The following is a 144,179-nucleotide window of genomic DNA, read 5'->3' as shown; positions in this document are numbered from 1 at the left end:
GGTCATAATTTTTAGTTTAATTGATATGTTGTCATTGTCAAATTAAAAAAAAGATAGAAATGAGAAGAACAACTATACCACGGCATAGAGTATTAAATAGTGCTCATAAATAGGTTCTTAAAAACTCTTAGGTGATATATTTTTAACTCTGAAAATTTATTTTAAAAAATCTTTTTTCGGGGCAAATGAAAAATATATATTATGTTAGAGTATATGAAAGGGATATTAAAAAAAAGGATTATATATTACGAAAGTGTCACAAACTAAGGAAAAATGACCTTTATGCATCTATGTTCGTAGATGTTGTGTAACATTACCGTATGTGTAAAGAACAACGCTTCCAACATTAAAAGAACGTTCTTGGAAACTGAAATCTCAAACTCCAAGCAGGTGAATTTTTCTAAGGAAGGGGGATGTTTACATTCTCACTTCAAACTTTAATAGAATGAAAAAAAAAATTTAAAAAATGCCGTCTTATGTGTAAAAATACTGATTTTTCAAGGGTACAGGGCCTAAATTCCATAACAACTAAATTGACTTTGTCAAGGAAAGAAAGATACAAAAAAAAGTGAGCCACAATAAAAGAAAACGAATAAAAATAGTTTTAAGAACTACTCTACTTTCTTTTTATTTTAACCAGAAAACAAATTAATGCGGGACATTGTTTTGTGTTTAAAACCGGGAAAAAATGGCTGTTAATGCATCAGTTTTAAAGTGTGAGGAAGGTAAAATCTTAACTATTACAAATCTTGGATATACTGGTTTTATCCATTTTCAAGCTCAGCATATCATGCTTTTATGGGTGTAGGGACTAATATGACATAAGCAATAAATTAGCCATCCATTAAACCATATAAAAGTAAACCATGTCTAACACTGAAAAAAATGGTTCATGTACCGATGGAAAAAAAGCCATTCATTTTCTCTGTTGAATTCTGAAGCCTTAACTGAAATTACAATTAAAACCTGTAGCTCCCTTTAGAATGCTCAAAAATACAAGGCTCCATAGCAAATAAGGATCAATAAAATATTTATTTATTTGTTCTTAAAACAATGCAAACTATCATTCAGAAATAATCAGAACAAAACATTCAAACTGCAGTGGTGGTAGCAAAAAATGCATCACCCGCGCCGCAAAGGAGATAAATATCATCCCGACTGCATTCAACACACGTCAAGCATCCCGTATCCCAGATGATGTGGGGATGTATTTCTGATCAAGGAGTCGGTAGGCTTCACTTTGTGCAAGGAACAGTAAACGCTCAGGTGTATATGGGCATTTTGGAGGAGAAATTACTTCCCACTATCCGGAATCACTTTACTTCAGTTCCAAACGTCATTTTCCAGTATGATTCTGATCGTGCCATAGGGCCCAACTGGTAAGTAACAATTTAAAAACCTTTATTCTGCCATTAGACTTAAATTGACATGGGGTTAAGTAATTTTTTTTTTCTAAACTCACACGCAGGTTCAGAAATGGAAAAATGAGCATGGGGACAGCAGTTTGCCTTGACCCGGAAACAGCCCCGATCTACGCAAACAATTATCGGATTCCTTCTGTTAAATGCTTATTTCATAAGTTTTGCAGAATTTTACATACATTCATTGTTAATCAGTCGACCAAAACTTCTCATCTAATCCTATTGTTGTGAAAATGCGAGGGTGATGCATTTTTTTTTACCAGCAATGTAGACTTAATGTTGCCTTGACAACAGGGTTGCCAACACACGAGATTAAATTATAAACTTTCAATAAACATATTCCAAGACGTAACACTCACAGCTGCATTGCAGTTTCACAGTTTGGTTTCTGTCTCCTGTTAAATATCGCACTTTTTATTTATTTTAATCTTTACTAATAATAAAGCTGAAAGTCTCTGCGTTGGAACGTCTGGATCACTGTGACGCGCATAGCGCCTAGACCGTTTGGCTGACTTTCACGAAAATCGTCACAGAATTAGTTTTTAGCGTGGGGGTGTGCACCTCAAATCGATTTTTGAAAATTCGATTTTGTTATTTTTCTATTTTAATTTTAAGAACATTTTACCGAGCAAATTATCACAACGCGGAAGAGTAAATTATCACAACGCGGAACCTTAACAAGGGCAAGCAAATGAATGTAACATTATAGAGGAGTTCATTATCCATTATTTGTATACATACAGGCGAACCAAATAACCTTTTAATTTTCTACTACGGGCAAAGCCGTGCGGGTACCACTAGATTCTCACAAATGCCAAGAGCGAAAACTCACACAAAAGAAAACTTTAATAACTCATCAATGAAAAAAAACTTGTTTTAGGAAAGACAATTTAAGTTACTCCATATTTCTTCGGTCTTTTTTCTAAAAGCCTAAAACATGTCTTCGAACTAGAAGCAAGACATAAATAGTTTTCTCTAAACTTAGTTTTCGGAGCCATATACCTATCATAAAAGAAATGGAAGAGTTTATACCTGTGGTCTGACTCTCTGAAACGTGAAATGGCTTTCACAGAGAAATATTTTAGAGAGAGAAAAATCGGCAGAAAATAGATCTCCGGGAAATTCGCAACAGGAAACGCGAAGTCCGAATGAAAGTTGCTTTGAGCATTGTAGTCTTTGAAAACAAGAAACGGATTTTTACCCCAGGATATGTATTTCTGCTTCTTGTATCTGAAATGGTTTCTCTTTAGTGTGATCAATTTTGACACGAAGACATCGTATTTTATTTATTATTAGCAGAATAAACAGAGTTGAACAGTTTAAAAGAAAGAGTTTTTATTGGAATCAAAAGTTTGCAAGTTCTTGGTGGCTTTTTGAATTTCTTTGCTTACTATCTTGACATGTTTTTTACTGTAATGGAACGAAATATTACTTCTTTTTATTCAGATTCGCGATAAATAGCGGTTACATCAGCCTAAATAACCAAAAGCCTTTTTTTTTTTTTTTTTTTGAATTTATTCATATTTCATGTATATTATAAAAGAAAATGCTTATCAAGCGATGAAAGATTTATCGTATTTTAGTTATTATTAGCAGAATAAACAGAGTTGAACAGTTTAAAAGAAAGAGTTTTTATTGGAATCAAAACTTTGCAAGTTCTTGGTGGCTTTTTGAATTTCTTTGCTTACTATCTTGACATGTTTTTTACTGTAATGGAACGAAATATTACTTCTTTTTATTCAGATTCGCGATAAATAGCGGTTACATCAGCCTAAATAACCAAAAGCCTTTTTTTTTTTGAATTTATTCATATTTCATGTATATTATAAAAGAAAATGCTTATCAAGCGATGAAAGATATTTTGTTTTGATATTTTGCTTTTACCTCATGAAATGTTACTGGCCAACAGTTACATTAACTTTTCAATTTATTTCAAACCTGTTTTTTTTCTATTAAACTTGTTTTATACTTTACTAGGGGTAACCGCACAGCTTTGCCCGTAATAGAAAAATTAAAAGATCTCTTGGTTCGCCTGTATATTTACAAATAATGTATGGTGAATTTTCTCGCCAATTGGCTTGTACCCATGTTACTGTTCCACGTTATGATAATTTCGTAATTTACTCGTCCATCTTATGATAATTTTTCTCTTAAAATTGGAATAGAAAAAGAATCACATCGAATCTTCGAAAAATCACGTCCAGGTGCACACCCTCATGCTACGAACTAACTTTGTGCCAAATTTCATGAAAATCGCCCGAACGGTGTAGGCGCTATGCGCGTCACAGTAATCCTGACAGACAGACAGAGATCCGGACAGAGAGAGATCCTGACAGACAGAGAGACTTTCAGCTTTATTATTAGTAAAATAAAAGAAAATAAATGGTGGACCAAAAGAAATGTCTCCTATGTATGAAGCCCATACAGTCTGACAGCTGAATAATTAGTATCACCAAAATTTCATACATGGTTGGGTGAACTTATGTGCACAACCTTAGGATTGGTTTCTGCGATAATTTTCGGCAATGTTTAACTCATACTACGGTTACAGTGAGAAAACTTTTCGATCGGCGACCTTCTATTTTTTAAATGCGCAAAAGTGCTGCGTCAAATGACGTAGGTAACTCGTTTAATAGTCCGACTGTGAACAAATGACCCTAGCCAATCATTTCAGGAAACGAGTCCATTTCATTGAGACGATATAAAATGAAGGAAGTGAAGACTAATATTCGTGAAGCAAAGATTCCAAGTCACATGAAAGATTTTAAAGCAAAACGTTGAAAAAAATTTAGGTTTCTTTCGCTAGTTTCTAAACCTATTAGCTCTAAAGCGTGTCACCCATTCGTCGTTGTTACGACACGTGACTTAAGGTTTGTGCTTCAGCTTTTGCTAAGCATATGATTGGACTTGCTTCCTCATTTTCTAATTCCTGCTCTAAGGTCCATTCCTTTAAAATATCTAGAGAAGGAAGGAAGGGCTCGTGCCATATTTTCGAGTAAATGACATTTTCGCGATACGAAAAAACTTGTACTCCTAGCAAATTTTCAATGTGTGATAATTGAGACCTGAAATATTTAAATTTTAGCAATAACTGCATCGAGTTGGATAAAAAGTAAGGATGGCAAACTTCGCATTATTTATTGCCTCCCTACTATCGGCATTTTTTTTTGTTTAAAATTAACTTTAGGAGTTGTTGTCTCTGACCAATGGCTGTTGAAAGAAGTAAAACCAAGATCCACCTATTTACTTAGATTGTGACCCGTTTAATGATACATCTACCTTGACCAAACATAACTGAAATGTTTTACCTGTTTGGCTGATTTCTTTAGTTTCTAAGAGACGAGACGATTCAAGCTCTAGAACCAACACCACATTGTAAAAACTTTTAAAATTTTCCTCTTCATATCTCCCCTTCAGGAAAATGGACACTTCTGAAATAAAGTGGAACTAAGGGCCACCTCTTGAGGGCTACACTTCACATTCGAGCTGCTTGAAGAAACATACTGTTTTTTTTTTTTTACGAATAATATTTCCTCTGTGTAGTTCAGTGTTGTGCGCTACTAGTGCCTAATACTACAAATTATGCAAAGTCAGTAAAATCTCCGCCATGTCAACGCCCTTTGCGGCTTTTTATTATGCTAATCCTTTTTCGGTAGAAAAAAAAAAAAAAAAAAAAAAAAAAAAAAAAAAAACAGGGTATTGTTGTTTAAAATTTTTTAAATTATCCTACTCAAACCGCAACCGTGAACATTGTTTGACTACATAAAAATATCCATCACATACCTTTAAGTAGGGGAGGAGTCGGTTCAGTAAGGCAGAGATAACAGTGTGACAGCAGCGATTTGTTTTAAGTTTGGATATATCCAGCCTGGAAAAACTTTTAAAAAGTCAAATAAATATACAGTGTATTATAGGAAACGAGCTGATGTGTGCATCACATGACTTCCTTTTACTCTAGTTTAATGTCATTTTCTCATTATTGGCAGTTTTAATGTGATTCAATAGTTTACACTTTAATATCACTAACAGTGGCCCTATCAAAACAAAATTTAAAATTGAAAAAAAAAATCACCAAGTTTGTCGCCAGGTTGGCGACCAAAAGACTGGCAATATATTGCCAAGTGTTAGCTAAATTATAACACCAATTGAGTTTACATCGAAATTAACGATTTCCCCCCAAAAAGGTGTAACAGACCCCCTTTGGAGCATCCGAATGCAACCAAAAGGGAAGATGCGTAACTAGACCGTACTAGGAGTCTACGTACATAATTTAAACTTTCTAGGACATACTGTTTTTGAGTTATGCGAGATACATACACACATACGTACATACAGACGACACGAGAAAACTCGTTGTAAATAACTCGGGGATTTTCAAAATGGATATTTCGGGTGTCTGTACTTTCCTAGGCATATATCCACGTATTGTCGAGGCAAAAAAACCCAATCATTCATTCGGGGGTTAGCAAAATAGAAATTAAGGCCGATTTTTGAGTGGAAAATTTTTCGCGAATACTATACTTCCTTTTTTGTAAAAGGAAGTAAAAAGGGTGCTTTGGAGTATTATGTAGGAAAAACCATTATGGCAGGCTAGTTTGAACCCATCGAAGTAAAATATTTTCATTGTTAGTTTCACTATTTTTAAACTGTTATATAAACTTTACAGACTGGTGTTGTTTATCTGACATTAACCTATTAACTAACGTTCATTTTAGCCGTAGAATAATGTTGTTAATTTTCTTTGTCTGAGAATGGTAGCTATGAGTTTACATAATGCAATAAGGGAACAGTGAGACACCATTAATTCGTGTCCCACAGCTACAATGGCACTTTTATATAAAAAGTAAAAAAATTATACATTGAAGAAGTGAATTTCAACTACCTGTTGATGCAAATGATAATAAAATGAGTTTGAATGCCCTGCCTCAACAAAATAAGGAAGTTTGGAGCACGTACATGTTTCCATTTCGATCACATTCTATTTAATTAGTTTATTGGTGTTTTTTTTTTTTTTTTTTTGAAATATGCTGAATGTAGTAATATTTATCCAAATGTCCAAATTTCTACATGCCACGAAGAAAAAAAGTCAGATAAGCTAGTTTGCAGATTTTCTGAAACATACAGGAAAGAAGCTGTTGTATTAGTGATAGACAAAGGCTAAAATGATAGAATTCTATTCTTATCAAATTCTACTTAAAAAGATGACACATTATTAAGCTAATTTACCAATCCAGAGTCATCTAAATCATTATATATTAGTCCCAATCAAATACGCCGTAGATGTAACTGCTACCCGTCATAACGACATAAAATTTACCCTGGCAAAGACACTAGCACATACATAAATCAAATGGCAACAATAATTCATATTTTTCCAGGACAATTTAGATTATTTTCAAATTAGGAAATTCAAAATATATGTGCCTCACTGTGTCTCCTTACTGGGAGAACAGTGAGACAAAATAGTCTTTTTTTTCTAGTAGTTTTTTCTAGATCCAGTTTTATAGTATCTATCTCATTGACAAATATTGTACCATTTGAAAGATGCTGATTTCTGTGTTTTTCAAAATTCAAAAAAAAGTAATTACACACACATTTCCGTGTCTCACTGTACCCACTCTTCCCCTATACATATAGAGCACTACAGCTTCATATATATTGTTACAAGTTCTGTAAATAGTAATTATTGTTGTGATTAATTTGTTGTAATCTGGCTAAATTGAGAGTTTATTCCATTATCTTTCATCTAAAATTATTTTAGTAACGTAACCTGGGCGGTCATTCCAAGCTCGTCAGCTTGCGAGATCGAGATTTTCGCTCACGTGATCGGTTGAGACGTAGAAATGTTGCAAAGTAGTATTCTAATCTACTCAAACCTAGCCGCAAGCTAAGTTCTAGTAGACTAGAATACTACTTTGCGACATCTCTACATCACAACCGATCACGTGAGCGAAAATCTCGATCTCGCAAGCTAACGAGCTTGGAATGACCACCCTGTAAATAGTTTCTTGTAATGAATATACAGCCCCCTGACATTCGACTGAAGTATACGGTCCCCCTATTTTTCATTGATAAGGTTTGAATAAATAAAATGAAAACTGAAAGAAGCTTCGGGAACCTTGTGGAATATTTGAGAGATCTTTTTCGATGTCTATAAATAGCCGTGCCGCATGATAAAAAGTCAGTCTCGATTGAGAAGTTGTACTGAGAGTGTATTAGCTCTGTTTATTGCGAGGCATTTCGCTGTATTGTTTTGCGTATTTGGATGTAAATACGTGTGCAACCGTTGAGTTTACGGTGTTGATTGATATATGGTTAATTGCTGATGATTAATTTAGCTGTTGTTAACGATCTTTCCTGTATATAGTGTAAACAAATCTCCTGTGTTTTCTCAAGAACTGTGTCGCACCGGATCCGTAACAATATATATATATATGACATCTGTTTGGACCACTCTGTAGTGCGCTGGGATTTTTTTTTTTTTTTTTTGTAGTAAGGAGCTTTTTGGTATAAACTTTAAAAAGGTTAAACCAATTGTACTAAATAGGAATTAATTAAAAAATATAAACTCCTCATTGTTTTTTCCAATTCAAAGCTCCCATTATACACAGATTGATATCACTAATACTTTTATAATTTGATGCGTGCATTTGTGAGAAACAGTAGTCAAAATAATGGATCAGTAAGGAATTTGTTTTATCAGTGACTCTTATATGTTTTTTTTTTTTCAATAGCTAAAGATACGTTTTATACTATTAAAGCTCTAGTGACGTGCATGGTATTCTATTATTTATAGATTTTATGTTACAAGCAACAAAATAAAAAACACCATTAAGAAGAAAGACAGTGATGAATTAGTGCGGAACTGGATGCAATCAACAATACTGATTTAATTGACACTCCACGAATACCATCACGAATCAAGGTAATTAATTAACTAGAAACTTTGTTCTGTTACTCTGAGCTGCTTATTACTGGCCACTGATTCATTTTATAATGCAGACCAAATTTTTATTTTCACGACAATGCTTATTAGTTCATGTCAAGTTATCGCCAAGCATAACATGGTAACACAACATCATAATGTACGGTAAAAGGTTTTTTTTTTTAAATCTTGAAGCAATTACTTCGTAGATATAACAATAATTTATTAATTCGGCACATATTTATAATTATTGTTGGTTATTTTTGTCGATACACTGGTGAATATAGTTTAAAAAGTAGAACTTTTAAAAAACTAATAATGGCAAATAATATATATATATATATATATATATATATATATATATATATATATATATATATATATATATTATATATATATATATATATATATATATATATATATATATATATATATATATATATACATATACATAATACATATATATATATATATAATACATATATATATCTATATATATAAAAATGGACTTTGGTAAATTTGTTCCCTAAGATCTCAGAAACTACCCGGTGGATTAGGCTGAAACTTTCACCGTTTGTTCTTTTTGGTACTGGGGAGGTTTGTAGACCAATTCGATAAAAATCCGATTGATAGTTCCTTTTTTATTCTAATTTGTCCAAATTTTTGCATAAATGCCCCAATATGACGGTTAAAAAATACGTGCACATCTTAAAATATGTGTCCATCGAAAGCGCTTATTTTTCTGCTGAAGATGGCATCTGTTAGAAAGTTCTAAGTTGTATGAAAAACGAGTTATGGGCTTTTTTTTTTGTTCCATGTTCGAAGGCTTTCCTCAACCCAATTCATTATTTAGTGTATCATCTCAACTCCCAGTTCATAGTTAGAATTGTTGAATATTTTTGTGTTTCATCTGGACTGTTTGAGGCTTTTCTTAAGTCAAATCTTAAAGTAACGTTTTTTTCCCAAGATTGGTTAATAATAACTAGATTTGGTTAATTACTTTCCATTTAAACGGAACTTTAGTGTAATTAATGGGGTTATTTTTAAATTATTTGTGCTGATTGAATTTTTTAATCATTATCCAATCTAACAGCAGAAACTTCGCCAAAATTTATGCAGAAAGATTTCAGTAGCGGATGCATTTGGCAGCTTTTTTCAACTGTCGCGGTTTGACTACGTAATAATGTTTGTCAGCTTTCACCATGTAAACAAAATATCGTCAATGAAAGAATCTTTAAAAACTTTTTTTACTGTAAAATAATCCAGCAACTAAATTAGGCAAATCCATAAACAGCACAAAAACTTCCATTAATGTGACTTTGTGCACAAATTCAAACCATCGCCAAATTTTATTACTTATTTTGGAAACATTTCGGATGAAATTGTTTAGCGCCATTTTTATGGTGACCTAAAGTATTTTAGCATATGGCTATAATATCTCTTTAACAAAAATTTGTAACATACCGTTTTACAAAGTAAGGAGGGGCAGCATTATCCAAGGTATCCCAAAAACGATTCCCGCAAATTCGGTAACATTTTAAATCGCACCAAGAACCAACAATAGTTGAAATTTTCCAAAATAACTAAAGCAAGTTTGAGGGGATCACGGGCGCACCGCTACATTTTTTTTAAACAGTTCGATCCTCAATAGACATACAGAGAAGGTAAGACTCCATGTAAAAAAAAAGTATTAACTGATAAAGCTTTTTAAACATGTGAAGTTTAATTTCATATTTCGGAAATTCTTCAAATTTGTATACGCTTAAATTTCGTGTTTTCGTTTCTAAATGAATACTATTTTGCTCTTTTTACTTACTGCTACTTTAGTTTTATGAGTAAGGAAGAACCTAGATTTTAAATCACGTCAAAAAGGTGTGTTTTAAGTTCTTTCACTTAAAATACAAAACGAATGCAAGTAACGATTGTTTCTCATAATTATTGCTAACCCAGGCAACGCCGGGTCTTTTTGCTAGTATATATATATAATTAAAAAGTGAGCATATCTATGTATGTACCTATGCATCTATGTAATTATGTCCGAGTTACTTCTCCCGACTAACAGAAAACTGACCATCGAACCAGATATCGATGGATTCGTAATTTTGCCGTCTTTATGTTTGGCTCTTTAACATGAACCTCCGATAATAATCAATTAAATATCAATAATATCAATTAAAAACTATTAGTTATAATACCTAGATTTTGACATAAAATCCCTAATTTTCGAAGGCTTTCCTCCAATCAAATTATTATTCAGTGCTTCATCTCAACTTTCCGTAATAATGCTTTGATTGAAATTTGTAGAGTGAATATTGAGAAGAAAAATCTGTTGTCATTTTTGTTTTGGTCTGTTGCGAAACATTTCCCAAGTATCATGGATACACAAAACCAGGGTTTTGCCTATTGAAATTACTAATTGATCCAATTTAAGAGTACAAATATTTTCACTATAAATGTGTCGTTTGAGTGAGTCGCGAGGGTGTCTCTGGGTAAATAATATGTGTCGTCTTGTTCTGCAGTTATTTTTTTCTTTGCTAAGGACTCTGCCATTCCAATACCACCGATCTCCATGTGCGAAAAAATCTATTTTACAAAACAACATTTTTTTTCAAATCATTCCTTAAATGAATACAATGCTACAAATAATTATTAAAAAAATGTGTTATTAAGAAACTATATTATGAACAATCTATGACAAATGAATAAAAACGATAATTTGAACTCCACGAAGGCACATAAGAATGATAAAAGCAAAATCGTCAAGTACAGATTTAAATCTAGTCTACTTTTAAAACGTAAATATGTCTAACATTTTAAAATTAAGATACATAATTATTAATTTATGTGTGTGGCGTTTTGGTAACATAAAATATTTTTAATTGTTCTTTGAGTATAAAGAAACGTGCCAGCAAATTAATCCCTACTTTTAATTGAATAGAAGAAAATATTAATGTTTAAAAATGCTAAGTGTATTTAGTAGTAAGAAAAGTTTTAAAAATATGCGATAAACATAAAAGTTATCCTCTTTACTCAAGAGCAATAGATAATCACTTTCTAAACCTTCTAGAGAATGAAGAATGAATATTTATGAGCTAAAATTCTTGAAATTCTTTAGAAAATATTTTTTGAAACTGCTACTTTTTAACAAGTTTGCTGAAACATAATTTTAATTTAATCTTAAACGGCTTAATTTAGCAGAGCATACCATTGTTTTTTTTTTTCGCTTGCTTTGTAAGCTAGCACTTGCTTCATTATTTTTAACTGATTCTTCCTTTTTTTACTAGAAAAGATTAACTATAACCAATTGATAGAAATAGTTTTATTGTAAGTTTTAATTACAAGCTTTAAATCTCAAACAAATGTGGTCAGTTATAAACGTTTTTAAAAATGAAGTTTACTTGATATTTTTCCCGCATTTGTAAACCCAGCTGGTTACTACTTAGCACTGTTTTATATCTTCTCCTCAGTTGATCCATCTTATGAGCCATATGCCACTAAAAAGGATTCTAAAGCTGTAAGTGATAATTTTTATAGCTAAAATCGTAGGTTTGCAACTGTTGCCGTTTCATCTGTGGTTCTGTGCTCAAAACTCAGCTTTTTTCCTCAATTAAAGACTTATCATTAGACCTCAATTAAAGACTTATCATCTAGAACGGTCTAGAACACATGTTACTTTAACTCTAGAACTACAAACCGGGGTAGATATCTTCCTCAGGTAAACATTGTACTTCGTTTCTAAGTTAGTCAGTGGATTTATCGATTGAAAATCTATACCATTTTTTTACCAACTAAGCTTATATAAAATTTAATTTACTCTTCCCCATTCTCCTGAGCATGAAAAAAAAATCATGTTATTATGAGTCAGGTTGCAGCGTTCAGAAGGATTTTACGAGCAAGTAACTCGTGGGGTAAATATTTATCCCGGATTTTAGTTTGCAGGTTAAAAAAATGGGTTTGTAGTTGGGGGTTAATGACACCATTTTACAGTATTTTTATACCTTTCCCAAGGTTAAAATCGCATAATCTTTGTAAATTGATGTGCTGATTTCAATGCGGTTGTTTCCTTCAGTTAAAAGTAGTACTTTTTGTCACTGAAATTGATAGAATAAGTAAAAAAAAAAAAAAAAAAAAAAAAACATGGACATAGAAAATACTTTCATTTTCCCAACAGTTATTTTTTAATTATTTTTTTTAATGTCCGATTCTTCAAACAAGGTGTGGTCTTTATGACGTCACAAATGATGCACTATGGCGCATCTTTCTACCGCATTTCCACGTTATGATAATCAAGAAGCGAATTACACTTGCGCTCTACGCTTGCTATCAACCATATCGTTGCCTATACACGTGAGTAAAGATGCGAATTAAATATTTTGAACCGTGAATGGCCACACTGAATGGTATTTCATCATTTGTGATGTCATCGGCAGAAGCGTTAAACGATAAAAGAGCACCGACTTAAATAATTTTTTAAAAATATTAAACTTAAAGAAAGTATTCAAAAAATGGTCAGATTGGATGTTTTATGCATGCTTTTTCAGAAAAAAATACTTTTAAAATTTTGGAAACGCCCCTATTATGTAAACAGTTTTCCTTTATCTTCCACAGATTTTTTTTTTTTTTTTGTAATCCAGAACAGAAGTTTCAAAGTGTTTATTCAAACTAGAAAATCGCCGTCAAGGTATGTCAGGTGAAAATTGCTTCTACATTAAAACGAAGCAATTGCCTGGTTAGTGTTATTTTGATAGTGGAAATTTTAACCCTAGTGGATTAACCCTAAACACCAATAGATAGCGTTCATTGCTGACCACTTTCCCGTTTCTTTACTTCCCTGAAATGACACAGTCTTACTTGTAAAACAGATTAGTGACCTGATCCAGTTCAGCCTTTTCACAATAAAGCATTTCCCTGCAGGTTAAACATTACCAAAATATATTAGCAAATTATCATGCCGTGACGCGATTTTCAATGTTGATGACGTCAGGAGAGTTACTCGATCGTCAGATATTATATATATATATATATATATATGAGGATGTGAATATTCACATCCATGAATGCGGTAAAAAATATTAAAAACTTAGCGAATGTTTCTTTTTTTTATGTATTAAGCATGCAGTAACATCCCTCTTTAATGTCCAGCATTGATCGTTAAGCATTTTGTTCACTATAACAATTGTAGGCACAGCAAAAATGCCTTATTTAAGATTTACCTTCCTAATATGTGAGAATTCTCGTTTTGAAGTACTGAAATCCTATACTAGTGTTATCACTTATCTTCACAAAGTTTTGAAAAGGCGGAATATAATACAAAGCTCCAGTGGAATATTAAAGCCACTCTTTTTCTTATTCGTCTTGTCACTGCTGTCCCATTTGCGCGGCCAACAACACTACTGAGTTTCATTCCCAGCTGACGGAAAAATATCTTTTCTTAGAAGCAGAAAATATATAAAATACCAAGAGCAAAAATTCAAATCAAGTTTCGTTTTGCCATATTGTTGTTAATGATGAAAATCATCTTTTTAGGAATAGTATTCTTTATTTACTTTTTTTTACTTAACAATAGCATACAAATTAACATTAAAAAAACAGAAATCAAACACACGTTTAAGCAAAGTAATCCGGATCCTATTTGTATCAGGAATAACTTAATGTATTCAAAGTAATGATCTTTAAATTAATATCTATAAAGAAATGCATAATTATGTATGTGCCTACACAAATAGATATACGCGACTCATTTTAACTACTAGGGAATGTTTGGTAAATTAATTGTTACCACCTTCGAATTTTATTCAAAAAATTCATTTGCTTATTTTTTTAGAGAATTTATCCCGGCGATTTGAAAATGCAGTTTCTGTCATTATGTATACCCTTGAGAACCATCAATTCTGAACAACGTCCTACGTCTACGTAATCCATCATTTTCTGGAGACATTTTCGTATTTTTAAAATTAGTAGTCAGTATCGCGTGTTTCCCAATTTTTAGCAAAATAACAAAGGTAATACTTTTTATAGCTATAACTAAAAAAATGGAGACATATGTCTTGAATTTATATAAATATATAAACGATCTTTTACTAATATTAGGCAATACCAAGCCATAAAACGACTTTGTGTATTTAGAAATGTATGGCGCATTTATAAAGAGTAATCTGATGAATATCAGTAGATCCAAAAATATTGTATGGATATCTCCTTATTATAAACCATGCATTATTTTATACATGCAATCCCCTTAAAACTACTTTCAAAATTAACTGGAATCATTGGATTTTGTAACAAATTTTTAGTAACAACTTTAAAGTTAAGATTTAGTAACAACTTGAAAAACAACTTTTTAGTAGGGAAATATGGAGCAAAGTGAAATACGAATAGTTAAGATACATATTTTTTTTTTCCTTTCAAGGAGAATCAATTCTAAATTTTTTTGAAAACTGCAATGCATAAAGAACAAACAATATACTTTTTATTAAAAAAAAAACTTGCATTGTAACATTTTTTTTTTTTTTCAATTTTGGAAGTTAATTTTTACCTTCAAATAAAAAGTAGAAAATTTGTACTTTTTTTTCATGAGGCAAAGTGAAAAGTAAATTTTTTTCTAAAGAATTATTTCCTATCTACATAATGAAACTATTTCTGATCAAATGAATGATTAAAGCAAAAGAATAACTGAACAAATAAATTGATTATGAAACTGTAATTTTAACAAAAAATAAATTAGTTAATTCATTTATCATAAGAAATAAATGATTTAACACAGTAGTGAATAAATCCAAAAGTAATTTAATAAATGATCAAATAAGTAAACAAAATAAACTATTTCAATTTTCCTCATTTACTTTGTCTCACATGTACTTAACTAATTGTTCAAAACATTTAACATAAAAATAAACTTAATCTATACCAATATTATAAAGAGAGAGAGAGAGTGAATTTTAGTATGTTTATATGATCGAGGTAATCTATGGAACCATTGCAGTTAATTGAAAAATTCTTTCACTGAATGAAAGATTGATTCTTACTGAGTAACATCTTTACTAATAATAAAGCGGAAAGTCTCCCTGTCTGGATGCTTGTAGGATATCTGTGACGACATAGCTTCTAGACCGTTCGACCGATTTTCATGAAATTTGGCACAAAGTTAGTTTGTAGCATGGGGATCTGCACCTAGAAGCGATTTTTCGAAAATTCGATTTTATCATTTTTCTATTTCAATTTTAAGAACATTTTCCGGAGCAAAATAATCATAATATAGACCAGTAAATTACGAAATTATCATGACGTGAAATGGGAGAGCGAATGAACATAGCCAATTGGCGAGAAATTCGTCATCCATTATTTGTAAATATACAGGCGAACCAAATGACCTTTTAATTTTCAACTACGGGCAAGGCCGTGCGGGAACCACTAGTAGGTTATAAATTATGCATACGTGTACTCATACTAATTTTTTAACTCAATAGTTTGTCTTGGTTTTCAGTTTATGTTTCGTACTGATCTTTTCTTATATACGTAAAGACAACCGATGATTGTCCTGCACTTGCAATGCCAAAAAAGGTGAAGGTTCCTTTTTGAATTGAATGATAAGAAATTGAAGCAAGTGAAAGTAAATCACGTTGGTAGTATGAAAGCCGGCAAAATATTTACATGTTTTTGAGGTTACAGAGGATAAGGTTTATAGCATTCTATTAGCCTTGGACATTGCGAACCAATTAGAGTAGCAGAATGTTAATGCAGCAAAATTTATTCGAATAAATTATAACTGGGATTCGCTTCGAGCAAATTAGTTTTTAATTCAAGTTGTGCAGATAGACGATATTAATCCGTTTTTCTAAAATTTGTAATTTTTCATGCATTTCGGGTTACCCTTTTACTTTTTTATCTATACTAATATTTTGACGAGAGAGGGTTTATTTTGTATATTTATATACTCCTGGTAATCTCTGGAACATCTGCACCTGATCAAAAAAATTCTTCTTCGTATGAAAGCATGAACTTGAGCAGTAAAATCTCTACTAAAATGGGGTCGTTTCCAAAATTTTAAAATACTTTTTTTTTTCTGAAAGAACATGCTTAAAAACATAGGATCTAACCATTTTTTAAATAATTTGTTTAAGTTTAATATTTTTAAAAAATTACTTAAATCGTTGCGCTTTCACTTTTAAAATTTTTGGCCGATGACATCACAAATGAGAAATGCCATTCTGTGTTGCCATTCAGAGAGCAAAATATTTAATTCGCACCTCTACTCACGTGTATTGGCAACGATCTGTTTGATAGCAAGCGTATAGCGCAATTTTAATTCGCTTGTTGATTATCATAACGTGGAAACACGGCGCGAAATGCGCCAAAGAAAATCATTTGTGACGTCATCAAGACCACGCCTTGTTTGCAAAATCGAACATTTAAAAAAAAATAAATTAAAAGTAACTGTTGGAAAAATAAGGGAATTTTTGGATCCATGTTTTTTTTTTTTTTTTTGCTTATTCTATCAATTTTAGTGACTAAAAGTACTACTTTTGACTGAAGGAAACAACCCCATCATAAAGAGAAGGCGTGGTTTTTGTATGTTTTATGGTTTGGAAAAGATTGATACACGATTGCAACCTACTGAACGAGTACGCTTCCAATCACGCAACCAAATTAGCAACCTATCAGCGACTCGCCTATGATACCAGAACGCAAATTAATGTTTATCGGCATACCATCGAACCATTTGGAAAGCGTCTTCAAAAGGTCTACCCCGTAGTGTAATACGGATGTTCGAAGAGCCAATGTTTAAACATAGAAGCCGTAGATTCTAAAAGAACTAAAAGATTAAGACAACATTGAAAGAGGTGTCATTTACGCATTTACCGGTGCCTCTTACCGTTAACTATTCCTTGCAGTTCCCTTGATAAACGCATGTAGATATACTTTAAATCTGTTAAAGTCGTCTCCCTTTAGGAACTGTGTACGATATCTGTATTTTAAGAACACTTTTAAGAGCCCATATTCGTTCTATTAAAATTAAAGGCGGCATTCCAATAACTTCGTTGCGAAACTTTAAATTGTATGTATGCAATGGAACTGGATCCCAAGTAAAATCAATATAGACTAATGTGATTTACCGTACTATTTTTTCTAGAGAGCAGCAGATCACTCAGGAATATTTCTCAAAATCCCATGGTCCTTGCCCATTTCCATTTCAAACATAAGCAATCTCAATTTCCAATGAAAGTTTCTTATGTTATCACCATCATCAAAACGGAAGGTAAAACGTACAACGTCAGATGTGTGAAGTTATATTGTTCAGGGAGAAGTAAAGATTGGTATCTCTTAATTAGTAAATGAAGTTAATCAATTTGTTTCAAAAGCTCATAAAAACGAAACAAAAAAAATATAATATGATATTTTAAAACAAAAAATCTGCATAGTATTTATTAAAAACGGATAATTTTTCAACTCGAACAAGTTCGGGACGGCTCCCTTTTCTTAAATAAACAAATACTGCTCTACATGTATGTAGATTTCAATTAATATTTATTTTATTATTAAAAACTTTAAACTTTATTGAAAAACTTTATTATTTTGTAATAATAAAAACAATTTTGGACTTATAACAAAACATATATAAGTATCAATAAAAAAAAAATTGTTCTTGTCAACTTATCTGCTTTAATCTTCTTTCAGAATTTTTTTTCCCGAAACTCGAATAGACTGCATACGGTACTACCTACTTAAGATATTGCTAGATAGGTATCGCTAAAAACTGAGTAAATATTTCAGCATTTCACTTTGCCCTACATTCTCCTTCATCATGTCCATGTTTCTCTCATCGTTTTGTTTGAGAATAAAAGACTTCAAAAGTTAAATTTTAGTTCTACGTTCTTAATTCGTCATAATGTGATAAATAAAAAATAGGAATTCAATAACGCTAATAATTTCTAACTATCAGCTAAAATATTACAAACTAACTGCCTAAAAGAAGGAATACCTAACTAGTTTTAATGTAGCAGTGGGAGCTCAAAAATGGAATATTTTGTCAAACTATTTTGCGAAATACAGGAGGTAATTTTTACGTCACGATCAAAGTAATGTTTAAGACATGCATTTAAGGTTAAAATAGCACATCGTATAAGTAAATATTCCGGGCTATACAAAAGCGCTTCTATATATGGCTGCGTCGGAAGTCCTCTATAGAATAAATGGGAGTTTCACACTGGGTATACGCGATTTAAACGCAAACGACGATAACCATAAAAGTTGGCGATCCTTTCGCATAAAAGATTATCAGCTTTTCATGTGCTCAGTTGGGCAGCTGTAACATGTTAATGAATAAATAAATTACTGGTGTCATCCTAGTTCAAATATGGTTAAAGAAAGAGGACAGTTTTTGTCGATCTTTTGACATTTTGCGGATTTATTTCCTCTCCTATAAATACGTATTTTTGTAAACACAGCCGAACTTGCTTAAAGCGATCTCTGTTTTAACGAGAACTCGAAGTTAGCGACAAAATAAAGTATATTTGATAGGTACACACTCGCTTTTAAGGAGCAAACGCCGCTTAGAGCGTACGATATTTTTACATTCATAAAATGCTGATTTCCTATTCAGAAAAAATAATTCTATTTTTTGGAAAAAATCCATTAACATTTTAAATTCAACAGAAAGTTAGAGATAGGGCATTAATCATGAGAACAAGTGGTAACACGGCCCCTTTGTGGAAATTCGTGGAGTGGAGGAGCATTTAAAAACTATACATCTATTGAAGAGAATGTTATCATTTCCGAGATAAACTTCCGGAAGATCTTGTAGCTGAAAGTCAAGAGAGGGAAAAAAATGAAAGCGAGCACCAAAGCGACAAATATAAAGATTTTGAAGTTAAATAACCCTAAGCACACCGGGCTTCTAAAGTGAAGAAAAACTTCATATAATTTTGAAGTCACGGATGCAAATGACAACAATAACAAGAAAGCAATAACAAGAAAGACAGAATAAGACACTTCAAATGAACTAACCAAGTTTTTTGGAACTGTATAGAAATATAAAAATAACAAAACGAGCATGTACACATTTCGTGATTTTTTTTTCATAAACCCGCTTTTTACGAACATTCGGTTATAACGATCAAATATCGCGCTCCCTTCGTGCTCGGTATAAGCAAGTTTGACTGTATATCATGTAATTCCTTAGATATGAGCAATTTGTTTCTCTTTATCACTCTCATCTTAAGTTACTAACAAATTGAAAATGAATTAATTAGCGTATTGGACATTGAATTAGAATAACATGAGTCATTAACATGTTTAAACAATGACCCTGACATCTAAGAATACTGTTTGCAAAGACATATTTCAAATCATAGTATCTAAACATATGCGTATAAATAAGGGCTATAATGAGCTAATCCCGCAGCCTTGCTTCAGGAGAAAATACATTTATATTTAAAGCATCAACTCGTAAGCTAAGTGTGTAAAGAAAACTTGAAAACTGTTTCTTAATGAAATATTTTAATTTTGATGAACTTCTAGAACTGTCCAAATAGAATGTGCACGTCTCAGTTCCTTAGGATATTGCTTTTGCTCGGAACCTCGAGTTAATTAGAAAGTTCATATTAAAAATTAACAAAACTTCTTAAAGTCAATTTCATTTTCCGAGAAAGAGAAGAACTCCTGAAGGGTATATTTAACTTTAAAGATAATTTAAAATATACATACTATAATGGTAAAGAACTATCTTTGAAATAAGTATAATTTATTTTATGCTTTGGTTTATAAATTTCTCTCATAAGAGTATTTTAATAGTTAATAGTCGCTCTTTTTTCGCCAAATTTAATGATTTTCTTTTTCAATTTTCTAAATGAAGTAGCTTTTACAGTTCTAAACAAACATTGTTTCAACCATTAATTTTTTTTTTCTTTCTAATAGGGATGCGCATATTGACAACTAACCATTCGCCTACCTAGAGTGATCCCCTGACATGGGATCCAGTCATTTATGTGCCACCATTAAGCAATAATGGCATAGATATTTTGACGCCTAACTTCCACCAGATGGGGGCACCTGGACACTCTTCGATGCGAAACTGAGCTAGAAATTTCATTAGGCCGTTTGCGTTCAAAACCAAACGAATACCCATGTGATCTTTAACATGCCGCATAATGATACCACACGCGCTTTTAACGATTTTCTGTATGTCAAGTATTACACGGGCATTGACGATTTTCTGTATGTCAAATACTACATAAGCATTGACGATTTTCTGTTTGTCAAATACTACACTGGCATTGACGATTTTCTGTATGTCAAAAACCCACTGACTAGCCACCGCGGGTCAGAACCCGAGAATATGCTGTTGCAAACCAGCTTCTTACCACCACACCACACAGCCAACGTGATCTAAAATGTTTTTTTTTTTTTGTTTTTTTGCACAATCACGTTTGGTTATTGCTTTCATTTGACTGTCTTGGCGTGCTATCATTTTATTTTCTCGCCAGCACCCTATGCACCATCACCGTCGACCGGCTCCTCACGATGCTGCTCCTATAGCGAAAGCCGTCTCCAGGTTGCATCCATATTCTACACACACGCGCATACATACACAACTACACACGCACACACACACGCACACACAAACACATACACTTACACACACATACACATACACACACAAACACATACACACATACACACAACTACCCACACATTCATGCCTGCACACAGACACAAACACATACCCCGCCCCCACGCACACAAACACTCACTCATACACACAACTACCAACACTCATGCCTGCACACAGACACAAACACGCATGTCTACACACACACAAAAACCCTACACACAAACACACACGCCTATACACACACACACACACACACACACTCGTGATTGCGAAAAACATAATTTGAATTCAAGATGACAAAATTCAAATTAATTTCTTTTTTTTAAATATAATACCATCAAACTTTTTACAGATCTATTACCACTGTACTAGGTAAATATTGCTCTAAAAGCATTTGCAAAATATTTTCCCATGTTCATACAACTTGTCTGAAGCCTCGTATTCACGAGAACAAGTGGGAGTGGCGAATCAAATTGGGTACCGATCATACAGCTGCGTGCTACTTCAACCATACAATATATTTGTTAAAACATCAATTAACATTTGTTCGTTCTTAAATATTCTTTCTGCCAGTTTTTGCTACATGAGATAACCAGACAAAATAAATCTTTGGCAGGTTGATCAGCGATCCACCTCTGGCGCATTTGGTGAACAGTGGTTGGCGAGCTAGGCGACCAGGGAATAGAGCCACCAGTGTATAAAATATCTTTCTCCCTCTTATACTAACGTAAGCGGAAAACCAAGCTTAGATATGCTTAGAGTAATCACACTCAGCTTAGCAGGCATTTGGCCCGCTAAGCTTTCATCAGTGGCCATGTACAAACGCTTATAAGTACGGATATAAAAATTAATGTTTAGCAGGAAAACTCCAATAAAGTATTTTATTCCTTTAGACAAGAAATTTCAATTTAGTTTTGATGAAGTAACCAAAACTAATTTAGGGACATTTTCAAAAAAAAAAAAAAAAAAACAAAGGAAAAATCAATTTTCTTAGCTTTCCTGTAAGAAATATTTATCACTAGTCCAAAAATGAAAAAGGTGGAAATATCTCTTTCACAGAAATTTTGTGACTACAGCTTCATCCGACTGGTTTCCGTTTCTCCTATATTTTGCCGATGCCGAAGCCCTAGGTATGAATCTATTTTTCTTGTGTGGTGTGACTTAAAAAATACTGCTGCATTTTTATAAGCTGTGTTTTTAAATAAATATTTTCAAGTTGCTTGGAAAATGTTAATTCACTGTGTTTTGTTTTTGATTTAACTTTTGCTCTTTTGTTTTTGGAAACGGTAAGATTTCTTCACCACTAAACAAAATAATTATTTTTTGCATCATAAAAGTTACTCGTATTTACTTTTTTCAAGAAAAAAATAAATAGAGAGCTAAAAGTGGTACAATTGTGAACTTCACGAAATGTTTTGGGGAAAATCCCATAAAAAAGGCCACTAACGCTCTGAATACATACAACATGAATGTACAAACAAACCATACTTCAAATTGTAACTCTGAATGTCATCCAAAAAGATAAAAAAACGAGACTAACTTCATGTTTCTAATTTCTCCAGAAAGTACAATATAGGTAGGGTCATCTTTACATCATGGTTCCAACCCCATTCCTTCCCATTTGGGTTTTTTTAAAAGTACGTAGCTTTATATTCATGACATTATAACACCTTTTTCTGGATTGAGACTACATACAATTACATCAACGATTAGGCGTAATTGGAACCTTTTTTGGCAGTCTGCCATGAGAAGCTTGGTTTAAAATGGCAATGATATGTCACAGAAAAAGCACGAAAAAACATACAAACATGGTTTATAACTTGAACTGAATTAAGATCCAAGATTCGACTAAGGTAGCTTTAAAATCAAAAGTATTCCTTATGTAAGAAAGAATAATAGCAAATACTTTCTTTAAGATGCATTACCTAGTAACTTAATATCAGATAAGCTTTACATCTGCTAAAATAGTTGAAGCTTTTACAAGAGATACGGTGATTTTTTTTACAGCAAGTCAACATTATTTTGTGGAAGCATTCCTAGATACTCTCAAATGTAGCGCACCTTTTTCTAGATTGAGACAACATAAAGAGACAACAACGATTAGGCGTCATTGGAACATTTTTTGGTAAATTGCAATGAAAAGCTTGGATTGAAATGGCAATGATACGTCCCAGAAAAAAAGCACGGAAAAAAAAGTCAAACACGGGTTTTGATTTGAATTAAATTAGGATCGAAGACTCAACTAACGTAGCGTTAAAATAACTAGTATAACTAACTCGTATGTTGGAAAGATTAATAGCGCATAATTTCTTTAAGATGCATTACTTCGTAACTTAATACAGTCGAACTCGCTTATAACGATACCTGATTTAACGAGAACCTGGATTTAGCAAAGAAATTTAAAAAAAATGCTTGGCTGGTACAGTGTTAAGTCTATGAAAGCATAACTCGCTTTTAACGAACAAGCCCCGCTTGTGATTAATGTGCTTTGTGATTAATAACTTTTGCTGATTTCCAGCTCAGCTTATCCTGTCTGGAGAAAATTTCCTATAACATTCTGAAGTTAACCGAAAATTTGTGATATACATCATAAATACCGAGAACAAGCGCAATTGAAACAATTTCTTTGGTACCGCAAAGAGATTTTTTTTAAAAAAGGAAAAAAAAATCAACTATGATGATTTTTTCTGATTTTTTTCACGAACTCGTTTTTTACGAGCACTTTGTTATAACGAGCAAATATCGTGATCCTTTTCCGATCGTCATAAACGAGTTTGACTGTATCACATTTACTTTACATCAGCTAAAACAATTTCTGCTTTTACAAGAGATACGGTAATTTTGGTAACAACAATTCAGCATTATTATGTGGAAGCATTCTTAAAGACACTCAAAACTAGCGCTGTCTTTTTCTTAATAATTAGGCAGTCGGGTATGATAAAATAAGTGATCATTAAGAAAGCCATTCATTGCAAACAAACGACTCGATAATTTACACGCTTGTAGATTTGTAATTAACTAAGGAAGAGTTAATTGAGCGGATTGTTGCTGTTAAAACGCAGATATATAGTTTTGATATAGTAGAGTAACTTCGCAAATGAATGGCTCTTAGATTTCGCATCACTAAATCTTTGAAAATATTTAGTTTGCTAATTAAAAGATTTATCATTACAGCTTCCTCTAATGAAAAAATGAAAAGGCTGTTCTGTGGATTGCTTCTTAGAAAAGACTTGCTATCATTCATTTGTGATCAAGGATTCATTTAAATTTGTGTTTTTTAAGGACATTCCATAAATTGTTTATCATTTTTGAAAACTACTCTTTGTTACAATCTTTCCTAATTAGTAGATAGATAATTTGTCTCTTTATTCAGTGGATTTTAAAATATCTTTAATATAACGACTGTTTGCTATTTCACTATTTGGGTTGATTTATTTGTAAAGATTTAACGTCATGTATATTATTTACAGCGTCACGGTAAAAACGTTTCTTATTCCGATTATGGTAGTGAATTTACATCAGTGTTCAGTGGGGGGGGGGGAGCAGAGACTAAAAGTTTGGGACCCCCTGGTCTAATCAGTGGTACCCCTGCTCCTCGCCATACATCAACTAAAGGCCGGTCATTTGGTTTGTAAGCTTCCCGCTATCTGGACCAAATCCATTCACGGGACGAATGTGATTAGGTTGGAAACCACTATTGTATACTATGCTAGCGTGTGTTACTTTAATCTTCAGAAATAATGAAAATAATTTAACATGGGGTAAGTGCTCCTGTAGTGGGCCATAAGGACATAAAACTGCTTATAAATATTATGTATATGACTCAAAATCGGGTATGATGCATTCCCCAATTCCTTTACCTCTTCCCAATTATCATTCAATATGTTTGTTGAATGATAATTGGGTTGAAGTTGTGAGTACTTTTTATTAAGTCGCAACAAGTTATTTTATTTTAAATGGTGTGCCCATCATTCTAGTTTACGATTCTGCTTATTCTTTGTTAAGAAGACACATCATCTTTAAATGTTAAGTACCCTATTTTTTTTCAATCTACTGTAAATTTAGTTTTAATTATGTTTTATTTGATTGTATAACATAACGTTTCAATTAAAAAATAAACTCCACCTTAGACTCATTTATTTTTAGAGGGGTGGCCGACCACTCGGTACTGAATTCTCATGCATTTCCAATAGTCGGCCATGGCAGATTGACAACAGATTCTATACTGTTTAATTGATCTACACAGTAGTCGACTGCGTACTTAATTTGAGTTTTCTAATGTTCATCAAATAATAATTAGAATAAAGTATTGACACAGCGGCAATTTATCTGTTTTGAGTAAAAATTCCCTTGATGATTACGTTATTTCTTCAAAAGAAAATGTTTAAGCTTTGTGCCTCACATTTTTTTTACAAAACGATTCATTTCGTTATTTTATTGCTTCTAATGTTGATTTTAATTAAGAATTATCGAAAACAGATGTTGTAAATACAGTCCAACGATGCGTTTAGAATAAAAGTTCTATTACTCAACATGTCATTACCAAATGTTGATTAATCTTTTTTCCTATCAAATCATCTAACGTTGGTGATTTGATTTTCCTAAGGCTAATTATTTCAAATGTTGGTACCACTCCTAATTACTACTTCTATAACCTAATATTTAATTACTTGGGCTTTATTTCTCTAGCAAATCAAAATGTATTTCTAATTTAAAATAATACTGATTTAGCTTAAAAATTGCATTACGTAGCTACAAATTCCATTTTAGTTTATTCATTGTTTACTATTATTTTCTTTGAAAGCTGTATGATTGTCTGCGTGACACCGCCCCCCCCCACTCTTCTCAATTGACTTACATACAAACCCGTCATTTGGAAAATCAAGGGGGGGGGGAGCAATTGACTCTGGATTCTCAAAACATAATGCAATTATGCATTTTGCTTTTAACCTTTAAAATGCATTGAATTCATACCCTCTGCCCTCCCTCTCCCCACTTTCCCTGAAAAACTTCCTTGACAATTCTAATTCCGCTCTCTGTGCCATGATCCCCCCCCCCCCCTTCCTTTCCCCATGCGCATCCCGGTTAATTAATACAACCATGTTTTTGAGGAACAATATTTTTTGCCTTTGTTGTCCCTCATTTTAGCCTTTTTGCGATTTTCATTGTTCACGGCGCTTGTGCCACCCAATGCTGCAAATAATCGAGAATTTACTGCTAGTCCAAAAACATAACACCCGATGTTCTGATACAAATGCGACCATTACAATATTTTCATGGTTAAGTTTTAAAGTATTAATACGTAAATGAGTCTTTATCATTGGGTTTGGTTTAGAAAGTCGATTCGACGAAAAATTAATAAGTATTCAGTCAACAGCATTAAAAATTTCCAACTGATTCAATATTTTTGCTCCTTAAGGTTACAGTGGACACTTCTTTTTTTTCATTGAATGATCTAGATGCCTAAAACTTTGTGTGCTTGTATATTTATTACATCTAAAACAATAAAAAAATTGTGCCAAAAAGTGAGTATTTTTTCAGAAATTAAAAAAAAAAAAAATAAACATAAAATTTGCAAGTTCAAATTACTCCACGATTGGTTTTCAAACTTTGAATTTCCACTTGTTTTTCAATCATTAGGCATAGTTACATTAATTTACGCATTTCATGTAATGTTTTATGAGACAGTTTATAACAAATGGCTGAAAAAGAAAATATATGTGAAATTTTCAGCAAATATGGCATTTTAACAATAAAAGAGTTGAATTTAGTATCTTACTTAACCGTCATTACTGAAATTCATGCGTACAACTACAGCTAGATATACTACGAATTTATTTCTAAAGTTTCATTATAATCTGATAAGTATTGTGGTGTATGGAACATTTTAAGTTTATCTTATTATGTAAATAGTGACAGCAGTGTATATGCGTGCTGCAAAATGTAAACTAAAGAGAGTGATCACGGATGCCAAAAACAAGAAAAAACCTATAATTCAATAAATTATGCATGAAATAAAAAAATCCTGTTGCCCCGAAAAGAAAAGCTGATATAAAATTAAAAAAAAGGCTAAAAAAATTTTTTTTTCGAATTTTTGCTCAATTTTCAGAATTTTTAGTATAGTCTTAAAATAAAATTAAAAATAATAATAATAATAATAATAATAAACAGTACAAAAAATCATAGCACTGACATTTAGTAATCAACAAAAAAACTTATTTTTATTACTATCACTTAATGTCTGAAATGAAAAGCTGATGATTCCATGACATGTAGCAGGTAATAAAAGGAGTCATTTTTAATCAGTTGCATGTAGCAGGGTTTAGCTAGCTGATTACATTATCAGACATTTGTGTGGAGAAGAAAATTATTACCCGCAAAGAGGCTGGCAGATGGGGATTTGATCTCACGATTAATCAGACATGTCAGAGATCAAATGAAAGAGATAAAGGAATTTCGCCGGAAAGATTGGGATCTTGATCGATAGCTTCTAGTAACAGAAGGAACTAAAAAGAGTTAGGAAAGAAAAACTTGAAGAACAATATGGATGAAGTTTTCAGAAAACTTTTACGGTGTTCCTTCAGCGTGCATGTGAAACATTTAGTTGCTACTTTGTTAAAGGTTAACTTATGAATACTTAAATAAGTTAAGTTACATGATATAAAATTGTAAATTAAATAGTATTATATCGTTTTTAGTCTGTCGGCATGTATTTAAAATAAGTACTTTAAATCTTTTAAGATGTAAATCACTTAATGATTAAGAATTAAATGTTCATAGAAATGACAAATTTGAAAAAAAAAAAAAAAAAAAAAAACACCATTAATAGCTAAGATAGCAAAGAGACTGAATAAAACTAAAACCTCCAGAGCCAGAAAAAAATTTTAGGCACCGTTATCTTTTAAAGTTGCAGTGTAAAAAAAAAAAAAGTTTGCGTAAAAGATCCATGAGTCGGTAATACATTTATGTTTCCAGTAGAATTTTACCGTAAAATTATATTTCACTAGAAACGCTGTGATACGGAATTTTATGCTACAAATCATAAGTCACGTGGGGGTACCAATTGACACTTCAATCTCGTACTTGTTCTAATAAAATTTACAATACTAGGAGGCTCTGCCCCCTACTCACTAAAGCTCACCAACCCCCGAAGATTGTATTGCAATCTTATTTGATTCGTAAAGAATTAAATCGTCAATTAGAAAAAAAAAGCAGATTAAAAACGCATTATGAGCTCCCTTTGGATCAAAAAGAACCCCTTCCCCGGGTTTCAAAATAACTTGTACCAACTTGCAGAGCCTTAAGAGCTAAGGAGCTCCTGAGCATTGCAAAACTGCTGTTTTGTACGTTTGAAAAGTCGCTTTCATATTCGTGGTCTCAAGTAATATATTTTGCTCTTTATCTCGGGGCTTGAATTGAGTTGAGCCTTCGATTTTCCGTTAAAATTGAAACCCTTAAAGTTTGTGAATAAGAAAGAAGGAACGTGCGAGTCAAAAAGACATTACTATGGCGACGGCAAATAAAACATCAATGATTTTAATGGAGATGTGATTGTTCGAAATTGATGTCTAACGGCCCGTAACTTTTTTTCCTTTAGAGATAGAAGCTTAGTTTTTCGACCATCGGTCGAGTTAGATCTGGAGTAAAAAAAGACGCTCTTTCCAGTGATGTCAAAAATAAAACTGTGCGACAATTCCTCCGCTTTTTTCTGTTAGAATTAATGAAGAAAGTAGTTCTACATTTTAGCTAGGCCTAAAAAAATCGAGCTAAAAACGCAAATAACTCCCGCCGTATTTTAGAACGCAGGAAATTCTACCCTTTCTAACAACATATAATATTAATACGTGCAATTACTTTTTCACCCATTTAATAGGCAATTTACACGAAACTTAAGCTTAAAAAACTAATTAAAAAAATAATTCGAATTTAAAAAATAAAACCCCACGTGCACACCCTCGGGGCTGAAAATAATTTTGTACAACTTTTCAAGGCTGTAGGTGGTATGGGGTCTCCTGGACGTAGGCCTGCCACAGATTTCCTTCCAGATTTTCTCTGAAACCTTACTTTTATTTACTACAAACAAAAAACGTGTCTTTACTCTAGAAAATTAAACGGTATTTCTCTGCACCTGCGAAATACGAAACTTTCCTTCCATATCGGGCTAGTGAAATATTGAGAAAATCATTGTATATTAATTATCAGAAAGATGCATACTCATATCACGGCCAAGTTACCTGTTTGCAGCACATTAGTTAGATAGTATACAAGCAAGGTGTACTAAAACTATTGTTTGTGAGTTATTACCAATCTTTAATTTAAGTGACTATGGCAAAAAATCTTTCAATTACAAACATCAAACATCGAGTTTTAATTTCATTTATAATTTGCATCAATATACTAAAAAAAAAAAAACACTATTTGTTGCAAATATGCAGGTTAAAACAAAGTACGTAATATTTCACTGACCGTAAATAAAATATGTTTGAGCAAAATAACTCCATTTATGTTTTTTATTTTATTAATACAAGTGCTTTTTATTTAAATCGTCTTAATGCACGAGGTGTTTAGTGGAATCAACTTTTCGTAAAAGTTCCTTTCAACTAGTTGACTGGTGTTTTTCGATGTCTTGATGCAAGACAATTTAATTGAACCAACGTTTCTTGTAATGGGCTGAATTCATTTGAACATATGCTTCACAACGCTGTTAAAACTAAAATAGTTTACTCGTGTGTTGAGCAAACGTTTGGCAATGTTCCGATGAGTGTAATCAACTAAAAAGTTCCTTATACCCCGCTCAACCCAGGCACAGCCGACTGTCGTTCATCACACGACAGTCACCAGGTTGAAAAGTGAAGGAAGCAACTGTCATTCTTCACACGACAGTCGGCTGTGCCTGGGTTCTGCGGAGTGTAAGCAACTTTTAAGTTGATTGCACTCATCGGAACATTGCCAAACGTTTACTCAACACACGAGTAAACTATTTTAGTTTTAACAGCGTTGTTAAGCAACTGTTCAAACGAATTCAGACCCACTTCCAAGTAACCACCCATTCAAAAGTTGATTCAACTAAGTTGCTTTGTGTGAAGATGGCCTAACAGACGATACTTATATTGGTAAAAGCCATCGTACTATTAAGCACACTACCAATATCAAACAAATATAATTTTATTCAATACAAACTCTACAGTTTTGTTCCGAATCGTTACACATATTAAAATAGAGATGGCTAACAATTTTCCATTTTGAAATCGGTGAGGATAAAAGCTCTTAGTGATTTCATGTCATTTAACATCATAAGGAAACGCTCCATCAGCGCTTATAAAGGAAGGGTATCAAAATCAGTTGCAGTTTCTTGGAACTACAACAGCAGGCACATCATGAAACTTCCAAGTGTACATTAAAAGGCTCTTTTCAAGTGGTTAAAATGACAAAAAATGTAAATACAGTATCATGCAGTCGCACAAGAAATTAATCAGAAAACATTTTAAATGTTTTTAAGGGTTTTAAAATAAAGACTTATCGAAAATTCCTTTAATCCGAAGTTATTTAATAGAGAAAGTTTAAAAAAAAATCATTATTTATAATACTGTACAGCAGGATAGTTTGAAAATATATGCGATTTTTTTTTCTCCTAAATAACAGGACACCCCTCAATATTTTTAGACTTGTGGATATTAATATTCTGAAAGAATTTTAACTTCCTATTTCAATTGAAAAAGGGTGCTCCACCCCTTCTCCCAAACTTTACAAGTATGGGGAGGGGAGTTAAAAAAATATATTCAACTGAAAAAACAATGCTACATATTAGAATGTACTCGAGTAACATGCGTATTCTTTGCAATAAAATAAATATTTACAAAAAAACTGTTGGGGAAATTTAATGTTTCTAAATTTGACATTTTCTATGCTATTGCAAATGTTAAATTGAGGGGTCATTGAACACCCTCTTAAAGTTTGAGTTTGAGGATAAAACTTTTACAGCATAATGCTATTAGTAAGTCTAAAAAAATAGGGGTTGACCTGGACTCTAGCTATAAAATAGTTTTTTTTAACCACCCAACTGTACAGGTTTTTATGATCAGTAGATAAAAATAGCCTACTTATGATTGTTTTTGTGTGATTTTAGTTTTAATCGATAATTATTTCCACTTAACTTCCATATTTTTAAATTTTAGTTTACGATATTGAAACACACGACTAAGTTTCCTTCGTATAGTTAGTATGGCTTTCTCACTTATTTGTAGTCCCGTATACACATATTATGTACTTATTTCAAAGAAACAGAAGCAGGCATCACAAGTTGTTTACCAATTAACACTGCTCAATCCGATAGAACAAATCCAGATTTGATTTGTTTGTAATGCTGCTTGACGAATTTTACGTATCAGCTCAATGTAGTTGTATATTTCAGTATAATTAGGGATTAGAAAAACCCATTGGGCTACAAATAGTTGAATGTTTTCCGACTTCATGAAATTCAAATGTAGAAAAGAGCCTTTTGAAATGATTTTTAAGATATGACTTTTAAAACACGAAATAAAACGTCATGAGAATGTGAAGCCCTCCATTTTGCCCATGTTGACCATTGGCATTTTCTCCACGGATGGCTCATCGTCAGGATCCTTTGGCGCTGGTCTAGTGGATCCTCTGCAAGACATTGTGGATCGCAACTCATGCCACAACATCACAAGAATAGGTTCCTAAAAATAACGAACATAACACATGAAACAGATTTAGGTTTTAAACAAAGATTTATTAAACATCCATTATATTTCGCATGCAAAGATTGAAAAATGTGGATGTGCGATAATTCGAAGCTTTTTTTTTTTTAATCTCAAAGCATTGATTGGATCCCAAATTCTTTAAAAGGCGTTTAGAAGTTCGCATAACTCGAACTATCAATATTCCAAGGTTTTAGCCGATCCCTTGAGACTTCGAGGTATTAAGAGGTAACTGTATTTATTTGAGTTTTAAATCTTTGACGTACTTACTGCTACAAACATTTTACAAAAGGTTTTACGCATTGAGATACAACGACGACTATAGACATGACTTTTTCTGAGCTAGTAATAGAACTCTTTAACATCTCTGAAACGTCATTTATTGCAAGTACCATTGAACGCAGAAGCCACCTTTGAGACGTTATTTGTTTTAAGTACAGTATAGATTGACGTATTTTTCATTCTTCTCGAGTGTTATCGCATACCCTTTGACGACTCCTAAACGCTACTCTTTTCGTGTGCTTTCGTATAATATTTAACGTGTCCTTGACGACATTTTTTTTAAATACGATTGCAGTTTGCATCTTATAAACGTCATTCATTAGAACTGCAATTTTTTGCCAAAGATCTTGATGCTCCAAACATTAGATGTGCATTTAGAGACTCGTGGACGGTGTCATTGTATATTAATTTGTTAATGGTTAAAAGATGTTGAATAGTTGAACTATGACTAGCCCCCACTTGCTCAGATTTATCTGAGCATTTAAAACCGATCAACCCAGCAATTGGTAGGTGCGAGGGTACTTTGGCTAAAAAAAAGTTTAACATCTGAATTTGAACATAGTTTTGTAGCATTTTATGGCAAACCTACGTGTTTGATATTGTTGTTTATTAAGTTACCAGCTTTGTCTCGTGCAGCTGAACAATGAAGACTTGCTTTTCAGTTACGAAAGCAGTAAAAGCATTGGTCAACAAGCAATATATTTCGTAGAATTTTGCGAATATCCAACTTCAGTTTGAAGCATCGGTAAGCTTAATTATGTTCTATCTAGCTTTAATTCAAGCAGCGCAATAAGTATTATAACCAAAAGATGTCAATTAGTGGAGTACAATTCTACCAGTACTTTTTTTTTTTTTACAATTCAGTTGAACGGATGTAATAGAAATTCAAGCTATTGATATGTTTTTGGCTAAAAATGTATTTATGAGTTGTTTTGTATGATAGTAAAAGCGAATTGATAGTGAAGCTTTTGACATGGAGAAAATAATGCTGAATACACTGTAGATCATATCAATCTTATTTACGATATGTTACATAGAATGTATCGCTTGCAGAAAATGATTGTTTAAAAACATAGTTGACTATTAATGAATGTAGAAAACCATGCAGATAACTTTACATTCGCTCCAGTTGATTTTACGTCAACAATACCCGTTTGAAACAAGAATCGGTAAGAATGGCTTTTAGTAGTAATGTAATATCATCAGAATTTTCCGAGTAAGTATACCCAAACCATCTTCTAAATATTGCATAGTGACAGTCAAGCAGCGTCTTCAAAATAGGTTAACAAAGTATGGGATTTCTTATATTTCTTTTTATATTTCGTAAAAAGATTTTTAGCTTTTGAAACTTTTTTTTTGCAACTCTTTATATTTTATATTTTGGAAGCAGAAGTTTTAATAAAAATAATTTATTTAACGATAGATAATATTAGCATTATTTTAAACAATTTCATGTAATAAATTATGATTATTGTTCCACACAGCTAACTTATCAGAAAACCATACGATAGTGCATCTTCGCAAATTGCAACCGAACGAGCAAAGTGAAGCATATTTTATAAGTAAAAATTATATCTCTCGTGTCTCTGCCATCGAAAAAAGAGTTTTTTTATGTCTACCAAAATTTTGAGAAAAGTCTGAAAATATAGGTAGTTTCCTTTAGTAACGGATCATACCGTTTACTCACTGTGCAGCTATACGCCTGCCGTATGCAGATGGTGAAATCGTATTCTACCTTCAATTTCTCGCCAAGTATTTAAAATTGGCATTTTTCTCAAAATTTGACTTTAGGATATTTTATCTCGATAACGGTGGTGTGTGGGAAAATAATTCTTTCGTCCAAAAATGTATCAATATACCCTTTTGATTGCTACCTTAAAAAAAAAAAAAAAAGTTTCATTACTTTCTTCGTGTGGTTCCCTGGTTAGGACTTTGATAGACTATCTCTCTTCTTTACAAAGTATTATAAAACTTACTCTGTCAAGCATTTTGTTGGCTTTCCATGCGAACTCCATAATCACAATCACCACTCCAAGGCACGATCCGATTCCAAGCACCAGGAAAACGCCTCCCACATTCCTAATACCCATTTCGTTGGACGAAGAACCGGAATCATCGGGGCAACGCTCAGTTGCTTTCCACCATTTGTCTTTCAGTATCTGAAGTTGTTGGTTCTCTTGTAGAGCTAAAATGCCACTCGACAACAAGCTTCTGTAAGGAGATCCTGTAAAGTATAAACAGATATTACATCTTTAATATTCATAGGTACATTTCACTATCACATATGTTAAACGTTATCAAGTTTTCTTACTTGTTGATTTTTTTTTTTTAATTTTATTATATTAAAATCAACTTTTAACTACAAGTACAGGTAGTTATCAAAATGATGGAAACACTTGGAAATTTTTTTGAGGATCGCTACTCTGCCGTAAATGTTCTGTTTTTAAAGGTGCCCTTCTTACTCGAATCACTCACACTGGTGAATACAGATGCTGATTGAGTTCTGTGGTCACTTTTTCTGCTGTTGTTCGCTTTTTAGACTTTTTGGCTTCAATACCCGTCGACCTCTTTCACTGAGCTTCTCTTTCCGCCCCACTATTTTGCTTTGCCGAGCTTGTTTTACAGCGCTGTGCGTATGCTGTCATAACTTCAGATATTGTAAATCTATAAATGCCAGAAAATTTAGATGTTTCAGCTACACTTGCTCCAACTAGACGTTCCCCAACAATTTGGCCTCTTTAAAAATTTGAGAGGTCCGACATTTCACGCGCTTAAAAAAATCCAAGACTTCCAGAACTTCCGTTAAACAACCATATACTACCAGAATATAAACATTACTATTTATTTAAAAAAATATATCTAGTTTTGATAAGCATTCAAAAATACTCCTTTTATTCACAGGAGTTTTCATTATTTTGATAACTACTGTACGTCAACGTACAGCTTATATTTTCTAATGCGAGAAAAAAATCATAACTGTGTGTTATTTAAGAAACCTTAATAAATTTGCTACGTAAAATCCAATAGATTTTTGAACTGCAGTGACGTCAAAGACATTCAATCTGAAGTGATCAGTTTTTTTGTATTTTACTGGTGCTCAAATTATGTAATCAGTGTGCACTTTGCACTAACATAAAATGTCATTGCTCAAAACATGAATAAAATAATTTGAAAACATTTTTTAAAAAATAATAATGCTTTTGAATTTAAAGATTTTAAATGTTCAACCTGTGCTAAACATCTGCATAAAAATAGTACCGGGTGGTGTGGCAATTCCATATCCTTTTGAGTCCAGCTCTCCTCCAATTCTCGTAAGATCGCAGTTCCTTTCTGTGACGTATTCTATGCTCATAGATTCCATGAGAAATGCGTAATTTCCCATTCTTACACGTTCTATACCTTTGTCATTGTCATCAGCAAATACAGAAGGTCTCTGAGATTCCATGAAGGACCACATGCGCTTGTAAACCGGATACGTTGATTCCTAGGAAAAAAAAACCTCTTTCATGATAAACACGTACATTAAGGTCAAGTACAACACCGATTAAAACACAATAATATTCACATTTCAATCCAAAATAGTAATGTGTCGAGATAAAGTAAACAGTAGCATCTACATTTGGTGACTTTTTTTTTTTTGAGCAATCACGATTGCTTATTGTTCTCACTTGACTGTTTTGATGTCCTATGATTTTATTCTTTCCCCCATCTCCCTCTGCATCATCACCGTATGCCGGCCGCCTCACGATGCTACTCCTCTCGCGAAAACCGTCTCCAGGTTGCGTCACTTACTTGTCTACACTTACACATACACATACATACACATACACCTACACATACATACACATACCCCTCCCCCCACACAAACACACACGCCCACATACACACACACACATACACTCGTGATTGCGAAGAACATAATTTGAATTCAAGATGTCAAAGCTCAATTTTTTTTTTTCTGTTTTGTTTTTGCCTTTTTGTCAGCTATTACACTTTAACTTTAGCTTTATTGTTCATGCTTGCTTATTTGCTTTCCGCTGAAAATTATTCCCTATTGTTCGTATGAAATTCAAAACTCATTTCTTGAAATCTCAAAAACTCAGCTCTGCAGATACTGCCCTTCCTCCTCTCGAAGCAGTAACCATACGACAGTTTAGGGAATTGCCATTTAAAGTAAATACTAAACAACTAGCCTCATGAAGGGGTAAATTGTTCCTTCTCGACTTTTAGTACTATAAAATTAATTATTAAAAAAATCGTACAAAATACTACACAAAAAAACAGTAGTTACATCATAGTGCACATATTACTCTATTTTAATTTCAGAATAAAAATTATAAAACTACGTTTTCGTAACAAATTTTGAGCTTGTTTAAAAAAACGGAGCTTCTAGCTCGGCTCTGCCCTACTGTTAAATTAACTTAGAAAAAAACATTTATCATTGAAACAAAAGAAGACGCAATGCTTATGATTAAAAAATAAGATTCAGTTCAACCGAAATGCAATTTTAGAGAAATCGTCTTCTCAGGCGTATACAGAAATAATATAAAAGAAATAAATTCCATTCGTAAGCAAAATCAAAATTTCCTCCTGACTCCATTATAACTTTTTCATTTTTTTTTTTTTTTTTTTTTTTTGCAATCATTTGTTTGTTCTGCAAAGCTACTGTACTTTGTTTACTGCGTGATGAATTTTTTCTTTAGCATTTGCTGATTTTCAAATACCGATTAAAGTCTGGAAAGCTCTAATTTTGTTTAGCTTAATTTTACTTTATGAAAATTTGCAGTTTCTGTAAACTATTCTTAAACCTTATTCTTTTTTTAAATAAAAAATTGCTTTAAAATTAAATGTAATTTAAACAATAATGCAATACCAAACAAAATACCGACTGAAAATTCAATAAATCTTTACCGAGACACTTGCTCTTAAGTCAGATTTTCTCCAGCACAAAACATACTTGAAAGAGTAACGGTTTCAAGCAGCAACATCTTTAGTTTATCTTTAGTTTAGTCCAAGCAAAAGTTCGACGTAAATTGCAATGTATGCATCCTATCCACTACGAAAAATTAATTGCAATGCGTTTTGAAAATCATATCAGCTCTAAAATGTATTTGCATTACGAGGTACTACGATTTATATGACGCAACTTTGAGTTTTACGGTTTTAAAAGAATTTATTTTTAATTTGAGTACTTTCGGTATTGTGTGTAAAAATTTCATACACGGAGCCCAAAATTTTTGTAAATTTCAGTTCACGAACACGACTGGTTTGTTTCACATTAGATATTAATTCTGGCAAAATTTAGTGCCAAAAATTTTTGCCAAAAGGATTTCAACTTGACATTATCTCATCATAAACTTGATAAGTAAGAAATTGGTTAAGGAATAAGAAAAAAATCGTATACGGAAGTAATTGGGGGAAAGCTTGAAAATATTTTGGTTTTTGCCATATGGGTCTGGAATGATCGTACTAAATTTACAATACAAGTAACACATATCAATTGTTTCTTCTCAAAGAAATGAAAGAATTTAAAGACATAAAAAGCGATCAAATGCGTTTTGCAGTGTCAGCACAAAACTGCTAGAAACAGTATTTAAACACGATAAATTAGACGCATTGTTGCGTCTCTTGTAACCGTAACTTTTGCTTTTATGTTTAACCGCCGCTATTTTTTAATTGGGTGTTTCTTTCCTGAGCGATCCGTCTCATTTCAGCTGGTTAGTTTTTTTTTTTTTTCTGTTCGTGGTTTAAGCGTTTGGGAAAGGTTGCATGCTTGGGGAATCTTACCCAACAGAAAGAACTTTGTGAAGTGGGGTCTGGTTTTCTGCCTGATGACGTATCAGACCTCGCTTCACGTACTTGTTTTGGTATTATTTTGTAGTTGATATTTTCCCCCGTGCCGCTACAAGAATTCATTTTGGATATTTTGAGATCCATTTACAAGGAGCACCCCAGTTTTAAAAGTAATATTTCCAAAAAAAAAAAGTTTAATAGTCCACAAAATACTTTGCAAAAAATGTATAATGAACAAAAATATCAATTCAGTAAGTAAGATTTACTTGGAAAACAAAAGGATTTTTAATTAAAATTTCTTATTTTTAATTATTCATTTTTTTAATCATATTTCAGATTTTTGAGAATGTACAAGATGAAATACCATTCACTTCTCTGTACATCACGAGAAGGATGCGATGAAAATCCCCAAATCACAATAATAACACACTTTAACCCTGGAATAAACCGTAAATATTCAATAACAAACAGCAAACGGAGGGTATTTTGAAATAGGTGATTTAAACCATTGAAAATCCCGTTGCATTGAAGAAATTAACCTTGTTCAGAGTCCAATTATATTGGTTATTTTGAAATCCATTTCGCAGACACACCTCAATTTTGAAAGTAATATTTTGAAAAAAAAAAAAAAAAAAACTCGTTTAATAGTCTACAAAATCTTAGTAAAAAATACGTAATGGAAAAAGGGTATCGATTTAATAAAAAAGATATACTGAATAAACAAAAATATTTCCAATGAAAACATAATGTCCGCTTGAATTATTTTAAACATGGAAGTGAAATTTGAAATACTTATATTTAAGGTATAAAAATTACAATTTAGAATATAAATAACTTAATTATAACAACAAAACAAATTCATTTACAATTGTCTTACTTTAAAAAAGTTCATTGTGGATCCTCCCTTCACAGATCCGTATTGTATTGTTGTTTGTTTGGCGAGATCACTGGCACTTTCAATAGGAGAAGTCATCCGCTGTGCCGTCAGAAACGCCGCCAAGTTGGCAGTGTATGAAGATATCATAATGAGAGTGAAAAACCACCAACTGCTAGCTACTATTCGAGTGGAAATCGCCCTAGAAAAAGAAAGAGAAAACACACACACATAATTAAAAATAGCTTATTGGTTGTTCTTCAGGTTGATTTTTTTAACTTGAAAATAACAAAAGCAAAATTTTATGTGTGTACCAGATGTAATATAATATTTTTTGAATGCATATTTTTGAAACCACTCCTACATCTATAAAAACAAATGTCCATGGAAAAGGTTAATTTGATTTTTAAAATGCGAAAAAATTATAGCTTTTAAATTGTTTATTACTTATAGGGAGTTTTTAAAAAAAACCAGCTTGATAATTGTAATATCAATTATAGTAATATCAAACATTTCAATGATAATACTTTAAATCTATCCAGCCACTTTCATTTATATGTTTCTTGAAAAATATAAAAATCTCAATTTGGATCGATTACCAATCAGATATTGCCCAATTACGTGAATTAGAAGTTGAAAAATATATCCTCGTTTTTTAAATTGCATTCCTGCAATCTACCAAAATGCATTTCTCAATAAATCGTAAACGCTTTAGACAAATTGTTCCTGTGAAAAAACTATTCATTCTTTGAATCCTTAAAAAATAGGATTGTTCAGCTTTTATCAAACCTTAGAGCGATATAATTCCAGGTAAAAAATACGTAAAACCCTATAGTGTGTTTCATTACTGTAATTTTTTTTTTAATTTAACTTTTCTCTATTTATGTATTTATTTATTTGTTTGTTTATTTTTTTCTTGCATAAATAAAACAATTGAAGTTCTAATTGAACCCAAGATAAATAAGCAACAAGAGTGAATTTGAAATTTCGAGTGCAGTTTTTGCAAATCAACAGTTGCTTATCTCGTTTTGGTATAGTTAAACGAGCTGATGTGTGCATCACATGACTTCCTTTTACTCCACTTTAATGTCATTTCCCCATTACTTGCGATTTTAATGTGATTCAATATTTTCACCAACAGTGGTCAAATTGAAACAGATTTGAAAAAAAATCACCAAATTGCTCGCTAAGTTGGCGACAAAATTTGGCGACCAAAGGACTAGCGATATATTGCCAAGTGTCCGCCAAATCATAACACCACTTGAGTTTGCATCGAAATTATCAATGATTTTTCCCCAAAAAGGGGCAAAAGACCCCTTTAGAAACACCCGAATGCAACCGTTTTTGAGTTATGCGACATACATACGCACATCCGCACATATACACATACGCAAAGGAAGTAAAAATCATCCATTCTACAGTTCTACATATGTGGTATCATAAAGGAAATTTAATCTTAAAATAGCTGTAATTTAATTTATTGAGCCTGTCCAGAATATTCGCGTAGGAATTAAAAAAAATATATGATATACAATAGCTAAGCGTTAATGGAAAAACATAGAATCCCGAAACCATGCCTATCTTAGCCTATTTATCATGCCTGATTGCTCGATGTCTTCTGAGAGCCATGCTGTCATTGGATAAAAGCAACTCTTTTACATAATTTTGTTTGAAGTAGCATTGGTCCTTTCTGCTTTAAGTAATATATTTTCTTTTCCTTTCAAAACGTAAGCAGAACTTTAAACACTTTAATTAAATATTCTGTAAAGTTTAACCAGCTCATCCGCCAACTCTACAAGACTTTCTCAATTTCAGAAAGTTTGCAGACGTTCGTTAAAAAAAAAAAAAAAAAAAATAGAATGACTCAAAAAAAAAAAAAAAAAAAACTTCATAAAATTCATGTTTTTTTTTTTTTTTTTTTCAGATGAAACCCAAAAGGTCAGATGTATATCCGAAAATTTATTATCTGATGTTAACATCAATTAAAAATTAACACTATTGCACTTTTCTAGTTTAAATAATTTTATCGTTGGTACAAAGAAAGCGTTGGGTTTTCCTAAGTCAATGCGATTCATAAGCAGAAAGTTACCGCCCTTAAGCCAAGATTAAGGCAAAACTACATGCAGTTTACTAATAGCTGGGTTTGCCATCTAGAGACTGCAGTTTTGTCCTTACTATGAAGTCACCAGTCTGCTTACCCAAGCTTTGCTTACAATTGAGGAGCTCAACCGCACATTTGCTGTGGATTTTCGCTGGCGTGCTAGATTTACTTTAACTACCAGTTTGTTGGCACTAATAGCTTCCTAGAGATGACATCTTTAATATAACATTACCCAGTAAATATGTTCTTTCACCTATCTATACTAATAATATAGAGCAGTAGAGTGTTTGTTTGAACGCGCTAATCTCGGGAACTACTGGTTCGAATTGAAAAATTATTTTTGTGTTGAATAGTCCATTCATTGAGGAAGAGTATAGGCTATTTGTTTCAAAACATATTGACTGAAATATTTGGAATTGCAAAATTAATGTTTAATTAATTGTTTGGTTTAATGAATTCCCAATAGATGTCGGGGTAAGTTTAGTTCTATAAATTACTTATAGCTGGTGGGGTAAGTTAACTCTTCGAGAGTGCGCTGGCTAACAGTGTCGATAGCTGCGAGGAACCATGCCCATGCTACTCTGAACCAGGGTTGGCAAGTTTCTGCCGAGGCGGTTAAAACCACCGGTAGAAACCGGTTAAAACCGGCATGGCAAAAACCACTTTCTGCCATGTTTGCGGCAGAAACTGGCAAAAACTCGTAAAATGAAAATTTAATTCTTGATATACAACAGAAAATGCATGGATAAAATAATTAATTGTTAACCGAAGCACTGTAATTTTATTGCAAAATTATCCCAATTCAAAATCAAATGTTACATTGTTGGGACCCTGAAATTGTCTCTTTGAAAAGATGGTTTCAAAAATCTAAACAGGTTCTCAATTTAATATGCACAAATGAGAAATTTTAGAATATTCTTGAAACAGAAGAGCTAGCAGACAATGCATCAAGGAGCAAGCAATGTTTGTGAAACTTTTATATATTGCATAACTGGAAACTGGGGTTGTGGTAAAAATTTGACTAGAAAAATACGTTTTGAGTAATGGGGCTAATTTGTTTTGCAAAGCTGTGACATTAGGTACAAAATTCTAGGCAAGTAAAATTCTGGCACTTTCTTCTTGAAGCACATGACATGATAATTTCAATCACAAACAATTTAGAGGAAGCATATAAGTAAGCAAATTTAAATCAGTAATGCCCGTTTAATTCTGTATGTCCCTCCTCTTTCCTAAGCACCCCCGTATGATTTTTTATCCTTTGATAAATTAATCCAAATACTACGAGCCTCTGCAATTGAAAAGTTCCCTTTCTGAACTAAATCAAGGGCACTAGCAATGGATTTTATTTTTTTAAATGATGAAATCATGTTTAATTTTTTAGTTGACTTAAATATCATTTACTAATTACTTGAGTTATTAAAGACACTTAAGTTTTTGCCAGTTCCTGCCGGTTTTTACCGGTTATAACCAGTTTCTGCCACTGGCATGGCAAAAACTAGTTTCTGCCGGCAGAAAGCCAACCCTGCTCTGAACAGATTTTTGAAGACTTTTTTTTCGATGTTCAGGTACATAATTTAATTTTGTAGGATTTTTCTATTAGGTTTTGTTTTCCTTATTACTTCAACGTTTGTTTTGTTCTTATATTTGAAGATAATTACTTATCTAAGTGAATAATTAGAGTTGTCGTATTATTCAATTGAGATTGTTCTTCATAACGTTTTTATCATAGCATTGTTTATTTGGCGAAACACACTTTAAATTGCAAGGGGGGACCGCTTCACTCGCTAAAGGGCAGGGTTACGGTAGCGTGGTTGCTTGGTGCGTTAAGCGACGAACTATGTAGATATAGGATTATTTTGAGTCTTAAAGCTACTGTTAATATTTTTCTGTGTTTTGGCAAATAGTTGTGAATTCCAAAGATACTTTAATAGGTCTTTTAAAAAAGTGTACGCATTTCAGTTGAAAAAAAAAATAATTTCACATCAGAAAGGGGCTGGGGACGTGGATCTTTTTTTCAACGAACTTCCTTTAACTTCTTACCACGGGCATCGCCGTGCGATTACTGCTAGTTCAATGTAAAACATTCGGTGAATGTTTCGTCATAAATATTTTTAAATTAGCTCAAAAAATCTATTGGGGAAACTCGTCAAAAAATTATGCCCAACAGAAGTTTAGGTGCATTGTTTTGAAACCAAACATCTTATGGCGTTTCGGTAAAAGAGAATTTTAAGTTTTTTTTTTTGGATCAACAACATATTCAGCAAATTGTTATCGTAGTTTAGATAATGGGATATTTTTTTTTCAACAAAGATATGTTTCTTTCTTCATTTCAATGTAGAAATATGAAAATAGCTACTGCAAAATAGAAACTAAGAAAATAGTTACTTAGAAAAAAACAAAAGGAGTGTTAAATTCATTATCAGCTTCATCAATGAACTCATTAATAAATCATCGAAATGCATATTAGTACTTACAACACAACTATTTCATTAGTACAAAACATCGAATATTGTTCTGCTGATAGTGCTGCATTTCTCATATTATTAGTTTTTTATACGTCTCCAAAACTCGAATATTATGTTTTCCCCCCTCTTTTCAGATGAGTCTGATAAAATATTTTGTATTATTAACATTTCTAAATACATCCATTAATAACAAAACAAGTTTTAATTATCACAACCAATGCATTCTTAGAAGTAGTCTATGTCTTTATACCAATTTTAGAGATGGTTAGCGAAAAAAAAAAATGTTCAAGAGAAAAAAAAAATAATTCAATTTCTCTGCGTTAAATTACTTTCTTTCTTTTTTTTTTTTTGGCTTACAAACCCACCTTAGTAGGAAAATAAACTTTTTCAACACGTTCAAAAAAAAAAAAAAAAGCCTTTCCGTTATTCAATGCCTTTTCCGTTATTCATCAGACAGCAATGAGAGGCGTCAAGTAATTAGATTTTCGTACATGTATTTTTTTTCCTACCTGAATTTAAATCAGTTAATTATGTGACATTATTTCAGCAGTAAAACATATATTAGAAGGTATCAACTCCAGAATTAATTTGGCCGATAAATAGTTTTAAATAAGGTGTTTATCGCGCTTTCCTAAATATTATTTTCAGATAGCTAGATTTCGTTTATAATTTAACTCAATAAACAATAGCTAATGTCAATATTATTGGAAAGTTGAGCTCGAAGTTACATAAAAAATCCAATTCCTTTAAGAAATTAAGAACCAAACATCAAGGATAATGTTCTTTTCGACTAACGAAAATATAGGATATTTTTATGGACATGAGCCAGGAAAGTTTTCTTTAAAGATTTATCACAGCAAATGATCGGATATTCAGCTCAAACACTTCGTACGGGACATTTGAGGTACATTTTCAAAATTTATGAAGCACACTTTTGATACACCATTTATATATAAAGTTTCAAGAGTGTCACTTTAAAAATAAAGTAGTCGGGAATAAATTTATTCAACTCGTTTTCGATGACTGGAAAAGGAAAACTTTATATCTTTCTCCGAGATTGGTAGGCTAAAAATTTCTCAGCCTTAAATTGATACAGAAAAGTCAGGGATGTTTTTCTGGATAATATAGACTTAAAGAATTTATTACGTATATTTTTAGACTTTAGATACTATATTACATCGGTTTTAAAATCAGCTGCGATACATCATACTAAGATGTCTTCCAACAGCTTAGATGTCTTCTTCTTCTTGCTTTTTTTTTTGGAAAAATATTCCTGGAAAGAATACCATTCAACATGTGAGGCAATGAAGGCATAACTATAAGAAAATGCCGAAACGTTTCACATTTTTTTACCGTGCAATATTTTACGGGTTTCCACCTGTTTCCTGTGAAAAACAACTATTTTTCCAAAACGTTTACTGACTCACTACAAGTTTAATGAATGCAGATTTATCACTGTTGTCAAATTACCCAGTTACCCAGTTGAAAATATATTAAGCTTCTTCATTCAGTACTAGTGGTACCCACACGGCTTTGCCCGTAATAGAAAAATTAAAAGGTCTTTTGGTTCGCCTTTATATTTACAAATAATGTACGGTGAATTTTCTCGCCAATTGGCTTGCACCCTTGTTACGGTTCCACGTTATAATAATTTCGTATCTCGCCAATTGACTTGTGCCCATGTTACGTTTCCACGTTATGATAATTTCGTAATTTACTCGTCCATCTTATGATAATTTTGTTTTTAAAATTGGAATAGAAAAAGAACCACATCGAATTTTCGAAAAATCGCTTCGAGGTGCACGCCCTCATGCAACGAACTAATTATGTGCCAAATTTCACGAAACGGTCTAGGCGCTATGCGCGTCACAGAGATCCTGATAGACAGAAATCCGGACAGAGAGAGATCCTGACAGACAGAGATCCGACAGAGAGACTTTCAGCTTTATTATTAGTAATAAAGATTTCGTCTTCTGCTCAGTTACGGTGCTTTTAAATTTACCGATGCCCGAACAAGGACGATGTTATATTTCTGGACATTGTGGCTTTGCAAGCGTTGCCGCTCAATAAGATGTTCATCATATGCTTGCAATTTAGCTGCGATCATATTTGCTTTACGAGCTTTCCTGGTAAAACAGGAATGAGCAAAAATGTTACAATAACGTATCAAAGCTTTTTTCAAAGGTTCCTACGTTATTTCAGAAACATGATTTTATTTTATTGGGAAAGTCGGAATTTTTCAGAAAGATTCCAGTTTAATTTTCGAAGGTTACTGACTAATAGCCGATACTTTTCTGTTTGTTGGCAGATATGTTACTGGCAGAAATTGGGCACATTAGCTACACATGATTTTCCAGTAACGTTTCGGAATTTATTTTTTTATTTATACATTTATTTTTTTTACAGTGAGGGATATATGTAGACCTTTTTAAGTTTTGAAAAAAAAAAAGCGTACGAAGTGAAAACCATAGATACAGGCTTTCATTAAAAAGTTTAATCATGAGGGATAGCAGCATCCGTCTGTGTTAAAAAAATTCCGGAAAATTTACAGTAATTGTTACTGGCATCCATGTTGCCAATAACTATTACCGTTAAAATTAAATGTTGCTGTAAAATTTTACCGTTTCTTCGGTATTCCACAGCAACCAATTGGCGCTGGGATCGCTTATTTCTCTGGTATAAATTACCGTAAAAATCAGCGATGCTGTGAGTCCGCCATTTTACAGTAACAATTACCAGAAAATCTTCCTGAATTTTTAACAGTATACTACTACCTTTCCTTTTTGCTTAAATATGCTGTATCCATATGAGTGTATGAAGCAGATTCATTCACAACTATAGACATAATAAATCGTAGTTTACGAGAGGGGGGGGGGAGATTAATGAAAGTTAAAATGCCATAAATCGTTTACATGAAATACACTGCCAGCTCAGTCAATTCCAGCCGAGGACTGCAGTTTTGTGCTTATTAGCACTCATCAACCCGGCATAGGAGTGACTGAGCTGAAGGTGGAAAACCTCTTAAGGAAGCCTAGAGTGCCAAACAAACTGGTAGCTAATACAGAATTAGCATTGACCAGACGAGTGACCGAAACAATGGTTCGGTTGAACTCGAATTTTAAAGGCAAGGCAAGGTATGTTCAGTAAGTTACCGCCCTATAGCCAGGGCTAAGGCAGAAATACATGAAATACACCGCCAGCTCACTCAATTCCAGCCGAGGACTGCAGTTTCGTGCTTATTAGCATTTATCATCCCGGTATAGGAGTGACTGAGCTGGAGGTGGAACACCTCTTAAGGAAGCCTAGAGTGCCAAACAAACTGGTAGCTAATACAGAATTAGCATTGACCAAACGAGTGACCGAAACAATGGTTCGGTTCAACTCGAATTTTGAAGGCAAGGTAAGGTACGTTCAGTAAGTTACCGCCCTATATGGTTTATATTACCCCCATAAATGGTTTATTTTATTATTACATATCAAATAGATGAGCAATTTTACCTTGGTAATATATCAGATCCCTGTTGCATGATGGATCCGATGGTAAACCAAAAACTGTTGAGCAGTGTGAACTGGTTTTCCACCACAGTATTTTCTGTATCACACGGATGAGGATTGACCCACTCATATGGACTTAATCGAGCAAGGATGAAGAGGAAAAGACTAACGCCGAGGTAACCAGTACCCATGTAGAACCAGACTTCTAGAGACAACGGTTTCAGGAAAGAGAACATGGGCGGACTCTGCTTTTCGGGCTTTTTGAAGAGAATGCTGATGCCCAAATTCATGAAGGGCATGGTGAAGTCCACTGCAGATTCTCGCTTGTAAGTGATTGTCAGATCTGCAACAGCGATATCAGCTTCCTGAAATTAAATGATTTTAATTGTTAGTCCCAAAAAAATGTTAAGGTAAACAATTTTTATTACATTTTAATTGATCCGATTTATTAGAATGTCGTAAGCAAGTGCACTCGCTTCTACTTTATTTAATTCTTTTTTTAATGTAATAAAATGTTACATTTTTTAAATGAAACATTTTTAAGTTTTAAAATAATTAATAATACATTAAAGTTTTTTTTTTTTTGAAATCTATCCTTCTAATTTGGTCAAGCTGCCGTTATAAATTATCACGCAGAATAAAAAACAAAATGAAACTCATTATTATGTATAAGTCAAAAAAAAGTAGACATTTTTCTAACCGAAAACAAAACGATGATTTATACAAAAAGTAATGAAAAAAAATACATGAGCTAATATATAAATAGTAGTTGAAAAAATATTCGATGCATTTCTAAACATAACTTAATCGCAAATACTTAAGTAAGAGCATCTTCAGAGTATAATTTTTAAACCACCATTTACATCCGTAAAAGGGTTTTCCTAAAACTGAGTACAAATATTTAAAAAAGTCTGAAACAATTTATGTAATCTTTGAAGACTATAAATAACACTAATTTATGCAGAGATGTCCTAATAAAAATGAAAAAATAAGTGTAAACAATAAACGCAATAATGGAATCAAGAACTGTTTATTAGACTAGAATATATATTTAAAAAAACGAACAGTTTGTGAAAATCGTAGACACACCCGATTTCATAAGGGAAACATTTTGTTTAGTTCGTTAATTTAACGCTGCTTAGATGTGTAAATATTTTTAGTTATTAAGGTAAGACATTGCATAGGTTGTTTGGAGTTCAAGTGTCATCTAGAAAAACGGACATTTGTCGGCACGACAATCTTACTGAATCAATATTACTGTTTACCATTAGCAAGGTTGATATTTCGTAACTATGATTCTGAAAGATCATTGTTTTCCAGAACAATGCATTATATTATGTTGATTTTGAGCTTAACATTACTGAATTGGAACCCGTTTACTTTACATAAAATGCGAGCATTAAGACCTATAAGTTTTTAAACTCCTCTTATACCTAACATTGTTATTACAAGTGCAAATAGATTTTGTTTAGATCATACATAGTTTGTTTTCTTTACTACAACAGTTAAATTTACAAAACTTTGTATAACAAAAAGCAAAGAGTTTTAAGTGACGAAACAAAGTACCAAATTTAAACTACATGCAATCTTAAAGCAGTAGTGTTACTTGCTGAGATCAGATTGTTTTTTGTCGTAAATACATAAGATTCTCACAAATCATTAATGTCAGCTATGTTCCATGCTTAGACCCAATTTCAACAAGGGGATTCAGTTCGTGAATCAAAAAATTTTAGAATATACATGCATGTAGGCACGGTTTTGGTTTTTAGAAATACAGATAACTTAATAAGTTTCTATTACTTCTACAAGGGGTTCGAAACACAAATTGCTAAAAGAAAATAATAGTAATAAAAATAATAATGCAAATCCGTACTCTTCTAAGAAGTTCTCCCATCATTCCATTCCATGTTCCAGCAGCATCCACACTCCCATAGCGACCATCCTTAACAGGTGTGATGATAAAGCGAAACCCAAATATTTCCGACAACTTCTGCAAAAGATCTTTACAAAATCCTTCGTACCGGTCGTTTCCCTGGTAATCACCCTTCGGCATCCTTTCCATTAAATATGGTCTTGTCTTTTTAAAAAAAGAGAGAGTTTAGTATAAGAATCAAGAAAATATAAAAAATATACTCCAATGAAATGCCATTGAAATTTCATTTCAAAAAATATAATAGACAAATTGAGTAACAATTAATGCTTAACACACAATTTTAGTATCATAGTTGATTTAAATAAATAAAATATAGTGTCAAACAAGTTGAGAAACAAGGTTTCTTTCAAAAACTGCTAAGTGATGCTGTTCTTCCAAAAGATTAAGATTAGATTTCTGCGTAAATACTTGTATCATCGATTTTTTTCTTGTAATTTAAACACATAATGTTTATTTAATTAAATATTTAAGGTAAACACACCAGTAGTGGGCAGTGCTTCAGGGTGCTTCAGTAGTGTCCATTTCAAGGTTTATATTTCAAAAAATAGGATTCCAGGTTTCCCAATAGATTAAAACGTACAGGAGGTAATGATGCACTATTGAATCCAACTGGAAGACCTGGAATCCTATTTTTACTTCCTTTTACTTTTTTGTAAATATAGGAAGTATTGTATTTGCAAAAAAAAAAAAAACACTCAAAAATCGACCTTAATTTCCATTTTTCTCATCCCCGAATGAATGTTGATTTTTTTTTTTTTCGACCCGACAATATGTGGATATGTGCCTAGGAACGTACAGACGCCCGAAATATGCATTTTGACGACCGCCGAGTTAATTACAACGAATTTTCTCGTGACATCCGTATGTACGTATGTATGTGCGTATGTGTGTATGTGCGTATGTATCTCGCATAACTCAAAAACGGTATGTCCTATAAAGTTGAAATTTGGTACGTAGACTCCTATTTGGGTCTAGTTGTGCACCTTCCTTTTTGGTTGCATTCGGATGTTCCTAAGGGGGTCTTTTGCCTTTTTGAGGCGAAATCCTTGTTAATTTGAACTCAAGTGGTTTCATAATTTGGCGGACGCTTGGCGATATATCCCCAGTCTTTTGGTCTCCAAGTTTTTTCACCAACTTGGCGACAAATTTGGCGATATTTTTTTTTTTTTTAATTTGGCCACTGTTGGTGATATTTATAAAGTAAACTATTGAATCACATTAAAATTTCCAATGATGAGGAAATGACATTAAATTGGAGTAAAAGGAAGTCATGTAATGCACAAGTCAGCTCGTCTCAATTATAAACCTTGAAGTGGCCACAATGGAAGCACTGGCCACTACCGGTGTGTTTATCTTGATGCCGTCTTTTTCTAAAATTATTATTATTTATTTTTGATGCTACTTACAAGTATGGATGTTACTTTCAACGTAGTGTTTCGTAACAAATCTTTAACTTCACTGAACTCATCAACAGCTTCTTTTTTATAAGTAAATCGTTTTTCAGTGTCCCAGGTTCCAACCTGAAAGCAAAAAAAAAAAAAAAAGTAAGTGCCCCAGTTAAGTACTTGCCTCAGTTAAGTAACACCTAAACATAGCTTAGGTTATAGTAAATTTTAAAATCAACGTTTAAAGCACAAAGTTGTAAAAATACCAATGTATACCCACGTTTCAGGTAATCAATGAATTAATGCTGAAATGTGTGATATTCTAGATGTAAAGTCAGATTGCAAAAGTTGCTGTTTAACTTTTTTTTTTATCAATCTGAGGCACTATTACATTACATGTTTTTAAAAATACGTATACCAAAGTCTTTCGCTAGTGCAATATTAGATTTTAGTACCTTACAAACGTTTCGTTACTGCTGAAAAACGCATTTTCTCTACGTTAACTATAATTTCATTGGTGTAGAAAAGTATCTAAAGAAATTACTTGTAACGCACATCCATGAAAGAAAGCACCATGTTTTTGGTGGTTAAAAAATAAGTACTGTCAGTTGATGTAACTTCTACTTTAGCGGGTAACATTGGCCCAAAAACTGAATGAGACTCTATATACTGCATTAAACGTAGAAGAGTGATTACCACTCATTCGCTTCAAGTACCTAATGGAGATACTGTCTTGAATCAGCCAGTACTGATAGTACTGATTGACATTTTATTTGTTGGGCCAATGTTACCCAAAAAGAGCCCCTAGCAGATGGTATTCTATATGAATAAGAGGTTAGTTTGCGTCCACATCAGATTGTTTTTTGAAGAAATACAATAAATTTTGCGTGCTTTAACTTACTTTCAAAACTCCTCTTCTTGTTACTTTAACAACATCTATGCTAAATGTCGAACGTAATCCGTTTCTATCAATTTTGATGGTTCCACTAGTCCCTTCAAAAGGAACCTGGAAAACAAATATGATGCATTACAACTAGAAAAAGCAGAGGGAGGCGTCCACTAAATTAGTGCCTTTTTTCGTATTTTTCTTCCTCTTTTTTTTTTCCTTTTAGAAAACTATGTGGCATAGCTTTACCACATAAATTAGCGGAGATGTTAATTAAAAACGATTTAGAACGAACATTCTCCCCTGCTTGTTCTTGGTTTTTGAAGATTTTTCCTTTCTTTCGGAACACTTTTTCCCATAATTATCCATATAATATTCTTCATCTATCTGGCAAGGTGACTCACAGAGAGAAGGTTTACGTTATCCTGCGTTTGTAATCTCTCTATTTTTTTTTCTGCACAAAGCGGAAGTTATTGAATAGTTCAGAATCAAATGATTCTAGAGCTGCGCCGCAAAAAAATTAACACACTGTTTATTTATTAATGTACCGACGCAGGCGATGTGTTTTTGGATGCAATCATTTTTTTTTAATCTTTTCCTTTAAGGAAATGTAATTTACATACCGAAAACGTCATTTCGATTTCTTTTGCTAAGTTAAGTCAAAGGCAATACAGCGCCGAAAGCGCTGCACTTTAGTACTTCGGTAAGGTGGATTCTGCGAGCCGTCGTAGTCGGCGAGAACGACAACGCAGGCGTTTAATCTAGCCGCAGTGGCAGTTAGTTTATAGAATGTAAAAATACATTATTGAAAAAAAATTTTAATATTCCTCATTCATCTCTAAAAATAGTTTTAAAAATTTCTACAACACATGGCATAGTATTGAGAAATTATACGGCCTTAATGAAAATTTAAAAGAAAAGATAAAGAAAACTTTTTTTTTTGCGTGAATTCCTAAATCTAAATCAGTTTTTCTTTAAAGAATTAGACAATATTACCAATGCAAAAAGAAACAGGCAGTCGCGCATAAAGGTTTGATAACACGAAAATAAAAACAAATTAAAAAATAATGATTGGGAACAGTGAAGAAAAGGTTTTTTTCCGTGAATTTCTAAGTCTAAATCAGTTTTTTCTATAAATAATTAGATGATGTTGCTAATATAAAAAAAACAGGAATTCGCGTATAAAAGGTTGACTAAACGAGATAAATCATTTTAAAAACAATGAATGGGAACACCGTTTTCTTTTCCATGTTAAATGTACAAAAACGGATTGAACTCTTGTTTGAGAATGCTCTCTCCCTCACACGAGAAAACTATGTCTGCAATAGAGCTACATATTAAAACTCCAAAGCAAAACGAAAGTGTATGTACTTCATTTGCATTTTTATGCCATTCTTCTCAGTAAAAACACACTACAACGTAAAGAGGAAGAAAATACAAATTTTTAAAACAATCCTGGTGGCTGGCTGAAATGTATTTCGGCTTGTGAACGGAGTTAAAAAGTTAAACATCAGTGTTTTCCTGCCAAAAAAGCTCATAAATATGGGAAAAAATGCAGAATAAAATTAGCTTAATTCCCTTTAAAAACATTACACACAAAGAAATAAATTAGAATGCAAATGAATGAAAGTATTGTTTTGGTGTGGACGGAATATGCGTCTGTTTGCGAGATGAAAATGTACGATTCTTTTAGAACTTTTGTTCTTAAAACATCCTTGCTGTACCATTTTTTTTCTGAAAACTAAAATGACACAAATAAATAAAAGAAGAAATATGAATGATAAAAAGACGGTATATATATTTTTGGCACTTTAAATTTTACTTTATCGCAGGAGCACTAAACCGGGGAGGGAGAGGGTGCAGGGAATATTTTAAAAAATAAATTAAAAAGCAAAACGAACTATATTTTGCTAAATTTCTGGTCACATGTAAATATTTTCTGTAATATCGGCTCTTTTAGGGGATTTTAGAGCAGGTTTCATTCAGTTATCTCTAACACTCTGGATTTTTATCGTTAGCAAGCATGACATCAAAATATCTATAAAACGAGCTGATGTGTGCATCACATGACTTCCTTTTACACCAATTTAATGCTATTTCCCTATTATTGCAATTTTAATGGGATTCTCTCTCTAACTCTTTAAATATCACTAGCAATGGCCACATTGAAAGCAGATTTAAAAAAAAAAAAAAAAAAAAAAACGCCAAATTTTTCGCCAAGTTGGCGACAAAACTTGGCAACCAAAAGACTGGCGATATATCGCCAAGTGACCGCCAAATTATAACACCACTTGAGTTTGCATCGAAATTAACAATGATTTCCCCCCAAAAAGGTGCAAAAGACCCCTTTAGAAACACCCGAATGCAACCAAAATAGGAGGTGCACAACTAGACCCCACTGCGAGTCTATGTACCAAATTTCAACTTTCTAGGACATACCATTTTTGAGTTATGCGAGATACATACGCACATACGCACATACGCACATACACACATACGCACATACATACAGACGTGACGAGAAAAGTCGTTGTAATTACCTCGGTGATGGTCAAAATGGATATTTCGCGTGTCTATACATTCTTAGGCACTTTTCCGCATGTGGTCGAATCGAAAAAAAAACTCAACATTCATTTGGGGGTGAGCAAAATGGAAATTAAGGGCGATTTTTGAGTGAAAATTTTTTCGCGAATACAATACTTCCTTTTTTGTAAAAGGAAGTAAAAAAGGCACTGAAAGCAAAAAGGTGCTTTGTCAGTTACAACTTGATGTTCAAAAACTTGTTAACGATAAACAATGGTAGGGTAGACCGTAGCACATTTACGAGGATTTTTTTTCAATGGATTTTTAAATTTTTATGTTTGAACCTAAGAAATTTTATACATTGTGGTTTTATGAAGCAGTTAATGAAGTTAAAATTTGTACATTCAGTTGTTGCTCAGCTTGTGTTTGAACCCTGCCTTGTCTTTTTTTCGATTGGTTGTGTGCTTTCAAACAATAGATGCAAGCACATTTTTCATCTTCGTTAAGAGAATCGTTCATTAATTTCCTTTTTACAGAGTGTACTAACTTCACTGTCGCAGGTTTTGGTTTCATACTTTTTTCTTTGATGTCTTCTATTCCTGCTTCAATAGAAACTTGTAAGTTTTAAAGTAATTTCTCCTTTTTGTTTTGTTTTGCCTATTTTTTTTTCTTTGTAGCTTCTAACTGCTCTTGTCTGAGGGCTTCTTTAATCGGAGTATCAGTTAGGATTCCGAGCATCCTTATCTTTTTTCCTTTCCTGGTTCTTAAGCTTTGGTCTTACTTTCTCAAATGATCTCAGTTGGGGTAGTACATATGTGATGATGTGGAAGGCCTACTAGGAAAAATACTTGGATTACCGATAAACCGTTTCATTACTTTGACATCTAACGTGGTTCTGTTTGAACGTAATGTCTTACCATCTTTAAAATAAAGGAAATATATCAGAGGTTGAATAGTGTATAAAGTTAAAGCTGAACAAGCATGACGACTCTATCATTGCAAGCTATAAGAAACGAATCTTTTACTTAATTTAAAATGAATGGTTATTTTTTAAAATTAAATAACCTAAAAATACTAAAGGTTTGAAACAGTACAAAGCGAAAAAATCGTCCGAGGCCCGTTTATAAGTAAAGCAAAGCAGTAAGACAAAGTAAGAACACGCGTAAATATGCCCCGATGAAAATGCGTAAACGGGCTCCGTCGGCAAGTTTGAATTCATTTTTACTGTGCAAAAAATGTAAAAATTTTTCAGTCCGTACAAATACAATTCTCAAAAAAGGGTAAAATTCTGCTATTTTTATGTGTTTATTTGTTTTTAGCAAAGTATTATTCATTCAAAATATGCTTCAAAACATTGAACACAAAATTTACTAGGCTTTATAGAAAACAGATTTTTCTATCCGCATGCTAAACCGAAGCTCGACTGGTGCTCAAAAACTTGTGAGAATATTAGCTTGGGAGCAGCATCAATCTTCTGTGACTGTTAGCTCTCCAGTTATAACTCGTTTTTGAAAAAGGGCTCTGGGTAAAAGGGTAAACGTACCCAATGCGTAAACGTGCCCCGGTCTACCCTTGTCTTCCTTGTAGCATAATGAAAATATTGACCCAAAAGTTTTTCTTCTTTTTTTGTAAAATATACTTATTTTGATGAGCTTCTTTTCATTTTTTTCTTTTTAAAATTGATGTAAGATATATATATTTTTTAATTTACAAACATTTTTTCAAAAGGTGCTGTTTTTTTATTGGTATGTTTATTTATGTTTTTTCGCATCTTTCATCAGATATACGAGGAAGATTTTGTTTCGAGAAATTAGCTGTACATTTTTAAAATGTATTTCTTACATAATTTTCAGTCTTATCTAATTAAGAGAATATGGATTAGGTACATAAAATTGGAATTGGTATACGTGAAAGTAGGCTCGTTTAGATTTGGATGAGACATCTTTTTTTTCTTTGAAATTTGTAAAAAAACCCTAAATAGTCTGAAAAATGTATTTTAATATGAATAGCTACCTTGAACCTTACTTGAGTTGAATAAAACATCCCCTTTTCGTTTGAAAAAAAAAAGTGAGCTATATTTTAAGTACTATATTTAAAAAGCAGTGAAAGGAGCAGTTGAATAAGCACATCTAAAAAAAAAGTTTTCGATCAATAATTCTATATCTCAAAACCAATTTTCATCCACAGGACGTCTTCTTCTCCTTTTGTTGACCAAGATAAAAATAAAACTTGAATCTTCAAACTTCTTCAGAGTACTTGAGAAGAATAAGAAGTATCGGGTTTAAAGCATTTTATATGCAAAATCTTCCACTGTCGTAGAGCTTATGAAGGGATGTTAAAAACAAAATCAACTTTTTTAGAGTTCTCAGTTTCAAACAAAATGTTTCGTAAAACCTTCAGAGGTAGCGCAGTTTTCCGTATAATTATGAATACGTTACAAGGTTTTTCTTACGTTACCTCTACTAGAGAAAGATATGTTTACGAATAAAAGGAAATAATAATAAGCTTGAAACGAGATAGTTTAAAATAACATGCGATATATTTTGTTTTTTAAATTAAAACCCGCATTGAAATATATGTATGTGGTTTAATGAAGAACTCATATTTTAAAACAAAGTTTTCAAGAATACTTCATTGAAACGAAAAATTATATGCATGCTGTTTGCTTTTAATTTATTACTAAAGCTAAACTTTCAATAAAAAGGAAGACAATTTTCATTTCTAAAATCTCATATTTTTATTGTTTGAGAAAGTTTCATCTAGATTGATATGAAGTAAAGTAAAGTGATTATTATTGCATTAATTAAAATAAAAAGAAAGATTGAAAATCAGCATTTGTTTATGTGTAGACTTGTGATGATTCGCATTTCTTATCTTATAAAAATAATGCTTGCATTCCCCAGTTGCAGTATCCTAAGTTTTAATTTAATGTTAAATTGAAAAATAAATACGTGAACACAATATTATACGTAATGTGTTTCCGTATGTCTACAAATTTTGATCAAAGCAACTTAAAAAAAAAAAAAATACTTTAAAGAATGTGTCATGCATTAAAAACAGAAAGAATTTTTAGTGAATAAGGCTTTTTTCTGTGAAGCCTTTTAAGTGTGATAGCTAAGTGAATTCAAATTTGATCTTTAAATGAACTTACTATCTTCATGTAATTGACAACTGCTGTGCCATCAGGCCACGTGGAAGATCCATCACAGTACAGTGATCGTAGTTCAATGGGCTTGCCTCGGTCTAAGTCATCCAAAGCCTTTGATAGCATGAGGACGGCATCATAAATCAAAGCGGCCTCTGTCTAGAAGAAAACTAATATTATATTTAATATCATACTGGTTAAATTTTAAAATCATATAAATTTTTATTCTTGATACATACATTAACCCGGTTTTTAGGACTGAGAAATTTTGTATTAAACGGATTTTTGTATTTTTTTTTTAAATTTAAAAGATGATAATTTGTACGTGTTTCCTTCATGGTATTTATAAATGAGGCAGTGAGAAGCAAAAGGATGTAAGTGGCAAAATTAAAAATTTGGAGATAACCGGTACAAATGGTAGGTAAATCTCTCTTCTATCTTGGGACAAGAGATGGCAGTAGTAGCCCTGGTGGATGCTGCTGTACAGTATGATTTAGAAAAAAGAATCAATGAAAGTCTATCTAGAACCTTATCTTTAAACACGTTTTACTCAAAACTTGAAAATCTCCACTTACATCCTTTTGCGTTTTACTGCCTGAAATATAGTGCACTTAAAGATGAAAAGTACCGTTATGGGTTGCTTGCTGATCACATCATTTCCAATGGCCTGCTCTGAAAACTTCCATTCGGACAGGAACTTCCTGAATTTATCGTTTTCTGGATCAATCAGTCTAAAGGCAGTGATATTAGTTCTTCCTATGTAGTTCTGATTCCATTCAACAGTGTGCACATCCTGTGTATAAAAATGAGCAGACATCCTAATTAAAAGTAAAACATAAAGTAATTTTTTATTGTTAGACAACTTACTGTACTCAACATCTCGAGAATTGATAGCCGAACAAAGCAAAGAGAGTTGATGTTTTGTTGCTATCGTTCGTTTTTTAGAGCATTACTTCACCGAAATGGCGATGAGTATTCAGACCAAGTGTTTAACCTTTGTTTTCTTCTCAAAATTAAACTCATTTTCATCCAAAGGGGGGGGGGGCTGAAGCAGAATTTAAATTTGCTAAGTATCAAAACACCCTCACTACTTCTTATAGAAAATACTGTTTATAAAACATAGATTTTGTACGAATTTTGAAAAAAATGCAAGACTTTTTAGCCTCGAAAACAGTATATTAACAATGGCACTGTTTCCAATCGTCCAGGTGCAAAGAAGACAACCGGATTCCCAAGTGTGACCTTGTTACTTTTGACATCAGTTATCTTAAATGTGGTATAAAATGTAATTTTGCCCTTTGAAAATATTTTTTAAATATTTTTATTCAATCACTGTTCATAAAATCTGATTTAAACAAAGTCATATTATGATCTAAAAAATATTCTACACTAAACAGTGCAACAGTAAAAGAACGTTTTATACCATCATGTTACAAAGAAATGTACTGTTCTTTGTGAAAATTGCTTACATTAACACTATTACATGTTTACTTTACCTAAATTAGAATTTAAACAAAACAATTTCAGGTGACTTACCAAGGAAGTTAACAGGTAGTTTTGATATTCTGTCATCATGTCCACACTATCTGCCTGAAAAATTCATGGTTCAAATGAAATTTTTTATATTCAAACACACATAAGCACATATAAACGTGTTCATAACCGTAATTAAAAGCAGTAGAAAGGACCATTGTCCCCATTGGCCTTGAAAAGTCTAACGTATTCATATAAGTGTTATTTACGGTTGCTATTTATGTAATACATATTGACTATCTATTTTTTGAACCCGCAATTTTTTGGAATAATGGCCTTTTTAATTTCAAATTAGAAATTGATGAACTTTAAATTGTTTATCACATCACTCACTCAGATTTTTTTCATTTAATTTAGCTTTGCTTCATCCGATTAGTTTTTTGTATAGTGTATCACATTAGGTTTACTTGAAAAAAACAAAGGAAAGTTGAAATCAAACGGCATTCATTTTCCTATGTAAAGTGTTTTATAAAATATGACAGCTAGTTTCTATGATATACATTATATTCAAACTCTCAACGCACTGCAAATGTTTTATGCATTTTTTCGTGGATTGTATTCAAATCGTAGAATGATCTGAAAAGTAACAGGAGTTTCAAAAATAGTTGGTGTTTTTTTCCCATTAGAAAAAGAGAGGCCAGATAAACTTTTTTAAAAAAAATCAGTTTTTATACATTCAAAATATTCAAATCAAAAGCTTTCAAATGACACCAAATACATGTTTCTTCGTAGAAAAAAAAAAACAAACTTAAACATTAATGTGGGTGAAATGTATTACATTATACGTAAAACTTGACCTTCAAATGCAATTTTATAAAAACGTCAATTTTTACAACTCATGTTCTTAAAAATAAAAAAAAATGAATTAAAAAAAATCATGTTCTTTTTTCTTGAACACTACTTTATGAATTTGAAATTTTCAAGACATTTCATACAGATAATACAGAATGGTTTATAATAATACAGAAGGAAAATTTATGCTTAGGATTATGTTTTTCTAAACAGTTGTTTTCATGGTCAAAAACGGTTTTTTTTTTTTTAAATTTAAGATATGACTTTTGGTTAAAATTTAATGAATTATAAATAAGCAGAATTGACTTAAAATTTCACCACAATATACTTTCTGATGGCTCTTAAAAACACTCATTGAAACGTTTTGAGAATCTATGGAATTGTGAGTTTTCTATCATTAAAAATTTAAAGAAATATTTATCAATTTTTGTAATGTAACATTACACGTCTGCAAGGTAGCAAATCCTCTTAGAAAGAGATATTTGTACTGATCTTAACTGAATATATGTATCAGGTAATTATGCATTGTAGCTTCTAAAACAATTGTTAAATTGCTTCAGAGATACGGAATTCAAAGAATTTGAACATGGGGAAATAAGAGACGAGCATACTAGTTTCCTGCAATGAACACTTTGTGAGAAATACTTCCCTCAATATATTTATTGTATGGAATAAATAAAACTGCTCTCTTAATCCGTTGACTGGCAACTGCATGATAAATCGTATTAGATGAGCTGGTCTAAACGAAATACGGAGTTAATTCACATTCTGCAACCATGCAATTTTCCTACGTACATAAAAGTTTTTGTTGAGTGGGAACTGGATAAAGGACTGTTACTTTCTCCAAAAATAACCAAGCAAGAATCATTGTAGTGTTTAAATAATTTAAAAAAAAACAGCTAGAATCATTGTGTTTCGAAAAATGATTAATGTATCTTATTTGAATGAAACGACCTGTTCAGAATTATAAAACATTGGGTAAAACCAAAGGGATATTTGAAAAATAACCCAAAAATGTGCCTAATATGAGAGTTAAGTTTTCGAAAAGGATTTTTTTTTTTAAATTTTTACCTGAAATCAAAACGGCGTTTTTTCTCTTTTGACGATGTTGTTTTTCTTAGCAACTACAAAGATTTTCACGTGGTTATGCTTGTAAAATGTGCTTTGCGTAAATTTTGAAATATTTTCTTTTTTTTTTAGGAATAATGCGAAAGTAATTGAAGATACTATCATTTCAGTTACTGTCTTAAATTTAGAAAAACATGAAAACCGTACTTACGTCATTAAATAACTGTTTAACGCGATGAAGTGGTAAATCAACTACAAAATTGTTTTCTCGTAAATTAAATAAATCTTTCATAAATTTCTTGAAATCTTGATCTGGCTTTACATGTCTTAGGGTGATTTTCATCTGAGGAGTTTTTGACGCCGTTGGCAACTGCAGGATTTCCTGAAGGCGAATTAAGGCTAAAAAGAGAAAAATAAATAAAACATGCCATATAAAATTTTCTTTGAAACATTAAAACAGTATCAAACTATTCTTAATTCACATTTCCATACCAATTACATATATATTTTCCCTTTAAAGCAAAAACAAATATTTCAGCTTGCGAACAAAATATCAACAATGTATTTTATTTATGTGTTTGTAAACGTGCAGATCATAAACTGAAAAAAATATTTCAATTAATCTTTGGCTCCAAAGATATATGGGCAGTGTTGCCAAAAGTTTAAACGAGGACACTTTTGTACTGCTTTTTCTGTTAGATTATATGTGTTTCGCTTTATATGGAAATTTTTAGTGAGCGCAAAGAAGTATTATCTATATACAAAATAACTTTTCGCTGCAATATAATTATATAGGCAAGCTGTGTATATAGTCTCTATACATTTTTGAAAGAAAGGTTCTAAATTTAAATTATCTGTGGATGTGAAATAATTATGCACGTCAACTGAGGCAATGATAAATCGTGTTTATGTTCATCTATTTGAATTAACGTATAAAAAGAACATGGGGGGGGGGAAGGAGAATCACCCACAAATTCAGAAAATAAATCAATAGCAGAACGACTATTAACAGTAAGGGGAACAGTTTAGGGGAAAATTCAGACAAACTAATAGTGCTAAAAATAAACCATCTAATGGGACACTTTCGTCTACTCCACATGAAGTGCAACGTGAACAAGACGTGGTTATTCGTACCCCAAAGCATTACGATTGCCAGACTTGGACATAAACTTATCGTTTAGATTTATGACATGTCCACTTATATCAAATGAATACTGGTATCATTAAGCTATAAAACTTGCGTCTTAAGGTTACAACGACTCAAACTACGCCAGCAAAATTGCAGGTGTTTCAGAGTGTACTGATGAGTGTGCGTAATGTGTGAACGGTGGCCGAAATGTGGAGTGACCGTGTTAAACTGGACTAATTTGGTGTTCCATTATATTGTAGTTTCGTGTAGATAGCTTACATTTCACATTAAAGCTTTAAAAAAAATGTAGAAACACTTTATGAAAATCATGTAGATAAATAACCGGCGATGTTTGAATGCCTGTTTTTTACATAATGTCTAGTCATATTATGCAAAATGACTAGAGATGAAAAAATTCCGGAAATTTTGAAGTGGTGGAAAAAACTGTTTTTTTCCGGGTTTTTTCTAGAAAAATTGGACAAAATGGAAAAATTGGGTTTTTTTTTCTTTTTTTTATGAATAAAAATAGGGTTTCTTAATAGCTCTGAATATTTTGGAACGTATGAAGGGTTAAGCATTAAAAAATACCCTCATGTTTGTGAAAATTGCAACACCAAGAAGAAATTATGCAAATGAACTAAAGTTCACAGGAAATGTATAGTAGGATAAGATACGCGAATGATTAGAATTAGAGATGTCGCGCATACCTGAACCAAGTTACGCCCTCTGAACTGTGGCATAGGCTCTGTATATAAAGGGCTGTAAAGGTTTTTTAGATTCATTGTATGATCATCTGTCGATGGTAGATGTTTCTCTAGTACCCAATATTCCTCCTCCTAAACGCAGAGTGTCATACGAACGAGTAACGGAGTTCCAATGGGGCCGCATGATCTGCATGCGTTAGGATAAACTTATGTGTACAGAAATCAGTGCCCACACGTGGCGTAAAGCCTTAACTGTGATGTGTATTCATAAAAGATGGACAGAGGACGATGGCATTAGCTGAAGGACTCGCGCCAGCCTACGCATCCGAGCGACGCCACGAGATTATCGACACCTCACCCTCCTAGCTGTGATGGATCGTATAGCGTCCTCTAGTACGCTAGCACGACGTTGGAATATGGCTACAGGTGTCATCCTTGCTGCTCCACGGTTCGTCGACGTCTGCTGCGAAAGGGTCTCCATGCAAGGGTTTCCATAACAGGAGTCCCTTTACCCTGAACCATTGTCACTTGGGACTTCAATGGGCCCACCAACACAACCAATGGCGTGCGAACTAGCAAAATGTCGTCTTCTCGGCTGAGTCCAGATTTAATCTGCAATAAAACGATGGACGTGTACGCGTCAGACGTTGCACATAAGAACATCACCTTCCAGAGTGCGTAAGCCGACGTCATACCGGCATAACATCAGGCACCATGGTAGTCTGAAGCGCTATTCAAGGGCAGTCCCATCTAGTCCGAATTACTGAAAACCTCAATAGCGAGTGTTACTTCAAGACCGCTGTGACGCCGGAGGTACTACCCTTTCTTCCGAACATTCCTGGTGCAGTGTTTTAGCAGGACAATTCACGTCCACATGTCGCACGTAACGTACAAGTGTTTTTCAGTGCACGACAGGTTACGCTGCTTCCTTGGTCTTCCCGTTTTCTGGATATGCCGCCCGTCAAGCATGTCTCGGATTGCGTTGGTCGGAGAATCACCCCTGTGTCGCGTCCGGCAGTGGGTACGGATGAACTTTGGTTTCAGATTGAAGAAGTATGGGATGCTATTCCAAATCGTGACATTCAGAACCTCTATGATTCGATGAAAAAACGTGAACAGGTTCACAAAGTTGCGCTGGGTAGCTACCTTCGATATTAGTTTAGACTAGTAATTTTCATTTCATTGATCTATAATTTTGATTGTTTATTTGAAGCACTATTAGTAATGCGTGCAATAAGTTTTGACCATTTCCAATGAGTCCTTCATGTTGATGAAATAAACATGAGTGTATATGCAATCCACACATCTTCTTTTTTTTGCTTGACACAAAAACACATAAAGGTACATTTTTTTATTAAAACAAATAGTCTTTTTGTTTCATAACTGAGAGCTTTCAAGTCAAACACCAGAAATAAGTGAAATCATCGTTCAGCCAATAATATTGGGTTGGGTAAGGTGTCTAATTATAACAATTACATTTTCTTAGTTTCGATTACGTTTAAAACTTGAAATAATAATAGTCATTATTGACTTTCGAATATGATTGATATTGGTTGAAAGAAAATTAAGTATGATTTCCTTTCCTTGCAATGTAACTTTATTGTAAAAAATGAAAACTATTGAGTTTTTTTAATTTTTTCCAATCTAGTCTACGTCTAAATCAAAACTAAATTGGTTTTTCTTTATCTTTCCTACAGAAAACCAAAACCACCCTAAAGCTGAAGGAAAACTTAAACTGGATTTTCAGTGAACTATACGGCCGTGCTAAGCACAGTAGTAAAAGTAGTCATACCTGCACTTTTGAACAAAATTGAGTTATTGTTCTCTGTTTCGTATTTTACTCGTATTAATAAAATGTTTTAGGGTCACTTGATTGGAAGTTATTCTTTAAAAAATACTGAAAAAAAAAGCCATCTGAATCAAATATATGGATGCGCCAAACTTTATAACACAAACGCAATATCTCAGTTTGAGCTCAACTGCAGACTCCCCTTTTGTGCTTAGCACTGCAGTATACATACATTCGGTTCGCACAGTTAGCAGAAACATAGTTCTGTGTTTAAAGTTATGCTTGTTTGTTTCACGAAGAAGGAAATTTAAAATATAATATTTAAAATGAAAATTGTAACATAATCTCAAAAAAAAAAAAAAAAAAAAAAAAATGAGTACTGTGTGGGCGGGAGAGCAAAAATTCCTATTTAACTCTAATTACCGATTTTACTGCTTATATTTTTCAGCTTGATAACTTCTTAAAATGTACCTTACATTTTTTAAACATATATAGGAAAAAAAACAATTTTTCGAAGACAATTACAACTTTTAGGCCTCTTGCTATACACTTAAATATGTTTTATTTGGATAAATATTTTTATGGTACATGTAAGGCTATGGGGACAACGTTTTATAAACATGAACTTTCGAACTTCGCAATTTTTTTTTTTAAATTTGGCCTAGTACACAGGGCTGGTTTACACTTTCAGGCTCAAGTTGGCATGGGTTGCAGTTGTTCAAATTATATGAAACGTTTTTACAATAATTTTGACTAAAAGAAAAAATATAAGAGGGTGTGCGACTTTAAAAATCGACTTTCGTCTTTTTGGGGGGATGGGGGATACCTTAATATCTATATTCTCACCTCTAACGGTTTCCCTAGTTGATATTATTGAGAAGTTTTTCTGAAAAAAATTACATTTTTTTGCAAAAAGTATTAAATGTTTTTTAATCTACATGCAAATTATATTATCATAGAACAACTTGCATTTTCAAAGTTAGACAGTATTTTAACATACAAGGAGGGGGTGAGGGAGAAGGAAATAGTGTTAGAATTTAAACATTAGAAATTTCAGATTTATCACTTTTTGCTTAAAAGTTCAATTAAAACGTCCTGAAAAGATGAAAAAAAAAATTCTATCCCCTTTGAAAAAAACGTTTTTTTTTCGTTTTTTCCGAAATTTTTCGTTTTTTTTTCCGACTGTTATCATCTCTAATATTGACTAAAACTAGCCGGCAATGTATGACATGGTCCTTATTTTACACATTTTTTCACGCAGTGATGTGCCCAATATTTTTTCTGAAATCATGCACAATATGTGTATGCGATCATAAGAAGTTGCTTTATTAAACGTACAGAAATGTACACTAAAAGGTTACTTGTGGCTAAGGTTACTTGTGGGAAAACGGTGGTTAACATAAAAAAAAAAATTTTTTGCTCCAGGAAAATTTAAAAACTTTTGATAGAATCTGAATTATAAATGAAATTTTTTTGAAGCTTGAGGGTATACGCTATATGTCTAAAAAAATTTTGAAAGTATACGGCGTATATGGAGTATGGGAACACCCCTGTTCTTCAGGCATGCGCAAAATACGCCACAGCGTCGCCCTGCTACTGTTACCGGGGAAAAAATAAGTGCAATGTGCAATACCTAGAGAAAGCATGTAACGATTATCATAACTCATATTTTGGATAAAAAAAATATCTGGCCTTCGTTTCCAATAACTGGACACTCTACACTTTAAAGTAAGACAAAACAACGTTAAATGAAGCACAAACTTTCAAAAAGTCATTTAACGTTGTTTTGTCTTACTTTACTGTTCAGCACAAAGGTATATATTTATCTTACTCTACATTTTGTCATTGACATATGAGGCAGTGAGAAGCAAAATGATGTAACTGGAAAAATTAAAAATTTGGAGATAACCAGTCCACATGGTAGGTGAACGAACCTCTCCTCTGTCTTGGGGCAAGAGATGGTACTAGTAGTCCTGGTAGTTGCTGCTATATAGCAAGATTTAAGAAAAAAAAAATGAATGAAAGCCTACCTAGGATGTTATCTTTAAAAGTGTTTTACTCAAAACTTGAAAATGTCCTCTTACATCCCTTTGCTTTTCACTGCCTCATATGTATGACTAACCGTACATCACCTTCATTATCTTCAAAGATGAGAGTGAAACTTTTCCAGTTCTGGTTGACGATGAATTCGGAGAAGGCCACCGCCAGCGTCTTGCTGTCGGGGAAGAAGTTGAGGGTGTGGCTGCGCGGCAGGGTCCGGGGGGCCCAGTGCGTCTGCAGGAGGGGCATCTCGAAGGCGTCGCACGTGGACTGAGACACCCCCATGTTGGACGGAGACTCAGGGCCGATGATGGCCGCCATGCCCTCCTCCAGGAAGTCGCATGCTGTGCGAAAATGAGAAACGTATACAGTAAAAAAAGGGTGTGTCTCAATTTAGCATCAACTGCTACACTGTTAAAAATTTGGGAAACTTTTATGGTAAATATTACTGTAAAATAGTGTATACAGTAAAGAAAAAAAGTTACAGTAAATTACACCGAAAAAATAAACTATTGCGACGTGACTTAAAGTGTGAAGCAGGTAAAACCGTATTTTACCTCACTCGATGTGTCACAACTCGTTTGGTGGACAGCAAAGCCGCCAGCTAACCTGAAGGTCTCGAGATCGATCCTACTCTTCACGTTTTTCGTTTTTTTAACTCTTGTTTAATCTACCGTAAAATGTTACAGTAAAAAAGGGTTTTTCTCTTAAAGTTACTGGTAACATGTATGCCAATAACTTTTACCGTACAATTTCAGGATTTTCTTTTAACAGTACGTTTTTCCAAACTAAAATGCAGGCTCAGTTGGGATAAAAGAAAACATGTAGCAGTTTAAAACAAACTTTATCACCACGTGGTAATTTTTGAAGACACTTTGTTGGTAAGTGAGGGAAAGAACAAAAAAAAAAATGAAGACATTTTGAGAGTTTCACCAATTTACAAACAACTGTGTAAGCGTCATAACTTTTTTGAAGATATCGAGAAAAAATTTCTTTAAAAGCATTTTTTATCTTTCCACAACAAGTCTAAAAAGGCAAAACATTTGGTTTCGCTTTGTTTTACTTGTTAAGGGAAAGGTTACTAAAAACATTTACTTATAAAGTTCCCTTTCCCAGTTATTTTCGATAAATAATTTAGGCATTTTCATTTACTCCAAAAGTACTGTACTGTGAGTAAAAGTAAACATGCATTTTTTTTTTCATTTATTATGTTTCTTTGGAAGATTAAATTTTGATTTAAATTACATTTTGTGTGTTTTTTACATACGTTCATCACTTCATTCAAGTTTTTTAAGTGATTAAAAAAAGGGGGATTTTGATTATATTAGGAGTATTCAGCAGATCTACATGAAAGATACGAACCACAGATTAAGCATTGTTGGCGCAGCACTTCTTAAGCTACTACACTAAATTGTCTATTATTTCGTGGCGCGTATCAGCCTTATGGGAGAACAGGTGGAGTGTTTCGATTTATCCGCTAGTGGGGGGGGGGGGTGGAATGATTTTAATCGCTAATCAACATTTTTTAATTCAAATTTTTCGTATCCAGTTATTGTCAGAGAGTTTAATCTAGGGCACAATGATCAAAGTTGTATCTCTCAATTTATCCCATAAAAAGGGGAAAATCTAAAGTATAAATTATGCTTCCCTTACTTCAACTGACCCTACCTCACTTTAGCGATAATTGCAGCGTTTTGATAAACCAAAACGTACTATATAATTAATAATTTAACATCCCAAGATGGAGCCGTGTAATTGCAATATAAATCGGTTGAAAAAAGGAAATAGAAATAAATTAAAGCGATTATATTACAACAGCAAAGCAATAAAAGATGGTAGGTGCTTCAAAAAGGAAAAACTCGCCTTCATCAGTATTTAAAGTTGAAAAAAATATGTTATCAAAAGCAAGATAAACTGGATTAGAAAGTTAAAGATAGTTAAAGTCAAGAAATAGAAAAATCTCGCGCGATGAAACCTTTGTTCGAAGCAAACGTATCGATCCTGTTCAAATTAAACTAAACAATTCAAGACAATTTTATCTTTCCTCCAAAAAATAAAAAGACGTGGTTGGTTTTCGAATGCTTTAAACATTGTACATGGATTTTTTTCGTATGATATATGTGGGCTGTACACTTATACGGGAAAATTACTGTATTTTAAGAATACCCAATTCAGAGTACTTCATTTGTGCATAGTTTCTAAATTTAACCACACTAATTTCTAAAGCTACAATAAAAATACAATACATATTATTAAAGTTTCCTAAAATAGACCGACTGCTTTCAAATATTTATAATAGGAAAACTGTTAATGATAACATAGTAATTCCTGCAGAAAATCCACATGGTGGGCGGTAAGCGTTTTCTACTCAGAGTTGAAAATTTTAGTTCAAACGTTTTCCAATAGTTGACGCTGTTGATAATAAACCTTTGAATTGAAGATACATTAAAAATTCAGCCATACTCTTACAAAAAATGTTTTAAAAGACCAAAACTACACAAAAATATTTTCAAAATGTCTACCGTCGGCTATAATCACATGTGGCAAAATTTAATGAATGTCAATTCCTCCTTTTTGATTTACGGGTTTACTATCTGAAGAACTGTCTGTTGAAAACATTTTGAACTAAAATTTAAAACTCATGGGGAAAAAATTAACTCCCCTTCACAAGAATTTTCTGCAAGAATTAGTTTTTAATCATTAACCGTTTTCCTTCTATAAATTTTTGAAAACGGTCATCTATTTTAGGACACCCTGTATATATGGATATTTCAATTTAAACGTTTACTATGCATGATACAATTGAAAAGTGGCCATACGTATAATAAAAGTAATCTAACGCATAATTAGTATAAATATAAAGACAGTGCGTTGTTTTTCCTCTTAGATAAAATTTATTGTGACTTAATTCCTTTACTATTACTAATTGTATAATTAGAAATATTCAACTTAACATTTCATTTAAAGAGTACATTGCTACGTAAAATATATAATTGTCAAAAACATTTTTTGAAGTCAACGCCATATTCACACTTTAAAATTTCTGCCCACTGAAAACTTAATTTCCTTTCAAAAATTCTCATAACTTAGAGAATTGAGACAACAATTCTGCAGCACTGGATTTCACTTTGTCCTGATGATGACAACAAAATTTCTTTGACAGTTAGTCTTCACTTTTGTTATGAAACCTGTTCCAAAAACTTCTTTTAGTTGATTGCAAAGGAAGTAAAAATTCCGGAAACTTTGAAGAAGTAAATTTAATTTTCCTTTTGAAGTTTTGCTTCCAACAAAAGCACTTACGTATTTCTTATGTTTTAGCTTTAGAACTTTATGTTTCTCTTTCGCCTTGTCTAGTTTTTCCTTTGTTCTTATTTCATTTTCATCCTTATGTTAAAATAAAAGTAAGCTCTGTTTCATATTCAGAAAATGGTGGTAAATGTCGGATGTTCTACTAAATCAAGCAAATCTTCAATTTCTTTTTGCGTAGTTCTAAAACAGCACAGTTAGATAAACTGTATTTTAATTACTTTAGATAATCACTTGTCGTCCCCCTTAACGTCAAAGTCCTTAATTGTTTATTTATTATGGTACATTCTCCTTATTTCGTTTAGTGACATTTCTTAAAACCAGATTTTTTTTTTACTTTATTGGGTCATTCCATAGAAATGTCAACCTCAACCTCAGAAAACAAATTTCCACAAAGCCTTAATTGTGACCTATCATTTCATTCAGCATAATTTCTAGTACATAAATCCAGTAACAATTTGCAAAAATTTCATTCGGTGTTTTTCCTATGGCTCTAAACGTGCGAGGTTGTAGAAAAGGCTTAGCATGTGCAAAAAACATGTGTCTACGTTTTCTTGTGTAATGTAAAAACTTTTGCAAATTTTTAAAAGAACTATGTTTATTCTAAATGATTAGATGTTAGCCCAATAAAGTTGACTTTTCTTTTTGCATACATTATAAGATAAGTATTTTAATTAGTTTGATTATTTCACTGAAAATATTTACGTTACGTTAGTCACGAAAATGTGCTATTTTCTGCTTAAAAACTGAACCAGATGATTGAACGAAACAGCACTTTTTATTTTCTTACATCTGTGTCATATCTACTTAAAAAGTGCAAAATATTTATTTCAGTATCAGTAGATATAAAATAATTAGTGTGACTAACGTAACATTTGAGCTGTGACTAACGTAGCATTTTAAAAATGACTGCTAATATTTAAAACTTATTTAATTTACTGTACATTTTCATGAACAATTTTGAATCTGTAGGCATTCTATATTGATTAAAAATATAAAGGGTGAAAAATACCAGTAAAGTTACATTGTATAGACCTTCTGTTTACTTAGAAAAATACTTTTTTAAAGGTCTTTATAAAGTTACTTCTAATTTTCAGAATTATTAAAAAAGAAAAAAAAGGTGAGTAAAGCAAAATGAGTACTTTGCTGAATGTGCATTCAACACAAGAATCCAAGTTTAAGAATTAAGATAATAAAAATATAGTCTTAACAAAGGAGAACGTCTCTATTTTTTAGAAAATACATCTCCACCTATTTAAAAATGAAGGTAATGGCTGCTCGTTGGAAAACATTTGAAGATGTTACATGATACAGTGACAATCAGTGCTGCTGCCATATATTTCAGAAAATGCAAGAATGATCATTTAGAAATTCAAACATTTGCGGTGATTTCTTGAATTAAAATGCATTCTGCAAAAACATTCGAATATTTTTTTTGTCAATATTACATTTTAATTCAAAAGCATGCACAACATTATTCGTTCGATTAATCAGTAAACCTTAAAAAATAATATGCCATTGAAAAGTACTACGGAGTTTCTTATGACGATAACTAGTTTATCGGCAGAAATACTAGAATTCGGTGAAACTATCAATTTGTATAAAGTTAATTCTTTAAAAGAGAGAAATTTAGGATTTAATTAGCCCAAGAATAATGTTATTCAGTTTGTAAAAGCAGTTTTTTTTTATTTGTTTATTTTTTTTTCGCACATTCAAACTGAGTTAATTGAACTGAATCCTTCCAATAAATTTCTTACACTAATATAGAAAAAAAGTAAAGAAAGAACCACAATGCAACAGAAAAAAAGGTTCCTAAAAATAAAAGTAATATAAGAGCAAGAAATTAATTGTAAAAATGTGTTTTATATGCATTCATTACTTGTTATTCGATGGTTACGTTAGTCACACACAGGTTTTCGTAAAAGTACCATTAAGGGTCAAAAAAGTTTCATCTGTAACAAATCCGTAGTATATTTTTGAAAATAGATTGTTTACTTCTTACAAATATATCGGCCAATTTTAAAAGCCTGCGTAAGTTTCAGAAAAATTTGCCTCGTAACATAAGCATTGTTTCTCAGGGTTGCAAAAATGTTACGTTAGTCACGATGCCTTTTTTTGTAAAAAAAAAAAAAAAAAAACACCTGCCAGCGCTTATTTTGCTTTAAATTCTTGGTAGAAATGAAAAATAGTCACTTTGTACATTTTAAATCTGCTTATTAAACCAAAACACATTAATTTTTACTCCCGGTGTAAGTAAAAAGAGTTTGAAAATCAACTGCGAATGTTACGTTAGTCACTAAGGAGTGACCTTATTATCCTTTTGACTCTTATTTAGTTATTGATTTTTCAAATTAATTTGAGAGCTTTTTTTTTCACTTACTATTTAACAAATTTTTTCAAAACATTTCAGTCATTTTACAGTTTAAAAAATTAGTGTTAAATGCTGATTCAAATCGAGTAATATAGTTAAGTAGTTTGCTTGCTTATTTACGCATCATTACATACGTTGTATCATGATCTAACTTGATACACCCACTAAGAATAACGTTTCGAAAACATCATTTTCATAAAAAGTCACTTAAAAATGCACACAGTGTAATATTCTCTTTCAAATCTATTTGTCGGCGAAAAGTCGTATTTCCACAGGTGAAATAGTGGTATTGTTTAATGAAGCAGCTTCACAGCGTAATGTTTCACCATTTATTTTAAAAAAAATGCGATTTGTTTCTATTTTCAAATTTCTATACGTGTGTACGGATATTGATAAAACTATTTTCTCCATCACAAAAGTTAATAAAGTGCATGCTATTAAGTTAAAAGAACCATATAGTACTTTCATAGTATTTCTACAGCAATATTTAATTCGAAATGCCAAAATGTTCACTTCACTTACAAAAAGAATAAACAGTTCCGAATTAAACTCAGCATTCATTATTTTTAGCACACTCCCAAAATAATATGCATAATAAATTAAATCAGGGCTGAAAAGATACGTAACGTTTCCATAAAAATACCGCAAAACCTTTTTTAATAAGCATAAATTAGGAGCCAGCAACTGATGATGTTTTTCAGAAGCTCTCAGATTGCGTAATTAGAAGAAACGCAGTTAGTTGGCTTCCTGTGTTTTTGTTGCAATTAAAAGTGAAATACGAATAATAAAAGTCCTGGAGGAAAAATGTTTAGATGACGTAAAAAAATAAACTCCTTTTTGTGAAAATTGCAACACCATGAAGGAAGCATCATAGTTAAATGAAATTTAATACACGAGTGAGTGGTAATTATACAAAAAAAATGATTACATTTTCAAACCAAAAACAATAAAAAGAGATAGAAATTAGTATTTTCTGAGGTCACTACGCGCCGCAATAACAGCTGCTACACGACTCGGCATGGAGTGAAACGAAGTTTGAATATCTGCCTGCGGAAGAGTATTCCATATTGTTTGTACGCGCAACCAAAGTTCGTCTGTCGAAGCAACAGGATGAGGATCACGAACAAGCCGCCGTCCAACGAAATCCCACACATGTTCAATCGGTGACATATCCGGGGAATATACAGGCCAAGGTAGAAGCTGTATCTACTGCGAATCAAGGTAGGATTTGACAGTCCTGGCGATATGCGGACGAGAATTATCCTGCTGGAATACAGCCCCCAGCAATCCTTGCATTAAAGAAATAGCTTGGTGCTGTAAAACTTCGTTCATGTATCGGGTACTGCTCAAATTGCCCCTAATTCGTAGTAATTGTGATCCTGCATGATATGCTATGGCATCCCAGACCATAACTCCGGATGTTCATCCACTGTGGCGTTCGATAATGCACTCCGGAACGTGCCGTTCACTGGCATAGCGCCTGACACAAATTTGGCCATCTTGGTGCCACAAATTAAGCGGGTTTCGTCAGAAAAGACGACTTGCTGCCAATCAGCACGCCAGCTCCTATGCACATTGGCCCATTGTAGCCGCAGACGGCGATGGTTTTGCGTGAGAGGAATCCTGTATAAAGGAATCCTTGCGAGCAGCCTACGCTGCAGCAGACGTGTTCGAATTGATGAAGCACACAATTTAACACCTGTAGCTCTTGACCACTGTGCTGCCAATTGTCTAGAAGAAGCTGTTTGGTCCGTCAGCGCAATACGCACCAGGTGTCTGTCATCGCGAGCTGACGTCACATTTCGGGGTCCACTCCCGGATTTCTGAGCTGTCCGACCCTCGTCTGTCCAGTAATTCACAACACGCATGATTGTGCTGCTGGCACGCTGCACACGAGCGGTTACTGCACGATTAGACAATCCAGCTTCACGAAGGCCGACGATTCTGCCCCGTTCAAACTCCGAAATTTGCTCAAATTTCGCTTTCTTTCGTCGAAGAGGTATAGTAAAGATTCAGTCAACGTTTACTCTAGCGTATAACCACCGATAATCATACAAACCTCGCTACAGTCGTCTATTTATATTCGGTTTGATTTGCTGTTCAGAGGGCGCTGCTTAGCATATGCATGCGCTACCGGTCTGCAATTATAATCATTTGCATAGCATGCGTTACTTAACATTTCCTGCAATTTTCAGCTGAATCGCGTAAGTGCTTCGTGGTGTTGCAATTTTCACAAACAGGAGTTAAAAAACATACAAAAATCCGTCCTCTCTCCTTATAATATTGGTATAGATTAAGTTTATTTTTATGTTAAATGTTTTGAACTGTTAGTCAAGTGCATGCGAGACAAAGAAAATGAGGAAACCCCTTCCCAAAAATTTGAATTTTGGGTGCCCTTGACTATAAGCAGTCAAAAATAAATATAAATCAATAGATTATTAATTGCAAAACACATACTTGCTGACATGATTTAAAGACTTCTAAGAGAAAAATTGTTCCATAAACAAATTTCATGATTAAAAATTTTATATATCAGGGTTTTTATTAATTTTACTGTGTGTGACTTACTTCTAATAAGTGAAAATATAGATTTTCTAATACCTTAAGAAAATCTATATTTTCAAGAAATGATTGCTTAAACCTGAGAAATTAAAAATTATTTGCTTCGAATAGAAAAGGAATTACCTCGATCAAGCATTCTGCCCTCCGCCCCTTCATTTTTTTTACCTGTTCAGCAAGCAGGTTGCAATCCGTTCTAGTTGAATTTTTCTCTTCTATGTATACTAGCGCACCAAATTCCTGTTTTTTTCTTTTTCTTTCTTTTCTGACCTGATGAGTAATCCGGGCCTATCCGTAAAAAGGTAAACGCATTATCAGTTGCTAAAGTGAAGCATATTTTGTGACTTTTTCAGACTGTGTGCCTACTATATTAATTACCATATTTGAGACTCAATGAGCATATTATAGTATAGCCCTACTCTTCCTCAATCGTCCCATTTTTAAAAAATGCCAGAATGTCATTTTGTTCAATCTTTTCCCAAACCTGAAATTTGATTCAACAGTTGCCATTGTACCATTGGCAACTGTTCAGTTGCCATTGTACCATTGCCATTGTACATGAGTCAGTAGTGGCCATATTGTTGTTCAGAAGTGGTCCACGGGAGGCCACCACTAGATCGCACAATAATATTATATCCGAAATGAGGCAGGTTATTATTTAGAGAGATTATAACCTATTTAAAGGAAAATCGGGCTGATTTATGAAAAACCTTCCTGATTCAGTAGTGGCCACTTTTGAGTTTCCCAACTTTTTTGGTACCAGTAGTGGCCAGATCAACTGTCAGCCAAGAAAGCAACTATTTCGAGTTGAAAACTCTCCAAACATGATCTTTCACATTTAATAACATAGTTGCAGCTCTAAAAATTTTTTAACATTGTTCTATTCATAATACAACACAATGTTCATATGCCTCGTTATGGAAAGCGTTAAAAGACAGTTGAAAAAACATGGACAATCCAGACGACCATACTAAATAATTTATAACAATTATCCATGAGGCTCTACCTACTCCTCCTTGAACTGCTCACTGCAATAGAGCTTGAACTTTACCTCCTACAAGTTTAAATCCATTGGGAGACCTGGAGTCCTTATTTTTCAAATATAAACCTTAAAGTGGCCACTACTGGTGCGTTTACCTTAATTGAATTGAAGCAGTGCAATGGAATCAAATCGTGATTTAAAATTTATTTCGATGAGTCTAATATTTGTTGAATTTGTATTCGTAGAAATGAGATTTCACTGTTTTGTTTTGAGTACCATTACAACAAAATTCCCATTTCAAGCAACAAAATTTGAGGTTTTTTTTTTTTTTTTTTGTTCCTTGTAGCGCAGTTTAACTATAATTCATTACTTCAATACATACTTTCCGTTTTAAGCAAATTCAAACGATAAAGATATTTTTAGAGTACATTTCTAACAAGCAACATATTTGTTTTTTCTTTTAATCCGAGAAAAGTTGTTAGCAATTAAGCAAAACAAAAATAAATCAAGCCTCTGAATTCGAACAATAGAGCAACGAAATATATTATGAAAACTAACATTATGCATATAAATATTCAAATGAAAATAATAAAAATGAAATGTTATAGAATTTTGGGATCAACGTAATTAAGAAATATGGCACAAATGAAAGTTTGCAAATAGAAAATTAGTACAGACTTGACTTTAAACAAATAAAATATTATTGTTAGATTCAAAAAAAAAAAACAAAATCCGAGACCATCAATTTTGCCCCTTGTTGAATTGACATGGATTCTACCATTTTTTTTTAAGACAGAGAGTATATACAGTAATAAAGTGCTCAAGAAGTGAGCAGCAATGACAACTGCACGCGTTCAAATATATCCTTGTTAAATCATGAAATTCAATAATGTGTTAAAAAATTAACACTCGATGGAGGTTTTTTCTTCCCACCCTACGTGAATATGATGACATTCCAAAGCCCTTCTGTTTTTCTATTTGTGGATATAAACCTTTGTAAATTGAAATACAGTGTTTTTCAAAGCAATATTATTATTATTTGTAACAAATTTTGACTCTTTTTTTTTTACAGGAAACATTTTCTTTTTGGTAAGGCATCTAAAACTGTTCTGTGTTCGTTACAACACAAAAAGGTTTTTCTTTTTTTCTTTTTGCTTTCGTGTATTTAAAGTATGCTATTGTTATTCTTCAAAGATTTCTTTTTTTTGTGTCCTATATTTTGTCAGCTAATTATTTAAGCCCTAAGTAACTTAAAAACCCGACGCGATGAACAAAAACTTAGACCATTTTCGGACTCAGAGTCAATAAATTGTTCGATCACAAGTCTCAAATCTAAGACATCCGAATCGCTGCTCCTCCCAGTATTGTTCCTTTCTTTCTAAAGAAATGACACCACGCTATACAATTTCAAATATTTTTAATACCTCTTTGTGATGATTTGATTTTTTCTCTGTTGACGCTGCAACACCAGCATAGATAACGAAATGATACTTGTGTTTAGAATCATTCGCGTCCTGACTGAGATATGATTCTTTCAAAACAAAAATAGAATCGGTCTTATCATTCTTTTTCCCGAAGCATAAAAGAAGAAACTAAAAATCATTGAAATTTTTGGCAAGGGAACAACGGTTTATTCCAGTCTTTTCTTTCGTTCGGTTATAAAAGCAAGAACGGTTCTTACTTATTTCTTTTGTTGCTGGAAGGAAGACAAACTGACGTCAAATATTTATCATCAAAGTTCACTGATGTATCTGCAGTTTTGGAGTTAATTGTAGCCAAAAGTGTACTCAGAGCCAAAATAACTTTTACGACTCATAAATGTGTGTCGAGAGAATGTTATCCGTTGGCCGCAGTTACATTTCATCTCATTACGTAGACTTGGGTTATAAAATTAATTGTAGCTTTTGCATTCAAAATCTTACTCATGCCTTAAAACTCAGCTACACAAAAAAAAAGTTATTTATTTTTAAAAAGTAAGAGCGTAAGAAATACGAACCATTAAAAGTATATCATCATATTTCTTTTAAGTTGTTACAATGCAAAGATGTTACCAAAAAAACATCCAATAGCACAAAGAAATAGAACTATTTTGTTTCTTTTAAAAACATCATCTTGAGAGGAACCACTGCCGTTCTTAAAAGTTCTACTAAAATATTGCCTAAAAGTAATTTAAGTGTTTCTCTTTCTGCGATATATTTTCTTGTTTATTCAATGTATTCATTTATTCCTCATATAATTTACTAAGCTTCTGTATTTCAGCGTTCAAGAAAAATTAATTTTTTTGGTTGCTAACTTTAAAAGATTTTTTATTTAGTATTTTCAAGGGTACGTTTCTTGCCTTTTTTATCTAATTTTCCCCACTTTCTTGAACCACAGAGTAGTATTTATTTAATTTTTCGTTTAAAATAACTATGAAAAACGTTTGCTTTTTGCAGATTTTTTTAAAAAAGTTCTTAAAAAGACCAACATACTTTTTATACACAATTATAAGTATTTTTATAGTTTCTTTTGTTATCTGTACACGAATTATAAGTTTTGTCGTTATATTCCATAATTAGTTCTCAAAATGAACGTAGACTATCTGAATTCATAAATTATTGATTGAAAGAGAAATTAGATTTGATAAAATCGAAAAAAAAAAAAAAATGTAGCGTATATATAGTACAACTGTTTCTGCAGCACAACAAACTTCTCTTTCAGTGTAACGGGAGAAAAACGAAATTTAAAAGCAAAACGAAAATAAAATAATGAATTAAAAAACAGAGATTTGCTACAAAACAAAACATGTAATGCAACTATGAATTGAGGTAGTGAGAATTAAAGGGATGTAAGTGGATATTTTCAAGTTTTGAGTAAAACGGGTTTAAAGGTAATGTCTTAGCTGGGCTTTCATTGAAAAGTTTTCTAAACAATGCTGTATAGCAGAATATCACAGGGCTACTTGTATTATCTCTTGCTCCAAGACTGTGGACATGTTCAGCTACCATTTGAACTGGTTATCTCCAAATTTTTAATTTTGCCACTTACATACCTTTGCTACTCACTGCCTCAATTGTAAAGTAATACTTGCCACAAACCTGGTATCTGTTTGCATGGTGCGTAATTAATAAAAAAAACCCAATGAGCTATTTTGATGGCAAAAAAAAAAAGTTTTCGTGATAAGCTTAGATCGTAGAATGATATGAAGATCGAAAAAAAAAGTTTTTGACAAAGAGAGCTATTTTTCTTTTTACTTTGACGGTAAGATAGTTGCAAAGAGCAGGAATCAAGTAGTAACCAAGAAGAAATCACTTCAGAGGATTGAAAATAGCTAATTTATGAAAACGAACCACCACAAATCATTCTTGATGCGATGTTACGTCATAAGTGTTTAGTAAGTGTAATGCTAGAAAGAGCTTCAAATAGGTCGTATAGGCACATTAGTAATAAAAATTGTTGTTTCACACGGTTACAACTCCAATAACAAGTAAACGAGTCTGCTCAAAAATTAAATCTTAAATTGTCATAAGAGGACTTGATCAACCACGAGACATCTGCTGGCACCCCAAACCTATGTTTCACCTTCTCAAATACTGTTTATTCATCTCAAACGCATTACAGGAAACCTGGGCTTCTGGTCAAATATTTAGCGCACATATTCACCAGAAACTAATGGGCAAAACATAGTTATAAATTGCGTAGCAGCTAGCCATGAACTACTCTTAACTCACTTGAATGATGTTATTAATCAGTGATTACATCATAGATGATATTTTTGCTTTGAAGGGGAGAGGGGGTTCAGTAGAAACACTTTTAGAAATGCAAGACAGATAAATTTTTAAGTTCTTAGCTTATTTTCACAGGAATATTTTGAATCTACAGAAAAAATGTACTTGTTAAAATAAGCTACAGATTGCTTAATGTACTCAAATTTTAGAATTTTCATTGTCATTAGTGTGGAACGCTTGTATTGAAATGTATAAGATATAAGCCATTTCTTGGTCATTATTTTCTATAATACAAGCCATTTTTTGTCTTATTTTTTGTTTAAAACCATTACCCTAGTGCACACGAAATATTGCATTTACGCAGTGACAAAAAAGCTTTGAGATAAGAATGAAAATAAAAATAAAGAATTAAAGAATTACGCTTAAATACGATATAGATTTTGTAATGAATTATGCTTATCAATGCAAGATTTTATGTATACCATATATAGTTAAAACCAATAAAAATCTTATTTCTCTAACATTTCATAACTGCGCAGCGACGACATGTCCCTTAATTTATACTGGAAAATGACAAGAAAAAAAAATATTCACATATGTTTCTTTTTTTTTTACTGCTGAAGTACATGCTAATAAAACTATTACAATATGGATTAAATGTTTTAATACAGGACAGTTTAAGGTTATTATATGACCCACCTGAAAAAATATACAAGACATTTCACACAGCATTACATGAAAAATGGCTTCGAAAATTCTCAAAACTGTTCCTTGGCCAAAAAAAAAAAAAAGCCGATATCGTAAAAAACGGAATGAAATTCTCAGAAATCTATTTCTCTTTGAATGCCAGATGGCATCTTTTGTCAACTAAATTGCATCTGGAAATGATGCCGCAGGAAACGTTCCACAACTAATTTGATAATTTGTTCTGTGCAGCTTCCATTCTTTGCCCTTTATTAGTGCAGAGACAGGTCATTTGTCACGGGTGCGACGTCACAATGGGCGTAATTTTCACATGACTACCCCGAGGACAGAAAATTCTGGTATTTGCTATGATCGATGCTTTAACACTTCTTGTAGGACATCAAATAAATATCGTGCCATTTTTTTATTACCAATTTATTGCTTCATCGTTTATAAGAAAATATAGATTATACAAGCATAGATTTATACACATAGATATATTTTGTATAATCAGAAAATTTTTACAATATAATTTGTTTTGTATTTATAGTAGTTTATTTGGCCCTTAAGGAAAGAAATTCTTTAGAGACACTTATATTTTTCTCTTTATGGACTTGCAGTAAAACTTGTGAAGTTGACCACCCTTGTAAGTTGTCCACCTGTCTAAGTTGACCGCTATTTTCAGGCACTGAATTAGATCTATATCATATAATTCAACCTCTATAAGTTGACCACCTGTTTAAGTTGACCACCTAAGTAGTACACCGCAAGTGGTCACCTTACACAGGTTTCACTGTACTATGATAATACTCTCATCAGCAAAAATGACACCACAGGAAGGCAACAATCTTGTCCAAACAGTTTTTGCTTAAATGGCTTCCATAGTAGGAAAATGAAACTTAATAAGCAACTAATGGGAGGTGGGGGGGGGGGGGAGATCATACAGAAATGTCCCTACGGAGCGTAGCCCAGGACCAATTTCCACAACGAGGAAATGTAAACAGGCCATCATTACAAATTTAGCAATGCTTGATTTGATTTCATAAACATGACACCTTTTTCCAACTTTGACTTAACTCTTTAATGTTGCTGAAAAATATAGTTAGACATTTTTGATATAGGGCTCCCTACGTGACTAAAATCTTTTCTCACTGCTTCCACTTGAGCATGTCAGTGTAGTTCACAGAACTAAAGTTTGAGCAACGAACGTCTTACTTTCTGTATGAATTCAACTTATTTCTTTTAAATTTAAAATTCAACTTAGATTGTACCTGTTTTGAGAGCACGGAAACTATCCTGAGGAGCAACTCTTTTCACTCTTGCTGCTAATTTAGTCCTAGGAAGCTTGGACTCATCTGTGTTAATGATTTCGATGGTTTTTCGAAAAGCAAGCTCCTGTTGGTTATCATTTGTTTCAAAAAGTCCACCTAAGAAGAGAAAAAATATTATTTAGATATGTATTGAATAATATCTGTAGATCTGCATTTCTTATGAACACCATTTTTAAACAAACAGTTCGTTTAAAAATACTTAATGACAAAATGCATTAAAAAATAATCAAAGCCCAAAACTGAAAAGCTCTGAACCTTTTAAAAGTCTAGACATAATTTAATATTTCAATATTTCATCTGAATACACATTTATGATTAATGGACCACTAAATGAATGGGATTAATATTTGATGAAACTACTAATTAAGATTATCCACCGTGTAAACACATTTCAAAGTTTCAATGACTGGCACATGTTTTATGAGTATGTGAATTTTTTTGCTTATTTTACATTTAATTATTTCTTGCAAGTTTTCGTTTTTAAAGGGTTTAGAAAATATACTCGTTAGAGATATATTGCACTATCAATTTCAAGCTTTACCATTATTATGAACAAAAGAAGAAGAAGTTCAATCATTTTTTGGAAGAATATATTTCTTCTAACGAAAATACGCTTTAGTTTTCAGCATCTATCGAAGGTATTAATGCCATTTGAAAGCCAATACTGTCAAGAATTTAATTTTATTTCTTCTTTTAGCTCTACTGTTTAAATTAAACTGAATTCAAAGAAATGTTGAAATAATCAGTCCAATTCCTTTTTTAATTAAAAATTTGAGTTTATTTTGTTTTATTATATATATATATATATATATATATATATATATATATATACATTTTGTTTTTTTAATTCGTGAATACTTATGCAAGTTAGCATCAGTACTATTAAAAAAAAAAAAAAAATGTGTCGAGAAAAGTCATTTATTCTCTAAAACAATTTTTAATTTGATCCGACTGACGGAGACATCTATTTCCATTGTTTCAAAATACTTTATTCACGAGTTCAGTGTCTCTAACATTTTTTTAAAAATGAAAATCACGTAGCAAAGAAAACAAATAAAGCACGAAATTTGAAGTTTGCTTTATGCTGCAATGCCAGAGCTTAATTTTTCCAAGACTGACTATGATTGGATCTTTGAAATGAAAGATTATGGAACATTCGTTGTACGTGTGACCTGCACAAACATATGAATTTATATTTTTTGGGCATACTCACTTGAAAAAAAAAAAAAAAAACGTCAAAAAAGAATCACCTAACTGGAGAAAAATTAATACAAATAAATTCAGATTTGAAAACTCAACGAACTCAACTATTAACAAACGTTTTAATAGATCAAATTGTTATTCAGTAATCAGGAAGGCTTATTGTAATAACGGTTTAAAAAGCATCTTATTTAGTTTACGTTCGACGAGCACGACTGGTAGCGACCGGTTGCTTAATCACGTGGCAGCAACGATGTCAGCGGTTACTAACCGGTTGTTTACGAACCAATGCTTCATCGAACGCTTTCGGTTAATCACCGGTTACTTGCGCAGACATGTCGCAGACGAATAACACGCAGGTGAAAAATACAAGTAATTGGTCAAACATGTCACGTGGTTCCATCAACCAATCAACCAGCTAGAGTTGCGGTCGACCGGTAGATCAGCCGGTGAGGCTCATAAAATGACATCAGAAGCAACCAGTTAACCGGAAACTCTCAAGAAGGCTGCGATTAGCAATCGGTTACACACCGGTCGATCGGCGAGGTTCGTCGAACGCAAGCTTAATGTAATAAATTTTCAATAAACCATATCGTTGTTGTTTTTCATTTTGATCACTGACAATGGAATATGCCGCTTAATAGAATTATTTTTTGGAACTTTTTAGAATTATTTATTCTATTAAGCGGGTTCGACTGTACATTGATTACTTGAACAGAAAAGTATAAAGTAGATGCGTTACTAATATCATCTTTGCGTTAAAACTTCCGTATAAAATAGAATATGTAAAAAAAAAATCAATATTTTTAAAGCCAAAAATTTAAATTTTATTGCTATTCAAAATAAGAATTTTCCGACGGAGTCTTCGTTTGATGTAGTTGAAATGGATTTCTTCCCTATCTCTTTCGATTTTCAGAAAATTTAAATTTCATTCATGACTCTGTCCGATTTCTCTTTTCACTGCCATTTGTTTTGGCAAGCATCCAGTGGCCTATAAGATTTAAATTTGGAATAGATAACAAAAAGGACGTATAAAGATTTGGGCGAAATAAACATTCTCGATATTTTTGGAGAATATACTGCAAACTCATACCGAAGAGAAAACCTATTTGGCTACGACTTTTATGATGGAAATGTATCTACATGTTGAGGAAGAAAGTGCAACATCAGGATTATTAAATGGTATTTAGTGAGCGAGAACTTCAAAAAGTACCTTTGTTTGAATTTAAAATCAATTACATTTGTACAGACCATTTTTCATAGATATTTGCATAGTACATATCAAATAATTAAGAAGATATTATTATTAGTGGTATAATAAACGATACCATGTGAAAACCTTCCTGAATTTTGAACATACGAATGTTTTTAAAAAGTAAAATCTGTACATCAGAGACAGACGGACGTAAGTCAAAAAATTGCAATTTTCAGTTACAGTCGAACCCGCTTATTAGAATATCGGATAAAAGAATATGCCGCTTATTAAAATATATTTTCAATGTACCAAACCAATGTAATGTGTTATTTAGATCCCGGTTAATGGAAGGTCTCTCTTAGTAGAATTTTGTACGTGGCAAAATGGATGTTCCATTAAGCGAGTTCGACTGTATTTAGTGCATTGTACATAAGATCATTTTCTGAATTGAGCCATGTGAACATGATTCTCAATTTTTTACCAGGGTAAAAAGAAAACGTGTTCCATCCTTTGCATGAGCCATAAAAAAAATTCTCCTATCTCCGGTAAAATTTTCATAATGTGACTTACGTCCTTCTAGCTCTGAGGTACGGAATCGGCAATTTGTAGTACTGTTGCTAAGAATACTGTTGATATGAAGGTAGCTATAAACAACAACAAAAACACAGAACAAGGGGATTTTCCCTCTTCCCAGTTCATTGTATTAAATTCCCCAAAAGTGACATGGTTTATTAATTTGTCGTTTTACACAATAAAGCTTTCTTTATACTTTGAGATAAGGCTTAAAAACTGATTTTAAAATCACAAAATCCATGTGAAAGCAGACAAATTGTTGTTGCCTATTAAGATCTTTCTAAGCATCAAAAAACAGCCCTATTTATTCATACTAAAATTAGAGGTTGAGATAAAGAAAATATGTATAAATGTATACTGTTATTGGAGCACTTGAAATGAAAAAAAAAGAAAAGAAAAAACAGGGATCAGGAACATATATTGCATTACCAACGATGTGGAACGTGCACTTTTGAACTTTTAATCAAATGTTTAAATATTTTACTACTCTTTTGCTTAACTATTTTTTATGGGTTAATATTTCATTATGACAATTTTTTTAGACAAGTACGGTTCAAAAAACTAACAGGGCTGAAGCATGGTGCATTAATAACGAACATTAGTTGGCCATTAATGGGAGTATCGTAAAAATGTAGATTAACGGTGATTTCAATCTTTGTATCATTAAAAGTTATTTCTAAGATTTTAAAATAATTATGAAGAAATTTACAAATGCTTTAATGACAGTTTAAAAATGGTTCAAGCGTAGAAAAATTAATCGATACATTTAAAAATGCTTTACTGAAATATTAGCAAAACTCATCTTCCATATTTCTATACATAGCCATCGATTTTTTATTAGCTATCAAGAAAATGTCCTTTATTTAATTCCGAATGAGAAATGATATTATTTCTTATGTCCTAATTTCAGGCCAAAGAGGTTTGTCTTATATCTTACATATATTGTATGTTTTATTATACATAAAAAAGTGTGTAGAATATACGCATATATTATTTTTTCTGTCAGTAAAATGAATAGAATAAAAGAAAGAAAAATTTGGACAATAAAAAGAGAAACCAATACCATTAGACCATTAATTTTATTTACTGATATTTGTTGCAGTCTTTATTTGGTAATTTTAACAGAAGATAATAGTTCCGAATCATCAAGAAACATGGTATTTTTGACTTAGGCGTCAGTTGTTTAATGAACTATAGGTAGCTATAACGAAAAAGCTGTCGCTTAACTCAATCCTTTTGGGGCAAGCTTTCATCTCTTGATTGAAGTACAGAAAAAAAAAATCAGTTAAAAAATTTTGATTAATTTTTTTTTCCTTTCCTTAAAGTAAGCATATTTGACAATCATTCCTTTATTTAATATTGCGTTCCTTTACTCGTCTTGCAAATTTTGAAATAAATGGTTTTGCTTTTGTAATTTTGGGTACTGACTGCTATGTCAACTTATGACCAGGGTAATACATTAAGTAAATCACGAAACACAAAAAAATAATATTTTACCAAGATAATAATGTGGAAGCAATTTTCATTTTTATGCATAATCTCCAGAAAAGTTGATTCATCGCTTTATAATTAAACTCCATTTCCGGAAGCATACTATTATTTAAACTGATGTCTCATCCACAGTAGGACTTCATGTTGAACATTGTCATCATCAGCAAACTGTTTGCCACCAAGAAAATGTTTCAGAAGACCAAACTGATGGAAATTAGCCTGGGTTGTAAGGTGGATGCTGTTTTACTTGAGTTATCTCGAAAACAATGATGGCGACGTTCAGCATGAAGTAACACACTGTAAAAAAAATGTGTAACTTTCCTCCATTAAATTGGTGGCAGCTTAGCTAATAATGTGTAAAGTTACACATCGCTTGTGGAAGGTTACACCATGGTAATGTAACTATAGCGTAACGTCTCACACATTACTATGCAAGGTTACACCAGAATTTTCTGTATGCTTACAGGAGTGCTTGAAAGGCTACACATTATCAAAAATTGAGTTTTCATCTGACTTCCTTGAACGATTTATCAAGTTCAAACTTTTAACAATCAATATACACCAGTTATTTCAATATGCAATATTCAATTATTAAAATACAAAGAAGACATTTTTATTGCACTAAGAGTGAAGTGATCTGAGTCAGCAGGTCCGAACATAGAACGTGAATCTCACAGACTCGCAAAGCATAAGCTTCTACAGCTCGGCAACCAAGGTCGATTTGCTTTCCGCTAATAAAAGATTACCTGATCTGCACCGGTTCTGATATTTACGCACGCGCATTGAATTTCTACTGAAACCATAGTACAAGGTTCCTCCAATAATATGAGTGCTACACACTTCAGAATTCGTGTAACGTTACCCATTAATACTGGTAGCCTTACACATTTTTTTTTTTTTTTTTACTCTGTACATTCAACAACGCGAAGTTGCGATGAGGCAACAATTCAAATAATGCAGCTAGAATTAAAAGTCTGATAAAGCGATAGGATAAGTACATCTAAGACGCAGAAGATTATGTGGAAAAATAAAAATTGTTCCCAAATGATTATAATGGTATATTAAGTTTTAATCGTCTTTTGTGCCTGATTCAGTGACTGAACCTCGTACAAATGTCTGACTCATTTCGATAGACTTGCCTTCGAATGAAATACAAAAGCAAGAGCAAATGCAGTTATGTGCGTATTGTTTAACAAAATAGTCTTGTTGTACAATTAACGTAAAACCATCATAAAATGGCGCACAAACTTTCTTTAATAGATTGTTTTTGCCCTAACGACCCCTCAGTTGCGTGTTTTAAGCTATAAATGAATTATACACCACCATAATACTAAAAAGGGTACTTTATTTATCCGATTATTTATTGATGTTGCAGTACATTTTTCCAACTTAATCTACTTTCATTGCTTCGCCGTCTTTGTAGTTCTATTTGATTCGTTTCTCAGCTATGAAATAAATTTACGATCAGAAAAATTTGGAAACTGGAGGATATAAAAGAGATAAACATCCAGAGAGTATTATACTCAAATATCGATGAGAAAAGCTTTGAGAAAGCTTGAAAAGCATTCGGTGCTATATCATTTAAAATTGAATAAGAGCGCCACTCGGAAAAAAAGACTTTTGAACTTTATAAAGCAATTTATAAGTATTTAAGATTATCCTCTGATGATACTGTCTTAGACAGTCACTTAGATTTCCTTTTTTCCCTTATAACGCTGCTGAAGGCAAAAATCTAATAATTTGTCCATGAATGAAACATAAAAAATTTTTCAATTTATTTTATCCCAAAAGAAAAAAAATCTAATTTCTAATAGTATTATGAAATAGTTTAAGGCAATTTATTTATATGAGATAATGCATTTTCTCAATGTTCTTGCTTTGATAGAAATATAACACATTTGTGTAATACTGTCTATCTCATGGAAATAAAAATTAATTTAACATATTTATATGCAATTTACTTTTTGCTAAACGTATCAATTTTTTTACGCGCGCAAAGATATTAAGTTAATTTCGAATAATATAACAATAACAGTTATTACAATAACAGCTGTGCTGGTGTTGTCTTATATGTGTTTGAGAAAACTTATGGTTAAACAGTATTTATTTTTTGCAGTCTATTCCGTTATTTACAAAGATAAATTTTAATTATATTTGAAGCGAAGAGTTCTAATAATATTGGTATTTATAGCAATTACAAATATAAACAACAAAAACAACAATAATTGTAATCATAATAATTGTAATAATGATTAATAATAAAATTATTAATAACAATTTTAATACTTATGCTAAACATAATAATTATTATTTATATGAGTAACAACTGTAAGAAATAGTGATAATAATAAAGTTAAGTTACATTCATAATAATAACAATAAATTCAACATTTATAATTGAAGTAATAACTTGTATGTAATAATAATAAATAATAACAACAATAATAATTATAGTAATAAAAAACTAATAATAATAATAAATTAACATTAAAAAAATTAAGTTATAATTATAGTTTATCACTAATAAAGTAGTATACTAATAATAAAATCAATGTAATAATAATAATGTTGTCAAAGTTTCTACATTATTCATACTATTTCGCTATCAAAGCACTTCTACTTTAAAACACTTCAAGCATCCTTTTCAAAGATTTAAAGATACTCCACTTCCAAACTTTGAACTGACTTCAAAAATATCACTGATCCGTAAAACGGAATCTTATGATTGAACTTCCTATTAATCAAACACATATACCAAAGCAATATTTACTGCTGAATTTGTACGCTCAGGAAACCATTTCAATCAGCAGCTCTTCCATTTGGATGAAATTTAAACATCACTTGTGACAGTTGTCAGTGCCGCCGCTGTCTAAGATGTCTTTCAGTGAATTTACAGTCAAATCGTTTGGAATTGATAAAGGGAAGGGTGATGGAATTTAAATATCTCTGATATTGACATCGCTCTGACAAGTGGCCGTTATTAGGTAGAGAGTATCTTATTTAAGAACTAGACTTTCTTCCCGCTTCGGTTAATACTAAAAATCTTTGCACATGAAGCTGTAAGGATATAAGGATTAGCATTTCTGTTTATATCGATTACTTATGTTTTATAATTTTTTTTACGTTATCAATTTTGATTTATTTTGTATAATGAAAGGAGTTTGAGCATTACACTTTGATACATCTATATTAAAGTAAATAAATTTTTGACATGTGAAAATGATGGGTGTGTTAAAGCAAAACCTCTGAAAAAAATGATTGATGCTAGTTAGTAAACTAAAAATGTCAAATTTTACCCAGAATTTTATTTATTTATTCTTAGAGTTAGTTATAAATTTTCTGCTAGCACTTAAACATACACTATCTACGGCGTGCAGTTACAGATGAACTCTATAAAAAGTAATTTAATAGCAATGAAAAACATATACTTCAACTTCAAATAAAATTTTAATGAAAAACAATGAAGCGTAAGTATCCTCACTATATGTCTTTTTTTTTTTAATTTATGGGTATAAAAATTTTTGCCGCACTGTAAGGTCAATCCAATAGTAAGATAGAGTTTTGCTCACAGACGGTGTTGAAAAATTATGCTGCAAGTGCGATAATAACATTAAGAATCGAAATCTTTTTCTTTTTTTCTCAGATCTTTACTTTAACGGTTTTTAGGCGGTAATCTGTAGAGCAGTATAGCTATTGAGAGCTTGTGGTTTTGCTTTCTATGTACATTTTTCTGTGTACTTTTTTCAACTGAGCAAAAGTGAACAAAACGTAATTTTTTTTGAAAAATACATTTATTTATGCTCTTTGTTTTTAATAGTTATTAAACATTTTGGTAACAAAATTATTTCTGAACAAATTTTCCAATTACATCCTTATGCTACTCAAATCATTACCACAGCCGCGCTTTTTTTTTTTAGTTTGGAGTATGAGCTTTTTGGTTTTTCAAGGTTGTTTTCTTCACAGATGAAAAGTATGAATGTAGCGTATTTATTTTTTTTATTAATTCACAGAAGCTTATCTGCTTCAAATACATAGAAGACAATATGCAACGCGTCTTTGTCTTGAGAGAAACCGGAAATATTTAACTACAAAGTTTAAGAAATTACACCAAGGAATCTGTGGGAGTCGAGCCCATAACATCCGACTTACGAAGCGAAGCATCCAGCACTTAGCGACGGAGGCTGCATAGTCTTGTTTGCGTTGCTGGCCAAATTATTAGACTAAGAATGTTTTAAAAGCAAATTCTTTACTGATTACATAACTATAGACACATTAACGAACAGTGAAATAATTATCTAATATTTAGTATGCATTCCCTTGTCCTTGATGAACATTTTAAGTCTTTTTAGCATACTTTTCACAAGGTTTACACCATTTCTTAACTTTTTAAAAAAAGAGGTAAAAATTGTTCAAACTCACTATTATATATACATACTCACATACACATGCTCACTAATTACCTAAAACTAACTTTGAATATAACAGAACACACTAATAAAAAGAACTAGTGAATTGTTTGAGCTGATGGAGGTTATGTTTCTGGTAGGTAGATAAACAAACAGCATAAACAAAGCAGGCTGTGCTGCCACCTGCAAACATTAAATTATGCTAAAATAACGTAATAATCAGTGTACAGTATGTACTGTACTTTAACAATATAATAAATGGTATTTTAGCACAAATACTGCACAAAAACAAAAACAAAACAAAAAAAAAAAAAACTCTTTGGTCTAGTAATTTGGCCAGCACTGTAAGTTTCAAATTCCTCTAATTGAAGTAAATTAAGTAAAAAGGTGCGCTTTTTTTTCTTACTTTAATAATTCTGTCATACTAAAAAATTCTAATGAATATGTTGAGTGTTGCGTCATTCTTTCTGTTTAAAGCTGAAATGTTACTCACGCGCTCTACGTAAACCTAACTCACAGACAAAAAACATTCAAACATTTTAGATATCGAGATGTAAGAAAAATGCAAATACACTTTCTTAAGATATTCAAAATTAAACTCTTGTACTAAACAAGCGTGAAAGCACTCGTCATTATTATGCAAAATATCGGTTATTTCTGTTTACACTCGGTTGAAAATCGATACAAAGTAAACAATTGCCGCCATTGTATTTTTATCTATTTCTCAACTGAACTATAGTTCGTAATATATTGAAGATGTAACAGAAGAATTTCTCATTATATCTGATCAATAATCTGCTTTCCTGTTTCACTAAGAAAGGAACTCAGCTTTCAAAGAATTATCTTGAATGAAAGATTCATAAAGCTTGGCACAATGCTCAGAAAAAATGGAGGAATCGAAAAATCGAAATCCCATATCAGTTGGAAAAAAATCAAATGCTTTTCTCCCAGCTTAGTCTGCTAATACCAGACGCGTCAATAAATATGGATTTAGCTTTTTGTAAATAAAGCTTAGTAATTTATCTTTTAAGCATTCAACATATTCTACACAATGTTTTTGCGTTACGAAACATGTTACATCACTTTAAGGAAATCCACTTTACATTTAAAAATACTGTATACAAAGCAGACAGTGCTGCCACCTGCAAACATTAAATTATGCCAAAATAACGTAATAATCAGTGTATAGTATGTACTGTACTTTAACAGTAAAATATATAGTATTTTAGTACAAATAGTGTACTAAAAACAAAACAAAACAAAAAAAAAACCTCTTTAGTCGAATAATTTGGCCAGCACTGTAGTGGGGTCATGAGGGGACTGAATAACAGCGTGAGCTGTCTTTACAAGCCGTGGACCTCTGGTGCAACTGAATCTCTGACTGTCTGAAAAGAGTTATGACAGCTACTTTAAGAAGTATTGCACCCTATTATTGACTTCATCTACTCAAACAACGATGGAACCCTTAGGGATTGCATTGCACCACGTCGGACCAAAAACAATCACAATTTACTCGAAAAAGGTTTTAACTACTTACAGAAAAAACAATTAGCCACATGGATCCCCCGGCATGAATTCATATTATTTATGGGACATAATCGAGAGAGAAATTCGTTCATGAAATCCCGGAACGGAACCATTTTCTCAATTTTGGGCATGTCTAGCGGCAGTAAGGCTCAATATTTCTTTAAAGAACTCCCAACAATTGAATGAGACTGGAAAATAAGGGTATATGTTACAAATTTGCCGCTATTATTTTATTATTATTATTATTTTTTTTTTTTTTTTTTTTTTTGTGGAAATAGGACAAAAAAAATGCATTTTTCACAAAATGGAAACTTGAGTGTTATTGTTTGTATCTGAAATGAATTTGAAAGAAGGGCATGCATTAACACTTGATCTTCATTAATATTCTTCAGTTGTGCATTTTCTCTCTTTTGTCTTCTTGTATTTTTTTTTTTTTATAAGAACCTTTCTTCTAGGACCAATTCAATTTGTTGAGCCCTTGCCACGTCGAATTGTTGCATTTTGCCATGCAAAAGAGGCTAGAGTCGGTATTAGCAGGTAGGTGACACAAGGTATTTAACATACCTGGTGTCAGCTCAGTATACTTTTTCAGCTTATATACTTAAACCTTAATTTTATTGTGTAGTTGCAGCATGGATTTTTAAAGAATAACGCATAATGCATCTTTTGGGGGATTTTTCCCGAATTTACTTCCTCGTCACTGTGTTTAGACAGTAATCTTGAAATGAGGATGTCATTTCAATATATATTTTAAACTGCATATAAAATGTTTTTTTTTCTTTCCAATGGGGCTGTATAAGAGAACCACCTCAAGAGGCGTCTAGGCCATAACCAGACCTAGTGCACTCTCCAACAATGCATCAGTCTTTCGTGTGTCACCATTAAGGGGCTGATACGTGATACAGTAGTGTTTATGACGCCCGTTTTCTACCAGATGGAGGCACCTGGGCTCTCATTTGATGCGAAATTGCACTTGGAATTTAATTTAGCCGAGGGATATTCTAAGCCAAACGAATACCCAAGGGATCTTTTACATGCCGCATAATCATACGACATGGGCGCTGAAGATTTTCTGCATCTCAAAAATCCACCGACTGGCCACCCAGGTCAGAACCTGGGTCCCCAGGCGTAGAACGGCCGAGCCTAACCATCACGCCATCAGCCGGCTTCTGCATATAAAATGTATTAATTATGATATTTTATAATCATATTTGGTTTTCAAACGTTTGAGCAACCAATGTATACCAATCACTTTTGCTGAAATATTAGCCATAAGAGTGGTAGATTTTTAAAATAAATCTTTGCTTTAGCATGACGTTTATTTGACCTAAAGTAGACAACCATGAATTACCGACTTCGAAGTAATTATTAACGTAAGTAATTCTTGAATTAGGTTATTTCGTTCTGTTACTGTGATTGATAAATCACGCACAACATTCGATTACCGATTAATATCTAGTTACGTATCTTAAAAAATAAACCGTTTATCGATAAATATGTAGTTAAGTATCTTAAAAAATAGCTTGATTCCTTCCAAACAGAAGAAAATAAGTAATTATCCTTAAATGAATGACTAAACATGCTTATCTTCAAAACGAATGAACATTTTTTAATGTCACATGGTCTTAGTGCACATGACATATCTAAAATTCTAGAAATAATATAAAAACCAAAAATAAGCTAAAAACGAACGACTAATAATAAAGATGCGTATGCTACTTCGTAAATCTATTTCCATTCCTATTCTTCGTACTCAACTAAATTTCGTTTAGAAATATAGTCCAGTTTAAAAATTCAAGACTGAATCAAATGCGCATGCGTAAGCGCAAACATAGCATACAAACAATCAAAAGATAAACGAAAATAGAGAAATTGGTATTTATCATCATAGCTGAATTCCTACATGAAATCCATAATTTGTTACTCAAACTACAGACAGTTTTCTCAGAACAATTTTAATATTTTATCTACATTGGTGCAATATGCTTCGTAGCTATAAATTTTAGATCAAGTCAGAGAAATATGTCGGAGTTAGATTTATGCACTACACTGAACGATATTTTTCGCTATAGAGCCGAAGTATTTTCAAGCATAGCAATGACATTCGGTAAAATTTCCGGAATTCCATTTTATACTTTAACATTAGGCCTCATTTCTGCCTGAATCTAACATAGGGAACCTGTTTAAAGTAAAGATATTTTGGTTCCCAAATGGCGGATTTCTGATTTATTTATTTATTTTTTGATCAGGGACTATAGTCTTGTAACAAACAGATGAACTCTAACAATCAACGATAAAATTAAAAAATTTTAAAAAAAAACGACTGAGTATATAGTAAAATATTTTTTAAAGCCTTATATTAGTAAAAATCAATGTCAAGTATTTCAGTTGCTATTAAATAGAAACTGGCAACAGATAAAAATTTTAGATCATTGCGTTTATTTCCTTGTTGGCCAACAATGAATTCGGTTATCAACTGCGTTTATAAAGGTTTAGCGGTTGTTAAAATATGCTTTAAAAAAACATTATAATTCGAATTCTATGAAACATGGAAGTTCCAAACACATTCGCGGAAAAAAAGTATCTTTGTATCTTATGTATTTGAGTTTAGATTTCCTTTCTAAAAAAAATCGAAAACTGTTATATGGTTCATTGACGGCAACCTTTCCCTACCTTATAGTTTTGTCTTGCTACGACGAGAACTAACCGATGAAGAACGAGCTATCGCATTACTAACGTGCTAAGATGCTGTCGCAATTCGGATTTTAAAAATATCTTTTGAATATAACTTGGATGGGGAATGGGGAGTTCAAATAGAAAGGGCCCGAAGGGGCCATCTCCAGACACAGTTGTTTTTAATTATGTTTTACTTATTGGGGATTTTTTCTGTGATAAAAAAAATTAACACGTTCTTTAAACATAAAAAATCTGCTAAGACTAATTTTTGGAAACATTTGCACATGACATTTTGTATCAATCGAAGAGTTAATGTATTGCATCACTTCTGATTTTATTATTAGTTAAAGAGAGAACTCAACTGAAATAAAAGTAGTATATGTGGTGTGTATGATATCTATTATAATATTATAAATGTAAAAACATGGAATGTCGACGGACACTACACAATTTTAGGAAACTTTTAAGGAAAATATTTCTGTAAAATTGAGTGCCTACAGTGCAGAAAAATTTTACAGTAAATTTGACTGACAGAATTGGGCGATTGATGTGCCAATAAGTACTCCACTTAACTTATGGTGTGAAGCGTGAGGTTCCTTATTTCTGTTTCTCCTCATACCCGTTTCAATATAACGGAAAGAGTGCCGTTCTGCAAAAAATGAGAAAGCAAGCTCGAATTCCATTACATGCACTATGTTTTTTTTTTCTTATCTGAAACAGTGTATTTAGCTGGAAAATAAGATTTTACGGTAAAACGTACTGGCAGAATGTATGCTAGTTCATTTTACCGAAAATTTTCGGGCCTTTTTTTCCAATGTCGAGTTTTTAGTAATTGTCTTTTTTATCCTTAAAAAGCAAATCAGGAAATAGTAACGTATTTTAGCGTGAAAACATATGTAAATTCTGTTTTTTTAGCTGAGTCAAATATTTTTAATGTATGAAGAGTTGCTCTGAAAAAGAGTACCTTATATTTCTCGTAACGTCTATGTGTATTTTATTATTATTTTTAGTAGTAGTAGTATTAATATTTTATTATTATTATTATTATTTCTTAAGATTTACCTGTTTTTTATGGTTCTCCTTACTTTTCCAAAGGTATAAGCTTAAATGCGTATCATATTCAATATTAATTTTCCTTTGAAATTTATATTTGGGGGGGGGGGGGCGGAGGGATTCATGATATTGCCTGCTAGCTTTTCTATGTAAAAAAGGAACGTAAAAGTATGTGTTCTGATCTGTTTTGCAGAATCGTTTTTAAAATTTAGTGGTGAATTAAATTCATGCTCTTTATTTCAATATTGAGTGATCATTTATATGTACATTTGACTCCCGCTACAACGCGATTCGACTTGCGCGAAATAGCTATGACGTGATGTTTTCACCCGTAAAGAATTTTAAACCTAACGCGAATTATTCGCTCGCAACATGAAATTTTCGGAAGAGAATCGCAGTGAGTAAGTATCGGCTTTGTTATTTTGCACTAAAAGTATTTTTTTCGTGAATGGGCATTCATCCCTTTTGCTTTTTTGAGAGCGGAAGTTCCCACACCGTACTAGTCTGAACGTTGCTTTTTTTATTACATACGAATATTTACTCCACATTCTTATTTTTTTTTTAAATTCTAAATGAGAAAGTTGATGAAGTATAATAACACCTAAGAGCGCTGTTTCATCTAAAGTTTGTAGAGATAGAAGGAAAACGAGAAAGTTTCCGACAATTAAAGAAAAGCTCTGGGCTTGAAAAACTAAAAAATGTATCGAAGACAGCACGCCAATTGGATATGAGTGAGTGTTCCATATGTACAATTGCAAATCAAGAAAAAGAAATCCGTAAAGTTCACCGAGTAGTGTAATGTCAAATGCGAAACTTATGAAAATGGAAGCTGCTTTTGTATTGTGTACTAAAAAACCAGGAAAAGAGTTGTTACTATAGATTGAAACGTTATTAAAAAAACTAGCGAAGCAACTGTATTCAAAAATGTATTAGAAAAACGGTTTGATTACACAGCATAAATCATCAACATCATTTTCTTAAGTAGTATCATTATTGCATCTACTGTACTGTACAACTATATTATTTTATTATTATTACATACTGTACGTACCGTACATATTGTTTTATTACCGTACCATTGATCTTTGATTTTGTGCATTGTAACAGTATTTTATGTTTAATAAAACAGCTTTTTCATGAAAAATAAATAAATAAATAAAAATAAAATCCAGTTTTTTTTGTAAGGAACGGTAATGTTTAATGAACGGTGTGTTTACATGTGTCTAAACAATTGGGTACGATAATGAAAGTCTTTACGCGTACTCTTTTCCACAACGCGAAATTTCAACTTACGTAAGGGACCTTGGAACGCATCCCTCGCGTAAGTCGTGACTCGACTGTATATGCTCAACGCACATATACTCACCTGAAATTTCATTTTACATTTAATCATAAATCTGCCTTTAGACATGACTTTATTTATACACACAGGAAAAAAGTATATATCTTTAAATATTAAGCCGTACGAAAATACCGAAAAAATCACTGAAAACACGGTTCATCTAATTCCTTCCGATCCCAAAACAGAAATCCATTCGCTTCGATGTCGCAGTCGCTACCTAAAACAAACGTAGCCTGTCATTAGACCAGCAATCAGTCATTCAAGAGAATGATTTTGTTTTGAAGAAAGAGTTCGCAAGCGATCGTTAATTCAGAAAAATACAGCCCACTTTTCAATACCATGTCACGCAAATATTCTTTTCTGGCTAGGTTTCAAAATGAGAAGCAATTTTAAGCTCAGCACTTTTTCTGCTTTCCTTCTCGTTGCTGTGATTCCTTTTCGCTCTCCCAGACGGGTAGAAGGGCTGGCCAGTATCCAGTTATAGCGTACATTCGTAGCGTAAAAAGAAAGAGCATGTCTACCATAAATAAAACCCCAAGATAAAGAAACAACGGGCGACGCAGGATCAACGACTTTTCGTATGTAGGGTAATTTTAAACTGAGACGATTTGACAGGAATTTGAAAATTACTTTCAAAATGGCATTTTTAATACGGTTAGTTTTTTTTTAGCAATTATGTATGTCAGCGTACATTTATGAAGAACATCTGTCAAACAAATATACTGCTTTTTTCTGATTTTTAACAATATTTTAGAGATATTGGCCGAGAGTATTTCATTCAAAAGACTAAAAGTTAAGGATCTCAAACCAAGTTGTTAATAATTGCTACATCCAGAGATAACTATTTAAAACTACTTGATCCTAATCTAAAAAAACTGAAAATAATCAATATTTTTTTTAACTGCAACTTTATTCGTTGGACATAATATTTATTTATTGTACTATAATGAATAACAATATTTATTTGTTAATACATGTACTAAAACTTCCATTATAAACGTTCCTTAATCTTTAACAGGTGGACGAATTATGTTTCTTACTTCCTTGTACGAAGTAATGAACACAGGGATCGCCCACTAATGATATCACACTTGGAGGGGGACACTTTGTAAAAAGGGGAGGAAGGGTTAGTTGCAAAGTGTGACATCACACATTATGGTGTAAATAAAAAACATATTTTGAATTGATGTTACGTGGGACAAGGATAGAAAATAGGGTGAAGAAATCACTTTTTGACCAATAAGGGAGGAGGTCTAATGCTTTAAAAAGTGTGACATCATTAGTGAACACTGCCGTGAGCAGATAAAGAACAGTAACTGCAAATTTTTCAATTTTCATATTTTCACATTTTTGTCATCGATTGTACGTTATCTTTACTTAACAAACTTGCTTATTTGTTTTCCGCTGAAAAAAGATCGCCAAAAAAACGTCTTATTCCAATATTTCCCTATTGTCAGCTTTGAATACAACACACATTTCTTGCACAACACACATACTGTCCACGACAGTACAGCTTTCTATTGAAGTCAAGAAAAATATCGACACCAGTTTCAACGTATGTCTTCTTTTTATTTAGGCCTAGATAGTCTTGAACTGTTCGTGACTTCCTCACGTAACTATGTTTACGCATAGCACATATGCACATGAGCAACCAAAAATAGTACATTACTAGCTGCGTGGCTGGCATTGAATGGCTACTTAAAAAATGAAAGAGATGTCCAGTTGATGTTTTTGTATTACTTTGACACCAATTTCTAATGCGTTAAGCAATATAAAAATTCGCGTAATGCAAGGTTTGTAAAACACCAGTAGAGCATATCTTTGGCAAACATCTCATTGACATTAATCATAGTTATCAATGATACAAGTTCTGAGTATTTTCAATTAGTACAAAAGATAAAAATATATGCATTATCAACTATAATCTGTGCTTACATTAAACTGAATTACATCTGATAGATTATGTAAGAAATATTCATGTACAATTACAATCAGCTTGTTACATAAAATGACACATACTGTTTGGTTGATTACGTGAAACTAAAGCACCCAGACTTAATAAATACCAATAAGTATTAATTTAATACAAAGTAATTAGATTCCAACTAAGCTTTAGTTAAAATCCTTAAAAACAATATTTTTTGTTCAACTCTGTTTCACTTAAACAAATGCAAACAATCTCAATTTAAGGTGTTCGTTTAATGATACAAAATGCGTTTCAAAAATAAAAATATGAAGGAAAAAGAGAGTTGTTACAATTCGAAAACTCACCCATGTGCAGTTGAAAAGTCCAACAAGATAAACATAATTAGTCGCACATCCTAAATTTACCAAAATATGAGGCTGGTAATGATAGATTTACACTACAATAACTAAACACAACAAAAGAAGTAACTTTCATATGCTGAAAAGAGCTAAGAATGTTGGCTGATAAAAATAACAAAGGATGGACGGTAAAATAAAGGTTATGCTCGAATAGAGCAACCGATTTTAAAATAATTTAAAATAAAATTCTGGATGGAAACGTTAATTAAGATTTGGACAGCAGTCAAAAAAAATCTCTTTTAAAACAATTATTAGAATTTTATTTGCTCACCCATATGCAAAATGGAAACAGGAAAGAAATAAAAAATTCCTGAATAAAGTAATGCTAATTAACGTTTTAATTAATATCTCCACTAATTAAAGTCGTACAATAATGAGATATGTCTCCTTGTTTTCTTTGGAAAATTTCAAATTGATTGCTATTCTCGAGAAGATCCATCTTCACATAGACAGACAGGCAGACGGACGCGAACAGATTTTAATAGTCTGGACTAGCTGCCTGTCAGCGTTGCACGGGCTCCCTAAAAAATGAAAGAGATGTCCAGTTGATGTTTTAGTAGCACTCCGACATCAGTTTCTAACGCGCTAAGGAATAGATAAATGAGCGTAATGCAGGGTTTGCAAAATACGAATAAACCATATTTTTGGCAAACAAATCTCATTAACGCTTATAATAGTTATGAAATGTACAAGTTAAGAATATTTTCAATGAGCACAAAAGATGAAAATATATGCGTTATCATATATAGTCCGTGCTCACGTTAAACTGAATTACATCTGATAAACTATATGTGTAATATTTATGTACAACAACGATCAGCTTTTCATAAAACTAGCTGCGTGCCCGGCGTTTCACGGGCTACCTGAACAATGAAAGAGATGACCAGTTGATGTTTATGCAGTACTCTAACGCGTAAAGTAATAAATAAATGAGCGTAATGCAAGGTTTGACAGTAAAACATATTTTTGGCAAAAATCTTATTCGTTATGAGTATTTTCAATTAGCACAAACAAAAAAGAAAATATATGCATTATCAGCTATAAGAAGTCTTCACGTTAAACTGAATTACATCTGATAGACTATATCTGTAATATTTTTGCACATTAACAATTAGTTTTTTACATAAAATGACACGTATTGCTTGGTTCATTACGCGAAAATAAAGAATCAAGACTTAATAAATACTAATAAGCATTCTTTAATTTCAAGTCATCAGATTCCAAGTAAGATTTAGCTAAAATCATTAAAATCAAACTTTTTTGTTTAACTCGGTTTATTTAAAGAAATACAAACAATCTTAATTTAACGTGTTCTTTTAACGATACAAAATGTATTTCAAAAGTAAAAACAGGAAGTATAAAGATAGTTATTAAAATTCTCGAAAACTCAGCCATGTGAGGAGAAAAAGTCCAACAAAATAATCATAATTAGTAGCACATCCTAAATTTGCAAAAATATGAGGCTGGTAATAATAAACTTACACTACAATAAATAAACATAACTAAAAAATAACTTTCATATGCTGAAAAGAGTTAAAAACTTTGGCTGTAATAAATATATAAAAAAAAACAAAAAAGAGACGATAAATAAAGGTTATGTACGAATAAAGCAACCTATTAACTCGGTTGGTTGTTTTGATGACGTCAGTACCAAACAACAATGAAACAATTGTTACAATGTTATTTATTAACACAAATGTAAAATGGCAACAGAAAGAAATACAAATCATTGCTTAGAATAAAAGAGAAACGAAGCTAGTTTACAATAAACTTCTAAACAAAAAAAAAATGTTTTAAAGAGTAGTTTTAGGATTTATATATCAGAATAAAATATAAATTAAACCAATTTAAAATAAAATTCTAGATGCGAACGTTGTTTTCGAATTTGGACAGCAGCTGAAAAATTCCCTTTTTAAACAGTTATTAGAATTTTATTTGCTCACCCATATGCAAAATGGCGACAGGAAAGAAATTAAAAATTCCTGAATAAAGTAATGTTAATTAACGCTTCAATTAATATCTCTGCTAATTAAAGTCGTACAATAACGAAATTGGAGTTATTGTTTGTTTTTAGGAAAATTTCGAATCGATCGGTATCCCGTTCAGCTCTCGACTCGCAGCGGTTCTCGAGAAGATCAATCTTCAGATGGACAGACAGACAGACGGACGCGAACAGATTTTAATAGTATGGATGACACATATTGCTTGTTTGATTACGTGAAACTAATGCATTCAGAATAAAAAAAATAACAATATATATTAATTTAATACCAAGTCATCAGATTCCAATTAATATCATTAAAAGCAAACTTTTTTGTTCAACTCTGTTCCATTTAAAGGAATTCAAACAATCTTAATTTAACCCGTTCTTTTCACTATACAAAATGTATTTCAAAAGTAAAAACAGGAAAGGTAAAGAGTTATTATAATTTAAAAACTCACCCATGTGAAGGGAAAAAATACAAGAAAATAAACATAATTATTCGCACAACCTAAATTTACCAAAATATGAGGATGAACTTACACTACAATAAATAAACATAACTGAAGAAATAACTTTTATATGCTGAAAAAAGTGAACGTGGGTTGTAAAAAATAAAAAAGGGCAGACGATAAATAAAGGTTATGTCCGAAAAGAGCAACCAATTTCCCAGATGGTTGTTTTGATTACGTCAGTCCCACTGAAACAATTACTAAAATGTTATTTATTAACACAAATGTAAAATAGCAACAGAAAGAGAAAATCATTGCTTAGAATGAAAGAGAAACGAAGATAATTTACAATAAATTTCTTAACAAAAAAGTTGCTTTAAAAAGTAGTTTTAGTATTTACATATGAGAATTAAAGAGAAATTTAACTAATTTAAAATAAAAATTCTAGATGGAAACGTTGTTTTAAGATTTGGACAACAGCTAAAAAATTCCCTTTGGTTACGATCGACGAACTTAACCGGTCGACCGATGACTAACCAGTCACTAACCGCAGCGTTCAATGATCAACCGGTTACTATTTTAAGCTGATAATTGGGTGATTGGAGCACGTAGTCATTAGCTGTCACGTCATCAACCAAACGGTCGCTACCGGTCGAGCTCGTCGAACGTAAGCATTTAAAACAACTATTAGAATTTTATTTGCTCACATGCAAAATGGCTACAGGAAATAAATAAAAATTCCCGAATAACGTAATATTAATTAACGTTTTAATTAATATCTCCGCTAATTAAAGTCTCACAATTACGAAATTGGTCCTATTGTTTTCTTTGGAAAATTTCAAATTAATTGGTACATGGTTTGACTCTTGACTCGCACTGATTCTCGAAAAGTTCAATCTTCAGTTGGAGAGACAGACAGACGAACGGGAACATATTTTTATAGTATGGATACCATTCTAGAGTCTAGTTTGAGGAATTTAGTCTTGACATCCGTATGAGATTAAGTACGGATGTCTTTTAATTTGAAGACCTGCTCCACGTCCTTCTTAATCTCAACTTTGCTTACATCTGGATGTTTAAAAAGCACTTTTTACTTCTGCTTCTTAGCAAATAAAATTAAACATTAAACATCTTGAGTTTGAAGATATTTTCTCCGAAATTTACTCTATTGCTAATAAAATATTTTCCAAGGTTTGACAACTGCTAATAACTTAAATTTTTGCTTTACTTCGTGTTGATTTATTATACACTAGTGGTACACGCACGACTTTGCCCGTAGTAGAAAATTAAAAGGTTATTTTGTTCCCCTGTATATTTACAAATAATGGATGATGAATTTCACGATAATGAATTGGCTATGCTCATTCGCTCTCCCATTCCACGTCATGATAATTTCGCAATTTACTCGTCCATCTTATGATAATTTTGCTCCGGAAAATGTTCTTAAAATTGAAATAGAATAAAATCGAATTTTCGAAAAATGGCTTATAGGTACACAACCCAATGCTACAAACTAACTTTGTGACAAACTTTATGAAAATCGGCCGAACGGTCTAGGCGCTATGCGCGTCACGGAGATCCAGACATCCAGACATCTAGACTTTGAGCTTTATTATTAGTAAAGAAAATAGTATGTGTTTTATAATCGCAAAATGTTTTGTTTTCATATATTAACAGAAATTGTTATCGTTAATATTTTATTTAAATAATTAAAATCATGCATTTTGCAGAAGACGAACAAGGAACTACTATATTTACCGCATTATTTCATTTTTGTTTCTCCACAAAATAAAGATTTAATTTTATATCATGTACGGCTCCAGAAATTTCTTCGAAAACCTTTTCTTTCCAGAGTTAAAACAATAGAAAGCAGTTTCAATTTATTTTCCTGTAATACGGCAGTTTTCTGGTTTATCCTTTAAGCTCTAACAGCACTTGAGTAACTTTTTTGTAACATGATCCACGCCTTCTTGCAACATTCTAAGAATCAATAAACAGAGATAAGTTCAATTTTTAAAATAAAAAGTATTTGAACACGACATTTTCATATATCTTCGTTAAAGATGACAAGCGATTTTGTTTCTTTTTCGCTCGAAGTTGCGAAAACAAGAAAACAGATATTTTATTAACGTTTAAGTATTATGAGGCAGTTTCTAAATATATGACAAAGAACTGCTGGAGTAAAATTCTTAATGTTTTAAGCATCTGTTTCTGCTTCAATCTATAACTTTGTGTATAGTGAATCAATCATTTGATAAAGAGTACATATCATAGCAATTAAAGTGATAGCTGCTCAACAAAAATAACAGCACACTCCGTTTGAACTACAATTATTTTGCGTTTACCTATTCCACTCATATTTTGATAGCGTTAATATTGCTCACATTTGTTTTAAAACAGAATTAACATTCATAAAGTATCGCATAGTTATCTAAGCCTAATAAACAGCATTTATTTAAATTACTAGTGATACCCGCAAGGCTTTGCCCGTAGTAGAAAACTAAAAGGCCTTTTGGTTCACCTGTATAATTTACAAATAATGTATGGTGAATGGTGAATTTCTCGCCAATTGGCTTGCCCACGTTACAGTTCCTCATTAACTTGGTAATTTATTCACCCATCTTATGATAATTTTTCTCTGGAAAATGTTCTTAAAATTGGAATAAAAAGGAACAAAATAGAAGTTTCGAAAAAAAATTTCGTGGTGCACACCCCCATGCTACAAATTAACTTTGTGCTAAATTTCATGAAATCGGTCTAGGCGCTATGCGCGTCACAGAGTTCCAGACATCCAGACAGACAGAGATCCAGACAGACTTTCAACTTTATTATAAGTAAAAATTTACCTGATAAAAATTATCCTGCCACCTTAAAAACTACTTAACCAATGCGAAGATAAGAGCCAATGTAAGCTGGTTAAAAAAAAGTGGTTCAAGTTTGAAACATATAAATACATATTTTATACAACAGGAAATATCCAACGTTGTTTTGCACAAATAAACAGAGTACAAAATAGAAGCTCACACATTTGAACTGACAAAAAGGTTCCTGGAAACCCCGAAACACGTGTATTCTATATTCTGTTTGTTTGTGCTAAATAACGTTGCATATTTGCTGTTATTCCTTGGCACAAAAGTATTTTTTTATTGCTTACATTTTCCATATGTTTTAATAACCTTCATTTTCTATGTGCTTTAAAAATCCTCATCTCATAGCACTACAAAATATTTGTAATTTCTTGAATATTACGTAGAATATTACATTTTTTTTTCTTTATAATAGGGCTGCGATGGGCGGTTTAGCTTTCGCAGACATAATGCAATCCCCCGATATCACAGCGCTACCTCCATTTCATGTGCCATCATTATTGCGCGGATGTCAAAGGACAGAAAATTTTGACGTCGTGTTTTCACCAGATGGAAGCACCTGGGCTCCGTTAGATGCGATACTGCACTAGGGATTTAATTTCTCCGAGAGCATTCAAAGCCAAACAAATACCCAAAGGATAATTTACATGCTGCATAACCATACAACATGGGCACTGACAATTTTCTGCATCTCAAAAATCCATCGACTGCCTACCGCGGGTCAGAACACGTTACCACGACGTACAACACCGACGTCTCACCATCAAGCCACCTAGCCGGCAAATATTACAATATTTGACTATAGGTTACAACGTTTTCAAGTCAGAAGTCGAAAGTAGCTTCCAACAGTAATTTCAAAGCGATTGGAATTGAATGCAACGTTGCCATTTTTTTTCTGTTCGTTTGTTGTTGTTTTTGTTGTGTGCCAGCTAGGCTGGCAATTGGGGGTGCGCTGCTTCACTTTTCCAACTGTACCGTAATTTGGTGTGAAGTCCGACTTCCACAGTATACACATGCCATAAGGACCCGTTTATAGGGTAGGCAACCATTCACAGCATAACAACACATTCACACAAAGAAAGGACAAGAACAGAAGAGAGAAAGTAAGTCCATGTCCGAGCCGCGATTCGAAACGGACCTTCCTGTCTTAGACAGACTTCTGTTTGTTTAAAAGTGGGATATTGATATTACAACTTTGCCATCTGATTGAGGAGTCAGGCCATTTAAAGTTTCTTTTGAAACTAAATTTAAAAAGAAAGAAATATAGCACGGTGCAAAGTTAGTCCCTCTGCTCAGATGGGAAGTTAGTTGAATAAACTTCAAAACGGGCGGTTATCAGGATATGTAACAGATACACTGTTAAAACAAACCCTGAAATTTAACGATAAAAGTTACTGGCATCCATGTTGCCAGTAACTTTTACCGTAAAATGCTATTTTCTTGTTAAATTTTACAGTAAAAAACGCAACATGCAACCAGCAGGTTCGATGTTAGGACCTTGATATTGGCAGGCGGCTTTGCTGACCACCATACCAGTTGAACACATCGAGTGAGTAGAAATACGGTGTTATCTGCTTCGCACCGTAAGTCACGTGGTGTATCAATTGGCACTGCAATCGTACATTTTTTTCGGTACAATTAATGTATATTTTTTTGTGTAGCAAACACTCCATTTTAATTTAATATTTACCATAAAAGTTTCCCGGATTTTTAACAGTGTAGAAAAATGAAGGAATCACCCCGGCATCCTTCACGTGACAGACAACTTTTAAGGCTCTAGTGCGGTACATTTCTCGATGAGTTGAATCAACTTCGTAGTTAATTCAACGCATCGGGACATTGTCAAGCGTTCGTTCTACACACGAGTAAACTAGTTGAGTCAACTAGGTTCAGTCTTAAGATTGTTTTGAAGCAACTGCTCTAATAAATTCGGTTTTTAAGAAAAAAAAAGTTGATTCAGCTAAGTTGCGTAGTGCGAAGACAACGAAAAACGCCAGTCAACTAGTTAGCAGACAACTTTTTCGAAACGTTGATTCAGTTAGCCGCCTCGTGTGTAAGAGATCTTAATTTACACGGTTAAACGTTGATGGGAATAAAATTTTCAGAATAGATTTTTTTTTTCTATTTCGCATACATTTTTAAATACATTGAACTCCCGATTATCTTCTCTTTTTTTTTTTAACGGTCATTAGATGTTTTTTAAATTTTTTATAGTGTTATTGTTTGTTTTTAGCTTTACATAGATTTTAATATATTTAAAATTATTTTATAACTTAAATATATGTGTGAGCGCTATTCATATTTTTAGCTTTTGCATACACTAGTAGCCTTTTTTACCTAATACTCGGAGCATCTGCTGTTTTCGCTTATCCATGGTTATCGTGACACCCTATTCCGTTGATAATCCGGAGTTTGCTGTAGTCTAAAAATAATAATTTTATAATTAAAGTAACGTTTTGGGTTTATTACAACTGAGAAAATAGAACACACACAACAGCAGTTTTATCATAAATAAAATCCATTTTTAGACTACGAAGATCCATCGTGCGAAATAATTTGTAATGATTTGAAAGTTCACATCTCACTGTAGCTCGGGATGATTTAAGTTAGCAAACATTTAAGATCTTTTTGTGATCTTCACTGCAATAGTAGCAAAAATTTTCTCTTTAAACAGTGCTCATATATCATTCCGGATTTAAAAATAAACAAATAACAACGAAATATACCAGAAACATGGTTTAGATACTTTTCTTACACGAAAGTTTGTTTTTTCCACGTGGTGTTTCCACCAAAAACTCGCTTTCTCACAAGTTGAGTCAAATCTTAAAAGTAAAATATTTTGTCGATGCTCGTGAGTTGTTTTTAAAAAGTTGTGAACGTGTACGGAATAGTTTCCTGTTCTTGAAAAAACATCTTTTTTCGTGTTTCAACATGGATTGCATTCTTCTACAACTTTTCACCGACCAGTGAAGTAACTGTAAAACGTAAAATTACGTTATTCAGTAGGTGTAATAAAGTAAAACATGCAAAATGCTTATTAAAGGGCAAAATTTGTCGTTGAACCCACTTGCATCAGTGGCTTTGTTTTTCCGGGTAGGAGTTTTAAACCATTTTAAGAAATTGCTGGTCAAGCATTGTGGCAAGCATGTAGCTCATATTTGTGCATTCAAACTATAAACCTCAGTTAAATCGTATTGAATTATTTTAGAGTTATGGTGGCTGCTCTTTAATAATTCTATTTGTATTGCAGCGAGAAGCAGAACTGTTCAAAAATCGTATAAACATTTAAGATAATTTCATTATTTAGTTAATTTACTAACGGCAAGACTTGATTCAAAAAATCGATACACGTGATTTGAAAATACGTATTTTTTTTAAAAAAAAGTGTTAGTAATTCTCATTTTTGCTAGAAAACTCCCATAAAGTAAGATTACATAGCTTCTGCGAGGGGACCCTATTGGAAAAAAATCCTAAAACCAGTATCCAAATGATACCGGACCCAGTATGATTTGTACCGGAAAAAAGAAAATCATACCGGAAATTTAAATTCCGGTATGAAATCTTACTGGAAATTTTGAAACCGGTATCAATTTATACTGGAAATTTCAAAACCAGTATGAGTTTAATCTGGATTTTTTTATACCGGTTTTCAAACATACTGGAAATTTTGAAACCGGTATCAATTTATACTGGAAATTTTGAAACCAGTATCAATTTAATCTGGATTTTTTAATGCCGGTTTTTAACATACTAGAAATTTTGAAACCAGTATTAATTTAATCTGGATTATTTAATACCGGTTTTTAACATACTGGAAATTTTGAAACCAGTATCAATTTAGTCTGGATTTTTTAATGCCGGTTTTTAAACATACTGGAAATTTTGAAACCAGAATCAATTTAATCTGGATTTTTAATAGTGGTTTTTAAACGTACTAGAAATTTTGAAACCTGTAACTAACCACACTGGAAATTTAAATGCCAGTATGAAATCTTACGGGGGAATTTTGAAACGAGTATCAATTTAATCTAGATTTTTTAATACCATATTACCCCGAAAAGCGAGGTTGACCAGCATGCCGAAAATTTGAATCTTTCGGCATGCCAGATAATTTAAGGTTTATTTTGCAACAAAACTAAAGTTAATTTCCCCATACAGTTCCTATCAAAAAGCATACCATTGTTACACTCGCTCACAGGTCACTAATACATTAGTCTAGTTTTATTTGTATTAAAAAAAGGTTAGTGTTTTTTATATGAATCTCATAACACTTATGATTTTCATACATTTAAAGGGGACAATTAATTTGACATGCAAATCCTGCATTAGATTATTATAAGCATAAGTTTGCAATTTCATTATCTTTTGAGAAAAGTATGTAAGGGAACATTTTTGCACTAAAATTACAATCATAATATAATCTTTGTTTCCTACATTTACTGAATGCAAAATAAATTAGTGAAAAAAACCATACAATGTTTACATACTGTAAAGACTAAGGTAGCTTAAAAACATTTCATGGTCATTAATTATACTATGTTCAGTGTCAAAATGTGTGTATATATTTTCTAAAATGCCTAACAGTTGCAAAGAGCAAGCAACTTCTGACATTCTCTAAAAGCAGTGATTTAGTAAAAAATGTTAGGATGAGTGTTTTAAGAGTCAAAAAACCAAACCCAGTGGCATGACATCTTATGAGGGCCCCAAGGCCTACTGTACCCATCTCACTCCTCCTGACCAAGGTCTCTTGGGAGCTAGGCAGATGTTCCTGTTAAGAGGTCAGCCTAATGCAAAACTCCCAGGGTTTAGTTCCCAAGAATGCTTCGTACTCATTTTATTGACACACTGAAGGGATGAATGGCTATATATCAATTCGGATATATATCAATGTATCGGATATTTTCCAAAATATGATGATTTTTTTTTTGAACCCTGATTAGGGCCCTCTACTCTTTCATTCCCCCAGGGCCTCCACATTTCCAAATCTGGCCCTGGATGAAAAAACTAAACTCAGATCAGTCAGAAATGCTGCTGATAGGCTAACCAGGAAACATCACGATCAAGGAAATTCAAAAAAATTCCAAATTGGTGGCATTCGAAAGAGCATTGGAAAACATGTTTATGGCACTGAAACTACGCGCCCTCGTGACCACGTTATCGAAATATGATGTCTTAAAAATTGCCGAAATTTTTAGTAAAGTCGCCAAATTTAGCGAGTTTTGTTCAGAAATGGAAGGTACGGCGCGAATTCAACATCTGCATCTGACAAGACATTTCACTTCCATATTTGGTCACCACCAAAGCGCGTGAGAAATATCGCATTAATTCTTTTGACTACCATGGCGCGGGGTGTCGTGGCACAGATTGCGGCATTGAAATTTTTAGGGGCTTGTGTTCCGGGATATTAACGTGCAACTGTATAGGGGAAAACGCCACAGCCCGAAATATTTGTTTTATTTTATTGTAAAAACAATGCAATTTTTTTTATTCTTAACACTGTCTGTTAAAAAACTGATGTTTAAAACTTTTATGCTTCTGCGGGTGAAATATTTCCACTGAAAGAGTTTATTCGATGATGAAACTGTTTTGAAAAAAATATGATAACCGTAGAGAAACGGTAAACACACTTTAAAGTCTTTTTTTTTTTTTTTTGAAAAGTCGTAAATCTGAAGTCTTCAACAGTATCTAAATACGAAGAAAACGACATTTTTAAAGATTTCAAACCATGTTCTCAAATTAAAAAAAAAACTATTTCTGTCAGTTATTTCCAGTGTGTTTTTCGTTACGTGTATCGTTTTCAAGTTATGTGTAAACCCTCTAACAAGTCAAATAAAAAAAAAAAACTGTATTGATTTTTATTTTGCTCGTATTTGAATTCCCTTTTAACGTGAAACATAATTGGTAAAAGTGACTTCAGTATTTTTAAAAATGACTAAATAAAATGCAATATGATGTGCATTTACGTTATAGCGACTTTCAGTTGCAGTGACAGACTTTTTCGAACTACTGTTGTAATGAACGTCGACTAAAAAATTTTTGATAAGAATCTGTTATAAAGTAATTTCCGACATCGTTAGTTTTGCTGTGCAAATTTTTGACATTTACTATCCGTTGTTTTCTTTTTTTTAATTATTATTTTTTTCGATTTTAAATTAAACATTTTCGCTAGCAGTGGTCAGACAATAAAACTTCATGAATGATAATAACTTTTGAAAAAATAAATAAGAGCTGAGATACTACAATCCATGATCATGTTCTTTCAACATCAAAAACTATCCATTTTATTTTCAATATATAAGCTTTAATAAGCATGTTTTTTTTTACTTATTCATATTAATTCTCGTACATAATTATTAGTTACTTACAACACATTTCATTACAAGAGTACAAACTTAAATTAGTAAGTAAAACACACTTGAAATGCACTTAAATTCTGAAATGCATTATTATTACGATTACAAAGTTAAATCCTACGTTCGATTTCGTCATAAAGTTGTAGCTCCTCTGGATAAAGCTCACTAGTTTCCATTTCACAGGCTTCATAGTTACTTTTTAATTTTACCCACAGAAGTAAAGGGTTAATTCGAAACATCGTTTACGCGCTTTGCAGATGACCAGAAATGGAAATGAGAGTCTTGCTAGACGCAGGCGATGAAATCACGTGGTATTTTCCATTTCTTGCCAAGTCTTTAAATTTGGCGAATTTTCGTAAGATTTCGACAGACTTTGACCCCCCATATCTCAAAAACAAAAGGACGAGGGCACACAATATTTGGGTCAAATTTTTTTCCAAAGATACTCTTTCGAATGCGACCATTTTTAACTTTTTTCATGATTACTGAACTCGTGATGTTTCCTGGTAAGGTGCACAAATGCACAATGTGTACTTCAAATCGAGACAATTCCGCAAGTGTTTCCGAACACATTTATGGATTGATCATGCACTTTACTGGAGAAAAAGGGTTGACCTTAGACTGATAATTATAAAACTGAAGAAAAATATTATTGTAGCAAAAAAATTAATGATTATTATATAACACTAATGTTTATGTCATACCTCAGATACCACTTATTTCATTCCATAGTAATATGCCTTTTAAATTTAAACGTAAACAATTTCATGTTAGATTCGTCTTCCTAATGACTATAAATAAAGCAGGGTCAAAATGATTTTATGAAAACGTATTAGCAGTAAAATCAGGTTTCACGATTCAATTTGTCGCTTTACTCTGTCACTGTGGTTCAGTTCTTAACATCAATGCCATTGCAAAAGTATGTGAAATGTTTCGCTTTTCAGGTCTTCGTGATTCAATTTGTTGCTTTACTTTGTCATTGTTGTTCAGTTCTTAACTTCAATGCTTTGCAAAACTAAGTGACATGTTTTGCAATGAGAATTGTCCAATAAATTCATTTAGTCTACGTGGAATAACATAATACAGTGAAGCACAGTTTATACGTTTCCCTTTTATACGTTTTAATTAATAATACATTTTTTAAATTGGTCCCTGGAGAGTCTAATATACATTAACCTTTACCAAGTATATGTTTTTTCATTTGTACGCTTTTTTCATAGTCCCTTCAAAAATGCATAAACGGTGCTTCACTGTATATACAAAAATGTGGTTGGAAAAAAACTTCAGTTTTTACAGATTGCAGTTAGTAAAGCTTGACCACAAACAGAAGGCGGATGACCTTGAAGTGAAACATAATTTGCATCATTTGTAATTGGTAGAATCTGCCAGAAAGCACCAAATAATAAGAGGCATGGTTTCGCTAATCCTATCTTCCAAAATATTAACAAAAAACCTATTACAAATGATACAAATGACGGATGTTTTTGCATCAAAGTCATCCGTCTTCTTTTTGTGATCAAGCTCTAGCTGGGCTGTGGAGTTGGAGTGGTTTTTTGGTAAAAGAGGTTGAGTCAAAGGTTTAAAATTTCAAGAGACAGTTGGTAATTTTCTCTGAAAATTCGCAGCTCTGCCAGTATTTGAGGAATCACAGCTGGAGTCAGACTAATTTTGGGTAAAGGAATCGGAGTCTCTAAAAATCCTGGAGTGGGAGTAAGACATTTTTCCTCCGACTTTACAGCCCAAGTAAGTAGGGAGCTTAATTTTTTGTAAGTATTATGGTTAAGGGAAAACCTTTCGACAGAAACATTGGCTTTGCAAAGGAATTTTTTTAAAAGAAGAAAATCATAATACCTCACTACATACACAGTTGAAAATTTCTGGGTTTTCAGATACAAGACTTTGAATGACTTACAATGACATGTATATGACTGAAAAGTGGTTTTTTAAAATCTAAACAAATTTTATCAAAAGTTTGACTCTGTGCATTATTTATAGTTATTGGGAAGGCTAATCTAACAGGAAGTTGTTCACGTTTGAATTAAAAGGCACGTTACTATCGGATAAAATAAGTGGTATTTCGAGGATAAGTATCAATGTTATTATTAGCATTTTTTTATACATTAATATTTTTCTCCAGTTTTATTACTGTCAGTGTTAGTTCAACTCTTTTCTCCAGTAAAGTGCATGATTACACCGGAAATATGTTTGGAAACACTTACAGAACTCACTCGGTTTACAATTCACGGTTTACGGCGTGCGTTTGCGCGCCTAATCCTATTGGCAGCATTTCTGACCGATCTGCGTTTAAATTTTTCATCTAAAGACTCCCAAGTCCACTGCTCTCTTCTTTTAAAATTATATTCAAGTGATTAAAAACACTCATTCTAAAATCAAATTCTAACGCTAGACATCTAACGCTAGAAGCGAGTCTGCAGAACGTAAACAAAGATCGTACGTAAACACAGCGGGTTGTTGCCAACGGAGAGAGAAAAATAAAGGCTCGTTTTGCGCCACGCGTTTCCATTTGAAATTAATTTTGTATGAATCAAACCGTGGAATGGAATGTTTTACCTTTTTCTTTAGTATTGCTAATCACCGCAAGGTAGCGTATTCGCGCGTTGGAGCTGCGAATAACTTTTGATTGCGCAATAGCTTTTCGGGTCAAGTAATCTACTGAAAAATCAACGCAACGTATGATGATGAAAATTGGCACAAAATTGATTTACATCCCAGCGGTTTGCATAACGAAGTTTTTTTTTAATTTGTATTCGTCCTAGATTTTCTAATATTTAATAATTTATGAATCATTTTTCACTCCTAACGAATCAGTTTCCGACTTAAATGAAGTCAACTCAACCTAACACAGAGCCATGCGGTCGATTTGTTTACATTGTTGCTTCATGCTTTGCACGTTTTTTTTTTTTTTTTTTAGTTCATTTAATTCAGTATGTCTCTTTCGAAAAATTTTTATTATTTTTTTTCTTACTATTATTTCTAGCAATTTTTTGTCGTGTAATTTCTTTAGTAGTGTTGCGCTGTCCTTGTTTTATTCTTTAAGGTGCTAATATAAAGTTAATTTTTTTTTAAATATTTGTTAATTTTAAGCTTTGTTCTTTTTAATTTTTGTCTGAGTTAATTCTAGCATATTAAATAAGTCCCCGAGAACTTAACCATATTAATTTTCGTCGCTAGAAAACGGGGAAAAAAAATCTTACATTTCGCTCACAAGCAATTTTTGTTACGTTCCTTTTATATTTTTTAGGTAAAGCCCTTTTTCTTTTATTTGTTTCATTCGGTTTTTTTTTTCACATTTATTTATTTTTGGGGGATATTTCTACGGTGTTTTTTGTATACAGTCAAGTAAAATTTATCACCAAACATTTTTGCATGATTTACACAAAAATAAAACCACAGTTGAGTAGCAGTAACTTTTGTACAGAAGTAACTGTACCTAAAAGAAACAAGTTAAGCAGAATAAGGCTAAAAATTCAAATGTATAGAAATAAGAAAAATTACAAATTGGTCAATGTTCAACTACAGTAGACTCGGACAAATGAATTTCTTTCGAAAAGAAATGCTATTTTAATAAATTTTTGTATTTGAAATGGGGAAAAACTATTTTTAAATTCTTTATCAAATGAAAGTAGAGTGTTTTTACATGCTACGTGTAGTAACATGTGCTAAACATTATGTCGGGAAGGATGTACTGTACTCTAAATGAAAATCATTACTTGCTAAATATCTCTGTCAAAGTGACTAGTGTGAGCTAGTGTTTAACTAACTCACAGACGGAAAAGCGCTTAGACAGATTATTTATTTTGCGAATCACTTCTACAAATATTTTGCATTAGTTTCTGTCTTAATTTTCTTTTTCTGGAAAAAATTTGGATAATAGTAGTTCTACTTACTGTACACATCAGTAATGAAAATGAGATGTGTGTTACAAAAACAAATAGAAAATATCCATGACTTAATTTATAAGTAACTGGAAATAGGACATGTTAACAAATCAGAGAACTAGCTAAAACGTGCAAAGTAAATAGACAATTACACCATAGGTTGCGCAGTTTTCAGGCCACTGTTAGATTGTTGTGTGGACTCTGATTTTCGTCACTTCATTTTTTAAAAAAAGGTTTATTTTACTTATTTTTTGTCTTGGGTTCTTCTCCCCATATAAGCAGAAAATTCTCTCAAGAATACTCTGGACTCTGCTGAATTCATACAGTTTTTCCATTCCAGAATCTTGGAATTCTGTTAAATGATTGTTCTGAATTATTGGTCATGATTTTTTAACAGGCATCCAAAGATAAATTTTTTGTCGATGCAGTATAAATGTATTGTTAATGGGTATTTATCAATAAGTCTGCTAGTAGAGGTTTTTTTGCCCTACTGAGCATGCATGAACGGATACAAGGGAGGCACTCTATAAGCAATTTTTCGACATTAAAGTTTCAAAACTATTTTTTAGTTAATCTGCCAAAAATTTTATGGAACTTTTAATCAGAAGATTTTTGGAATAATTTCAAACTTGAAGTCTTAAAAATGCGATTTTAAATCATCTTTGGTAATGTTTAGGAGAAGGCTTTGGTGAGGGAATGAAGTTCAAGCTCTTTCCTCTGTTAATTTTTCAAAACTGCAGTCCCAAAAGGACTATTTTAAACGATACTGAATTATGGTGAGGGAGAGGGTTCATAGGCTTGCCATTTTTCCAAAATTGAAGTTCTAAAGCGCAATTTTGTCCCTCGAAGGATTCCTGAATCCGTCCTTGCTGCTGAGGGTGTTTCTTAGATTCAGCCAGATTATCATTCAAGTGCCGGAACTCTACTGTCTGCGTTAGACAAAATGAATGCCTCCAAATGCACGCATATTGATTTTAAAAATTTGTTTTTGTCAATATATGTTTATCTAAATATATATGTCAATATATGTTTATCTTATTGTTATATCTAAAGATAATAATCGGAAACTGAGGCATGCGTCCTCAAAAGAATTATCGTGACAATTTAAAAATTTAGATACAGTCAACTCAAATTTGATAACTTAAGTCCCAAGGCACCAGCTAAAACGTTCAAGTTACGTGAAGTTTCCACAACAGTCTCAAAAGCTCGAGACCTGATGAAAACTTTGAGAAAAAGAAATATTGGAGTTATGAAGGTTCGACTATGTCACTTAAAAATATAAATTTTCATTCCAATTTCCTTTCATCTTATTTATCCACTCTTGTTCCGTGCACGACAAGTTCTTAAAAAATTTCCCATTAGCAGAGAACTTTTACATTACAGGGTCAAGGTTTCAAATTTCTTAATGAAAATACACAATATTTTCCTTAAAGGTATATTATGTTTTTATTAAGAGCACTCAAGCCTGTAGTGCTTTTGTGACTTCATTTTTTACGACCCCCGCAACTATCAATTTAATTGCTTTATCACGTAATCAGAAGAATTGTCATAATAATTAAAAAATTGAAATAAAATTTTTAATTTTCAACCTAATTAACTTTCATCTCATTTATCCACTCTACGTCAATAAACGAAGTTATTCAAAGATTTCCTATAAGAAGATATGACTTATATATTACAGGATCAAGAATTCAAATTAAATATACAAAACCCTGTATTTTCACTAAAGGTGTTACTGTATTTACATTAAGTTCACATAGGCCTGTAGCATTTTTTAACTTTATTTTGTTATGGGTCTTTGCACTTAGCCCCAAATGATGCCAGCATCTACCAATTTAATAACTTTGTCAGACCACGTCAAGTGAGTTGCTGATATCCCTACAATTACAATATGCTGCTGAAGGAGAGAGAGGGTCTCCAATACCCTCCACCCAAGGTAAATGCTAGCAAGGGACTTATTGCATGACTTTCGGACCCACAAATTATTTTCTATTTCTGTGCACAGAGTAAGAAATATTAAACTTTTTCATAAGATAATGAAAATACTGTACATCCTATTCTGTTTTCTGTCTGACCGTTTGTAATGCCTGTTGTCTTCTAAAAAATATACCTTGTTTATTCGAGATTTGTGATGTGTTGGTTTGCAGAAAATAATTCAAATGAAAGAGCCTTTTAGCTAGAGTAGTTTCTGTACAAACTACAAATATTGAGAAAATCAGACGTGACAGGGCTTAGTCAAGACAATTTGAGTTATTTATTGACCAGTTAAAGAAAAAAGTTAAATACATTTATTTAAAATCTTTGAAGTATTTTTTAATGCCATAAAGAGTTAAGAAAAACCACTGAAGTTCAAAATTTGTTTTTTATGTCCACTGTCAGTGATGAAGAACAAATAAAAAAGAAGTTTAAATTGTGAAAATATTTAATGTTTTTAAATATTGGGGGGTTTAATGGGGTTATTTTCTTTGTGAGACTTTTTTTATGCGTTCCCTATCCACCACATTTTTTTTTTTAACTGTGTTGCAAAAACAACCTCTTATAACTACTTGTGAAGTTTCGAACAATATTTTTTTAATGGGATTTTTTTTTATGCTGTCACCATCCATCGCATAAAAACAGGTTTGGGTGTATAAGTAATGAAAGAAACATTAATTTTAAATCTATATACTATAAGAATAATGTAGGAAAATAAACAGCAACAATTTGACAATACATTTAATTATTTAAATTTGAAAATATCTGATAGGTATCAAAATATATTTTCAAACCATGGAAACCAGTAACACGCTGTGAGTTATATAGATAACACACTATGTTTTTCTATGCTATACAGCAACAAAACTGACACGAACAGCTGAAAAATATTGAAGAATAAACATCTACACAATAGTAGTTTTAAGTGGTTTAAACTCGAATGTTACAATATTTGGAAAAAATTATAATGTGGCGCTTATTATTTACTTTTTGTTGTCTAAATTAATAATGCATACTGAATGTGTGAAATTTTTGCTTCTAAATTATGAAATTTTAATGCATCACCATTGATTATATAGTTTTATATCGTAAGCATGCACAAGAAAACCTTTTGTGGCAAGAAAGAGCATTAAATTTGGGTTATGACACAGTGATCCAGATTTATTAATCCAGATTATGCCATAGACATTTTAAAGGATTTATTGATCTCAACTTTGGGGTCTTGTTTGCTTGGGGAAGGGGGTTCATCATCATTCCTGGTAGGAAGGACATTCTTGCCATATATGTTAGTAAGTTAAAATGTATATTTCGTTCAACTTTAACTTATTAATGTATTCAATAAAAAGTTATAACTGCAGTAACAGTTGTAACAACTGCTGCTGAATTTCAGGAGTAATAAACAGATTTTTGGTAACAAAGATGATTTCCACTCCACGACAGGCTTTATTTTAGAATTTCTTATATTTCATCAAAAACTGAACAATACTTTTGATATGTTCTCCTAAATAAATTTATTGTTAATAAACATGCTAAAATTAAGAAACTTTAATTTTCAATTTCTTTTTTTTTTCATTTTAAATATTGCGGACAAAAAGTAGTCTCTACACAATGAAAACATTATGTAAAAAATTGCACTAAGTCTGAGCATTGTGATTGCATATGAAAAGTATTGTACAATTTAGCTGTACAGAGTGTGCTGTTTGTACAGTGCACTTTTTGTGCACAAAACAGAGGTGCCAAACATGCTCAGATTTTGCGTATCATGCTCAGATTTATGATTTGTTTTTGCGTATTGTGATGTAAATACGTGTGTGACCATTGAGTTTACGGTGTTAATGGAATTTGCCTAATTGCTATGGTTAATTTAGCAGTTGCTAACGATATTTCTTGTCGTAAATAAATCTTCTCTATTTTCTCAAGAACTATTGTCATTTAAGGAATTTGTTGAAGTGGCTGGACTCATAATAATATATTGCAATTAAACATTTTTGTTCTGACTAAATATATTTACTTTTTAATCGCTTACTCGATAATGCACTACATATAGCTTTGATTAATTTTGTAATTTTGCATCCCTTCTTTTAAGTTTTGGATATTGATAAGTCGCATTTTTAGTCGATTTAATTATGTTACATTAAAGTATTGTGCTTCGTAAATATACCTAATGCAATGCTGGTATTCTAGTGACTTCAGTATGCTACTGGCACCATACACCGTACCAGCTTATGCAATGCCAGTACACTTTAACATCAAAATGGACTGCACCAGTGTCTATTCCCGCATCATAAGTCAGTACAGACCATTCTGGAGAATCACCAGAATATACTACCGCGATAGGAAGTAACGAAATGTGCTGTACCAGTACCAGAAAGAAATATCGGTATACAACTGAAGTTGGAACAACAACTCTGGCTAAAACTACCGGGATTTGAAGAACCAAATAAATTCCAAAATAGAACAACCATTCGGAAATGGAGTGCCGGGATCTGAAGTACCAGCTTATGGAACACCGGTTCCAGTAGGAACTACCGACATCTGAAGTATACCGGAACACAGGTTCCGGTATGGACTACTGGGATCTGAAGTATACTGGCTAATGGAACACCGGTTCCGGTATTGAGCCCCGGTCCCGGTATGGAATACCCGGATATGAAGTATACCGGTTTATGGAACACCGGTTCCAGTATGGAATACCGGTTCTATTATGGAGTACTGGTTCCGGCATGGAATACCGGTATTATTGGAATACCGGTTCTGGTATGGAATACCGGTTCCGGTATGGGATACCGGGATCTGAATTATACCGGCTTATGGAACACCGGTTCCGGTATGGAATACCGGTTCCGGTATGGGATACCGGTTCCGGTATGGGATACCGGAATCTGAATTATACCGGCTTATGGAACACCGGTTCCGGTATGGGATACCGGTTCTGGTATGGGATACCGGGATCTGAGTTATACCGGCTTATGGAACACCGGTTCCGGTATAAATACTGACATACCGGAAGTATGATACCGGTTCCGGTGTTTCATAAGCCGGTATATTTTTTTCCGGTATCATTTTTTTTTCCAATAGGGGAAGCATAAACGAAATAATTAGCAGTGAAATATAATCGAAATTTCATAAGTTAGAAAACAAATTTCCAGACTTTTATGATTAAAGTGTTCCAGTAATTGAACACTAGAGCACAAAAATGTAAAAAAGCACGAATAAATGAGTACATACTCTTTATCTGACTGCTAAACTGAATTTCTGGCATCCCATGAAATTCTCTGTTACAATTCATAGATGTAACTGAAGTTATGATTGACAGTTAGGAAAGAATGCATTTACAAATGGATCTAAAAATCTTCAAAAAATCACTTTTTTTACTTGAAAGAGGTGTTATGAGATAAAATGTTTAATCGTATCGCTTGAGGTTAAATTTAAAGCTCCATGCTAATTTATTGTTATGTGCAGATTATCCATGCTGGATCTAAGGAAATTAAAAAAAAAAAATAATACCAAATCATTTCTGTTCGGATTAAGGGGTGGGCAACCATTGGTTATCCATCAGTGCCAGAATTGTCCAAAACGGTCAAGTAATGAAGTTATGATGAATTTAAAGCTTTCTAACTCAAAACTAATGTGATAACAAACATTTTTCCATAGAATATGATATAATAAAGGCTGTATTTCTTAACAAATATTTTCCCACGTAATTTACAAATGTGGTTAATTAATAAATGTTATAAATGTAGATTATCGACATATCTATCTAACTTGATGATTGAATTTTTCTATAAAAAGCATTCCCTACTAGTATAAAAAACTATCAGGTTCGCCAAGAGGGTATGTGAGACAAGTCAAAAACTTGGGTCCGGCCTGTGGAGGAATGTGTAAATTGGATAGTGTAAGTTTAAGGGAAGGGGACTCGGTACTGAGACTAATATGATCCCCGTCTACACTACAATTTAATGTTATTTGTATAATATTTAATATTAAGGCACTATAGTAGATGGCGACTAGATTCAGGTCCTGCGGCGACTCACATAGTTATGGCTTCACTTATACTTGGAGTCTTTGGGCTTTTGTGAGAAATTGACGAAATATCAACACGTTGGTATTTTTTACTACCTTTTTTTGCGTCAAATTTGGTGAGATATGGCCAAACTCTGTGACATTTGGCTAATGTTCGAGCCTGACAGGGCATGACTGGCACACATCCATCATCAAATTCACGTGTGATGACGTCTTCTACCTAACAGCCAATCAAAAATGCTCTTCAGACAAACATACAAAGTAATGTAGATATATAGATATGGAAGGATTTAAATGGCTTAGATTTGATTTTTACTGTGCAGAAAATGTGTTAATTATTTGGCTGATACTTGTCAATTACTGACGAAAGCTCATTTTTTAACTCTTATTGAAGACAAATTGAACTATAGTATGTAAAACAAATGAATGTATAGTAAGTAAATGAAATTAATTATTAATTCTGATGTATTCATTGAAATGTACAAAAAGTTTAAATTTCCCCCCGCGATTTTTTAATGAAGCTAAATAAAACATGTCTAAACTTCCACTAAATTTTCAACAACTATAGCATGTCACGTAATACACTATTAGCTAAGATTACAAAAACAGCAAGTAAGCATAACATGATAAATGGTCTGCAATACATGCAATATTTTAGATTTTTTTTTTTTGAAGATGTGCCACTTTTCACATCGCATATATTTACACATTTACGTAATAGTTAGCAGTTTTATATTATCAAAATCGATATCATTAGTTAAAGCGTGTGGATGCAAATACATTAGTCATAAAACCGAAGAAAAAAAGAAAAAATAAAAGAAAAATTAATTTTAATTTTGGCATTTTGAATTCAAATTTTGTTTTTCGCAATCACGAGTGTGTTTGGAGGCACCAGTATGTGTATGTAGGCATGTGTCTTTGCGTAGGCGTGTGCTTGTGTGTGTAGGCGTTAGTGTGTGTGTATGTAGGCGTGTATGTGTGTGTATTTAAGTTACAGTGTGTAGGTATGTGTTTGTGCATATATGACTGTGTGTGTAGGATATAGACGCAATCTGGAGATAGTTTTCGCTATGAGAGCAGCATCGGGAATTGCCGGTCGACGGTGGTGCTGCAGAGAAAGGCGGGCGGAAACAAAATCATAGGACATAAAAACCGTCAAATGAGAACAATAAGCAATTCGTGATTGCTCAAAAAATCTACTAAAAGATTTAAACAGTCAGAAAATTTAGATAATTACCACCCAAACCCTAAGAATAAATAGCTTGTCAAGTGCAAATGACGGCTTTAGCCGTGACCGCTGAAGACGCATCGCCTCTCAGAATTATATTGATCGCTTCGGGAAGTTGTTAGTCAATTAGTGGAACTGTGATATATGTTCGTTATTCCCAATGACCCTAGAAAGTCCTCATATAACCCTTAAGGTACAAGTGTCGACAAGCATATGATTAGCTTGAGAAATTTAAGAAAACATTGATGGACGTTTAAAAATAAAGCCAATCACGAGTAGTTTCTAGTAAGAATTTTGAAGCAATAAAATTGAACAAATGATTCTTAAGGTTCGTTTGACATGAATGTTGACTGTTTATTTCTTTTAATTTGTAAATTCGATCATGGTATATCGTTGCACCCGGGATATACAGGTAGTTATCAAAATAATGGAAACACCTGTGAATAAAAGTAGTGACAATTTTTAATGCGCTTCGTAAGTAATAAAGAATAAAACTAGATTTCTCTTTTTTTATAAATAGCAATGTACATATTCTGGTAGTATATGGAAGCTTAATTAAAGTTCTGGAAGTTTTGGATTTTTTCAAGCGCGTGAAATGTCGGACCTCTCAAATTTTAAAAGAGGGCAAATTGTTGGAGCGCATCTAGCTGGAGCAGGTGCAACAGAAACATCTCAACTTTTTGGGGGTTTCTAGAGGTACAGTATCTAAAGTCATGACATTATACACAGAGCGCGATAAGAGAAGTTCGGAAAAGCAAAATAATGGGCGGAAGGAGCAGCTTAGTGGAAGAGACCACGGGTATTAAAGCGGGTTGTAATGTCTAAAAAGCGAACAACAACAGCAAAAGTGACCACAGAACTCAAACAGCATCTGGACTCACCAGTGTGAGTGATTACAGTCAGAAGGCACCTTTATTAACAAAATATTTACGGCAGAGTAGCGATTCCCAACATAGTTGTCACAGAGTGTTTCCATTATTTTGATAACTGCATGTATGTCAAATTCTCTTAATCCTTCTAATTATTCATAGAAAGCAGTCAAAAGCATAGTAAGATAAACACGATAGTAATGGTCATTGCTTCAATACGTTTATATTTGAAAAAATAGGATTAGCATACAAGGGTACCGCCAAGTGTAACGTTGCTTTTTTTTTTTCGTTCACTATCATTTCTTGCTGAATGAACTCTAGTTTAATATTTCAGCATACAAATATGAACAGAAACACATTATAGACCTCATTTACAATAAAAATCCCTCCTCCCATAAAACATGTCAACTATAAATCGGTAAGTACTACTTTACAAAGACACATAACCAGATAATTTTAAAAATTATATTTTCGCACTAATATTATGATATGTAGTTTCTAGATCAATCCAATGAAAAACCTGCGCATGAAGTTAAAACGCCATAAAATAATATCATCATGTAAAACGTAAATAGTTCATTTCCTCACAAAGAACTGCGAGCAGGAACTTCTTTTACGAGTTAAATACGTATAGTAATACTTGCAAAATGTAACACTTAAATTTTATGTAGTAAGAAAATTATTTCTCCAAAACACATAAACTAGATTCAAGTGCAATTTTATGAAAGGTTATTAATGTGACTTTTTCATTCAGTCTGTTGAGTGCTATCATTTTCGCTTACTTTTCAGAATTTAAAACACTCTCTTGAAAGTTGAGTAAAAAAATCGGAAAATAAAATTTTATTAAACTCTATACCGCACTGAGGTTTCCCATCAAATAAAACCGTAAAATTTCTACCATATTTTGCAGATCCATAACACTGATTTTGGATCTATAACATCATTTTATGGCGGTATTTGCTGCGATTCAGATAAAACGGTAAACGGTTTTTCGTCTTTTCTAAAAATTTCTCTGAAGACCTTTATTTCAAAGCGAAAACAGGCAATTGAATACAAAGCAATAATTTTCAGTGCTAAGGAAGATTTTATTTGGAAGTCTTATACAGGAACAACAAGTATAGTTTTAAGGATAAAAAAGACAATTGAGCTGAATCATTCATTCTGAGGCGTCATATAATTTGGAATAACGGCTGTTGACACAAATTTCTGCGAGAGATTTTTACTGCTTATTTTTATATTAATATTAATGTTTACTTCCTTTTACAAAAAAGGAAGTATTGTATTCGCGAAAAAACCTTAATTTCCATTTTACTCACCCCCGAATAAATATTGAGTTTTTTTTTTTTTTTTTCGATTCGACCACACGTGGATAGTGCCTAAGGACGTATTATAGACACGCAAAATATCCATAATGAGGATTCTCGAGTTAATTACAACGACTTTTCTCGTGACGTCTGTATGTACGTATGTATGTGCGTATGTACGGATGTGTGAATGTGCGGATGTGCGTATGTATATCGCATAACTCAAGAACGGTAATTCCTAGAAGGTTGAAATTTGGTACGTAGACTCCTAGTGGGGTCTAGTTGTGCACCTTACTCTTTAGTAGCATTCGGGTGTTTCTAAAGGAGTCTTTTGCCCCTTTTTGGCGGGAAATCATTGTTAATTTCCATGTAAACTTAAGTTGTGTGATAATTTGTCGGACACTTGGCGATATATCGCCAGTCTTTTGGTCGCCAAGTTTTGTCGCCAACTTGACTACAAATTTGGCGATTTTTTTTCTTTTTTTTTAAATTTGGTTTCATTTTGGCCACTGTTGGTGATATTTAGAGAGTGAACAATTGAATCACATTAAAATTGACAATAATTGGAAAATGAAATTAAATTGGAGTAAAAGGAAGTCACGTGATGCACACATCAGCTCGTTTAATCTGGCTTTTGACTGCCTTACACTCCAGAGTTCGCCGTTCCTAACTTTACACGAATTTTAGCTGCTACAGAAATGGCAAATACGGAGTAAAGAATATAATTTTAAGTATAAGCAAAAACAATTTAGTATAGTCATTCGCTCTTAGGTTTCATATATTTAGGAAACATTACCGCTGACTACGTATTTTAATCTTAATATTCTTATTTACTCTGGGTTTTGACTACAGCTCAATCATGAGTCTGCTGTTCTTAACTCTCCATGAATTTTAACTTTTGGAATGGTGCCCTGAAGATAGCTGTGTATTTTTTGATCCGGATCAGAAACCTAGAGACCCCTGATCCTGCACCTCTAGAGATATTGACTTTAAGTGGGACTTTAAGTGGTTACTTGGAGGACTACTTTATCGCGCACCAGTGACCATTAGAATACACGGGGAATTTAGCCGACATACATCAAACCCGTGACTTTCCAATTACGAGTCCAACGCCTGACCGTTTAGGCCACTAGGCCCTTGACTTAACTATTGCACTAGCGTAACTGTAAGAACTAACGTAAAAAAATGTCATTTCTGTCAAGATAAACGCAAGAGCATTATACAATGTAAATATATAAAGTTAGAAGCTTTGAGTAAGATTGGAAAATTATTACTCCCTAACTTAAGTAAATAAATATCACACTTTTGACTGAAAGATTTATTTTTATCGTTTTGTGCTTGAAGAGTGTTAGTTGAATCAAAACTGCATTCAAATGATGTTTTTTTAAGTTAATGGCTTCAAGTATTAAATTTAATTTATTTTTTGTATATGGTTTTGCTGTTTTGATTAAATTATGATTAGTTAAGCATGATTTTTTTAATTTAGAAGGTAAGAATAATTGACTTAGGTTAACTGAAATTGCCACTATTTACTGGAGATCTTTATATACTTATTCCAAAGTAATTGCCTGGTCAAAAAAAAGATTTTGCTCTAAAGAATTTAAAAAGATCCTCATAAAAATACATTGATTTTTTTTTACAGCTTGAAACAAACATTATATTTTCTTAAAGTTAAGATAAAATGCACATCATCTCATATAGAATACTTAAACTCTGTTGAAGGATAATTTTTGATTTTCTTGGGAATGACAGATTTTTTCATAAATCCGATGGTAAGTTAAATATGCCACATTTTATACAAACAAATTTGATCTTTTTCATTGTAGGAGTCTAACAAAAAGAAAAGGATCCACATCTTAAGCTTACCTCTGTTAAAGAATAACAAAATATCATTACCAATGTAAGTCAGGAAAAAAATTCTGTTTACAGAAACATTTATTCTTTCTACAATAGGTAATCAGCATTATGTATCAGAAACAATACATTAAATCAGTACATTACATGTTTTGAACGAATGATGAAAAATTTACTACTAATGCTATGACCATCTGCTACTGATGTTTATTTTTAGCTACCTAATGTTTTGTAGGAGTAGTATTAAAAAACTAAGGCAAACTCTGTACATTTCTAACGACAAATACTAGGTTTTTTTTCAATCAATCATCGTGTACTAAATATTATCATCAGAGCTTTCTTCCTTCCAATGCCCACATATGCTGCATAACTTGCATTTGTATACATATAGGGCACATTGTAAATCGTCCAGAAATGTAAATTCAACTATTATAAGGTGCTGTTTCATTATTCCCCTACATAATACAGGAAGATAAGAAAAAATCGTATCTTCAGATATAATACAGAGCTGAATAGTTTCATGCATAAGATCATACGGCAGCAAGTTTACAAGATTTAAATTAATGTATGTTAAGTATCCATTTTACATACTTTTTGTGGTAGAAGATTTTGTTGAAGATTACTGAAATTCCCCTTTTGAATACTAACGGTGTAGCGTTACATTCTGGAAATGAAATGGTAAGATTTCTTTTCATTTGCACTGAAGCATAATATGGTGGTTTTAAAATCGTTTGATATCATTTTAGGATTTTAGTAAGAGTAACATCATTCTATTGTTAGGATCTGTCTCTTCTGTATTGTATATGAATAAAATGTTACTGTAGAACCAGAAGAATGGACGCTTTATTTCTTTGTTAACCTTTCAGTATCGCAGTGTAGACAGTATACCTGTCCACTGTTTCAAGACAAAACACAAAACTCTAAACTGTATTTTACTAGTTTTTTTTTTTTTGATGCATTTTATCAAGTGCCGATAGTGAAATAATTATACTGTTCATTACCTAAAAAATACATATAATGAATTTTACAGCGTAATCACACACCAGATTCAAAGCCAAAAAACAGGTTGCAAGGAATGCTAACATTGGCAACTTGTCAAGAATTGAAATTTTTTATTTAGTATGGTGTTTGTTTTTGTGTATTTTCTAGAAAAAAGGGTAGAGGTAAGCCCTAATCTATAAATGTTGGGGTTCCCTGTAAAAAAATCTGCAGGGCCCCTCCCCATAGGCCAGCAGTGTATATTTGCAACGTTAACAAGTGTCACTGATTTTTTTTTTCACTTTCATGTTTAATTTCATGAGCCGTTGTGTCCCTTAAGGCAGCCCCCGCCCCCTCGCCGCACTGTGGGGCTACAGGTACAGAGATCCGGGCCTGAGAGATGTGTGTGTTTCATCTTTGTTACGTTTTTTTTTTAAAATTTTTTATTGAGCAATAATGATTGCTTATTGCTTTCATTTGACTGTTTTTGGCGTGCTATCATTTTTCCCACCGGCGCGGCGCCACCCTCTGCCAGCACCACCCGTCGCGTCGGCCGGCCTCACGATGCTGCTCCTCTAGCGAAAACCGTCTCCAGGTTGCGTCCATATCCTACACACACACACGCATACATACACACACCAACACACACGCAAACACAAACACATACCCACACATACACAAACACATACACACACGCATGCATACAGACACCCACACATCCACACAAATACACACAACTGCCCACACATTCATGCCTGCACACAGACACAAACACATATGCTTACACACACATACACATACCCAGCCCCAACGCACACAAACACTCATACACACAGCTACCCACACACTCATGACTGCACACAGACACAAACACACATGCCTACACACTTACACATACCTCCCCCACACACACACACATACAAACACACTCGTGATTGCGAAAAACATAATTTGAATTCAAGATGACAAAATTCAAATTAATTTATTTTTATTACTAGGGATCTCTGCTCTCTGCTCGCTAACGCTCACCAAACCCCGAAGATTGCTTCGCAATCTTATTTGATTCGCAATGATTAAAATTTTCAATTAGAAAGAAAAAAAAGAAACAGATTAAAAACGCATTATGAGTTAGCTCCTTTTGGATCAAAAAGCAACCCTTCCCCGGATTTCAGAATAACTTGTACCAACTTGCCCAGCCGTAAGGTATAAAGGGCTCTTGAGCATTGCACAACCTCAGTTTTGTACGTTTGAAAAGTCGCTTTCATATTCGTGATCTCTAGGAATATATTTTGCTCTTTACCTCGGGGCTTGAATTAAAATGAGCCTAAGATTTTCTGTTAAAATCGAAACCCTTCAAGTTTGTGAATAAGAAAGAAGAAATATGTGCGAACCGAAAATACTTAACTATGGCAACGCCAAATAAAGCATGGAATCATTTTAATGGAGATGAAATTATTCGAACTTTATTTTTAACGGCTTGTAACCTTTTTCCCTTTGGAGATAGAAGCTCAGTTTTTCGACCATTGTTAGAGTTAAATCTGAAGTTAAAAAAAAAAAAAAATCCGCTATTTCCAGTGGTGTCAAAACGAAGACTGATACAATTCCTTCGCTTTTTATTAATAGATTTAATGAAGAAAGCAGTGCCTATTTTTTAGGTGAGCCTAAAAAAGTTCGAGCTAAAAACGAAAATAACTCCGGCCGTATTTAAATTAGAGCATTGAAACAAATTGCGTAGCACGCGAAAAATTCTACCCTTTCCAACGACGTATAATATTAATATGTGCAAGTAATTTTACACCCCTCTAATGGCAATAATATGCAATTCACGCGAAATTCGAGCTTAAATTCTTTACAAAAAACTAATTCGAATTTGAAAAAATGAAACTCCAGGTGCACACCCCCGGGACTCTAAGTAATTTTGTACCAAATTTCAGGGATATAGGTACAATGGGGCGTCCTGGACGCACGTCCGCCATAGACTTCCCTCCAGATTTTCTTTGACACCTTACTTTTATTTACTATAAGGAGATTATTATTAACTTAAGACAAGTGTATTGTTTATGTTCATCATTAGTACTTTTTTAGTCTCTAAGTTTTGTTATATTCTTCACAATTTTAACAAAAATAATAAAAATCTAGAGATACGTTTATTTTATTTAAGTAACTATTTATTTTCTATTGAAGAGAAGTTTACGGGTGACAGAGGGAAATTTTCAAGCGAGGTTTAAGAGCAGGCCGTGGAGAGTCTAGTCAGGAGAACATCTCCAAAAAAAACCCGGATACTGTAGGATATCCGCTTTGATACCCGAAGCCACAAGGAACCAGAGCACATGCGACATACGTACTCACCAAATCTATGAGACAGGAAGTTATGAGTGCTGATCGTTGATCATTTACTATGGGTACAGAAAAATAGATTATAGTTCCTTCACTTTTCAACTACGTGTGTAAATTGTGCAGGTGAAAATAACAGGTGGCGCCATCTGTAGGATGTTTTCTTGCATCTTTAAGAAACAGAAATATATTTTTTTGCTTACAAAAGAAAATTACAATAATTATTTTAATAGATATGAATAAGTGCCTTTGTGCAAAAAAGTAATTTGTTGTAAACATAATGTAGATAAAGTACAAATACATTAAAAAGCTTACTTTTTCGCAATAAAAAGGGTATCCCTTTAAAACCCGAGATACATATCTGCAAGCTGTTGCTAATTTGTGCATTATCTACGTTGTGTTTACAATTATTTGCATAACATAAGATTAAACTTTAATATTTTTCAAACTGCGAAGTAAAAAATATTTTTTTAAGGAACAGTTTGTTTAGCAGTAACGTATCAATCGTCACACTTAAGTATAGTTTGACGTTAAGCATCTTACATTTTTTCCATTCAGCAAAAGTTTCCAGGTCTAATCGCATTTATTTGTTATGTGTTTTCTCATAGTCAAAGAAAAATACTTTGCATTAGAAAAAAAAGTTTTCTTTTAGTCCATATTTGCAACCTCTCATTATTTTTTAATGTAACAGATTGTTATCTATTGATGCTAGAAATTAAGATGAAAAATACCTGGTCGGTGTCAAAAAACTCAGAAAATAGAGAACAGTTTAAGTAGAAAACATGTTTTAATGGTTAGGAGGAAAGGTTTTAAAAAAAAAAATATATATATATATATAGAAAAGGAATCTTAAATTCCTTTCGTAAACGACCGGTAGAGTCACTTGAAGTGTTCAGACGATAATTTAAGTTACGTACTTTACCTCACTTTTTATATCCTCATATTTTATTTCGTTTTATTACTGAAGCTCTGTCAAAAAGATTCCTCTTTTTTTTTTTTTTTCAAGTACGGAAGGACCGTTCTCTAACGATGAATTTCAAAATAATGATAAAATATTTATCTTTGATGTTGAGTTATTTTTGAAGCTGCCATTAAAAAAAGAGAGAAAAAATCAAGAGAGCTGCAAATGCGATTAAAAGAAACATGTGATGTGGTCGTAATACCATTAAAAGGGGGAAAAAAAACATGGTAAGACAAAGTTTGTTACATATTTGATCTTTATTTTCATCGCATTATTTTTCAAAGGTATGTGAAGAAAAATAATTCTTGCTATGTTCGTTTAAAGTGAATTCTAATTTTTTTTTTTTTTTTTTTTTTTTGTAGTTTCTGATCTTCATAAAGACAGTTTATTTAACAGTTTACTTATGTTCTCAAAAAATAATAAAAGATCAGTATAAAACAGCAAATTAAAGCTATGTAACCGTGAAGATTAACTTTAAAAAAATATATATATTGAGTAGTCCCAATATAGAAACTTGATACTGCGCAGATGATATGAGACTCAAGCTAGAACATATACATAAACATATGAACTGCTTTTTTTTAAAATAAAAAACTCGCTCTGAAGGTGTCACAAATTCTCGTGTATTCATATCTCAAATATCTTTTCCTAGCTTTTGGCTGCTGTTCTTATGTTTTGAAATAAGCAAATTGTACATTTTATTTTTAAAAAAGTTCAATTCTAAATTTAAATATAGTTACACATTTTTAAAATATTTTACCATCTTCAACTTATGGATATCCTAATGAAACTCTGAAATTAACAATAAATATTCGTAAAATAATACATACGTATGGATGCCTGTGTTCATAACACACAAAACTCAAAACTTAATACATGACAAGTGTATTAATTATAGCTGGGGCACACCTAACTTGGCAAATTCGTAATGCTGTGATTAGGATCTCCATAGCTTTTACGATGTTGCCAGGTTAGGTTTATTCCAACTATAAAACCCTTGTTTCTCAGTTATGTCGTGAAATATAAAAAGCAAAATGTAAGATAAAAGCTAGAGACGTAACAACAATGGGGTTGTTTCCTTCAGTCACTAAAATTGATAGAATAAGTAAAAAAAAAAAAAATACCTCAGAAAATACTTTCATTTTCCCAACAGTTATTTTTTATTTAATTTTTTTTAAATGTCCGATTCTTTAAACAAGGCGTGGTCATTATGACGTCACAAATGATGCACTATGGCGTATCTTTCTACCGCATTTCCACGTTATGGTAATCAAGAAGCGAATTACAATTGCGCTCTACGCTTTCTATCAACTCTATCGTTGCCAATACACGTGAGTAAAGATGCGAATTAAATATTTTGGACCGTGAATGGAAACACTGAATAGCATTTCATCATTTGTGATGTCATCCGGGGAAGCGTTAAGCGATGAAAGAGCACCGATTTAAGTAACTTTTTAAAAATATTAAACTTAAAGAAATTATTTAAAAATTGGTCAGGTTCTATGTTTTTTAAGCATGCTCTTTCAGAAAAAAATACTTTTCAAATTTTTGAAACGACCCCATTTAGTGAAGATTCCAAGCTATTATCTTTACCATTCAGTTCCCCTAAGTTACTACAAACGGAATGTAAAGAAACATACATGTCAGAAAAAAAAAATAAATACTATAAAATTGAATAATGAACTCGAGTTAAAAATCAAAGGACATAGCCACCAATTCAAAATACCATTAAAATTGTCTTTTTCGCATGTTTTTTTTTAATTAAAAACCACTTAAATCAGTTACAATTGAGGCAGTGAGGTGTAAAGAGATGTACTGTTCGATGACGGATTGTATGGAATTTTCAAACGTCCAGATAAGACGAATTTATCTGAATGAGGGGGGGGGGGATGTAAAAATTTGATGCCGATTTTCCGCTCATTTGAATGAGACTCTGCTTCTGCAAAAGCTGGCATCGCTAAAAAAACAATAGATTCGTCCATTTCCGGCTGTAAAACTGATGTTTGTCTTTCCATACAATCCGTGGTCAGACAGTAAGTGGACAATTTAAAGTTTTTAGTAAAACGCGTTTCAAGGTAACGTCCTAGGTAGGCTTTCATTGGATTTTTTTTTTCCAAATTATGCTGTACCGCAGCATCAACAGGGCTACTAGTACTATTTATGACCCCAAGACAAAGCAAAGGTTCACGTTTTTTTTGTACTGCTTATCTACAAATTTTAAACTTTGCCAGAGACATCCCTTTGCCTCAATTCTTGTATAAGGTTCTTGTGTTGTATAATGTCCCTTGTCTGCCTCAATGAATTATTCAACTTTAGCACTAAAGAAGACTTAGCAAAGTTTCGAAGGTTTCTTACACATTACATGTTAACCTTAAAACCATCAGTAAGTGACACGTGCAATTGTAGTTAATACTTGTAAAGAAAAAAATAATGTAATAAAATAAACACGGTCACACCAAATGTTCAGTAAGTAAAAGGTTAAAGCTAAGCAGTGTAAATATAAATGCTAGAACTCCAACTGTCCGAATCAATGGGGACCAGACCCTATTCTTATAATCAAAAATTCGGATAATTGGATTGCTCTGCAATTGCGGTATATTTTAATTATTCAATGTATGTACATTAAAAATTAGGGAAAAAACTGCTTTTAATTATTCAAATAGAAAGATAACTTTTCATGCAAAGCATACGTACAATTCCTGTACATTAGAACGGTATGTACCATGGGAATACAATTGAATGTTATTTCTGCCTGAACAGCTCAAAGCAAGCTGTTTGACTAATTTCACGCAGACAAGGATAATAGCACAAGTAGAGAGAGAGAGATACACTTATTATTTTTCGAATAATTATAATAAAAAAATATAATTTTTGCCTAATTATATTTTTTTTTCCTAAAATGGGGTAGTTTCCAAATTTTTAAAATATTTTTTTTCTGAAAGAGCATGCTTGAAAACATAGGATCTGACCATTTTTCAAATAATTAGTTTAAGTTTAATATCTACTGAACAAATTTAAGACATATAAATTTTTGTGCAGTTTTTAAACTTATCTTATTAATTTATTTTTTCTTTATAAGATTCAACCACTAGTGCAGTGTCAAATATTAGTAAGAGTGTCAAATGCTGATTGTCTCCCCTTTAGTGAAAGATTCACTTCCTCTCCCATGTTAACACTATTGGAACTATTTTAGAGATCACACGTAATATTAGCATCGTTAAAATACGACAAATCTTAAAGCGTACTGATAAAACGATACTGATACGTGCATACAAACAAACTTCAAAAGTTAACCCGCAGATAAAATAAATATCCCTTTATCTCTTTATTTTTGTTGTTCTGTATCTGATTTTAAGGGGAAATGGTCCCGATTTATTAAAGAGATAGAGGAAAAAACGGCAGACAATGACATGACAAAAAATATATCAAAAAAAAAAAAAAGAAAGAGAAAAGAAAAACAAAGCAAAGGGTTCCTTTGGGAAATGGCCAATAGGGTCAACTGAAACGCTCAAATTGTTATCTGAGCCGTCGTCTATATTTTGTTTTTTTCTCACGTTTTTTCCAAAGTATTTTCCCGCTTCGTTTCTCTACGAAATCACTGAAATTATTTTTAGAAAAGCCTCTGAAAAAAATCTATGACGGCACTGGGTCTTGGAGTAATTGTAATAAATTTCATTTTATGAGCATATCAGCAGCAAATGGTAGGATGAGACGCTATTAAAATCATTTTAAAGAATTGAAACTATTTTATCTGTTTATTCTTAAATATTTTTGAATGCTCTAGTTCCTTCCGCACACTTTGAAGACTTTTCTTGAAGAGAGAAACTATGTTAAAACCAAAAAGGTAAATATTTATCTGAATTTTTTAGCCCTATAATTTCAGGTTATTTGTCCTTTTCTCAATTTTTTGCATCAAGTGTGTTATTGATGCATTTTATTCATAGTAGGTATAATTTGTTTTATTTTCGTGTCCCTAGTGAATTTTTTGACACTTGGCCTGTAGATGGATTATCTATACAGCTAAATTTTAATACACGGGACCACAAAGTGCTGTTTGATTACTGGAAGAGGTGAGTTTTTCCTAATATTTTACTAATTTCAGGGATATAGTGCAAATTATATCTTCAATTATGATGAAATGAAGATCATATAGTGGTATCTTCCCAATAAATACATGGCAGCTACAAGAAAAAAATGTTAAGATGAAAATTAGTAGAAATAACTTATGATGGAATATTTGATGTGCATTAGAGAAAAAAAAAATTCCCCGTGCCTGTAATTGGGAAATTGAGGAAACTATCATTTAGCAACAAATAAATGACTGTAAAAACGCGTCTCTATAGTTTTTGGTATGCGTTACAGCAGATAAAACTATTTGTTGCTGGTAATTAGGCAATCAAGAAAACCATAAGGTTTCAAGAAAGTAAAAACTGCTCCTCTTATGTTAAAATTCAAAACTACTCTTTATGTTCTTACACAAGTTCAAATAAAGGTAAAGTTTATTTATTTTGTTTCTAACGGCGTTAGAAGCATAACCTTTTGAAGACATAGTGTGATCCTCCGTCCCTTCACATTGCCCATCTATCGGCAAATGCTTTTACCTCGAGAATTTCGACGCCTAGTTTTCATACTAGATGGAGACACCTAGACTCTTTTCGATGTGAAACTGCACAGGGAATTAAATTTTGCCAAGAGCACTCCAATTCAAACAAACACTCTAGAGATCGTTTACTTGCCGCATAATCATACGACATGGACGCTGCCGATTTTATGCATCTTGAAAAAATGCAGACTGGAGGTTCGAACCTGCGCCTTTAAGCATAAGAGGCCAGCGTCTACCAACTACACCACTCTGTCGTTGGAGTTCGCAAGAAAAAACCAAATGTGTTGATGTGCATAAACAATGTACAGTAACAAATATGTGTATGTAACAAATGTGAATAAACAGCTGAATATAAATTAGCTAGTTTAAAAACAATACAGTCGAATCTCGATAACTCGAAGCATAAAACTCGAATGCTTCATTATCTCAAAGTTTTCATTGGGACCCAAACTCTTGAGACTGTTGTGGAAACTTCCCGTAGCTCGAACAACCAATAACTCGAACGTACCGGTCCCTTAGGACTTCGAGTTGACTACTGTTGAGCTGCATTCTAATGCAAACGTTTGTGAAAAATATTTTACAGAAGCTAATACAAGAAAAAGTTAACGTACAAGTGATATTCTAGTTGCACGGAAGACAATTTTAGACGATTTCGACAATGTTTGTAAAAGCTTAAAACAAATACTTTAAAAAGAAAGTCAGTAACTCAGAAGTTTCTACCAAAGTATAAAATACAGTGATTTTTTTACATAGATGAAGGTGTAGTAATTTATGTACACATACTTTTTAAAGAAAGGGTTCGAAACAGAGGAATATTGAGTGTTAAAAAGTTTTGTATTCCTTATTCCAAATGGGGCTGCTTTAGGCGCCTTAGCCTTTTGCAGACTTATGCGATTTTCCGATATGGCATTGTTTTATTATTTTTGCATTGGTGTTGACCCTTAAGAGTCATTTGGCTTTAATTTTTTGCTTATTTATTACTTAATATTGTGCTTATTACTTTAAAATGGCTGATGTTCGTAAAAAATCAGAAACACAATTCGAAATTTGAATTTTTTCCTCACAGTAGCAGAAAATTGGTTTGAAATGTCTCTAAATTAGTTATTTCATTCCATTCTATAGTAAAATGCTTGATAAAATGCTTTTAAGAAAAGAATCGGACCGAAAACAAGGTAAGAAAAGGTCAACCTACAAAAGTTGACAAAGCGTGAACGGAGATTTACAGTTCAAAAATTCATGAAAAATACACATTTGAGTGCTGTAAAAGTTTCTACAGAGTTAAATGAAAATTTGTGCATTTAATTTTCATCTAAAGTTGTTCGCCAAGTTCTCTGATTAGCTGGATTGAATGGGACCTCTTCCCGCGAAAATTTCTTTTTCGTGCGAAAAACAGAAAGCTTACCTTTTCGTCGCAAAATCAAAGATAAATAAGCTCAAAACGTTTTGAAATTACGTCTTACTTACAAATAAAGATTAATTCAACATTTTGGTTAAATTGTTGTGTAATTGTAAATAGAAGAAAAAATTTAAAACTTAATCTCAAGAACTTAGTTGGATCAGTAAATCAGAACGTGAAGGTGTTCTTGTGTGAGGGTGCATATCAGCATGCTGTTCATTTAAATATTTTAAAAGCAAATTTTAAACTCTTAGCCGAAAATTTGGTTATCGGAAACAACTTTGTCTTTTTATCAAGATAACGATAAGAAGCACACGGTTTTCAACGTTTGCGTCTAGTGCCTCAAATAATCTCCTAAAGTTTAGAAAATACCCTTTCAATATCCAGATTTGAACTGAATGTAACATATTTAGAGGTATCCGGAGGCTAGATTACGAAAATACGGCTTTGAAACGAAAATAGAGCTAGAAAAAGTAAGACTCGAAGTGTGCTTGAGTAAATTTACTCAGGTTGATCTGAATCAACTGTATTACGTTCATTAAACACACTTCATATGTAAAAGTAAAATATGTACCTATAGGCTTTCAATAAATTTCAAAAATGAAATTGCTTTGATTTTCGTTTTAAAATTTTCCGTGATACAGATTTAAAAGGCAGTAAATATCTCTTAAATGCATGCATTTACAAAAAAATAATTCACACTACAAATTTACAAACTTTATCATGTAAGACCCTTTACCCCCTTAGATATGCTCCATTTAAATTTCAATAAAAGACGGGCGACCCCTTACCCCTTATTATAGGGTAAGTGGGACACCAATCCGATGTATTAAAAAATATTATCATGAAGAATATTTAAAGCATTATTTTAGAAAATAATGCTGAATTTTGGTTTATTAATAATGTCCAAGGTAAAATAAAACAATAAGTTTATTTTTTTTATGTTTCAAAACTTAAGTATGAGGTTTCAAAAACGAACTATTCTCAAAAGGGGCCTACTTACCCCAACCAACTCTACTAATAAACTGTATAAAATTGCAATAATATTTGTAATTTTTGTAAAAAAATTTAAAGATAAAAATTTGAAATACTTTCAGTAAGTTACCGCCCTATAGCCAAGACTAAGGCAGGAATACATAAAATACACCGCCAGCTCAGTCACTTCCAGCCGAGGACTGCAATTTCGTGCTTATTAGCACATCAGCCCGGCATAGCTATATGTGCTAATAAGCACGAAACTGCAGTCCTCGGCTGGAATTGACTGAGCTGGCGGTGTATTTCATGTATTTGAAATACTATTATTTTTTTTTTATTTTCATTGCTTATAATAATTATTTTTAACGTTTTTGCATCATTGTATGGATCACTACTGGCCAATTTGGTGCTTTTTATTGACCACCAAAGCAGTTTCCGAACTTTTTTGCCCCCAAAAGTATAGGTTCGTCCGTAGGGGACGAGAGAGGGGTCAATTCTTAGCAGCAGGGAGGGAGGTCGTTTCCAGCATTATCCCCCCCCTAAAACTCTACTCTGTATCCCACCCTGGCGAAACTACACAGAAAGATAATCCCCAATCACTTATGTTCATACATAATCCACTCATTACAACATTCGTTATTTAGGCGAGGTTTTTTTTTTTTTAAGTCCACCATTTAAAGTTGTTTTTTTTTTTAATTCTTGTACCAAAAACTTTTATTTGTTATCATAAAATAAAAACATGGCAAAAAAAAATCCAAACGTGAATAAAGATGGATTTTTTTCGATATGATATAGCAAAAAAAAAAAAAAAAAAAAATCACTTTTTCTGAATGAGATGCTTTTTACAGAAATGTAACCGGAGCCATGTAATAAAAAGCATTACAGAAATTCTTTAATGAGCGTGTTCTTGCAATAATTTCAAGTGCGAAACAGAAGCAGTGGAATGGAAAGAGGTACTAATTAAGCAAACTTGCAATACTGCACTAATTAATTTGGGACTATTTTTATTGAACATTATTTTAATATATAAACTATTAAGGTACATCTAGAGGCTGAATTCATTAAAAAATAAAAAAATTTTTTTGTTTTAAAGTGCCTGAGAGCATGAAACAAAGTAAACAATGAGTTATTAAGAATTTATAATCCACAAAGTGCTCTCATATATCGAAATATAAATTTAAAAGAGAAGTTGAAAAAGTGATTTTTCCTCGTCTTTATATATCCAGTGTAAAATTAGTTATTTTCTAAATAACTACACGAATGAACTTTTGAAGTGCCTGAGAACATGAAAAAAAAAAAAAAAAAACAATGAGTTATTAAGAATTTATAATCCACAAAGTGCTCTCATGTATCGAAATATAAATTTAAAAGAGAAATTGATAAAGTGATTTTTCTTCGTGTTTATATATCCAATGTAAAATTAGTTATTTTTTATATAACTACACGATTAGGATTTAAATCTTTAATATTGCTTCAAATTTACGGCTTTTCAATAACAAATGATTTTTGATTTGAATTTTGATTTTTATCAAGATGCGCTTTTAAAACGTGCATATTGCTTATAAAAACTTGAATGTAACTATGTTAATTATAGATATTCATATTTAAATTACGAACTGATATTTCTTTTCTTAGGTTGTGACAAAGTCGGGTAGTTTCTTTACTTCTATGCATTTATTATATTGAAAACTTCAGTTACTAAAGGTTTTTTTTTTTTTTTAATTTTTTAATTGCGCTAACTTTTTGCTTTGCAATCATGCTGTCAACAATCGACTTTATTTAATTTTGAATCTTTATTTTACTTCTTAATAAGAATAAACTGAAAGAAAAGTGTTTTTAATAACGTTAAATGAAAATAAATAAGAGTAATCTAAGTCATAACAAAGAAAAAAAAATACCTTTCACATTTTAAAATGCGTTAAAAAGCAAATCATTCAGATTAAGATCCGTCTTTTGAGGGAGCAGGGGGGGGGGGTTCAAATGTATATGTATATATAATGCGGGAAGTTTTCAAATAAATAAATGCGGAGATTACATGGAACATTAAACATACAAAATATGCCAAAATGAAGTTTTCAAAGAAAATTTATAAATTTGAGAAAATTTATTTCGTTTAAAAACTTTTTCGTTAGACCACAACAGTTCTAAAACTCTTTTGTATGTATATTTTTTAGTATTGAATAATTCAAAAAAGTAACTATTATGTTCTGCGTGGAAAATTTGTCGTCGGAATTCCTAGTGCAGCAGGATATGTTTCTACCTTTGTTTCAGAAGAAACTTTTGGCAGTCAACAAAATGTTTTGCTTTACGATTTATTATTCTTAGACTGTTTTCAGTTTAAAAAAAAAAAAAAAAAAAAGAGAAAGAAAAAAAAAACTAAGAGATCCTAAGCACGACATGCCAAGCTTTTTTTCATCTAAACGATAGATTCTGCAAGAAAAAAAATGTGCCAAAATTTGAGAAGCAAATAGCAAAAAAAAAAAAAAAAAAAAATATGAGTAGGAGAGAAAAAAATAGCATAAAAGCATTCGGAAAACTGCCAGATTAATTTTGTAAAAGTCTTCTTGTTTGCAAAGTTTAGAAGTTTGTGAAGCAAATATCGAAACAATCCAATGATAGAACTAATTATTATTCACACGTTACACATTTAGTTAACTCCTAGTTTTTTCTCCTATTTTGTCATAGGTTAAGTAAGGTAACTCTCGTAGAAAATGTTAATAAATACGGAACAATTAAGGTAGAGAGCCCAAATATCGCGTACTTAAGGTAAAGTAGGGTCAATATTTCGCAAATAAGTATGAAATGCGATTGCAAACTGTACCCTTTGCAGAGATCACACCTTCATGGATAACCACCACATTTCCCACTGCAGAAAACTCCGAGCGAGCTCCTTGGAAGAACAGTACTGGGAGGCAAGAAGTCAAATGAGAAAATCCCCCCCCCCCCCTCCCCCATTCTTCGTTTTAGTTTTGTACGTATTTTGCCGATTTGTCTAGTTATCTGCCATTTGAAATTAATAAATATGAAATTTGTGAAAAGTTTTTGTTATATTGAGTCTCTATGTATTACTTACCATACTATGTATTACTCTACCCATTAAAACTTTAACATCATCAATATGTTAGACAGGGAACTAAAACCTTGAGGATGTCCCTTCCCAATTTAGGAATTTGCAAAACCGAAGCATTTTCACAATTAGGAATCAAAAATAAAAATACTAGCGTGATATTAATTTAACATTCCCCATCCGCTTAAAAGTTGCCTTTCCACAAGAAATACGCTGTTTTTTTTTATCACTGTTTTAGCCGATTAAACACAACAGCAGAATTTGAGCACGAATGTTTTTAATAACTAATGCCGTGTATAGAAAAACCGCTGAGTAATAAAAATTAGAAGTATTAATAATACTAAAAATAGACTTAAAATTCACAGAAAATACTTTCGAAGTTTTAACTGCGAGATATTTTTTCAGTGCAAAAATGATGTGTAAAATGGTTCCTCGCAAGCTATACAATGGAAAAAAACGAAATAAGTGGCTTTTGTAAGTCAAAAAGATTCTTCTTTGATCTTGGTTTGCATTAAAAAGTACAAAATAAAGTAAGTCAACAAAATAAACTAAGTACAATAGTCAAAACTTGCAGTCAATCTTAATGTATTTATATGTACGTTAATTTTAAAACATCCAATAAAAATTAAGCTAATCAATAACATCAGAAATATAGTCGTTATAGTAAAAGCTATATATGCAAAGTTATATACCACATATTTGTTCTCTCATAGTTTTAATTAAAAATTCATTAGCAGCTTTAGATTTAACATAAATATTAAGAAGTTCTGCAATTTTTAATTGTTTTGCTTAAGGAAATTATATAGCTACTCATTTTATTTCATACCTTTTAGGGCAAATCAAGCATAAGGAATTGTCCTAAGGTTTAAAAAGAAATTAAAAACTTTAATATAAAGTGTTATTCGTTTCTAAATTTATTTGAGGTTTAACTTTTCAAACCATTATAAACCTTATTGAAAAACCGGTTTTCACTTTCGCTTTGATATACATGTTGTGTGCATAAACGTAAAATTAAGCTTATAATAGCCAATACGCTGCTCGATAAATGGCAAGTTTATATGTTTGATTTTAGAAGCAAACATTGAACAAATATGAAGCGAGAAAAAAAATTTCACCAACGCTTCTAAATTGATAACTTGATTCAAATTAAAGAAAACTTCAAAAACCTGTACTAGTTAAAAAGTTTTAAATATCCAAAAGTTCCCAAATCTATGCTTGCATGAGTTCTGCAAAGAATTTAGTTTGTTAACAGTCTTAAACGAATAACTTTATAATTACTATTATTGTAATTGATTTTTCTGCAATAAAAAAGCGGAATCTTCAGGGAATATGACCCAAAAAGTAGCTAAAGAAATTGTCATTAAAAACAGAGAAAGTTAAACATGTTTTGTTCACCTAAGCGTTTTTTGCGTTGTTATGGTTTATTGAAAGTTTTTAATGTCTGCTAATATTTTTATTTGTATTATTCGAAGTGAATGTCATCTATCTTTACTAATAATAAAGTTGAAAGTCTCTCTGTCTGTCAGGATCTCTGTCCGGATCTCTGTCTGTCTGTCAGGATCTCTATGACGCGCATGGAGGTGTTTGAAGCGATTTTTCGAAAACTCGATGTAGTTCTTTTTCAATTCCAATTTTAAGAACAAAATTAGCATAAGATGTACGAGTAAATTACGAAATTATCATAATGTGGAACCGTAACATGGGCACAAGCCAATTGGCGAGAAAATTCACCATACATTATTCGTAAATATACAGGGGAACCAAAAGATCTTTTGACTTTTCTATTACGGGCAAAGCCGTGCGGGTACTACTAGTTCATTAATAAAAAGAATGATGTCGCTGTAAACAAATTAAAAAATAGATATTTATTTTCAAAAATAGTATAAAATGTGAACAAAGTAAAATATAGCGTAAATAAATAGGCAAAGTAGGTAGCTGCCTATTGGGAAATTGGGCAATGATCATGCTGGATCATGCCCTTTAGATTACAAATAAAAATCAGCCCAAAAACAACTGTCAAATATATAGCTAAAGTTTGATCATTAAATGCACCTCACTGTAACTATTTGAATAATGATTCACCCATGGTATTTTCATCGCTAGGGATGTTAATCATTTGGGCTGTAATGCTTTTCAAACATCCGGAGTAGTGTAAATTAGAGTAAAGGTTATCTTGTCAATTCAATTCTTAGTAATCGAGTTCATTGTACATAAAGGAGGTTAAACGGTATTGTTGATTAAGTAAAACCATTTGTCTTAAATAATAAGACTTTCTTAGTCTTAAGTATTCCCCTAAAAGCTGTCTTCGCATTCAGAGTTACTAATCGGTATCAAAACAGTAGAACAGTCAGCTACTAAACTAGTTTACTTAATGAGTTCTAGAAATAAAAGCAGCAAAACAAGAGTAATGTCAAACGTTTTACAAATAAATCTGGCAAAAATTTGGATTGTGCAGAAGTGAGTTCTAAGTGCTTAATTCAAAAATGAGTTTTGTTTATTTCCCCATCTTGTCAGGGTTTTTTTTCTTTCTTTTTAAATTCGCAAATTAAAAATTTTATTCAAAAAAATAGGTTTAGAAAGCTTTTCCATAGGATGAAAATGAATTGATCATTTTTTGGATCATAATTCGATGGTGAACTCATTGAGAAAACTAGTGGTGATTCATTGTGATCCCTTAAAAAAAAAATTTCACAAAGCAATCCTACATTTTTAGTGCGTTTTAATAGTTATTTAACTATTTTTTGAAGTGAAACTTTTTATGCCAGGAACTTTAAAATTCTGATCATCAAAATTTTTGTAAGATGGAAGTGGCGCAGTTGTTTTATAATTGCTAGCGAATTCATTGAGAATAATTCATTGAGAATATATAATTGTGTATTATATTCCTTTTGACTTTTTTAAATGATGCATATATTCGAGGATTCTTTGATTGAAGTCAATTTATCTGTTCAAAAGTTTAATTAGCATTTTTAAGTTCTGTCTAGAACTATGGTTTTGAATTTTAATAAACAAAATTAACTTAAATACGATTATTTTATAGTGCTTTTGGTCACAATTTCAAAGCAGATTTCGAATATTGTTTACTTTTCTCGTTGTTATACTTAATTTCGGATACAAGGTAGGGCAATGGAGGCGATCTCTGCCTCCCCTGAGATGATGTAGAAGATCGTCGATGATTATTAAGGGCACGTAGGTTCTAGGCTTACCTTTAAAAATATTTTGTAATGAACTAGCTGTACTCGACGCGCTTTGCTACGCCAACAAAAAAATACATCATTATACTGATTTTCATGACAATCGGTTGAACGGGGCAGAAGTTGCTACTCTGCAGTGCCACCTGGTGGCGAGTGGCTTCAATGAGCATATTATGCACCTTCTCCGTGGAAAAATACATATATATAGCCATTTTCATAATAATCGGTCCAGGTATCAAGTGAAGCCGTGACTATACTCAAATTTTGTACTCACGCAGTTTGCAAGATCAATCAATCGCTAAAAATATCAAATAGAAAAAGTTTTAAATCCCCCCGTTGCATGAAAAGCCATAAAACAATAAAGAAAGAATTTATTTGTTCAAACTCAAGAAAAATGGCAACAGCTAACTTCTTATCAATGAGATCTTTCACGCGAATTAATTTCTGCAGCCGATAATTTTATTCGTATTTATCCAATGGATTGTGACTTAAATTGGAATAAAAAAGGAACTATCGATCGGATTTTTTTCCAATTGATCTATAAACATTCCCAGTACCAAAAATAACAAACGGTGAAAGTTTCAGCCAAATCTGCTGGGTAGTTTTTGAGTTCATGGATGACATGCAGACAAACATTCATTTTTATATATACAGATGTTAAAAAAAAGGCTATTGTAGACCGTCTTTGATCACGTTAGGATGGAAAGAAAGTGGTTCGGAATTTACCCCTCCCTGCCTTCCCCGGTCGAAAATTACGCTTTTCAAACTGAAATTCCAAAAACGTACTTTTTGGCGATGTATTGTGATATTAAGGAGACAAGGTTAAGGAAATTTCACCAGGCAGTTTTTAAACACGATTATACAACACAGAGGAGCACACACTAGTTTTCCAAGGAGGGGGTTGATGGTCTAAAGTCGACCATTCTCGTATCGTATTTGAATAGGTCACCGAGCGAATTCTTCTGTTTGTACTGATTGTCTTCAACAAAGAACATTCAAAATTATTCATTAAATGTTTAAATAAGAGTTAACTATAAAAAAAAACTTTTTTTTGAAACAAATACGCAAATAATTCAGAAAAAAAAAGCACAACAGTTTATGCATTTATTATTTTCAAAAAAATAACGGCACATGAAGAAACAGGGTCGGTTTACCGTGATCTGACATTTTCTATTGTACATCTCTTTTTAAGTAAAATCTATTCACCTTGGTTTAAGTTTTTAATTAGAAAAAAAATTCCAACGTTAAAATAATGCTGGTAATAAAATACTAATCGTCAGTATATGTTTATCTTTTAATTAGTATAAATATACTAATTTGAAAAACCTAAATACGCACTATTAAAATATTTTTTTTTTAATCCCAGTTTAAATATTTTATCAAAACGATTGGGAAAAGATAAAAACACATTGCTACATATTTTTTTTTTTTTAATATTTAAAAGAAAAAAGATTTGTTTTTCTTTGTCATCGTTTTTGGCCCATTTCACAATAATTAATCTACTAATAATTGATTGAGATTAGAC

General features: G+C 32.4%; 1 protein-coding gene across 1 annotated transcript; it reads right to left on the bottom strand.

The window, feature by feature from the left end:
• Positions 1-30,105: 30,105 nt before the first annotated feature.
• On the bottom strand, positions 30,106-89,881 carry LOC129224256 (glutamate receptor ionotropic, kainate 2-like). The gene is made up of 16 exons (XM_054858683.1): positions 89,826-89,881; positions 83,520-83,593; positions 80,495-80,650; positions 65,707-65,958; positions 60,164-60,351; positions 58,096-58,149; positions 57,188-57,352; positions 56,566-56,718; positions 50,907-51,011; positions 50,027-50,140; positions 48,561-48,764; positions 46,691-47,052; positions 38,630-38,828; positions 35,218-35,443; positions 33,936-34,183; positions 30,106-31,656 (listed from the first exon to the last, which is right to left on the bottom strand). The coding sequence occupies exons 1-16, from the start codon at positions 89,879-89,881 to the stop codon at positions 31,501-31,503; spliced, it is 2,712 nt and encodes a 903-aa protein (XP_054714658.1). The 3' UTR covers positions 30,106-31,500.
• Between the last annotated feature and the right edge of the window lie 54,298 nt (positions 89,882-144,179).

Source organism: Uloborus diversus, chromosome 6 (genome assembly GCF_026930045.1).
Source record: "Uloborus diversus isolate 005 chromosome 6, Udiv.v.3.1, whole genome shotgun sequence".
Classification (NCBI taxonomy): domain Eukaryota; kingdom Metazoa; phylum Arthropoda; class Arachnida; order Araneae; family Uloboridae; genus Uloborus; species Uloborus diversus.
Note: the sequence above shows the minus strand (reverse complement) of the source record. Positions and strands in the feature narration are given on the sequence as shown.

Coding starts and splice junctions, on each gene's coding strand:
- LOC129224256 (XM_054858683.1), bottom strand. CDS start 89,881: ATGACGCAACACTCAACATATTCATTAGAATTTTTTAGTATGACAGAA. Junction 65,959..80,494: donor TTTCCGTGCTCTCAAAACAG/GTACAATCTAAG, acceptor ATTTTCGCACAG/CATGCGACTTCCTGGAGGAG. Junction 57,353..58,095: donor ACTACCTGTTAACTTCCTTG/GTAAGTCACCTG, acceptor TTTTATACACAG/GATGTGCACACTGTTGAATG.